The sequence below is a fragment of the Catharus ustulatus genome, chromosome 6, assembly GCF_009819885.2.
Source record: "Catharus ustulatus isolate bCatUst1 chromosome 6, bCatUst1.pri.v2, whole genome shotgun sequence".
NCBI classification, from domain to species: Eukaryota; Metazoa; Chordata; class Aves; order Passeriformes; family Turdidae; genus Catharus; species Catharus ustulatus.
In genome coordinates this window covers 57,469,724-57,579,649 of record NC_046226.1, presented here as the reverse complement: position 1 = coordinate 57,579,649, position 109,926 = coordinate 57,469,724, and the positions used below count along the sequence as shown (strand labels likewise).

Genomic DNA, 109,926 nt, shown 5'->3' with positions numbered 1-109,926 from the left:
TGTTCACTTGTCTGTCAGCTTCTGGCAGGCTCCTCTGCCATAGGGCTCTGCCTGTGACACCTCCTCCTGCCAAGGTCAGGCAGAGACAACCTGCCGTGGACTGCCCTGTGCTGCTCTGTGCTGCCATGTGCTGCTCTGTGCTGCCATGTGCTGCCATGTGCTGCCATGTGCTGCCATGTGCTGCTCTGTGCTGCCATGTGCTGCCATGTGCTGCTCTGTGCTGCTCTGTGCTGCCATGTGCTGCTCTGTGCTGCCATGTGCTGCCATGTGCTGCTCTGTGCTGCTCTGTGCTGCCATGTGCTGCCATGTGCTGCTCTGTGTTGCCATGTGCTGCCATGTGCTGCCATGTGCTGCTCTGTGATGCTCTGTGCTGCTGTGTGCTGCCATGTGCTGCTCTGTACTGCCATGTGCTGCTCTGTGCTGCCATGTGCTGCTCTGTGCTGCTCTGTGCTGCCCTGTGCTGCCCTGTGCTGCTCTGTGCTGCCATGTGCTGCTCTGTGCTGCTCTGTGCTGCCATGTGCTGCTCTGTGCTGCCCTGTGCTGCCATGTGTTGCTCTGTGCTGCTTGTGCTGCCATGTGTTTCTCCGTGCTTCCTTGTGCTTCTTGTGCTGCTCTGCAGGTGCCTCCCACAGCCCACAGCCCAATTCCATCCCATCTTTTCCTACAATTCCCTCTTTTTTGTTTTATACAAAGAAGAATCACGAAACAAAACATTAGAATACGTTTGGCCCACCACTCAAACCAAACAAGCTTCATTCATTTTGTTCTCTCAGTTTCCCACAAGCTGATGATAGAGCCAGAGTAACTGAGGCTGGTCAGGTCATTCTTGCAGGTACCCATCATGGACTGGAATCTGTGGAAACACAAGCATATCTTTGCCCCCAGGTTAAGTGAGCTTGTGATTAAAAAAAATGTGGTTAGGTCTTTCTGAAGGCAATTCTAGAAATTTAGAACATATAAGGCTTTTGTGGGGGTACATCCCATCTCTGCTCTCCCTCTTTTTTGTTTTATCAACTGCAACATGAATATATTTCAACCTGTTAAATTCAGGACAGTGCAAAGTACATAACATGCACTTTTCTTACTATGAACAGTAAAACAGTACATCTAATAAAACAACAAGCACCACTGAGCAAAAATAAGCAAGGTAATACCTTCAGCTGCCTGAATACTTTGCCTTCACCCAGAGTCTCCAACTGCTGGGGAGCCCCATTCACAGTGAGGACTTGGAGAACCTTTTCTGGACAAGGTTTTCAAGTTTACTTCAAAAGGGGGTCCAGCTTTTGAAAGACCAAACAGCAAGTCAAAATGGCTTGCTTACACTTTCAGTGCAGAAATACCTGGGTCTGATGGAATACTTCCCTAACCAGCCAGGACCAGGACTTGGCCAGAGCCCAAGCCTTAACTGGGAGGGTTTCCCTAAAATATCTATAAGCCAACTTGTATTAATATAACCAAAGGAATGCCTATAAACAACAATAAATAATAAGCATTTAGACTTTTGAGTGGGGTTAGAATCAAATAGAGAGAGGTTAGATGCCTACACTCCTTTGAAATTTTAAAAACCCATTTTAATTCCAAACTAAGTTTTACAATGAAACTTGAAATACTATAAAAAAGTTCTCCCTCTAATTTATTATTCTTGATATTGTCTTTTTAAAATACATGTAATAACATGAGCCAGAAAATTAACTGTATTTTTTTAGCTTGAACTTAGCAGATTTATAAGCAAATCAGTTTACTGGGGCTCAGGGAGATGCTAGTGCTATCCATTGCAACTACAAGTTTGCATATTATTTAAATATACTAAAATATGTAATATTTGAAGCATAATTCTCATATTTCATCAATATGATTGCCATTGTTATTGCACTCTTCATTTTAATATGACTCTATCTTATGAGGTTTACTTTTTCTGTATGATTTCATTCTAAAGTTAGAAAAACACTGCTTGGTGATGTGTGTTTGACAGGCACCACTGGCTTGGTGTGCAATATGGTGATTGATTTCCTCTTTCACATACCTCTGCATATGTGTTCTCCATTTCACATGCTGTAAAAGCAAAATAATGTCATAATTTTTGAAAGACAATCCAACATAGTCATAAATAGAAATTCTTATACATAATGTTTTTTAAAGTAGTTGCGATACTTTAACCCAAACTTCCAGTTATTTCCATGGGAGATACTCCTAACATTTTAATAAACATTTCAACTAAAAAGAATAATTGAATGCTCCTTTGTCCTTGGATGCAGGGGTTGTGATTACTTCCAGTCCACCTCACACAGCTTCTGAGGAAATAAGATACTGCATCAAATTCTTTTTTGGGGCCTGCACATTCAGGACTTTACTGAAACTCGGCATCTGAGCATCTCCAGGTGCCATTATTGCAGAACTGTAACTTTTTGGATTACAGCTACCAGTATGGCGTTTCATTGAGTGACACTAAGAATTCTATTAGGCATTTTTATTTCCCTTCTCCTTTTCTTACTGTGTTTTGAGACTAATGCCTCAGTTTTCTTCAAGCTGATAGAAAAATCTGAGAGAAGCCTTTTGTCCACATACCTGCATTGTGACAATAACATCTCTCTTACAATCATAAACACATCCCCCATTAATTGCAATGGGGCAGATGGATGGTAAAGATTTAGTGAGATTATATCCTTTGAAGGGACTTTCTGACAGTGGAAATATTTGCTTTTCCATTCTGCCAGCTCATCAGGGGTGTAGAACCCAGTCAGGTGAGATGAGAGGGGTTGTGCTGCCTTCTCCCCACTCTAGTCCCAACAAGGGAATGGCCATGGGGATGATGAGACAGAGGGTCAAACCTCAGATAAGTTATGCCTGCCCAGATATCTGCTATATAACCACCTAGACCAACCAATCACTTCAATATCAGCACTCTCATCTCTCCTGTGTCAGAGGAAATTTTTCACTGCTTAGCAGGAATTGTTACAAAACTGACAACACAGAGATATCTTCGATCTAGAGGATGGCTCCTGCCTCTGTCTATGCAATTTTCTCATCTTCAAGCAATCATTACTCAACTTTGAGCAATAACATTTAGACAGACAAATTAAATTGATTTTGATGTCTGGAGACTTTAGCATGGAGAATTTCACAGAACTTGGCCATATGTTCCTTTCTCCAACTTTCTGCTGGGATTGACAATTATTAGTGGTTACTCTTCAGGCACAGAGGACACAAATCAGCTCGGTCTGTAGCAGGCAGAGGAACAAATTTCAGGCACCACACAGTACTGATCCTGGGGAAAAGCAAAGAACCCCCAAGAAAGTGAAGGAGCATACAAACACACCCTTCAACTTTGAGACAATCACAATTTGGGAGCAGGTATGAGATACAGGGAAAGAAAAAAAAAAAGCCAGAATCAGACTGGAAATGAATGTACACTCCAAGGACAAGCACAACTCTTTCTTCTGCAGAGATGATCTAAAAGCTACCAGTAGCTCCTGATATCAGCTGACAGAGTCAGCAGTGCTCAAAGAGGGCTGATCCAGAATCTCTAGGGTTTTTTTTTTCAGGCTAGCAAGGCCACCACAACCTGCTTCAAAACTCAGATCTAGATACAACAGGCAGGAGGACATGAACATATGGCTTCCCCTTGGGCAGTCCCAGGCAGAAAAGAGGGGCATGTGCATACTCAGTACTTACTTTTGGTGTGATCACCACTGAACATTCAAACATAGAAAGTTTGTATTTGGAGCCAGAATGGTATTAACCCTCGTGGTTTATTTATCTCAAATTCCACACAATCAGAGGGAAGCAAGCTAGAGCAATCCCTAGTCTCTGGAATGTACTGCAGAAAGATGAAATGTCACTTGCACCATCTCTCCCCTGGCCCTTCATCAGATCTGTGCATAACCTCCTGCAAAAATCCTCCAGGTGACAGCTCATCTCTCTCCCTTCTATTTCCATACTACTGAGCATGAAAAATAGCTTCACAGTGTGAGCTGCAACAGGCTGCAGGGAGTGAGGAGGAAAGAGAAATATGACCTGCAGAGGCTTCTGTGAAGCACAGGAAAATGTAATAGGATCTGGTGATGTTTTCTTAAACCATACGCTGCTCTAGGTTGAGGCAATCACTTTACCAAGTTGCAGGTATTATTAACTTTTCCTGTCACCTACACTCTTGTTACCGACTAGAATTATGCATTTCTCTCCTTAATTCAGCTTCATCTCTAGATAAATGGTAAATTACACTTGGCTAACCCCATCTAAGTTTTCATTCCTTATGGAAGACAGGTAGAGGTGAGGCACTCTGGAAAGAGACTGTATTTAAAGTATTTTATCCAAAAAAGCATATGATAGATCTACCCAGTGCCTTAGTCCCTCTGGTTCTCCACCACACCACCTTTCCAAAGAGACTGGTGAGGTGTTGCTTAGTGCATAGCAAACGTTAAACAGATAGTAAGTTTAATGATTGATCACTTCCCCTCCTCCTCAAATAATAACAGCTGCACATATCAAGCAATGCATTGGGAAGGTGATTTAAAAAGATGTATTTGTCCTCTTCCAAAGGATCAGTACACTTCAGTGTTTTAAAAACACAGCCAGCAACATTAGAATATGCTGAAGAGCAAATTGATTGGCAATGACCTACTGAAAACAAGGTTTATTGGTAATATATTAGCTGGACATTCTGACTAATAGGAGTGGCTTAATTTTCCTCTAACATGAGCTACAAACACAGGAATTTATTAAAAACATTTAAGCACAGAATAGTCCCAGAGGAGCAAATGACAGAACTCAAGAAAACCAAGTGTGTTCTGGCAGGCATTTCAAAGAGTAGCATTTTGTCACAAACCAAATAAACTCCCATCAAAGCTTGTTGAAAGTCTTTTCTCAACTCTGTAGACTGTCATGACAATTTCTTGCTAGGAATAAATCCATGTGAGCAGAGAAATGGTGGTACTGGGGTAAAAGAACAGCCATTTATTGCTTACTCCACTGACTGAAGCAAAGTTTTCAGATGGCAAGTACAAGAGCAGACTACAGGATCAGAGAATCATAGGATTGTTTGGTGTGAACAGACCCTAAAGTTGATCTTGTACCTACCCCCCTGCCAGGCACACCTTCCACTATCCCAGGTTGCTCCAAGACCCATCCAGCCTGGCCTTGGACACTTCCAGGGATGGGGCATCCTAAACTTTTCTGTGCAGCCTGTGCCAGATGATGTTGCAATATTGATTTTGTGGAGGTTTTCCTGCTGACAGCGCTCTCACACACTTTCTTCAATAATGTCTCAATTACTTCAAAAGTAATTAACTGTCACACGGATGAATAAATCAGGCATGAAACATCTGATTCAGAAAAACAGTTCACTGTGAAACCACAAAATTCCATTAAGGGATGGGTTCAGCCACAACCTTAACTCCATGGTGTATTACATAACCAGGTGTTGCATTTAGATTTTAACTTCAGATTCGACCAAAATAATGGATTAAAAGGTGATCTGAAAGCCATGAAAGATGGAGTATTTACTCCCACTCTCATGCCACATCACCTGCTTGTGGGGCTTCTTTAACATAGGAAGATGAGAAAAAGCATGATAGCTTTTAAATATTAAAACATAGATCAACCTATTCTGAAGAAATGATGTTCAGGAAGTCTGTTTTAGAGGAAAAAATCTTAAATTATCTTTCATTTAAGGCATTATAAAGGAGATTGCCTTCAAGTTTCTGAGAAGCTTGCATTCAGAAAGGCAAACTTGTAAAAATACAAATCTAAATTTCATCAAAGCAATTAAAAAAAATAAAATCCTCAGTCACTGTAGAAAATTTTGATCAGAGCTGAATAGTTTGATAATTAAAGAAGAAGCTTGTCATTTGCACCTCAATATCCTCTGTTTTTGATAACATTAAGTGACCTTGATTAACTAAAACCCCCACTTCTTCCATTTTCCTCAGCTGGCAGTGTGTTTCCTGCCATGGTTTGCTGTCTTTTGCAAAGGACATTGGTTTGTTCCAGGTGAGAAGTTAAAAACCCTGGGGATACCCATGCCCACTAGGCTGCTCAGCCCAGATCATTGTTACCCTAAAGGAGGTCAAAGTCACTGCAAACCAATGGTAACAGCATTATTTCTACCTCTGGGATACCACATAACATCTGTTATTCTCTAAGCCAAATCCATTTTGGGATCTCCACAAACACAAGGGCTGTGACTGTTCTAAAGGCACAAGTCTCCCAAAACTAACCCCAGTGCATGTGTTAGTGTGAGGCAAGCAACTTAACTCTGCACTGCTTTTTCTCCTCAGTGCAAGGCTTTGTATTAATTCCCAAGAAGAAGTACAGCACAGTTTAACATCTGAGTCAGAGAACCCCTCCTCCTCATATCCAATTTTCCAGTTGAGTAGTCTTTGTTCCAAGAATGTCCAGTGCTGTGACAGGAGTCAATATCATTAAGAAATTTCCTCTTTTCAGTGCTCCTCTCTTTGCATAACCCATCATCCTACTTGTATTTTAGGCCTAATTGCCTAAATCATCATTACCCAGAGCAGATCAGCACTCTTTCAGTGCAGCTCCTTGTGCCCCCCAGGACCTTTGGTCTTCTGGTGTGCCTCCTACCAGCTCCCTCTTCTTCCTGGAGAAGAGCTCTTCCTTTCATCCATGCAATCTGCAACACTCAGGGATGTAGAAGCAAAAGCTAAAATTCTTAGCAAGAGTGACTTCATAATGAAAAGTACTGCAATCAGAGTGATGGTTCTAAAGAGTGAAGCCAGTGAGTATTAATTTGTTTGGACAATACTGGATGAACAATGGCAATTTTACAGATATTTATTTATTTATTCATAACTCTGGTCTATGAATATCACCTGCTCAAGTGGTAAACAAATCAAGGCAGGTGCAGTGATTCCAAGAGGAGCACACCTGGCACAGATTATATTCCAGAAGCACTGGCATTATGTCCATGAGAAGGGTTTCCACAAGGGTAATTTCCCAGATGTGGATATCCTCTAAGTTCTTGAATCATGTGACCTATCTGAGTTAATGCAAGTCACTCTGGAAAAATCTATCCCTTCTTTTGCATAGGAAGGGATCATGTGTCAAGATGCCAGAAAGGTAAGAAAAAACCCCTGAAAATATGAGTACCCACTGTCTCACCTGTTTTTCCTTGGAAGAAATGCAAATAATTTGAGAAGCCTCTCAAATCACAATGTGAAGGGGGATTATTTTAGCATCTGCCAATTGAATCCAAGGAGAATAATTTTATTTGGGTTGCAGTTCTTACTTGTGAAAGGCTAACTTCAGCCAGTTTGCTTTCCAGGGGACATATTTGCTCTCACTCTGTTTGCACTGATGTTTTGAGTAGTACCCAAGTGCAAAATAGAATTAACATGTTGAGTAAGCTTTATTCCCCTTTAATTTGTTATTGCTATCATTAAGAGTCTTTTATTTTACTTTGGTTAATTGGTAGAGGAACAGTAGTGGAAATGTTATAAATCCAGAAATTTATAGTTTCATAGTAGTTTTTTTCCATGGGATCAGTGAGGCCTTTTCATTTACCACAGAGGAGTTCAGGGAGTGCTGGAACCTGGAGGCACCAGTAATTCAAAGAAACACAGTAACACCTTTGCCATTCAGAAAGAGATAGAAATGAAGTTTGTTTCTTTTTTGATATATGGGAATTAGCAAAACAGATAAAAATTCTGAGCTAATTGGTGAGCACCAGGGATCAGACATTTACACATTACATTCAGGTGCTGAAAAAGCATGAGCTTTCAAAACACCCTGTGAATAATTCCTGGTACCTCACCAGCAGGAAGGCTTCTCCTCCTGTCTTTGCTGCTCAACAATACCATTGAATTGGTATTTACCAATACCATTGAATTGGTATTTACCAATACCCCTTTGCCCTGTGAAGTTAATTATCGACCTAAGAATTTAATGTAAGGTCAAAAATGGTATCAAACAGTATGTGTTTAAACTTTTACTAAACTGGGAAAACGGAATCATCTTCATGTTTCTGTCCAGTTATATAAAAGCAATTAAAACTGCATGTTTTCTACACCTATTTAATTGCATAAGTCCTTCTGCAAATTTGTCTGCAGTGCTCACGACATTAAAAGCCAGATTTTCCCTCCAATTTCCCTTTCCATGAAATAAGGTATTTGTCTTTTAATTAGATGCCACTACTTCACCAGCTTTAACATCCGTCAATGCCTGGATAAACAAAACAACGTAAAATATCTTTGCCATTCCTTTCCAAGTTTGTGTATTCAGATATATGACCATGACTATTTTTGGTTGCCTTTGAATACACCTAAATGCTGCTACTATGCAGTCAATCCATGTAGTAAAAGCAGTAGCAAATTGTACCTCTAAACCTGGTTTCTACAAATAAAATCATCACTTTAGTTTTCAAGCCTTTACTTTCAACCCTTGATCTTCCAACTCCCCCTCCTACCTCTTTCAGCCAGCCATAGCTGGGCTGTGTCCTTCCACAAACCTCAGGGAAGACACACTTCTGCAATTTTTCCTTCAGATAATTTAAACCAGTGACAGAAAATGCTAAGAGTCATTACTGCTGGGAACTTCAGGCACTATTAAACAGAGTGGAGAGAAACATCCTTGAAATAAAACTCTTCAAACCTTGCTAGCAGCCTACATTTTTAGTTAGAAACTGTATCTCCCAAAGCAGCTCTCCAAATCCTCTGTACAGCTTTATTTGAAATTGAGGCTTTGCTTTTCTCTGGATCACAGAAGCTGGATCTGTCTCATTACAGCACACCCCACGGGACAGAATTTAGAAGGTCAAACTGAGGTGCACACACAAAAATCCTGTTAAGAGACCCCAGCATGGTGCTCACTGAAGAGTCATTCTGTAACCAAGGACTAGAAGCTTTCAAGTTTGTCACTCTTGCTTAGCTGCTCTCTGATGGGTAGAAACAGTAAGATAATTTTGCAGCTTAGCTAAACATTTAAAAGCACTGCAGAAGACAAGATTTAAAAAACCAACATATCATTAACATTAAATAAGTAGTAGAGCTGTGAGCATCCATACCATTTTCAGGTGGGTTATTCATCTTAAAGTACACAGACTTTGGGCACAGATTTGCAAGTAGAAGGCAGGCCAACCTTCAGGTTTTATCTGAATATTAAAATAACTTTTATGAATCACTGGACAATCTTAACACCTCTGACTTTGGGCTAAGTATACTGCAAATTGCTTCAGCATGAATAAAGATTGATAACTGCTGATAAAGAACACTCCTTGAGAAAAAGGTTAACTATGGGACAAAACATTAAAAACTTCTGTCTTTACAATGTTCTTCAGAAGTGCTGGACTTCATTATTAAGCATGGCAAAAAACATAGTTTCCAAAAAAAAAACCCCCATAAGCCCCAAAAAATGCTCCTATATACAAACTCACATGACACTGCTAATACCTACCATGCAGCTTCCCTGGTTTTGCAAATGAAGACACTTTCCCATTAAATCTGAAGTTGCCAGCTGCAACTGATGGGTCAGGCAAATTTTATCCTCTTGGAAAACAGACATGCCTTTACCCTCATGTATTCATATTTCCTTTGCTGTGTGCAAGTTTCACAAAATGAATTGATAAAGTGAATTAAGAGTCCTAAATTTTCTGATGTTAAAGAAAAGGCTTTGTTTATGCATGAAATTACAAATTAAGGAAGATATCATAATTCCATCTTATATTTCTTCATGCATCTAACAACTGACCTGAAATCATCAATTGTATTTATTTTTTCTTTATATCCTCCTAGATATGCATCATAGATCCAATCAGACTTTTAAAATGTGCTTTGGCAGTTCTCCATTAGCAAAAACAACTTATTCATACATTTCAAGGCCTGTGACAACCCTTTGTCTGTATATGTCTTATTGCATCTGCATCTTCTTTGTGCTGTGCCTGCAAACCAAGCACACTCTGAGCAGCACTGGTTGTTGAAGCAAAGATTAGATTTGTACAGGGGTTGTTGCATCTCCCAAGAATAGCTGCACATTCAACATTTCAAATGAAAGGATCAGGGAGAAGAGGAGCAGCATAAGACAGGACAGATCTGGTCATTAGAAAAAAGGGAATGCTGTCAGGGCACGTTAGAAGTTCAAACAAAATGAAAACCAACAAAAAACACCAGAGCAGGAAAAACCTAAAGGGCAGACACAAGAGATGCTCTGGGAATGAGCCAGCAGTAAATAGTTTTGTGGATCATGTCCAATGAGAATTATGAGGTGAAGAATGAGCAGTGGAGAGAGCAGCAGAAGACCACTGGGGTTTGCTTCTGCATCAAAAACTGCACCTGCCCACAGCAGCACCAGGGAAGGGAAGGAGAGGGAAGAACAGGACAAAACAGACCTCTAAGAGAGGCAGGTAACTAAATGCCTCATTTGAATTTCAAAGTTACAGAGATCTAACCAATAGGATATGTAATTTTGATACTGTTTAGTTGGGGACAAGAAAAAAAAAGGTTTTGTCACGTAAGATGTTGTTGCTGAAGAAATAAATCCTGTGAGGGAAATTTAGACAAGCTGGTGTAACAGAAAATGCTGTCAGATGATAAGTGAAATTCAGGCTCTCTACTGAGAGAGCCTTTTCTTTCTGTTCTCAATACAGGAGCACACACTAAATTAATAAATTTAGGTCTGAAATTGTGGCTACCGCAATTGTTAAAAAATACTTACAAATTTGATACACCAATCACTGATGAACAAGTTGTTCCCAGCACCTGGAGAAAATGTTTCCATGAATGGTGCAGAATAACAGCCATTTCCACATTATTTTGTTTATTTATTTATGAATTTTTAGTTCAGCTACAGATTATTTGCATTTTTGGCCACATTGACCCTGTGCCATAGAATAAAAGATCACATTTGTATGAAGGATTATTATCTGTCACAAATTCAAGAGCATTTCTACTCCAAATAGTTACTCTCCACTTTTCTGCCTCAGACTCAATCATTAGAATCCCATTGAGTGTTTATTGATCTTGTTCCCTACAATATTTAATTCGTAAGAGTTACAATTAGGCAATGTAAACAACTGAGTGTGCTGACAGATGAATCCCATATTATTCAACTGCTAGACTGAAAAAAGCCTCCTGTAATTGATGGGTTATTTCCACAGAAAGCTGTGAGACAGTCACCATTAGATCAGTGTCCACCTGTGTATTTGAAGTTCTTTGAAAATCCAGTGCCTTTATTAAATGACCCTCCTCAGGCTTTACATTAATGTAAGTCTTTCCAGAACATTTTCCTTCTGGCTCGATGATACCAAATCCTCTGTTCTCAGCAGAGCTGGTTTTTTGGGGGGGCTTTATTTATTTTAAAATAGCATTTACACATTTTCAAGCTTCTTTTAACTTTTAGCCCTGCAACCCAAGGCTAGGAAAATTCTCTACTGGGCATTGCATTGCTCTCCCTTTGCATTCTTTTTCTTCTCTTCTTGCCTTCTACAGCAATATTTACACAGAGAATCTACAAAAGTATAAAAAAATTCAAATTGGAAGGGCCTTGAACAAGACCAAAGTGGATTTATGTCACCAAGCTAGACAAGTGTTAGAAGCACACAGAGACTCATCCATGTCTATAACTGTAGCACATTCCCACTTCCCTGATACTACTGGGAAATAAAACTTGCATCTTTCGTTTTTTATGAAGTTTTTTACAGTAAAGCCAATCCTGAAAATAGACAGAATTTAAGAACTGTGTGCTGTCTTACTTGCATAAACTGAGGGATCTAAAATCAGCACCTGAGCAATCCTGTTATGTGAGCTGAGCTCCTGAACACCCACATGTTAATCAGGCCCTTTAAGGAGCCCAAAGGGAATGAAAATGAATACTTACATACACACCCCCCTTCCTTGAACAGTCAACCCTTGGGTGTCCAGTGCTTCTATAAGAAGGCAAACCAAACCTACCCTTCCAGCAACTGCTTTTTGTTTGTTGTGTTTTTCCTAAAGCTGCTAAGATACACAATTCCACCCACCTATGCCCTAACAGGTTAGTAAGGAAAAAACTGTAGGCACAAATAAATGAGCCATCACAGGACAGACAGAACTTCCAATTACACAGAACACAAGGAAAGCAACAACTACATTAAGTATCACACTAGGTTTATTTATTTAGACAAAAGTAACTGAAATACGTACAACTTTTAAACTGCAGAAGTGTAGTAAAAATACCATCTTTGTTGCTGCAATTTTGCAGTTGGAATTCCAAAAATATTCCCATTGGGATTTTCCAGCTACTGTTGAGGTGCACTGAGACATGATTTAGCTGCTTCTTTCACAAAAAAAATACTACACAAGGATTTTGCCAGTGGAAGAATAAAACATTATTGAGAGATCATATTTATTCTTCCTTACAGCAAGACTAGGCTCCTTTTTTCTCACCTAGCAGTCTCAGGTAACCCAAACCCATCTTTCTTGCTTTCCTCACACCGTGTGAAGCAGCAGAATCTGATTTTGTTGTAAATCTCAGTTCTAGGTAACTTTTCCATATTCTTGTGTGTGCACATACACACAAACCCAGGAATTTACCATTTTTGGATATTTCAGAACAGTTAGCAGCAGTCAAAGGCAGCATTTGAATTGGACCCCTCCCAGACATGGACAGGGTTTCACTGAAGGCTGTAGGTCTGCTGTGTGTCCTTCACTGAGAGGGTGATGAAGAGGGACCGCGGATCCTTTCTGTTTTTGCGGACTGTGATCCTTCCTCTCAGGGCCTCTCCTGAAAAGGGAAGGGAAAAGAAGGGAATTGCACTGGTTACAGTATTGAATCACTCACAGTAACAACAAAGATGCATGTTGCATGAGAAGCGGCTCCCAGTTAATCAGAATTTTAAAAGTCTACAGAAGTTTACATTTTCAAAGCTCTTGACAACAAACCTAAGCCAAATTAACTGCAGTTAAACCTGGAGAGGTGCTGAGTTATGGTTGATGCTTCACTTCTCAGAGGTTTACCGAAATATTTCACTTGTGCCTGAAGAAAACCACTGTATCCCTTGTATACATTCACCATCTTGGACTAAAACCATGTAGCCACAAAAGCCTATTCCCTTCCTGCTGTATGGGTCATGTGCTCTGTATCTGCACTGCATTTCATTTAAGTTCTGACTAGGTATTTTTTTAATCTGGTAGGAAAACTACCAGGAAATCTTTGTGGCATTTCAAGTATATAAATTATTAATTGCAGGTTTTGTTTTACAAAGTGTCAGTACCATAACAGTTGACAGGTATATCCTTCAGTTAAACCAGAGGAAATGCTTTTATACAAAAGGAAAAAACCTAATCTCAGTTTCTTTTCAGTCCTTACCAAGACCTTTCATTTAAGGAGTATTTGTAAATTAAGAATATACAATCCACAAAATATAAACACACACATTTGCAAATGTGTACATTTAGGAACTCCACTGCTGAGCCACCTCACCCCACCATTTTAAACCCCAAAGAGCTACATCCTCACAGATGATTCTGTTGAACACATTACAGCAGGCTGTGATCCCAATCTACAGCAAGAAGTTTCCTGCTACTCTTCCATCAGGCCTCCCTTGCCCCACTCATCTTCACTGCTCACACCAGCCACATCCACTGCTGCCACTTTTCTATCTTACTGCATCCAAAGTATTTTCCAGCTGTTCATTACTCACTGTGACTTTAAAAGCCATTGTTAATATCCTGTTAAAAAGCTTCCTTGTTACAAAAATGAAAACAAATAGCAATTTCAAAACTAAGGTGATTTCAAATCCAGGAAGCATTTTGGAGGTCTCCATGTGGCACAATTCTCAGTTGCATCCACAAACAGTAAACTGACAGAAAGTCCAAATTATAAATTATAAATGCAGGACATTTTCTAAAAGGTTGCAGCACAAATATCAAAGAAGGCTTATCAGCAAGAATGACTGTAGTACCAGGGATCAGAAGAAAAAAAAAAAAATTATCATTTTGGGTTTTTTTTTTCATGATGTAACAGTTAGCTGGAGATTCCACTGTAACTCCTATACAGACATAACACAACGCAATTTGCAGAGAATTGTGAAAACGATTTCACAGATTATTTAAACAGAGCCAGGTTTGCCAGACAAAAGAACAAGATAAAGAAAAAAAGGCATTATAGTCTCACTCTAGCTAGGGAATTTAACCTGCTTTGAACACATAGATTTTCAAAACTGCAACACAATGACCTACTTATTTTAACATCCTGTGATAACAATTCAGTAAGATTAAAGAGCCTCTGAGAAATAAAATTCCATTATTTCAATTAATCCATACTTCAATTTTCCCATTTAAAACATTAATACAAAACAATAAAACAAATGAATCAAAAGCTTAAATATAATTTCATAAATAGCTGACTTGATAGAACAGAATGCTCAGATTTTGTTTGTAAAGATAGTTAATGAAACAAAGCATTCCATTCATTTTTTCCCAGCTATTCCTTATGCTGTAACCATATTAAATGTGCTTTTCTGAGCAGCCTTTTCCAATGGCTGAAGCAAACCACAGCAGTAACCAAAAGGCAGTTCTGAACAATTAATCAACGTCATGTAGATAGAAAATGACGGATGTTTTCCCCCATTCTCTGTCCTAGGAGCTGCCTGGAGGAAGCTGTCTCTGGGACTCAGCTGCATCACCTTGCTCTTATCACGCTCAGCTGAATGCAAGCAAACCACACAGTGCCACTGCAGTTTGATTAGGACAAAACTGAATCCATTACCATCCCCTCCCTGCATTTTCATTATACTCTGGGGAGGCTTGAAATTTTCCCCCAAATGGAAAAAGCAGAAGAATTTAGAAGCGCTCTGTAAGCTTGGCTAGTACAGGAAAAAAGACATGCCTATGTCCATACTGACTGTCATATACTGTCACATAAAGCATGTCTGATTGCAGGCTCTGCAGTGCCTGTGCTCTGGACACTCACAGCAGTTTATTTTGGTTCTGACTTTTACCACCAGTAAAACTGTAAACAATTGCATCTGTCACTTATGTCTGTGCAATACAATCACACACGAGGTCAGCCTGCAGTCTGTGAGCCAAGGAACCTCTCAGTGCAGAGATCCTCTATCACCAAGAGTGCTCAGGCCCAACAATCATGTTTTCTTCAGTCTATAAAGGATTTGATCAAAACCAAAGATTCTACACAGTGCCTTGCATGCACATCCATAACATCCACTCAAAACCTGGAATGACCCATGGCAATGAGCTTGTAATGTGAGGAACTACCCTGCCTTTCAATACAACTTGGTGTCTCTTCCCTCTGATCCCAAAAAAGATTCAAAGAGTTACCAAAGGCAGCCAGCAATCTAGGTTTTTCAGGTTTCCTCCTTTCCTTCCCCTGGAAGGGTTTGACGAAGCTAACAAGTAAAAACACAGTACTCAAATCATTATTTATTCTGAACACCATTAAAATTTAAGAATCTTACAAAAGAGCTCACTTGGAATTGTTTCAGAGAGCTGCCAGAAAACTGCAGTGGGCTTTGGGCTAAACACACTTGAACTACTGAACTGTTGGTGAAAAGTACCTTTACAAATTCCCTACACTCTAAAGAACTACTGAGTGGGTTTGTGCCTTCCCAGTCACAAACCAGCATGATTTGATATCACTCTGCAAAGGATGCTGGAAGCTGACAATTCAAACACAATCTAGTTTAACTGGATCCACTATCTAATGCAACACTGAGCTCTAGTATGCAACTGAAAAAACAGCAAGTCTCAGAAGCATTACTCTGGGTAGAAAGCAGTTTCCATATACCAGCTATCTTCTGACAATGGAAAACAAGAAAATACTGAAACAGTTTGCAGTGGGACCAAGAGCATTTCCCTTAAACTCAGGAATTTATCCTTAATCTTCCCATTCATCCTCTCCAACTGCAGGCACCTGCAGCTGTGCACAAATTGCCACCTTCTTCTCTAGCCACTTCTATTACTGAATCTCCACCCCAGTGTGATCCAACAAGCAGTTTCTGTTCTGAGCAGCAGCCTCTGCCCTTTGGTATATCCATGTGACCTGTGATATCCTTCCACTGGGTTGGCTACTTTTATCAATTATTTGCTAGCTCCTTTCCGTTGCATCTCTGTTCAACCTCTGCTGAAACTATCCTGAGGTTCTGTCTTCTCCACGTACACTCTGAGTATATTCTCTGAGGAGTTTTTGTACCAAATTGACATGTTTCAAGTGCTCAAGGCAACCCAGGAATGAGGCTGCTGCAAAGATGTCTGCACTGCCAGCTGAGCAAGGCAAGACAGGCTTGTGTGGCTGCCTAAAGTAATGCGTGTGCACTATGGGTGACAGAGATAGCTCAGGCACCTCAGAGAGCTGCCATAGAGAATGATAAAGACCAGGTCCTCCACAATGTAGAGCTAGAGTGGCCAAACTCACTCACCCAGAACTGGATTAATTCACCACTTTTTGTAGTGGAGATTCTAAACTGTATAGCCTTGGCCCAAACTTCCTCTCAGCAGTGTGACAAAATTCTGAGAAAACCAGATTGTTGCTGCTGTTTGAACCTGTGCTGGTTTGGCACTGAAGACAGCCCATGGAAGGATTTTTTTCTGAGAGGAGCAGCTGGTCTTCCTCTATGTCTGATAAAAACCATGTCTGATTGGTTTTGAGAACTGACAACTGGTTAAACCACTGCAAGAGACGAACATGACTCTGTGAGATTAACATTTTGTAACAAACAAACTCTGGGAAAGTTCTCCTTCCCTTCTGGCTTCAGTAGAGACAACACCACCCCAGACCCCTTCGCACAGCCCGTGGGCCTGGCCAGGTTCTGATGCTTGGGCCCCTGACAGAAAGGGGCAGAGAAGGCCCAGGCAGCTGCTGAGATCCCAGTCCCACCTTCCCCACCCCAGCACTGCCAGGGAGCCTGCAGCTCTTGCCCTGCCGCCAGCTTGGAGCGGCTCTGGGCCAGCTGAGCCCCGTTCCAGCAAGGCCCCCCGTCCCCCTTTGGCTGCCAGGCAGCAGGGAGGGAAGACAATTCCACAGCTGGAATTGAATGTAGCAAAGCCACAAAACAGTCATGCAGCTGGAGCAGCCACCACGTTTCTCACTGGGCCCCTGCTATCTTGGCCCAGTCCCCAGTACGACCTGAAATACTCCACCCCAGCTGCTCCAGCCACTGCCTAGTCAATGTATTACCTCTATCACTGCCCAGAATGAGACCTGCAGGCACTTTGTTCTCCCTCCTGAGTGAAAAGGACCAGGATGAAGATACACACAGAAACAGCATGAAAACACCAAGGTGAGACAAAGGGAAGAGTCGGGTCCCAGATGACAGAAGGAGGAGAGTCATGGACTGAAACCTCTCTTTTTTTAAGCTATGGAGAAGAGACTCTTGTTTCCCTATAACACATGAAGATGTATAATGGGGTGGATGAATGTTCTAACTCTAGCTATGAGCAGAGGCATTTATGCTGGAGTAAGCAGATGTTGAAATGGCTGTGATCCCATAAGCTTGAACAGAGAAGAGACGAAGGCCCCTGATGCCCCCCTAGGGAAGAAGAAGAAAGACCTCTGTTTTCCAAGATGAAGAGACCTTTTGTTTCAAATGTTATAATCCTTAAAGTGTACATCTCAAAAGTTGATATGGTCCTCAATAATGGCTGTGGGAAGACTAAGTCGAGGAAGAGATTTTTTACATAGTGATCAGATTTCCATTCTCCCAGGCAGCTGATCACTGTGACATCGAGGTCATGAGAAAACTGTTCCTTGTGGAGAAATCTCAATACACTGAAGAGAGAAGTCTCCTCTCCTAAGTAAATTGGTATCTCTTCCCAGCTCAACTGAAACCACAACAGATCCATATTCCCAGAATGGTACATCTGGGTCATCAGTCCATCCAAGTTTTCCTGTTTAAATATGGGATTTCTATTATCTTTCAATGAGACAAAACAGTCAGGAGAAGAGATTCTCTCAATTTAGTGCCCTGAAACACACACCTAGAAATGTTTCTGAAAAGTCAGCAGGATCATTTTAAAATGGAGATTTTGATAAATACAATGCAAGACCTGCCAGATTTAGTGTGACCTCAAAATTCAGGTTTTAGCATTCACTAAATTTTAAAAGCCAGCAGAATTTCTGAAGGTGTCATTTGTAAATAAACAAGAGACAGATAACTATAGACACCATGTTGAAGCTGTAGACAGGCAAAACAGACACTGAAATCTCAATTAGGAGCCAAATTATCCAACTGGGATGCACAATATTCAAGTATTTCAGTATAGGATCAAAACATTCAGACATATTAATCATGCCAGTGTTGTTTTCCTACTTTTAACAGTGCTGTCTAAGTAGACAAATCAACATTCTTTCAGTTTGTAAATTCACGAACAGCTTTCTAATTACAGAGACTGGGGAACTAAAGATAATCAAGGATTTTACAGGAACTTAGTCATGTGAGTTTTGCACAGCTTTGCTGTGCTAGCCCCTTTAATACCATAGAAAAACAAATCAAGGATTTATTTTCACTGGAAGGCACTATCAAGAACATACAATGCTGACAATAGGCTGTTTTATTGCTAATAGAATTTGCCTGCATACAGGGCTGGGTTTTAACTTAATGCATTTAAAGGATTCTTTAAAATAATTTTTGTAAGCATTTGATTCATTGAAATTGAAATTCAATGAGACACTGAAATCAGCAAATTCTTGAGACAACCAAATTAGAATGATGTAATTTTTTGTTCGCTTAGCAGGAATATTTCAACAAAGAACAAAAGGAAGAGACTCATTTTTGGACCATTAAAGAGAAAAAGATACTGCATTGGCATCTCAAGTTCAATCATCAAAATAAAGACATGTTCAAGCTATTAAAATGGCTCTGTGAGAAGGCTTGTACTCTGTAGGGAGTCTACAATACATCACTGTTTTGTCTGAGAAAACCCAGGATATATTGTTTCTTTCTCCAGTTTCTTTAATTTTAATTGCTTGCTAAACAGTTAAAGCATATCCAACATGCTGATGCTATTCTGTTTTACTTGACTGAAAATCAGTTTCAAGTCTCTTGTCACAGTCCATGAGGAAAACTGTTTTTTCAGAACACGAGTAGTAGGAGGCTAGCCCTCACACATTAAATCTAAATGAAATTAATAGAAATTAGCCATCAAGTATATCCACTTGCATATCCATTATATACAAAGCTACCTCCACAGGTATCAAGCTGAAACTCGGTGGCAAATAATCAGTATTAATTAGGTGTAGATTTTATTGCCTCACTGTCCAGACCTCTGGAGGCAGAATGAACCTCTCCCACTTCATCCCAGAGATGTACAAACATCATACATGGACTGCAGACTGCAGCAGGACCAGCAAAGGAGGCAGGACGAGTTCCAAGACCCATCCTTTGACTTGCAACTGCTTGATTCTGCTATCATTGGAACAGATCAAAACATTCAGTCCTTTTTATGGCTGAGAAAATAGATCTATTTTTACAGCAAATGTGCTGGCATCAAACAGCTCAGAAAATTAGGTAGTTCACACTGCAGAACAAAACAATTTTGCTATGGCATAAAGGAGCATTTTCCAGTTAAATATCCAGCAGGTTTGGGTATCTGTAAGCTCAACATCTTTTACAGAGAAAAGCCAAATACAATCAGTACTTTATAGCCACTCCAGGCATGGCCCCAAAAGCTATAAAGCATCTGATAAGGGACTTCTAGTCAGCCTTATTATTTTATTCAGAACTAAAACTCTGAGGGAACCATTTTTCTTCACAGGGAAAAAACAATTCTTCTTTCACAACCTATTAAAAAGCTACAAGCGAATGCCACCATGGTAACACTCGTCAGATTATTTTAAGACTCAAATTGCATTATTTCTGTTTATTTTCCAATATTTACTAGAAAAAAGAAGTGTTTGTCTTTACCAACGGCTTCCTGGTCTGCGTCAGCAGTAGTGTGGCCAGCAGGAGCAGGGCAGTGACCGCACCCTGTTCTGGGCACCACTGAGGCCCCACCTTGAATCCTGGGGTCAGTTTTGGGCCCTGCACTGTAAGAAAGACTTTGAGGTGCTGGAATGTGTCTAGAGAAGGGAACTGAGCTGGGGCAGGCTTTGGAGCACAAGTCTGATAAGGAGTGGTTGAGGGAGCTGGGAGGGCTCAACCTGAAGAAGGTTCAGGGCTCTCTAAAGCTCTCTGGCTCTCTACAACTCCTTGGATGGAGCTTGTAGCCAGGTGGGGGTTAGTTTTCTCCCAGCTAATGATCAACAGGACAACAGGAAATGGCCTCAAGTAGTACCAGATAAAGGAAGTTTAGATTGGACATTAGGAAGAATTTCTTAATGGAAAGGGGGTGTAAAGTAGTGGAACAGGCTGCCCAGGGCACTGTAGATGTGTCACCCAGTGACACGGTTTAGTGGTGTCCTTGGAAGTGCTGGGTTAATAGCTTGACTCAATGATGCTAAAGGTCTTTTCCAACTTAATGATATGATCATAATGACTCTGTGAATATATTTAGTTAAAAGTGGATCTTCTTTGCAGTTTCTCCCATTGCCATAATGTATTTTTGAATCTAAATTTATATAGAGGGCTGATGAATATCACTAAACCAGGGAGGGATCTAAAGGCTTCAAATGATGCAAATGTGTTGAATCTTTGTTACTTTTGCCTCCAGTTGAGGAAAGTCCTTTTGAAGACAGGGTTTCCCTAAAAGCTCAGTGCACTCAGAGCAGAGCTTAGTTGAACATGACAGGCTGAATGAGAAGTGGTAACAAGCAGTGCTAATTCATTAACAAGTGGGACAAGAGAAACGGCTGGAAACGCAAGTTGAAATAGACTGCAAAATGAGTTTGAACTGTTTGTTTAGTTGAGAAAATGGAAAGACTGAAGAAACAAAAAAATCTGGCTAACCACAGATTATCAATATAAATATTCAAGTCACTATCTAGACAAAGAAAAGAACACAGAAGAGGAAGATAGAGAAATCTACTTATAACAACATGTCTTGAGGAAAAAGATTTTTGGAACAAAGAAGGAAAAGGATCAAAGTCAGAGGGAATGGTTTTTTCCAGAAAAATCACATAAATTAACATATACATATATGTTACATATGTATCAGGACACACCTTCTGCTTGCTGGGCTTATGTCATCAATGAGCAACAAATATCCCACAGAAATTAAGACTAGGATTACAAAAGAAAAGGAAATGACAACAGGAGTTTCTCTCAGAATCTTCTCTAACATAGAAAAAGGCAGACAATCCTAGATTTAAGTGGTAATTTCATGTAAGATATAAAAGCAGACAGAATGGGCAAAAGGATAAGAAAGGGGAACTCAAATAATTACAAAGAGAAGGAGACATGCAGAAAGAAAGAGAAACAACTGAAACAAGATTTGTTATGGGAATAATGTTAAGAAATATGAGCTAATAAAAAGGAAGGAAGGAGTTACAGCTCAAGTTATCTTGAAGGTCAAGTTGGTTGTGTTCACTGCTTCAGAGAACACTGTTTCTACAGCTGCCTTCAGAAAGTCACCACACCTCAACCAGAACTCCAGGTTGGGGCACACTCCCAGCAATTTCACACAGTTGAAAAATGTCAAATGATCTCTATAATATGAAATAATGTGCATATTTTAACAAATGTCATTGCACTTTAAAAAAATTCACTCTATGACTTTGAGATTTAATGAGTAGCAGCAAGGAGATCTTAGCCTTGTCTGGAAAGAGAATCTGAAGAGAACACAAGCCAAGTATGAATGCACCAAACCACAGATGTACTCCAAGGAATGACAGGACCTAAGAAAGTGCAAATAAAAATTGCTTAAGAATATAAAGTCAAAGCATGAAAGACAGAAATTATTTGTCAGATATCACGAATCTCAGTGCCTCCAGGAAAGAAGCTGCTGGTAAAATGTTGTCATGTCTGGTAGCTGGAAGAGGCAACCATAAAAGCAGTTCAATTAAGTACAGAAGCATTCACACAACTTTTCAATGCTTTTCCCCCAGTATGTCTGATCTATTTACAAACTGTTCAGGTCAGGGCCATGTATTACCATGAGCTGATTAACAGACCAGCAGAAACGAGCCCCATTCTGAGGCTCCTCCTTTGGTCCTGCTAGTCCATAAAGAAAAGGGCCCTCAAAGACAACAGATTCATCACTGGGTGAGAGTTCAGCACTGGTGAGTAAATAGTGGACACACATAAAATAACAGCATAAAAATGTAACTACTTCATTTCCTCTGATTATAAAAAGACTGTGAGAGTCTGAAAGAAAGTCCTACAAGAGTAAGAGGTCAATTAAGAGGTTTTAATTCTTGACCTGTTGCATGTCCATCCTCTTGCATGACCATTCTATGAGGGTCATGGATATACCTGTGTCTATAAAGCAAGGAGTATTTGACTACTTGTATAAAATGTACCTTCAAGATTTCACAAACAGAACTAATAAAACCACTAACAAGCATCACTTTATATTCTTCAAAACCTCACCTCAACAATTTATCACCTGAATTTTGCATATTCCTGATGACAACAAAAACCTTTTTACTTTCATCAAATTCAAGGTAAAACTTATTACAGTACTTAACCATCTTATAAATATGTGCAGTGTATCAAATGAACCTATTGAATTCTTCAATGGCTCACACTCATGGCTGTGAGTTCTTTAAAACTGTTTTTCACTTTACAGTTTTACATGTTTTACCCCACCATGGCAGATACAACCCATGCTTATATTCGTGATCCATTTAAATATAGGACAGTTCCAGAGGGCTACAAGGAATCCTGTGCAATCACTTCACAAATTTGATACTTCAGAATATTAGCAATGTCCAAATTAAGAGGATGTCAATAGCAGTGTTCTGGTCTTACAGTTTTCTGCATCAGAAAATGCTTTGATACAGAACTTTTCTCACCATAATTCCAGCATGGAGCTATACAAGTATAAGATAGATGCACTCTTACAAGATACTTATGCATACATTTATGTGTAATTTTAAAAATTAATTCTGTATATGGATACTTCCCAGTTTTGATGAGACAAAAAAATTCTTTCAGCAGCAGTTGAAAGATTTATTTACTAGTTCTTTTTGACACTTGTGTAATTTTTAAAGTATTTTATATCTAGATTTGGTGGTAACAGCACAGTAACAACCATTTTTGCACCCCAACTGATTTTAAATATACCTGCTTCTACAGGAATTGGCTTCTCCAGGAGAAAAATTGTCTGTTTCCAGTGTGTTTTGGTACACTGGGGACCAGTTGAAAACAAGACCTGCAACAGGAGAGTTCAAAAGTTTGATTAAAAACAACCTTGTTCATATCACACCACATCAATCAATTACCCAACACAAATTCATATGAAGTCTTTGCTACAGCAAAATAGACTCACTGCCAAACACACTGAGGCAAAATAAAATCCACATCTCTCAAAGGTATTTTTAAAATGCATAACCCCAAATACTCACCTTGTTGTTGCAGTTCTTCTCAAAAAATACATCAAAGTAACCAGCAATTGCCTATACAAAATGAGGTGAAAATGTAAATACCATAACAGAATAACAGTGACACTCAAGAAAAATTCTGCGCTTCATACATGCCTTTATTGGAATTTCTACTCCTTTTCAAGTGTTTACCAAGAAAAACAAGCTTATATTTATGCTTTCAAATATGTTAGAAATCTTAGGGGGAAAAAAAAGAAAAAAAAAAAACAAACCCCGTCATTACACCTTTGCATTTTATTTCACATCAGAATTTAGTATGACTTTCCAAAACAACCCCCAAGCCTTAACTGCAACCAGAACCATCTATGAGAAAACAGTCTTTCAGATGTGCAAACCCACAAGCACAAAACTCAGTCCTTGTCCTGTCCATGACCCTCAGTAAACACGCTCCAAGTACAAGGGATTCCGCATGGTATGTTCACTCACTGGGTGGCTAAACAGGAATTTCCACCTAAGCTCCCTGTGAATAGAGACAGAGCCCAAACAGGCAGGGAATAATTTTCTTCCTCTACTATAAACACAGATAAGGAAAATAATTAAAAAATGCTTCCTGCTGGCCATTCCAGTTTCTAATTGTAACTCTCCATATGATTCCTTATCTCCCTCCTGCCATCCCACTCCTAACCTCAAGAGCCTCTCTCTTCAGTGCCTAATTCATTAGTGGGACTTTTCTTCCAGTTTGAACAGGAAAAGAAATAACAGACTAGTTTGGGTTGGAAGGGGCCTAAAAGATCATCTTGTTCCAACCCTCATGCTGTGGGCAGGGACACCTTCCAGCAAGCCAGGTTGCTCCAACCCCATCCAATCTCACCTTGAACACTTCTAGGGCTGTGACAGCCACAACTTCTCTGGGCAACCTGTGCCAGTTACACACCACCCTCACAGGGAAGAATTTTTCCTAATACTAATAGATAAAAAGTGTTCACACACAAAACAGCATAGTGACACTATTACTCACTTAGTCTTTTAATGCTGTACTGTTTTTTTTGACAAAAAAAGGTTTGTGAGAGTCCCAGAAACCCACATAAACAACTGGAAGATGCTAACATGACATCCACTTCAGTATCACCTGTGAAATCCTGTCCATGCTCATCTTTATTTGCTTCCTGTTGTCCTGTGACAAGGCTAAAGCACATAGACCCTGTTGCCAAGGCAGTTGTGCTTTTCTATCACATCAGCCTGAAAAAATGACCCAAATAGAGCTTTTGAGTAACCACAGTGAGCTGAAGTTACTCAGCTGGGGACTCCCTCCTCCATCCCTGCCATGGGAGGAAGTGACTCTCCCCACATCAGCTGCATTCAAACACAGTATGTACCAATGCAATGATGGCAAGCCTGTTCCACGAAAATCCACTGCCAACAACCTATTGTAACCTCTCTCTTACTGCACCAGGGTTTTCCTCCTAGTCCAGGACCAGGAAACTGGTTGTTCTAAAAAGCTAAAAAAGACAATTTCCATAGCACACCGTTCATATAGATTCACACAAAATAGCAACGGAAAAAAAGTAAAACATGCTGACAAAATTGGAGTATAGGGTTTTATCACTATGAAATATATAACATGAATAAGCAATTCTTGTATTTTTCCTCTCTAGTCTAAATCCAAAATAGACATTGCCAACACAATGAAGAATACAATGCATTAAAACACTAAACTATGCTAAAGCACCTGCTCTTCAACGAAGACTCCAGACAAGCCTGGAAAATTCCAAATTCCAATGTGGCTAAGGAGTTAAAATACAAAACAAAGTATGGATGCACTGAGAGGCCTTCATGAAAAATGAGCATCAGACAGTGGAGAAAGTAACTCTTCCAGACCTTTAGTAAAGTCCTATCACTCAATCTGAGAATCTCATTCCCAAGTGAATTAAAGCCTTGTCTCAAATATGCCTTTTGAGTAAAGATTGAGAAGGTTTTGACAAAGTTCTATTGACCCATCAGACTACTTTTATTGATGCACCATCTTCTCTGGACATTAGTCAGAGATCTACCAACCAATATAAAATATTTTTCAACCATCAGCTCAATACTGCTGCATACTTACAAATAAGACCTAGAACATGATTACTGCAGAAAAACGAAGTTGTGAAAACAAAAATACATCAAGGAGAAAAAATAAAGTCCAGCTTCCAGAGAAAACAAGACAATCAAGCTATATCTTGGATCAAAAAGCCAAAAGCTCCAGGCAGACAGACCATAGCTAAGGTGGATGCAAGTATCCATAAACTTGATAACAAGAGGTGAAGGAAACACCCTACCTGCTACCCTGAGAAAAGGTTCTAGAGAACTGTTTTCTGTGGTCAAGTTCAGGTTGAAAAGAAACTCAGTTACAAGCAAAGACAGCTCCCTGCTGCCTCCCCTGGGTTAAGGGAAACAGGATTTGTAATTTTGTAAATGACCAGATAAATAACTATTTTATTCTTTACAGTATCAGTGGTTTTCCTATCTGAAACAACCTGAAACATTGACTTTGAATAGCTAATCCAGAGTAGTAATGATAATTGTATCACATCACAAAGATCCCTTAATCAGAGCTCCAGGGATAACAGAGAACAAAGCTATACATTGATCCATTAATTTCTTCTTGTTATGTTCTAAAATGGCTAGCTGTCCTTCAATATTGAACACTGAAACAATCATTGAGTCTAAAGAAACCAAAAATAGAAAAATATTGCTCAAGTTCCTGAACATAAGCTCCTGTGAAAGGCTTTGGGCATTCCCCAAAATTCTGTCAGTTAAAACTGGGCAGTGGAGGCACCACAAAACTCTGGTGAGTTGTGTCAAGAGACAACTCCAGCCCTGTTTAGCTGAACAGAAATTCTATTTTTAAGCTAAATACATCGAGGAAAGAGTTTGAATGATGTTTTGAAAATTAACTGTAAGAGCTCATATTGTAATTGAGAAATCTAATGAGTATCTTTCATCAATAATTTTCAAAATCTTTTTGAGTCAACTAAAAGAACCAACCACTACACATGTGGTTCAATAATTTTCTTTCTGAAATTGGTTACAACTATGTAATTTGTTTTTACCAACAGTGTAATCTCCATCTCTCATATTTTAAATCTTTGGGAAAATAAGAAGTCTAATACCAAACCCAGTAGTTACTGACCACCTGTGAAATTTTTTTAATATTCCCTGACAGCTATTCTACAAGCCAATTACAGTTAAGGAAGTACAAAAAGCAAAAAACCACCGAATAAATATACCTTTTAAAGAACTTAATACCTTCCCTTCTTTCTTTTTGTAACTTGTTGGTTTTTTATGCCAAAATGCACAACTATGTATCTTTTATGTTTAAGTGAATTGCAGAGAAACACTTATGTAAAAGTGAAGTTCAAGATATTTTCCTTTCATTTCACTTTTGAACACTGTCCCAAATTGCAGTAGCTATAATAATCACAAGCATCTATTAAATATGCAGTACTACAAAGAAAGAGATTTCCAATGTTTACAACTTGAAGGAAAATTCAGTCCTCCCCTCTTATTTGTGCAATTTATCACATGCAGCAAACTATAACAAAAAAAATATCACAAGCAGCATACTAGAACCAATCACATACACATGCATATGAAAATGAAATATAGGGCTGGCCAGATTTTCATTAAAGGTGACATCTTTTTTAGAAGAAGTCAAGGAAAGGAACAAGCAAATAACTTCCCCATAAATTCTAAACGATGCTTTACAACTACTGCCTTGGATTATTTTTCTTCTTTTCTTAAATTTTTAAAGCATAATGATAGCTGTTATTTCTCCAACTGCAATTTCTCTCATCCTTTTGCTACACCTTTGACAGCTTATTTACAACTTCACCTACAACTAATCACCAAGAATTTAAATCTTCTCTGGAAAAATCTTTCAAGTGCCAGTCTCCTGAATACCGTGAAAGAGGAAACAAAAAAAATGACTTCTAAACTGGTAATAAATAACTACAACTCCAGCCTGACACATGCTCGAGCCCCAAAGGACAGAAAATATTAGGAAACACTACCAAAATATTATTCTTCCTGTTCTCTAGTAACATGCCAGGAGAAAATTCAAGCTGTGAGGACAAAAACTCCAATCCCAAAACAAAGCGAACATATTTACCCAGGGAACTTAGGGGGTGAAATAAGAAATGAAGGAAACATTAAGGATTAGATATACATTAATAGATATACATTACTGAGATTGCAGAGCAACATCCTACAAAGGTCAACAAAGAGTTCACTCAACTAAGAACAAAATATTCCTGAAATTAAAATAGCAGCCACAAACTCCTACCCAGTTTTGTCAACCCCACATTTTGATGGGGAGTTCATGTAGCTTAAGGTCTTCATCCATTACTGAAGGTTTCTAAGGAGTCCATGCAAATATATGAAAAGACTGTAAATTAAGCAGGTCCTCCCAGTAAGAGTCACTTACCTTCAAACTGATTTTCTTCCCTCCCTGCTAAATGATTTCAAGACTATTTTCCTCCCCATTTATTCATGTAACATGTACCAAATACAATAAAACCACAAAAAGCTTTAACATACAACAAATGAGTATTAGAACATATTATTTACACTCTTCCACTCAGAGCCTTTAGCTGAAATGCAAAGAAAAGTCTAAATTTTAATTAAAATACATCTGAATGCTAAAGCCTTTTTCCTAAAGAAAATGGCTGGCTGTACATGCAGCATTTTAACAGGACCAAACAAATGAGACTGCTCATCTCCTTATGAGAAAAAGGCAGCCTTACCAATTCACTTAAGAACAAGGAAATTAAAAATTATCATCATCACTATAATCTACAGTGAGTAATTTATCATTCTTGCTCTTTGCTAGTATCATGTTCCAACAGTGAGTGGCTACAACAAATACAATTAGACAGCTGGCCACAGAAGTGGGAGATAATGTGCTTTTGATGGAGTTTATTCAAGCATGGAGATGGAATGTTTGTCATCCATGCATCAGAGTTGCTGTGTTTTTATTACAGGGAAAAGAAACCCCTGGCAATTGAAACCCAGCAATTTTGAGCTTTAAAGAATTATCTGGACATCACTGTAGAGGAAGCTACAGATAAGTAAACAGATGAGAAGGACAAAACCTGCTTTGTAACATGGTAGAGCAGTAGTTCCTTTACTCAGAAATAAGGCATTCACGATGGGTTTAACTGTGGTACCCAAACCAGATTTCCAACTTCTACCTTTAAAAATTTAAATTTTCACCTAAGGTTAGAACCAAAGATTCATATGGATATTAAGACCAGATACTAAGAAATGAAACTGCCTAACACTTAAGAAAATTTTAACAAGCAAAGATTTTTTCCTTAGTCAGAATAATTTTCTCTAGTCAACTCCACTTCCTTTTTTCCTCCTGAAGGCTTTAATACATTAGTCACGTCCTCTAGTTCATTATCCTTCTTTCACCCCCTTCCTCCCTCCCACTTTTTATGCACATCCCCTGCTCTTTGACAAGATCTCCTGGGAGCAATGAAGAGATACTGCCATTTTCCTCTCAAGGGATATTGTTATTCAGCTAGGAAAGATCAACCTTGATGGACTCACAGGGGAAATGCTTGCAAACAAAAGAGTAAGTTTGTCAATTGATTTCTATACTGAGGGTAATCACCATTATATTTTATCTCAAAAGCTCACACAGTGATCAACTTTGAATACAATTAATGGACTATTTTTCTAGCAGCATCTACTAACTGATATTAGCCAGATGTCTCATTAAAATCAGCAGTGACAAACCCTAGCTCTTTATTAGGAAAATGCACTTCTACAGGCTAATTTTTTTATCCCCCTATTATCTTTGTAGGACCGAAATCAAGTCAACTTGCACTAAAAGTACTTTGGAACCATTTCATATAATGATTCCACGCAACTGTCTCATGCTTTGAAAACCTTCAATCTTTGAAAGCTAAAATAATGATATATAAAGTTAATGGTAGGAAATGCTTTCTTGTGGTAAAGCATGCGAGGAATGAATGAAAAATTAACAGAAGCAATGTATTCTGAGAAAAAAAGCCTTAACTACCTCACCCTGTCTCAGGACTTCTAAAAGACCAACCAGCACATAAAGGGTCATATTTAAAATGTTTATTTTTGCTCATTTTGTACTTCTCATGTGTAATAGAAGTTTTTTTTTAAGAGTTACTTAATTTCTTGAATATCTGGAAGAACAAAACTATCTAGAGCATTAATTTTTTTAAGGCTATGACTCAATATATTACAGGAGCATCTGCAATACACTCAAGATGAACCTACAGTAAGACATGAGGTTCATCTCTTAGGAGCATGACCTAGTACTCTGCTAGGGAGTTTTTTGGTCACACAGAAGTATGAGAGTAATTTCAAATAGGTGGAAGGACAAACAAATCAGATGTGTCAACGCTATGCTCTCAGTTTTGTGAACTGCACAGCTTTTCTATTTAACACAAGCTCACCACGATGGCTGGGCATGCATGTCCTTAGTACATTCATCCAAACCCAGAACACAGTCAGCTGAGGAAAAACTAATGACAGATTTTAGAAGAATTTAACATTGTTTTTACATGGGCAGATAGTGATAGGACAAAGAGGAACGATTTTAAACTAAAAGAGGAGACATTTAGATTAGGTATTAGGAGAAATTCTTACTGTGAAGATAGTGAGGCCCTGGCATGGGTTCCCCAGAGCAGCTGTGGATGCCCCATTCCTGGTGAGTGTTCGAGCTCAGGCTGCGTGGTGCAACCTGATCCAAGGGGTGGGACCCCTGGGCATGGCAGGGGTTGGATCTTTAGGATCCCTTCCAAGTCAAAGCATTCTATGATTTTGCCATAGAACCATGAAGTGTGGCCTCTCCTGCCTGAGGGATCTTGGGGGTGTTCCAAGCCATAACCCGAGCAAATGTGGTAATGACTTGGCAAAAAACTGCAATCACTGTTCTGACTCCTGTCAGCTTTTCCAGAGTCCTGTGCTGTTAGCACACACAAGCAAACAGGTTGACAGGAGAAATCAGCAGACCCTGATATGGCTTGTTACTTCTGATGCCAGCTGAGAGTTTAGCTCTTCAACATTATGTTGCACACTCCAAGCAGAAGAAACCACAGCCCTTTTCTCTAATTATTTGCTAAATTACTTCCCATCAGTGCAAAGCTTCTGCAAACCAAGTTCAGCAACAGCAGCCATGCATTCCATGCTGCTGACACACCTCAGGGTAGGAATGTCTGCCTCACACTGCTCTGCATGTACACAGTGCCCTGGGAGAGAGCATGGAAACACACCCCCATAGCCAGGGACACTGTAAACCAGGAGCTGGTCTGCAGGAGGATCCCCAGAACAAATAACAGAAATATGTGCCCCTACATTTTTCTATTGCCTGGTTTCTAAGGACTGATTATTCAACAGAGCCAGTCCTGATGGCAGCACTGCTCTGCTATCAGCAATGTTGATGGCAACACCAGGAATTAAGACAACCAAATCTGCTTCCACACTTCCATGGCTGAGAAAAGCTGCTTTGAAATTAAATACAAGTATATGAAGATGAATTTCCAAATTGCTATTTTTGTGGAATAATTTTTGTAATAAAGCAAAGATATTTTTAAATGTTCATGATTTTAAAACCTCCTGAAAAATCCTAAGAGACAAGTACAAAACCCAAGAATTTTGGGAAATGTAGGCAATTTTCTCTTTTGGTGGAGAAAATGGAAAACCAGTAGAACAACAAAAACATATGCAAACAAGAAAAACATCAAATATTATTTTCAAATGACAAATTGCAATCTTAAAGCATCTCCTCAAAAATTTCAACATAAATAATGGACTTTTACTGTTCATTTACTGCAAGGTTAGGCAGCCTGATATGATGGATGAACTGTCAACCCTCAACTAAACTTCCACAATCCATCATAGAAACTGTGAAAATTTCACTCAAAGTGTCAATAAACCTAAATGATGAAGTGCAAAATACTTTACAGCACTCTGATCATTTTTTAGAACCTGCATTCACTGCAAAATTTCAGAAACACTGCTCTTCCCCCACTCCCCTTCTTCTTGGAAGTCATAAAATGCAGGTATACATCTTGATTTATATACCAGTGATGCTATAGAATCACACCACAGAAATGAAGTTTTTATAAGAGCCTAGTGTGGGGGAAAATAATGTTTATAAAATAAGCTATATTACTTTACCCAAACATCAGAAAGATAACCAATATTTTTAAAACTTTTCTGTTTAATCAGTTATTCAAATGTTGTCATATTAAGAAAATTAAATCAGAGCTGCAGTGGAGCTTGATCTCAAATCAAACCTGACCCTAGCCTGAGGCAGCTACAATTACCCTATAATACCTTGAAACAGGAGGGGTTTCATTTGTATGCACAGTAAAGTATACCATTTAATAAACTTGAAGATGTTAATGTGTATTTACCTAATTTGGTGATAACTGACAAATAAATATGAAGTATTTGTACACACCTACTAATTAAAAATTATGATTTAAACTATGTACATGGGAAAATTTCACTTTTTGACACCAACAAACTCTTACGTAGACTATTGCTCTGCAAAAATGTCGGCAAACGCACCAGCATGAACTAACATCCAAACTAGGAATTACATTTTCTCATAAGCCTAAGAAGTTTATAACATACAGAAACATACTCCTTGTGTCCATGTCAGAGGAAGCCTGCAGCTCTTCTTTGTATACTTGTGCAAAAACCCAATAAACCACCTGTAGCAGGATTAATCTGAATATATTAGAAGTAAGCTAGAAACCACTCCTTTACGCTTGATTTTGTAATGTGACTTCAGCATGAAACTCCCAGAAGTTTCACAATACTCCAGAGGGCAAAAATTTCAGTTTTGACTAGTGATTTCAGAGCATAATGCTCTTTTGTCAAATTTGATGATGATGTCTTAATAAATTGGTGGAAAGCATTTATAATCTGTATTGAATATAAAAGTAAATTACTGACATTACTGTAAAAATTAGGCCATCCTGCCTTTGCTTATAATGCAGTGTTTGAAAGCTCAATGCATTACTTAGGCAAGCTAACACCAGACTTTCTTGTATTTCAGAAAATGGCTAGAGAACAAAACAGAAAGATCCCAGTGCTAAGGCTCCTTACCCTTCCCTTTCCTCACCTACCTGTATTTATTTCCAGTATTTATACTGGAATTTCACATTTACCTCTCTTTACAGAATGAGTTTGACACCTCTGTACTGCAGAAATGAATGTTTAATGGCAAGGACTGATGATAAATGAAGGATAATTAATGGATTGTCTCTTAGTCCAATGCAATACCAACCATGTATGAAGAAACTGAAATTGTCTTACCGTACACTGTGTGCTCATTGTAATGCTCAGGGTGAAATCAGAAGAGAATTCCAAGTCTGGAGAGGATGCACTATTACAGTCGATATGCTGTCAAAAGTGGTAATGAAATTCTGTCAGTAACAGTGAGGAATGTCAATTAAGATCTCCCTTTAGACAAAGGTTGTTTGGTTCTTGTCATTATGAGACAACTTTCATAAGGCAACACTATTTCTGCTTTCCAAAAAATGGGAAGAGACTCAAAAACTACCTAATCCCATGTGACAAAACACCTGAAACTCCTCTTCCTCACATGCCCAAATAAACAGACAGTTTGAGTAGTAGTGGTATGGAACTACACATAGTAGCTCATTCTGTTCAGGAAAGCTGCTTCTTGATGGCAGTGGCTCCTTGTTGAGAGTAAGCAACTTTCACAGGCATCTTGACCTGTTTTACTCCTTGTTCAAGTAGTCACATGGTAAACTACAGCACCAAACTGATATGGGTTAAAACTGGGGTGTTTAGACTTGCCAGATTGGCCTTGTATCCATGACAGAATAACTGAGGTTGAAAGAGACCTTTGGAAAACCCCCTTTGCAGTCTTTCACTGGACTCACTCCAGGATAGTCATCTCACTCCTTCACTGGGGAACCTGAGATTGGACACAGCATCCCAGAAGTCATCTTCCTGGGGTACAGTCAACTCCCTAGGGTGTAAGAGAAGATGCTTCTCCCTTGAGCTGCTGGTGATAAGTTCTCTTCCTAATGTAGCCTGGGAGGCTGCTGGTTGCCTCTGCCACAAGGGGTGTTTGTGTTAGTGGCTCATGGTCAGCTTGGTGTCAACCTGAACTCCCCAATTCCCCTTTGCAATGCTGCTTTCCACTCAGGAGGACCCAATGTTGGTACATTGGGTTGTTCTTCCCTCCTCTCTGCAGGATTTCTGCATTCAGTTCTCGGGTGCTCAGCTAAAGAGGAACATGGAGCTGTTGGAGTGGGTCCAGCAGAGGCCACCAAGGTAATGCAGCACCTCTCCTGTGAGGAAAGACTGAGAGAATTGGGACTGGTCAGCCTAGAAAAGAGAACTCTTTGGGGTGACCTAACTGAGGCTTCCAGCACCTGAATGGAGCCTACAAGAAAGATGGAGAGACTTTTTCAAAGAGCATGAAGTGGCAAGGGGGAATGAATTCAAACCGAAAGACCTAAGGTTTAGATTTGATATTAGGAAGAAATTCTTGACTGTAGGGTGGTGAAACCCTGACACAAGCTGCCCAGGGAAGCTGCAGCTGCCCCACTTCTGGAATTACTCAAGGCTGGATTAGAGGAAGATCTGAGCAAACTGGCATAGTGAAAGGTGTCCCTGCCTACAGCAGAGAATTGGAACTGGATGATCATTAACCCAAAGCCTTCTACGATTTTTCATCCTGCCTTGTCTTTCTTTAGGGAATGTTTTCCTTCCTGAAAAGTCAAGTTATGAACTGTATAGAAAAAGCAGTAGCTGATGTGAGTAAACACACTGAAGTACCTTCTATAATGATCATAATGATGAATGGGAACATTTTTAAACTTTCCCTACAAAATATAATCCATTTGTTCTGTGGGATAGCTATTGACTAAAACAATTTACCTATAATGCCACTGTTCCCCAACTCATTAATTTTACTACTTTGTACTGTAACTCCAGCAAACAAGCACATGCATTGATTTTAAGTTATTTTAAAAACCATGATGGCTAAATGAGAACAAATGAGTATAAAGTCATTCAGCACAACAGTTATGCTACCTGCTGTACAATGACAAAATTTGGTAAGCCCCTACCTCAGAGCTGGACAGTGACTGCTCATGACAGCATGGATTAGAAAAGGACATGCATGCACTGTTAACTATAGAGCATTGCCAAAGTAAATTTGGCTTTGGATAGAAGAAATCATAGAACAGAACAGACTAAATATGGCAAAATTACCTTACTAAAAGCTCAAAGATGGTAAAAAAAGCAATTAATACAAGTCTTCTAGACTTAACAGTAAGAATCTTACTGCATTTTTATAATTTTGAAGATGCCAAAGTTTCCATGTGCCACGTGAATTTTTGCCCCTCCTCCATAAACTAAGGAAACTTCTCATCTGGCTCCTAAGCATTGAGTAATATGGTACCTTAATGACACTGGCTGTAGATATCAGTGTGCTTGGATCCAGCACCTCCACAACAGCCTCTGGAATGACAGCTTTCTTCATACAAGACATGTCAAAGCCATACACATCTTCCCAGAAAAGCAGCTTGTCCGTGTGTTTATTCATATCCCCAACAGCTACCAGACTGATGGTGCACAAGTCAGGATAAACTGCAACGACAGAAACAGAGAAGTGAAATTTTATTTTACACACACAGAGAACTTTTTTACTCTTTTGCCTAAAAGTGATTAACGTCTCAAAAGAATTTTAAAAAGATTTTTTTTTTTTAGCTCTTGGACAAGATACTTTTTCTGCTACTTTACTTTCTAGAGTCCCATTCTTCCCACAGAAGAGACTAGACACAAAAATTTAATTTTCACACATTACTCTGGTATCCCATTCATAACAAAATATTTTTGTAGCTGAATCCCACTACTAGGAAATGATTGGAAACTTGATGTCTGAAGAAAATAATTTGGAACAGCCTATTCTGGCTTCTATATACAGACTAACCTAAAATATATTTCATAACTGCAGACACCCAAACAGAAATTCAGGCGAGAACTTTTGAATAACAAGAAGCTTCTGCAAAAAGACCTTATTTTCAGAAAAGAGTATACATTCTTACTCAAGAGTTTTATTCCTGTTTGTTATCAGCTCTGGCTGATTCTCACCTTATAACCTAAAAAATTAATTCTGGGTATTGGAAATAACCACTTTTCTGTATGCATATGAAGAGTAGGAAGTGGCCCAACAGACAGAAGAGAACCTTATGCATACCCTACCTTCCACTTTCAGGATAAAGCTATCATTTTACACTATTTTCACATTTGTCCTTTTCCTTCTCCCAAGAACATCTTCAGGACAAGTAACTATTTACAGCTTTTACAAATAGCAGTGCAAGGCTGACATTTGCCTTTTTAAACTGCTGCCTACAAATCAGTCAATCTCTTGGCAATCTTAACTGACTGGAAAACCCACAAAGAACAGCTGCTATGTACATGGTTGTATATAACCCTAACAAATAGTAAAAGAAGTGCAATTTATATTTAGCTAGGTTTCTTTTAAAAAAATAAAATTGCCATGTTTTCTTCTTCAGAGTTTTAAAGCCTCAAAAGCGATATACATTGAATTCTTGACCTGATTTCAGAGTAAAATATCAACTAAAACACCCTATTTAATTCAATTTTATTTTGTATTAATACATGAAAGGGGTAGTGTTGATATAACTGAAGACAAGTTTCTCTCTTCCTCCCCAAAATCTGGTTAACTGTAAAATTAGTTTTGTCTTCAGCTCTGCTTGAAATTATAGTTTATCAAAATGAATAGATCATTGGTATAGCATGGTAGGTCAGAAAAGTAGTATTTTCTACCTTGCAAAATACTGAAGATAGAGGCAGCAAATTGAAATTAGACCTCTCATACAGTGAGAACAGTTTTAGGCCAAAGGAAATATTCTTATAAATAGTGATTGCAAAGAATAACCTTCACTAAGGAAGGCTTTTTATGTTCTATAAAGATATTAAAGTAAGCACACTGACATTGTTCTCACTTGCTGATTGTTTAAAGCAGAATAAATAAGTATCAGCAAGCTTAAATTGGAGTCCCATTGGTAAACTATCATCACTCCTACTTTGCAGCTGAGGAAATCAGAGCAGAAGGTGTCTCCAGGAACAGCCTACAATTAACTCAGCAGTACAAAGACAGTTTGATGATAATCCAAACAGGAAGACAGTTAAACTGTCCTGTCCAAAACAAATCACTCAGTTCAAGCACAGCTGACAGCTGTCACACAAGCACAAAACATCACTGTCTGGTGGTGGGAGTATCTGCAGGTAGTTGCTGGAGCCATCACTAAGTGAAATCTGTTTCTCCAAGCTTCCCCACTGCTGTTTAACAGTGTGTATGTACAACACTTGGCTTTACCGCATTCACACCTTCAACAGCAACCACTGATGCCCCAAAAATTAAAACACAACGTGATACAGACAACAAAAGCAAGGGGCAAGAGTCTTTAAGGGATTATTTTTTAGGGGATGGGTTTCATAGGATGGTATGGTATGGTGAGAAGAGAGATGAAAAGACTGGCAGTCCCCAGTTACAGAACACACAGGAGCATTGTAGTGCCACTGGAAATCAAAACTAAACCCACAACAAAACATGATCAATTACTTAATAAACTTTCTTCTTCTGACTAGTCCAAATTTCTGGGACATTCTGTAAACCAAAGGAAATTTAATCACCTCTATCGAGCATTAAATATTTGAACTAGATCATAATCAGTTTTTATTAAACTGTTATTCACAGCAAATCCTTAAATCAGCAGTGGAGCTCATGATCGATTATACAATATGCTTAAGAACAAGATAAAATGTAAACTCAAAATGTTCCAATTTAATCTGCATTTTTTCTATTAACAACAGCAAAAGTGAACAATATCTAAATAGACTTCACAAAAAGAAATCCACAGCGATTCATTAATTTACAGACCCACCCATGTCCTATACACTGTACTGAGATTTGATTGAAAATGTGAGCAATGCTATCTGAATATCAACCTAAATAATCTTAACACTGTGGAGTTTTGTACATATTTAAAAGCATCTACATAAAATTACGTTTGCCATTTTCCCATTACCCTTGATTTCCCTGGAAATTCTCTGCTCTGTTATACTTCCCTGTGTGATCCTTGTCACTTTTTCCCCGTTAAGGATATAATTCAGTAATTATTCCTTCTCATAGGTGAAATGAGCAAAATGCTGATTGGACAAAAGCACACACTCCTCAGAGCTCTCCCAGATTCATGGCTTTGACCATCTGTGTCCTTCTCGACTCAGTGCCCACAAGCCATCCGTCACCAGAACGGCTCACGTGGTAGGAAGAATATGATGGGAAATCCTTCAGCCTTCAGCAATGCCTCACAAACTTTAGGATGCCAAAAGGGAAGACAGCAGCCCTCCAGAAATACAGAATACACAGAAATAACTCTGAATACCATCACCATTTTGATGTGAAGGAGCATTATCTTTTGAATGTATTACGTATATTCCTTACCTTTGTCACCCCTCGACAATGCAAACTGGATTCAAGTGTGTGAAAAAATCTATACTTGAGCAACAGCTCTAAAGAAGAAACAGATGGCCTCTGGGCCACAAAAATGTTGTGTACAGTACAGAATAGCTTTATTTGGGAACACATTACCCTACACATTGCCAAATCCACTCCAGCATGCCAATAGGCTGAACTGAAGCAATGATGACATGACTGACTGAACATATATCTGGAAATTTGGATTCTATTCCCGGCTCAATCACTGGTCAAAATTGCAGCTGCTGCTATCGTTTTTTTTCAGCTTTCAAACTTTCTCTGTGATAATGATCTTGGGTTCAATAGCACCAAGTGGCTTTAGACAAAATTAAGCAGATTTAGGAGTTTCTTTGTTAAGGTTTCACCTCTGAGTGAACTCTTAGTTCTTGCTGATCTGGATTTTGATGTGTAATTCAGCTGCACTGCAGAAGAGTCTGTGCTGCTGAGCACCCTTCTCATGGACCCAGGCCACAGCCTGGACAAGCTGGCAGAGAAGCAGTAACTGCAAGCACCTTAATAAAACTGTTGACAGAACTGAACATCCCATTGGTGTCTGCACAACACTGTGCTTTGTCAAGAATCAAAGAGGTCCAAGACCATTGTCAGACCCCAAAGGATGAGTGTACTGCAGAACCAGCAGACCACATCTCTCAAAGGATTCTCTGGGAGTTACAAACCAAGAGCAAACCTACCAACAATACAATTTAAACAGAGGATGGAAATTTCTGGCCCTTTTCAGAAGGCTCTGGAAGTTGTAGCTAAACATAAAATGATTCCCTATTATTTTAGGGAATGTCCCTGGATTTAATTGTATTGCTGAGTAAAATTATCAGCATACATCTACACAGAGCACACACATGTGTTCCTGATGTGGCCAGACTATTCTACATTACTGAAAACAAAAAACCTCTTATTCTGTCATGTTGCTCAAGTGGCTACTAAATACTCTAAGACATCTCTTGCTTGTATGTTCAGCTTTGTGAACAACTGCGAAAACCCCGTTTTTCCTGCTGCACTCTGTAGCATACAAAAGCTCACTGCAACCACAGGGAAGCACTGCAGCAAGCAGAGTGACACAGTCATTAATCCAATCATTAGATCAGCATAGTGAAACTGTGTGCATGGTTAGCACAAAAGGAGAAAAAAACCTCAGACTGATGACCACAACTGGAAAGGTCAATATGAAATACAATAATGACAAAGGAATTAGGCACATGCAGAACTTGTGCACAAAACTGCATCGCATGGGGAATAAATATTTACAGGAATTTAAACACTGCTTAAGGTGACACTATCTAAGCTACTTAAATGGGTAAAAGAACTCTACATCAAGGCAAATGCTTTTGTTTTGTCACAGCCCTATCCTCAAGCCATAAAAATAAAGAGCATATTACCACCAGGATAAATATGCTGAACTGAAACAGTGTTAATTCCATTAATTACTTAATGTACTTGAAACTATGTCCTCCCCACACAACCTCCCTCCTTCAGGAAAACACCCTATCCGCTTTTTCTCTAATTCCACAGTAGCTTACTCAAACAGTAAGGTGTGATAAAATCTTATAGGATAAAACTTATTTTCCTCTGTTCAAAATTAGGTAGAAACTTGAATTTCAAGAGGGGAAAACAAATGCCTACATATGTGGGAAAAATTAGGGAGGAAAATTTAGTTTGTATTTAAGAATAAATAGCCTCCTGTATTCTTCAAAACACCATTAACTTGAGACCTTGGTACCCCATCTAATGCTCTTCTATAGCCCACACAGTAAGTTAATGCCTTGAAGCTCCTACTAATGGAAACATTTTTCACTGAGACTGGCAACTTTCTCATCCATGCATAGCTTATTCTAAATCTCTGAGTTCATTTAGCTTCCCCCCAGAGCTAAATTTATTAAAAGAATTGAGCACCAACCTGAGCCTCCCTCTGCCAGGTACTTGTCCTTTGCATAGATGACAGAATCCAGCATTGACTCAAAGAGAAGGAAATAACCCTAGTGATAGAAAAGGGAAAGAATTTAGAAATCATTGTATTTCTTATACTTAGTCATTTTACAGATAGGCTTTATCAACAAAGTTTAAAAGCATTATAAGCCCATACACCCAGAGAATTCCTCAACAACAGCACTGTCACTTCAAAATTTATGATATAAAGTATTATCTTTAATTTCCCAACTGCAAGCACGTAGCACACAAAGAAAAATAAATATGCCATCTACACCAACAATTACCCAACATCAAAAGACATCTAATTCAACTCAAAGCAAGTGAAAAGCTGCATGTACTGATTTTTTTAATAACTGTGAGGTTCCAAGGAAAATAAACTATAAAAAAAAAACCCCTTCCCCTTCAGATCTGCAAGTAACACAAACCATTGTCAGAAAAAGGCCAAATGGAATGCATCTTTGTTCCTTCATATTTGCAACCTGGTTGTGCCCTGTATCACTCTGGGCAGTGCTCATTAAGAGAGGTGGAAATAAATCATGTACCAAAGACATCAGCTCTCTGCATGTTCTACATCATTTAGCAGCACCCGGACTTGCAAGATTTCCAGGATGAAAATGCTTACAACTAGATTTGCATAGGGTTTTTTTGGGTTGGAATTCATTTTATGCAGTTTAATCATGCTGCTATTGGTGTTTAGAATAACATTGTAAACTTCAGTGAGTCAGGGAAATAGGGAAAACATTATTTAAATACTTGAGATATTAAAAAACTCAAAAAGCATTATTCAATAAAATTAGCATTTTATAGAGAGTATCCACTTTCTCAACTACTTCTAAACAAACTGCACATTTATGAGATATACAGCCCTTTGTTTTCCAATGGATATACTGATTTTATACCTTTCCTGTCCTCCAAGTTTGAACATCATTACTCAATACTGTAACATATTTCATCTACATCCTCACAACACCAAATCAATTAAGACAAACTCCAACAAAGATTTTGAATTTTCATTTTGCTTAAAACACAGCTTAGCCATGTGGCTTGATTTAGCTGGCAAGAACAAAATGGATGACTGAAGTCCAGACTTCAGGATCTGCAGTCCTACAGTCAGCAGTAATTTAACAATAGAAAGCTAGGAAGCTGCACTAGGGAAGTCTGACTGGATGTCTGGAAAAATTTCTTCACTGAAATGGTTATCAAGCACTGGAACAGCTTGCCCAGGGCAGCCCAGGAGGGATTTAAAAGTCAGGTGAATGTGACACCTGGGACATGGTTTAGAGCTGGACTTTGAAGTGCTGGGTTGGACCCAATGATCTTAAAAAAATGCTTAAAGTTCAGAATTGCTTATAAATGCCATTTTCTGCAGCCTTCAGAACCAAAAAAAAACGAAACAAAAAACCAAAACAAAAACACCCAAAAAACCCAACAACCAAACAAAAAAAATCCCCAAAACCCACCAAAACAAACAAACAAAAAACCCAAAATAAAACAAAAAAACCAAACTGAAAACCCCAGCAACTTGAAGCATGACGTATTTGTATTCAAAGAGAACACTGTGTGAAAATAATGGCCATGCCCATTTCTCAACCTCTTTCTTGTGGTCTCTTCTTCTCCACTGAAAACTTTTCTTCCCAATCTTGCTTGTTCTTCTGCTTTACTGCCCAACTTCTGTACATCCTTAGAACAAGTCCCAGAAGGAAGACTACTGCTTTGTGAGCAATAGGGTTGCTAGTAAGCTTTGCTGAACAGCTGAAAAGTCCTGGAGCTCCAGTTGCATCAGGCAGGGATAATTTGATGCCCACAGCAAGCCAAAAGCACAGCATGGAACCACAGTTTTCTTTTTTATACCATTATGGCTTAAAAATAGAATATGTTTACTCCACAGAAAGTATTTTTAGATGCCTTTAATTGAAAATGAGTTTTCACAGTATTTTAAAGGTAACCTCTAGGACATATTGAAGATTAGTCAGTAGCAAGAGTCAGTAATTCACAAAGTGACATCTTCATGGATCAGCTCTTCACTTCCTCTTTTTGCCCACTATGCCTGCCAGCCTGTGCAAGAAGTACAGCTAGAAGACAGTCTCTCAGGAGAAATACAGAAAAATTCCCATCATCCTTTCCCTGACCATTCCATTCTGGCATTGCTGCTTCTCCCCCCACTCCCAGTTGTCTCTTCCCACCAATTCATTATAGTATTCCTGTAAGTTACATAAACCATCAATGGTAGTGAATCAAGTAATTTAGTACCTACACCAAAACATTTTGCTCAGTGTGCTATGCTCATCTGTAGCGTAAGTTAGAATGCAATTTCACAGCCTGCTGCCCCACCTGTAGGGGAGCCTTCTGGAAAGAGAATTACACCTGACATTTTTCCCAAGAATTGGTCAAGGGTTTATTTTTTCTTAAGCATGTACCAACATCCTCAAAACCAATCAGTGCAAAGAGTCTATTATATAAATCTGTGAGCTGCATTAGTACAATCTTGATAGTGGCTAAACTAAAACGTAAGTGACATTCTCTGTTAAAGACAACCTAAATGCACAGAACACCTTAAATTTTATGCTGTCCCATTACGTGTTTTCTACTAAAAAGCTAGTCATTTCCTTCTCAAAAGGAACATGAAGTTCCCTATATTTTATATTTGTAAAGGCAAAACAAAACGCTCTCCAGCTAACAACAAGCCCCATATAAACAAATCTGGACAGGAACAGAAATACACAGCACTGTGAGTAACTCTGTGCAAACACACACCTGCCCTGTCTCATGTCTGCCCAAGGAGACACCCACTGAGCCCCCTGAATCCAGAGGAATGTGAATATTGCTACATTTCTTACATATCCTTTTCATCTGTATTCTGTGTTCCTAACAGAATTATAAAAGGCTCATAAATCTTTGATGCCTTAATATCCTTCACTGTTAATTTTTTCCCTATTATTCAAATATACTACAGTTTTCTTGTATTCATTTCCATTCTAATTCAAAGCCACATAAGAATATTTTACCAACTGACCCAAATATAAGTATTCAAGTTCTTTTACCTTTAGTGTTTCAGTACCTACATGATAATTTCTGTGGAGAGAAAGGGTTTAAGCTCTTTAAAAGCATCAAAAAGTGGATTAACATGTTTAGAACAGCAAGAATTAGCAGAATTTTTGATACAGCAGAAAAAAAAGGGTAAAGATAGAATTTGGAAGAATTGTTTAACTACTTGAATAAGCATTGTGTTTCCCCTCCACTGCTATCAAAGATGCATTTTATAATTTTCTATAACATTACTGAACCTGGTCTTGTTCTCCAGATTCAGTAAGACCCAATACTGAATATTTAATGAGACCAAAAACAGCAATCAAATCGCTGGTCCAGAGAGTCGATTTTATCTTTTTTTAATCCCCAATGGTATAAAAAACTGCAGCGTCTGCTTAAACAGAAGTTTCTAACAACAAGACTTCCACTGGCCTGTAAAGTAAAGCAAGTTACAGAAGGTATGCAACACAGATTGGACAATGGATTCTGAGCTCTAACACAAAATTTAATCTGGCATTTACAAATTCAGAAAACTGATGTGGCCCACTCTGTCATGAAAAATTACATTTTTTTTGACAAAATTCCCTCCAAATCTGCAGCACAGTTATATGACAAGCAGCTGCTACACATAAATACTTCAGCATGCCCTGCTGCAGCACCATCTCCCACATGCTAAGTTTGCCTTCATGCTGATCTCTCATGTACAATTTAATCTTTTTAAAAGAGAAAAATAAAGAGGAAGAAATTCATTACTGACAGAGCACGCTTACAAATTTCAGAATCACAGCTTGACTTTGTCATTATGCAAACCCTGTTGTTTCCTTAAACAAATAAAAATGAGAACACCAAAGGGGAAGATGTGAAGAGCAGAAAGGTGTTCCCAATTACTGGAAATGACCAAAAAAAAAAAAAAAAAAAAAAAAAAATCATACAAGGAAATAACTGTGTATCTCTCACAGAAAGAAGAGAAAGGAGGAAGGAGTTTCCAGTGTTTCAGACATGCCCATCCTCATGTTATTCCAAAACTATTTTTTAAAAAAGAAAAATACAAAAGTAGGAAAAGGAAAAGGAGAAAAGAAAATATTAGCTATCCAACCAAAGACATGATTAAAAAACAAGTAGTGGGTTGTACCCTCAGTGTATTTTAATCTGACAGTCCATCTCTTCTCCAGTTTTATCTTGTATAACTCTACTTTATATTCAGTACCATAAAGCACTGCATAAAAACCTCAATTTATGAGAACATGTACACTAACACTGGATTTGAGACAACCATCCCAGGCAACCGTGTCTCCCAACAAAACCCCTTTACAAACAAGAAATGCAGATATTCTCAAGTGAGTAAATCTTTAGCTTTATAGTTTTATCTAGAGAAAGGAAGCAAAAAGCAATACTGATGGCAAGAAAAATTTGCACACAGATGCAGCTGCGCAAGAACATTCCAGAAAAGCATTATATATACAGTAATTTCACGACTATAAGGCGCACCCTTTTGACTAAAATTTTGGTCCAAACCCGGAAGTGCGCCTTATAATCCATGTGCCTTATATATGGACGAAGTTGGGAAATTTGCCAACCTGGAAGTGCGAGCCAGGAGCAGGGGAGGGCACCTGGGGCTGCTTTTAAAGGCTGCACCAATCTGTGAAAAATGTCTGCAAATTGAGCACCTGCGAGTAAACCCCGCCATTGCGCGATTCCGTTACTAATTTGTTACTTTGTTGCGCGCGGATCCTTGCTGCAAAAAAAAGTGTGCCTTATAGTCCGGTGTACTTATAATCGTGAAATTACTGTATTTTGTTTCTGCCTCATCTTTTCAATAAGCAGGCTATGAAGTTTACAATTACCCTGCTTAAATATATGAGCAATAATTCAGTCACTTTTGTATGTTGTATTTTCCTCCCCAGGAATGTATATAAGTCTACACTCTGAATAAGAAGTAAGGGATTTATCTGTAGGTGACTTATGATACAAGCAGACAAGTAACAAAATATCAGAGCCTGCTACTAGTATACAAATTTTTAGTCACACAAATTAAATCAGAGCTCTAGGCAGGCAAGCAGGATGATGCATCAGAAGCTTTCAGCCCTGATACAAACCATCAAACAGTCCTGGACAGGGAAACCACCACAAAAATAAGGTCAGAAGTGGTATTTTATATAAAATGCACCCATTCTTACATCCAAAACACTTTCTCCAAGAACTGACAGACTTTCTCCTTGGAGAATCTGTTTGGCTATTAGCACAGACTATTACCTGGCCATCCTTGTACTCTCTCAAGGCAATGTGGTTCACTGGGTGAAGTGACCCTCCAGCCCACCTGTTCTCCCTTGTGCTTCTGGCTCACAGCACACAAGAAGTCCCTTGTGGCAGGTTGCAGACTTCATTAAGTTTTGCTAAAAACAATGTCCAGCTGTCTTGGGAGTGAAAGTCTGAGCAGCTTTATCAGGCCTACAGAAGTCCAAGAAGCCCTCAATCTTCAGCAACCTGCCTTTTGGACACCAAGAGAACAGCTCACAGCCCTTCACACCTCCTACTGCCTTCCCCTGTGTTATACACACTGGGTTGAATTGAACACAATCACAGAAATATCCTGGTATGATGCTGACATTATCAAATACACAAACTTCAAATATCACAAGCTGAATTTAGTATGTTATAAACAAGTTCATTGCTAATTTCTTTCACAGGCTTAAATAAAACCACTGAACATACAGTTGCTCTTCCTTCAGCCTCTAAACTTGGAACATGAAAACCATATCCAGAGGAATTTAAATTGGGAAGGCATTATTTTGGAAGATGGCAAATACGCATTTGAAATACAAATTTCCACTCACACATGCCTACCCTGTGCATAATATTTAAGATGCTCCTCCCATCTATACATCATTTAAGGGAACAAATTTACAAATGAAAGAGAGGGAAGTAGAGCAAGCAGTTTTCTGCAATTAAGTAAATGATAATCAAAAACCATCACACTGAGATGTATGCAATAATGCAATGCTGCACCTTTTGTAACACCCTGCTCTGTGACAGCTTTTTTTAATCTAGAAACAATCCTGGGAGAATGCAGTATTTTTCCTCTCTCTTGCATCATATATGTTTTTAATTTTCTCATGTTCCAGACACAGCTCTAAAAAAAACAAAGTTTATTGTGTACTGGTCTTAAGCAGTGTTCTGTACCAAGCAAAACAAAGCTATGGCTCCACAAGAGGGTTTGACATTTACTGATCTAAACCGAGTTTCTTTTCTAAACAGAATTGCAACTTTTCATATTTTTTTACAAAGAAACATGTGAATTCTCCTTCCAATCTTTACAGATTGCATAAAGAGGCTAAATGTGACATACACTGAATTCTTTTTTACTCTCATGCTTCCACATTTCCAACATTTCCAAGCACTTACATTCACACATTAAGAACTGATTTCACACTGTATCATGTAGGGAAGGAAATGAAAAAGCAAATTCACGCAATAAAGCCAGACAAAGAAGAATCTTTTCATCTGCATTAGGCAACATAATGTTCTTTTCTGGACAGTGTTGGAACAGGGTGTACACTGTCTAGCTATCAATCTTACTCCACAGCATTGTCCTCTTTATCTCTGTCATGCAGCAACCTATAAAAATTCTAACACTCCTAAATATTTAGAAAACCTAATTAAGTGAAGTGCACATGGCTATGTAATTGCAACATAAAAAAGGTAAATTAGTACACAAAAGAAAAATATCCAACATTCATTTCCTACATTTCTTACATAAGCTGAGTTTTGAAATCCTCTAGTTCATCTTAGAGGCACTGATTTACAACCTGACTTCAGCTCACCTGCCCAGGTTCCTTTTAAAATGCTATCTTTTCCTCCAGAAGGAGTAATGTGATTTTGGGAACATTAATCTTGGTGCACATATTAGGCAGCTGATCAGAAGTTTCCCTGAAAAAACTATAATTACATTCCCAGTGAAGCCCCCATACTGTCAGGAATCACCAACCATAATGTGCTATTTTTAAATCACGAGTTTAAGACAATGGCTTAAAGTATCCTTGAAACTAGTGACCTCAACACTAAATTAAGATCACGCTTCAAATAACATACATTACAGCAGTGGAGGAAAACTTGCAGATTTACAGTTCACTGATACATGTAATATTAAACAAAAACTGGTAGATACATATGGATCCACAGTGAGTGCATGATCTCCCACCAAAGGCCATTGTTTATGGCAGAACAGCCACAGTTTGTTAAAAAAACCCAAACCCCTCAAAGAAACAACTAACATCTAATATAAGTTTTATTACTGATCTTAAATTTCAGGCAGAAAGGAATTTTTAAATCCCAACAGCTGGAAACAGCATGAAGAAAACCTGTGTTTTTGAAGTGCTTTTTGAAGGCATACTGAATAGCAGAAGTTCACAAAAAAAAAAAACAGTTTGAAGAGATGTCTCCTACAACATTTTTGACAGGGAACAGGCATTCCTATGTCACTGTGAAACTCAGGTTTGCACTGGGTTTTGCGGATTTCTTTATTAGGATTAATGGCAGGTGGCAAGGACAGGTGTGTAACAGTTATCAGCCACCACATGGAAAAGGGAACAGGTCAACAGCTGAAATCCAATGGATTCCAGGAGATGGCTCATTTAGACACTGCTGTCCATCACACTCATTTTGTACTTTTAAATCAGTGCTTTTACTGTTATGCTAAAACCCAGCAATGAAAAGCAATGTTGTTTTCTCACAGTATTTGCAGATTTCCAGAGGCAGTGTCTCCCCTTCCTGCACAGTCGGGAGAGTCCTTAGTTGAATTTGCAGACTGAAGATATTTTAGCTACTAGAATGAGCTGGCTAATGACTACTACAATGTTTCTCCATTACTTTCACCTGAGCAGCCACAACAGTATGACTGAGTGCTTTACAGCTTTCCAAACCAACTACCTAACAGAACCTTGCTGTACCCAAAGCAGCTCAACTGTACTTAGAGAAGCTTGACTTGAAAGAACTTGAACAAGAGGGACCAGGAATTGTGTCTAAGTACTACATAATCAGGACTGCCATCCCATGTCTCACATGGTCAAAGACACTGCTGGAACCATGACAGATGCTTTGGTTAAAAAAAACTAGTATCACTAATAGAATAACTTTCCAAATGACATAAAACACATTTTCTTTTGAAAATAACTTCAAAAGAATAGCCATGCACCTTACCATCCACTCAGATATAATTACATCCACTTTTTCCAAAGGCAGATGAACTTCCTCAATTCTTCCTTTGACTAATGTAATAATCTTTTCAAGTTTATTTAATCTGCAAGTCAAAACATAAACAAATTAGTTTCTATTTCAAATTTATCCTGTCAAGAGAGATATACTGACATCTGTATTTTGCATTCCTCCCCTCACAAACTTTTTGGCTTAACTAATCAAGAAGCACTACAATGTACTATTCCTCAGTTATATTTAGAGGGAACATTTCCAAGTAGCTAAAAACTGCAGCAGATTTTATGCCAGGAAAAGATGGCAGACAGCAGATCTGTATACATCCAACGTGCCATGCATATAAATATGCAAGCTTCAGAAACCAGGAAAACGGAGAAGACAATTTAAAATTGCTGGTCCTCTTTATTTAAAAGTTGCTTGTTTCCATTTCTCCTTCTCTGACCTCCACAGCAATCAGAGCCTACTCACCACACCAGGACAGCAATGGAAATTAACTTCCTTACAAAGCTGTTTTGCACGACTTGGTTTTTTATTTAACCAAACCAGCTGCAAAGTCACTGAGAACAAAGCTTCTCTCTAAATCAGTATAACAGTTATTCCACAGTAAAGGCACCCTCCCCACTGTGATTTGGGCAAAAGCATCTGCAATGTTCAGTACCTGCAGTGATCAGGGATTACCTCACATGCACGTCATGGTACAACTATCCTGCGTAAGGAGGGAGGGACTGAAACAGGACTACAGCTTTTGAAACAAGAACTGCATGATGGTGAATTAAGTGTGTAAATGCTTGGAATATACTGGGTTTTTTTCTTGGCAAACCATATTAGTCTTTCCTGCACGTATCTTTATTACCATGGCTATTCTTAGAGAGGGCAGAGAAGTATTGTCACCACAGAAATTTATCTTCCCACTGCAGTTCTTATCTCTGCCTCTTCCCTCCCTCTCCTGACATCTTTTACACTCTGTCTGGCTTTCAATGCAGACCACTAATGACATTAAAAATTCAATCTAAAAGACAATGGAAGAATGATGAGTATGAAGGGAGGCAAAGGAAAAGGTCAAAGGGCTCCTGGAACACGTGAGCTTTTGCAAAGATCAATTAAATCCTCTACATAAGATAGTCTTCTGTTAGAAGAAGGCAGCTCATTACTAATATCATATTTAATGCTCTACATAGAAGTAAAACCAGAAGTTCAAATTGAGCAATGTTAAAGACCTCCCACCCAGAACAATAATTTAAGAAGGACTAAAAGAGATCTAAAGATAACTTTCTAAATGACCGCATCTGAGGACATGGTTTAAAACAGAGAGGAAAAGGATTAATTCACTACATATTTGTTTTCAATTATAATGTTTGAAAAAATCCAAACCAACCAATGTACTTTACACATTTTAGGAAAAACTGAGATTTAGGAATTCTACTTCAACTTTCTATTCAAGCTTAACAGTGATGAATGACAAAAATCATGTCATTCACTGTGCTAGAAATTTTAAGGGACTCTTCACAGCAAGAAAAAGAAAAGGCAATCATTTAGCTCAAAGTAAGTTTATTTTTAAGGTTACTCAGGCTATGTACTCTGGTGCACTCAGACACATGGGTTGCACTATTTCCAGTAATTAGTATGCTAGAAATTAACCTGAATCCTGGGAAAGACAAAAGCTTTGAGCACACACTTGAATCACAGGTGGAAGTGTGCCTCAACAGTAATTTTTTAAGCTAGAGTTGTTTAGTGTTCCAATAAATATTTGTAACATCACTGCAACTTTTTTAGTTTTATTTCTTTAGGAAAAGTAGCTTTAACCAGACAAATATAAATTGTTTTGATGTGAATTGGAGACTTTAATGTGAATTGAACTTTTTATAGTAGAAAGTACCTATAAATGTGCAGCCTTAATGATGACTTGCTGTGTAGTTCAAGTGGCAATTCATCACTCTTAAGAGTTTAAGAGTTTTGATTAATTTTTTTCTTAGAGGTCTGCCCTTCTCCTCTCCAAAGATAACACTGATAATATTGACTGTTAGTTCTACTCTCCCCTAAGTATAAACACTCAAAGGACTTTGTGCACTTGTTGAAAGTTGTAACAGCCCTAAATGTGTAATCTAGTACATTAGATATAAAACACTATTTCACATTTGCAACCATTCTGAAGGTGTCAGGGACTCAAGGGAAAAGTTCTCTCTAAGGAATGAGTTCTTGTGCCAAAAAAGCTTTTTAGTCAAACATGCAGTTAAGGTTTAACATGGTACTTTTCCCAAGTAGATATTAATTTGGGTAATTTCACAGCATCCAAGTATGCACTGCTGCATCAGCAACGTGTGAGTGGTATCTAAAAAATTCTGCACAGACAACATTACTTCTGTGCCACTTGAGCTTGCACAAACAAAAAAGTCACTCCCAAATTCTTCAGCATCTACCTGGATTTTATTTTCACAGTTGCTCTTACAAAATCAACCTAAATGAAAAAAACAACAGGTTTCAGCTATCAACAGTGCACATTAACACTTACATTTCTCCTACTTCATCCTAGGAAATCCTTTGTAAGTGTTCAGACATCATTGCTTGATTTTTACACATGCTCAGCCTCGCTAAATATCCTCCAAAGGGAAATTAGTGACATGTGGAGTGGATAAATGAACAAGCAGATGGGTCTAGACCATGAGGCTCAAGAGTTGAGAGGAGGAGTACAAATCCTAACTGGTAGGCAGGTACCCAGAGCTGTCCCTCAGGGTTCAGTGCTAGTTCTGATACTACTGAATGCCTTTAGTGACCTAACTGGACAGGATGCACCCTCAACAATGCTGAATTAGGGGAGAGCAGTTGACAGGGTAGGGTTTTTATTTACTGTAAAACAGACAAATTATAGACATTATTTTAAATTCCTATAAAGAAACAAAACTAATAACCACAACTTCTCCTACCTAATGATGTCCATGGCCTGATAGATGATTTCAGATTGGTCAACTCCAATCACTTTCTTGGCACCTGCTTTGGCAGCAAACATGGAGAGTATTCCAGTTCCACAGCCAACATCCAAAACCACCTGAAAAGAATAAATGAAAGCAAAACAAACTTATTTTTAATCTTAATTTTGCTATGATTTTTCTACAGTTCTTTCTACATCAGAGAGATACCACATTCCAACAGAAGGCATAAAGTCTTACTGTTAACATGCAGATACTCAAGTCAAACTGCAGTTATAACTCTCCACTCTACCACCTTTTCCAGGTTGACAATGAAGCCCACTAATTCCAGCTGCACATGGGAAACAACAGCAAGCAATTAAGAGGGAAACACCTAAAATGTTGCATGAAGAGGAGAAAATTAAATTTTAGCCAGAGAAATTTTAATCATTGAATCACTAATAATTGAACTTAGCACTGACACTGAGAAAACACATTCTAGCAGCAGTTTTTAATTAAAACTTAATTAAAAGTCTATTCAGTAACTTTATTTAGGAATACTATGCTAGACATGGCTACAGTGCCTCCAAACAGCTATGGCTCAAGATGACTAAATTTTAAAATGGTCACTGGCACAGTTTTAACACCTGGAAATATTTTCTGTCTAGTGGTATTTATAATCAAAATAGAGTGAAAAAAAAATCCAGTTAAGGTGGAATCCCTAGAGTTTTCATGAAAGAGTGAATTTCACCAGTATAGCTGGAAAAAGTAGGCTCAGTATAATAAGATCCGAGAAAATACCTGGGTTTTTGTATATCACAGAAAATTGAAAAGTTTAAAAATGTGAAGCAACTAAGCAAAGAGTACTGAATTTACGACTAAGCAGAGTAGAGCTGCCAGCAGTTTTAAGTTTCATAGTGATTTTACCAAGTAGCCTTTTCAGGCCTTGATATCATAACTGTATTTCTTCTAACTGCTGGAAACATCTCAACAGCTAAAAACCTAGTAAATGTGTTACAGCAGATTTTTAAGCTGAGTTCCAGACATGATGTTTTCACATAATTACTGGAGCTAAAAGACATCTCTGGAGATTCTAAGGGTGTTATTTTATTGCATTGGTCAGATCATCCATGATCTTATTGTTAGACTCATATCTAATATAGCTAAGCTTTCCTAATGGTGTTAAAAAATTTTAAACCCAACAATGTTCTGAAGTCTGAAAATAAGTTTTCTAAATACTTTGTAGAGCCATTCATATAATGTACAGCATTTAAGCATGAAAAGAATCAGAACTGTAGACAGAACTTACTTTCCCATACATAAGACCTAAACATGAGGGTAAGTACAATTTACAATACATTTAATTTAACAAGAACACTGAGTCAGAACTACCAGTCATAGTAAGAATTTATTAGAAAGGAAAACTGATTTCACTGTCTTTTCCCACAGCACAGAGTACAGTAAAACCTGCCCTCACAGTTTTCATTACATTAAGCTTTTTTCAAAGAAGGCATCAAATCCCTTACCAGGTGATCCCATATTTGAGAACTATAACCTCATTTCACAAAATATTTCCAGGCAATAATGCATGTTGGTCCTGATACATTCTCCAGCTTATCACCTACCAATCACTCTTGCTTTGGCACAACAAAACCTAGCATTTCACCTGATAAAGAGCAGCAAAGCAAATACTGGAATGCTCTGTACCTCAGGCCTGCCTTCCTCGTATACAATTCTACACATACTAATGATGGATACAGAACAATGATCCTGAAGCTAGCATGAATAAAACCAGCTGTTCATCCTTAGCAGCACAGTGTAAGGGAGCTGCTGCTGTGGTGGTCTGGGAAGCAGAGACTGTAGAATTGACTGCCACCTGTCTCAGTAGAGGCACTTACAATCTGGAAACAGACTAAAAAACGGTAGAACGACCTTTTACAGCAGCTTGCGTAGAGGGAAGTTGTGGATAGAATTACTTGTTTCACCTGCAACTCTTTTGCAGCCATGTTTCAAAAGGAGTCAACTCTAAAACTCAGAGGTTAGGTGAGAGCATGTTATGACTACAGAAATCCCTGAACTGAATCTGCTGGAGACAGGAATAGAAAATAAAAATCAATATTCTTGCAGCTGCTGAAACCTCAGAGCCTCCAACATCACCTATTCTAACATTTCATCTATGGCAGTTAACAAAATCACTGAGCCATGACACCTGGAAGTCACAGCCAAAAATAAACCACTGTGGAAGAATCATCTTGATGTACAGTTGCATGAAAGAGAGCAATCACCACAAATTGGAAAAAAATCAAAACAGACACCACTTTGGACAGCTGCCCTGGTCACTTAGAAGCCCAGATGGAACTCATCTAGCCTTAGGCAGGGGATGGGATGGAAAAGAGGCACTGGAGAGAAAATATACAAGCTGGAATACATGTGAGGAGGGGAAAGACAAGCAGTGATCATCACTTAGCCTAAGGACAAAGGTCTATAGCTCACACATTCTTGCAGCGACCACATATGGCCTCTCACCAAAGACCTGGAGCAGCTGGAAGGGCACTCTCACTACACCACAACACACTGCAGCTTCACATCCTCCTCTGCACTCTAAGAAAAACTGATAGCCTACTTTCAGTGATAGAAAAAGTTACTTAAAACTCAGAAAAATGGAAGGCCAGGGATTCTGGCCAATTAGATTAATTTCATCAATGAACTCTCAGTAGGACAGTGGTTTAAAAGCTCATTTTATTCCTTGAATATGGCACTGATGCTTGCTTCAGACTTCAGTCTTACAGCAAAAACTAACCATGCCAACAGTGCTTCACTGAATTATTTTTCCACCCAAAAATACTCATATTGTAAAATGGACCACACTTCCTTTTACTGAGTACAGCCACCTTGATTACTCCTGCCAGATAATCTGAATTGTCCTATTCTCATCTCAAATACATTTGACAAGCTGAAAACAAAGGCAGCAAAGCAGGATTCATTCAAGTTTTAATAATTTATTTTGAAAGCTGAGACAAAATAAACAAATTAGCTGGTTCTGAATAAAATATGCATAATAAACAAACCTAGATACTTTGTTATCATATATCACCATGCAATCACACCTCTTTAGTACCCTAAAGGTTAGGATGCAAGCTTGCATCAAAAGTAAGTATAAAAATTCAGCTCTTTGAACAAGCTCCTCCCAAACTACCTCGTAATTGTCCACTCACAAAACAGCAAAAAAGCATCAGTGTGTATTTTCCAGGGAGGAGTACCATAAGGGACTTCTAGGAAATACAGTATCAGACTTTTTATCTTCTATTTTTTTTAAATTGCAATTGCAAAATTTAAGAGAAAACAGCCTTTGGAATTTTCACTCATTAGTATAGTTCTAAAAGCATTATAGGATACATTAGGGTAAGCAATGTATCCTACACAGCTCCTTCAGCAGAACTCACTAACAGATGTCATTTCAAAGCCAGATTTCTGCAGAAAATTCCATTTATTCTCCATAACAGTGTACCAGGAGAAAGCTACATCATTTGGCCAAGACACACAAATTAAGCAGGGCACTGTGACATGGATGGGGGATATTGGGAAGCCAAAGCAATCGAGAGTCTGTCTCTCAGTTCAACCTCAACCTCATCACACCATGATGGGTTTGGCTACACCATGAATTTGAGGTGAGCTTGATAAAAAAACCAAGTAAAAACCATGTTCAGAAATCAGTTTATAGATAGATGATGTGATACTTCAGTACTTCTGAGAAGTTGAATGCTTTTAAAACAGAGTAAGCACACACACTGCTTAAGCTGTTTCCCGAGTATGTGCATCTACTCCTGGGGCTGAAAAAACACTGACTCTAACAGTTACTCCACGGTTTGTTTTTAATGGTCCCAGTGTGCCCATACAGGACAGGAGAAACACTATTGATTATGAAAAATTACTGTTGCACAAGGCCTCATATTTTGTGTAACTTCAGATCAGTCTTACCCTGTGAAAACCTGCAGTTATCAATTTTAGGGGCATCTATGAAACCAAATTTCTCTCGGGAAGGTTTTCTTTCCTTTATTGATCTTTCTGTTTTGTTAGATGAGCTGCCCACCTACGAAGCCACCGGCATCATTTAAATAGCTGGCAGCATAATTCTACAACATTTTTGCTTGTTCTCTCTCTATAATCAAAGAGTTTAGAAATATTTGGCAGAAACAGGTTTGTGATATGAATTGAGGCAAAAAAGGGAAGAATGCTATTTCCTATTTTTTTCTGCTACAGTTGTCAATTGAAAAGTGAATTAAGATATACAATGAATAGGTGTTATCAAACACTGTAACACTTTCTGCCAGGACAGAACTGTATCTCTCTCACCTCTCCTACAAAGAAAGGCTGAGAGGATTGGGATTGTTCAGCCTGGAAAAGAGAAGGCTTTGGGGTGACCTAATTGTTGCCTTCCACTACCTGAAAAGAGCCTAAAAGAAAGACGTAGAGAGACTCTTTACAAGGGCTGGAGTAACAGAACAAAGGGGGATGGATTTAAATGAAAGAAAGTAGGCTTAGACAGGATACTATCTACAGGAAACAAGAATTCCTCCCTGTGAGGGTGGTGAGGCCCTAGCACAGGTTGCCTGGAGAAGGTGTGAATGCCCCATCCCTGAAAAAAAATTAAAGGCCAGGCTGGATGGGGCTCTGAGCACTGGTCTAGTGGAAGGTGTCCCTGGCCACGGCAGAAGGGTTGGAACTGGATGATCCTGTAGATGCTGCCCAACCCAAAGCATCCTATGGTTCTATAAGCTCAAAACAAACAAACTCATCAGAAACAGCCAGAAGAAATACAAAAGACAAGAAGAGGACTATTACTGTACAGGGGTCATAACGACTGTAAGATCCTATCAGTGAAATCCTTCCTCACTGAAAGCAAAGTACCAGCTCACAATTCTAAGCCCTTTAATAATAACCCCCAGTTTGGAGACACTAAACAACACTAATTCAAAGAAATCAGTTCCACAATGAATTCTCTCCCAGCTCTAATTACACAGGGTTTCCATGATGTTTCTACTGTATCAGGCATACAAAGAAATTCACTTAATCCTGGTAAAGACCCCTCAGAGAGATTCCACCTAATATCCTCGACAAGAGAGGCACAACTTCACCCCGCCAAGATAATTAATGAGCCCCCTGCCATGGCACACAGCACAATGACAATAGAGATCACCACTGCTCTTATCAGCATGCTGCACCCTCCAGCAGCTCAACAGCTCTCCACCACCTAATAAAGCCAGAGCACATTAAATCAAACCCTGGCGCTGTGATTCTCCATTCCCAGAGCCATGGAGTAGCTAACCTAGAGGTTTTCTACCATTTGAGACAAAATAAATCACAGAAATTACTGTATCCTCTGAGCAGTTTTACCCACCTTGTCCTTGAAGATATGTGGGTTTTGATAGATGAAGTCACGATAGCTCTCTGTACGGACTTTATCCTATCAGCCAAAGAACAAAGAGGGTTCACTTTTTCTACTTAGGTACAGCACAAAATTCAAAAATGTGAACAACTTGCTTTTCAACTTAGCCTAAGGATGCTTTGCACATACGGTATTTATATGGGCCTTGCAATCATGACACTTCTGTATGATAATATTGCAGAATTTACTGTGGCAAACTGCCGGAGGAAAAACAAGAAACCATTTTGTGTTCTCCTGATTGTCTTTTCTTTTGAATGTTTCAAAGTTCTTAATACCTGTTCATCACTAACCAGGAACAGCTGTAATGGAGTGACAATATCACACCAGCTTAAATAGAAACCTCCTATACAATGGTGGAAGTTTGAATCACAAGCTCATAAAATGTTTTGTATAATTTCATTCTCTGACATCTCTGTGATACGGAGATCTCTGTAAAACAAAGAAGTTATGTATCAAATTGGTTTTATTTCTGAACAAGTGGCAAATTTGCCATCCTGCTGATAAGCTTTAGTAGTTAAAAGCTTTACAGCCCATTTGATGAAAGTCCAACACAGTAAGTAAGTTTGATTGAAATACAACAGGGCCAAAGAAGCTGGAATATTTTCAAGCCTAGAACAAAACATACATCAAAGCATACATCATATCTTAGTATATAAAAGCCCACAGCATAGCTCGCTTTACCAGCAAGGTAATCTATTAAAACACTGATTCTCTTAACATGCATCAGCAGGTACACAAATTGACAGCCAAGTATAGGATTTGGAGTTGCTGTTGCAGTTCAAGTATTACAGACAAATAAAAAAAAAATCAGCAATTTTTTTGTCTAGTGCAAATAATGCTGAAGTACTTTTATTAAATCTAGGGGATTTTTCTACTACAGCAAGTTAAGAATTTCTAGAAACAGAGAAACAAGAAATTTTGTACAGTGAGAAAGAACAAAGTCTCTTTTAATAAAAGAACAAGATCAAAAACAGTGACTGAGAACATTTTTATGACAAAAATTTGGAGACAAAAAATTATTTTGATGCTTGAAAATCCTAAAATCCAGCTTCAGGTGTAACACACACACAACCCAAAGAAGCAGCTGGGTTTATTTTAGAAATTCTGCTTTAAGGTTCTGCATAATTAACATTAATAACAGAAATCATGACTCTTTAAAACCACATTGGTTTGCTATGATGTTATATTCAGAGCAACTATTTTTATTACTTCACCTCTAATGCAGTATATGATAGGATTTTCTCAAAGGACAAAAAAAGTTTAAAAATAAATAATCAATTGAGAAAGCAGCCAGCTGGAAAGCTCTCAGCCTTGCATCCTGCCCCTCACATTGCTTCAGCACTGCCCCAGCTCAATGCAGCTGTAGCCACAGCCAAGCACTTTGGGTCTCTATTCACCAATCCCCTTCTCCCACTCAACACTGCCATGTAAAGCCTTCTTGGTTTAAATAAAACAGTAAAAAAAATGAAGATGACAGCCAAGAAATTCTCAAGCAAAAAGGCAGAGCAATGGAAACACCAATCACTTGGCAAGCGTGAAGTAACAATATTCTTGTTCCACCTCTGAAGTATTTGCAAAAGAAAAAAAAACTCAAAACTGAAACACTGTCTTGCCACTATCAGGCATAAGGAAAAAAAAGATTTCAAGACTGAACAGTTTCAGAAAAGGGCATACAATTCAGACAGTAAGACTGCTTTCTTAAAATGTTCATGTAGTAAGCAACTATATTTATGTAAATAAGGTAAATAGGAAAGAAATATCAAAGTGAATGCCTAGCATAAAGAAAAAATTTAAATGTGCGCACAATAAAAACAATCATTTTCCTAAGTTTTGGAAAGTCAAAAGTCTTCTTAAAAGCACTCTGACAAACATACCCTTAAATCAGCAAAATACAATTTTGTACCAGTCTCCTTGTGCAGAGATGCAGATTTACCATAAACTTTATTAGCCAACAGAAAGGCTTCTCATCCTATAGCCTACATTATCTCAAATGACACCTTTATACCACTGCCAAACCAAACACCTATCATTGTAATTTACCTTCAAGTCACATTTCAGTTGCATTTCTACAGACTACACATTTCAGAAAACATTATTCTACTTCTGCAGCCATCTCTGTGTTTCTGTAAAATCACCTCCCCTTAAAAATAAGCTCACAGTCATAGTACTATTAACACAGATCCATGTGTATTTCTGCATTGGGGTCACTAAATGATTTACAAAGCTGAAAGCTTCACATGCCAGCTGCAGGCACAAAGTCACTTCACAACTCTGTATTCTGCCTTGACTTTAGACAGGAATTTTATTTATGTCTTAAATTGATAAAACTGCTTATAACTCTCAAAACTATGACATTTCCTCTGAAAGGAAGCACTAGAACATTTTAATTTACATGTTAATTATAAGCTGTTGGGCTTTGTGCATGTTTTTTTTTATTTTAAAGTTAAAAGGGCATACATAGGATTGCCTTGGAGAAGTTTCAAGCATCAATTTTTTTTTATCTTTAGCATATGAAAGGAGCTTACTCGCTCCAGGTGTTCAATGGCATGTTATCAATACACTGAACAGTGTATTCCTGTTTACCCAGTGCAAGAGAAAACCACAATATTTGAGAAATGATCTTGCCAGACAAATTTTAATTTGAGGAAAATGTAAAACCAAAGAAAAATATTCACTGTCTGTACTATGTTTTATCCTTCATGCTTTAAACAAGCAGGGAAAACGTGCTTTTGGCAAGGTAGGGATGTGGTACAGGTATTGTAATACCAAACATAACTGTAAATGATTTTATGTTCCTAATGTTTCCTATAAGCAAAATTTATACAAAGGAAATCAAACTGAAAATTGATCTCTCAGCCCAACTACCACCAAAAAACCTCTCCTGGACAGAAAGGGTTAAAAATGCAGCTGCTCTGCAGTATATTTACAGGCACACAGCCCACTTTGTTCCACCTCCCCTCATTACTCTGCTAAGACGCAGCAGCAATGACTTTCTAACCTTTAGCATCTCTTCGTGTATCCCATAATGCCCATAGGAGCTGAAGTAAACGCCATCCTCGTCCTCCTGAAGGTCTGCAATGGCGCTGCACGACGAGCTGCTCCTGACATCTGTGTTCATCACAAAGTCCTGAGCAAATTGTCTGTAATCAATTTGAAATATACTCTTGAGACGTGTTTATGGGACCATGAAAAGGAGGCTGGGCGGGGAGAGGGGGAGAAAGGGCTTGGAGAAGGAAGGAACCCAGGCTGCCCAGGGGCTGGGCAACAATGGGAGCAGCTTTAGGTGTGCACATCCTCCCTCTGCAGGCTCCTCGGGGCTGCTGCACCACCGCACTCCCTGCAGCACCCTCCTGCAAGCCCTGCTTTCTGCTTACAACAAGCAACTATCGGCCGTGAAATATCGGGCGGTAACTTCTGTTTTTAAGGCAGAATTATCTATTTTGCACTTGCCGGTATAAAAGCCAGCGCTGCAGTGTCAAGGTGTTTCAGGCTGTGGAATGCAGATACAGACTCAATACAAAGAGCACAAGAACTGCAGCCCACACAATAGTGGCTGACTACTGGAAGGGAGAAAAAAGCATTTTAAAACTGAGACATTTGGGTGAAAATAAAACGGAGCTTAAAATTCAATTTTTTACTTTAATTTTATGCTGTTTATTTTCCCTCCTCCCTGGTCTTGCATTCCTACAACACATAAAGAAAGGCTAAGAGTTGGAATCGCTCAGCCTGGAGAAAAGAAATCTCCACAGTGACCCCAGTACCTAAAAGGGCTACAAGAAATATGGAGAAGAACCTTGTACAAGGACAAATGGCTTTTAAACTCAAAGACAGTAGGTTTAGACTAGGTATTAGGAAGAAATTTTTTACTGTGAGGGCAGTGAGGCCCAGGCACAGGTTACCCAGAGAAGCTGTGGATCCCCCATACCTTGGAAGTGTCCAAGGCTAGGGTGGATGGGGCCCTGAGCAACTGGGATAGTGGGAGGTGCTCCTGCCCATGGCAAGGGGTCAGAACTGGACAAGCCTTAAGGTCCCTTCCAGCCCAAACCATTCTAGGATCCCATGTTCTCATTCCTCAAAGCAGATTTGATGACAAAGTACACAAAGCAAGGGGTTTATAATGAAAACAGTATTAGACATTAACAAGCAGATCATACTACACCCACAGTCAAGTGAAAAAGCAAAAACACTTCGGGCAGACAATATTCCTCCAAGGTCTACAGCCCAAAAGCAACAAAAGCTCCACAGACCACTCCTAAGTTACTGACACTCACCTGTAACAGCTTTCTTAAATGGGAACTCCACATACAGAAACTAGTGGGTAACAATCTCATTACCAATACCCTCCTTATAAAACAACAAATCAAAAAATACTATTTCACTCCTGACATCTCAAATACTTCCCTGTTCAGCTAGTTTGGATGGGGAGGAGAATATGGTAAAGGATTTTGTATTAAAATTTTGTCAGTTTCAGAAACTTCCTATATTTACTTTACACAAACAGTCTGGATCTTATTTTTAATATTGCTCTTTACCATAGTACTCTGCATTTTCTTTACTTTTATACAAATATCTACATGATACAATTTTAAACTCTCATAAAATGGATTCTATGACATACAATTAAGTATAATTAGCACTGTGTGAGATTCAAGGGATTAAATTTAAAATTATTTAAGCCAATAGTTCCTCTGATGTATGCATGCAACACAAGCACCAAAAAAACTCCAAAGACAGAGTTGCCCTGCTGTCTTTTTAATCAAGAAAAAAAGAGAAGTAAAACCTAAAGCTATCACCTCTAAAGAGGAGACAGATTAAAAAACTCAGCACAGACAAGCTGTGCTCTTAAATCTCTAAGTTGCATCTAATGCTAGAGGTGATATATAGAAATATTACTGTCTTTATTTCACAGAGGTTTACCTGAAAGGGAGCAGATGATATTCTGTGGAATAACCTCCAGCACAAACCACTGAATTATGGCATTTAGACTACTACAATGCAACTGGCTCATCTGTCCATAATTTAAAACCATGCTGCTTCATCAGCTCTACATCTGGCTACTTTTGCTGTCAGCCAATTCCTGCTGAATTAAAGAAGCTGCATTGAGAAAGAAAAATTAAAGGCTCTCTCTTACAAGACCAGATAATGTGATATACTAACTTTAGAAAAAAAATCTATAAGCCTCACTGAAGTTCAGAGCTCAAAAGAAATTGCTACTCATGATCTGAGAAGGTTTTTTTTTTAAAATGAAAATGAATGGAACACAAAGAAGGCAGAAAGGCACACAGAAAATACCTCCAAGTTTTTGAAGCACAATGACAAATTTCTTTTAATTTTTACTGTTTATGATCAATTAATGCATAATGTACACAGAGATACCAGAAAAGCACTGTGTGCTATATAGTACAATTTACAAAATTCAAACTCACCTGAAGACAAAATTGATCATTTTGGACATAAATAATTGCTCACAGCTGAGAAGATTTGAATACATGAATATATGTTGGTGAACTCAGTTACCCATAGCACGAAATATATACTGTCAAAATGTACAACAAACTCTCAAATGTATTTTACAACACAAGGATTTTTGCTGATTAACTTCTCACATTAAAGAACATGGATTATTTTTTCAAGTTTCTTAAACAGAATTTCATTTCCTCAGTGCCCGTCAGTGTGATCTTGACACGACATGCTTGTATAGGGTTCAAATGAAGTTTATATTTCCGTGTTGTCCATGAGCATCATCAATCCCTATTTTGTAGGCTTCAAGATTTAGAAGTAGCTATGGGGATGTCTTGACTGTGATGCACTGAATGCTCTTACTACCCTCATCTGATACCAAAAACAGAAGTAGCTGAAAAAAGTTGATTTATTAATCTCACTGAGAATTTCCCCAAACTGTAACTGAACTATATTAACAGCTACTGTTTGAAGCCAACTCTGAACATATCTGGAGTCCTGTATTTAATTTGTCAGTCTCTCTCTTCTGCAGTGTGTGCATCCTCAGTGTTTAAATTCCTATCTAAAGGACTAACAGAAAGGTGTCTCAAAAACAAAGAGTAGTCTGAAGGAAAATGCCTGTTTCTGAATTATGCGCTTGCTCAGTTTTCCTAAGCATACTTTGTTCTTTCAATCTGCACAGGGGTTTTTGTGTAGTTTTTACAAACCATCTACAAGACACTTACTAACCATCCACAACAGACAAGTCAAACCTACAGTCCCACCCCAAGGTTTATTCCATAATTACATTCTATTACTTCTTTTAATTTCTGTCTTTGAACATGAACACCTCATCTAAAACACATAAAATAAAACCACCCCAATACTTCAGTTCAGACACTTACTTCATTTTCTGAAGATCATCTTGTGCTCTAGCCAAGGCCGCTTCTGCGGCTCTGGCTCTGTGTTCCGCATGTTTTAATTGTTCAAGGAGCACCACGGTATCACTTAAACCATCAGAAGGCAAAACTTTTACAGGTTCACAAAGATCTTCTATGTCTGATAAAACAGGAACAAGAATACCTACCAGTCATGTATGGTTTCACAGCACATCATAAACATTTCATACTACTCCTGTCTTTGGATGCTTTGTACAAGCTGGTTGTTTTACAAAAGGCACTGAATTTGATAGGGCTAACCACAGAATACAAGACCAGGCAGAAAAAGCAGATGTGCTAGAAGCAAGCTCTAAATTAAAGGCAAATAAATCCAGAATTCAGGCTCCCTTAAATACCAGTGTTTGATTATTTCTAGAAGAGGTATTTTGTTTAGATATAATTAAATTAGATATAATTGGTACATGGACTTTCTCAGATACATAAATCAAGTGAGTAACAGTGACAATGCTCCACATGTCATGAACTCTGACAATACATTGACCCCACAAAGCAGGAGTCATACTGAAGCAGTTACTTACCAAACTGAAGCAGGAGATCATCTTCCAGTTCTGGTTTCAAATACTCCTCTCCTTCCCAAGGCAGTGGGTTGCTAAGAGAACTCAAATATGCTCCAGATGGTTTCTAGACAGGAGAAGAACATGCTAAGTTTCTTTGAAAACACCACCCCTTCAGTTCCATTCAAGAAAACAAGGCAAAGACGTGTTCTTTCACACAGTAAAATATGCAGGGTATTATTGAAGGAGCTTTGTAGCAAAGGCTGGGAAATCCCAAGGCAGCTACAGGGTAAATTCAGAATTCAGTGCAAGCAGTAATGCACAGCACGTTAATAGATATTGAAGGGTACTTGCAGGATTGCAGCGCTCTCAGGAACCAAGTTCACTCAGGTGAAAGACTAATCTTAAGAGAATTAGGATTTTAGTTAGAAGAAAAAGCTTGAAATAGTTATCTGAAACTTAAACAATTGATTGCTTGTCATCTTATGTTTGCTCAGCAGTGCTTACAAAGGGAAAAGATGAAACCGGTAAGCAGACCCCAAAGAGACATGAACAATCGCAACCAGAAACCCATTCTTTGAAAAACTGGACTATCCCCAGAAACCATTTGTATTGTCATTGATAGAAAAGGTCAAGAGTTCAGGGTGAGGAAGACTTGCCTTACTTCCTCCTTCTAAGACCCCTTCCCACAAAAAGGACCCCAGACTTAATTCAAGAAGCCAACCACGCTGCTTAATAGCTATTCAAGCTAATTACTGTAGGAAGTGAGGAATGGCAGGCAGTATTATGAACATGTATCTGTTTGAAGTTCTGCCAATAAATAGACTCTGTGATCACCTGGAATTTTGCAGTGTGTATTGGAGGGTTACCTTACACTGCTGCCCAGCGCTGAATAAACACACTTTTAAACTTTAAGTTGTTAGAGAGTCTTTTGTCTGTCACAGTTGAGTATTGGTATTAGACCAATATTCGTATTTTGGTAAATCACAGGTGTTTGGCTAATCAATAAATCCAAGATATTCATCCTGTCAGGTGCTCTTACATGAACAGTGTTGTAGAGACAAAAATTAGGAACACTGTTTTGTCTCCTGTTTGCTTCCAGTTGATACTTGGTCAGGAAAAAAGAAGTCAGTTTTAGCCTTTCTGTGTTTACAAAGTTATACATTAAATAACTACTTGAGGATTTAAGACTTGAAGATTGAAATAAAAAATACTTAATAAGGTAAGAGGGTATTGAGTTTTAACCTAAACTTGTAGGAAATAACAAAGGAACAAAGTCACAAGACACAAAATATATGAATATATATCTTAAAACTGGAGGTTCCCATTAGCTTTCCTGAATAAGGTATCATTTTAGGAGAGTTTTAAGTTCCGTAACTTAAGGGATCAGGTATTGTCCTTACTAAGTAGGGGTTTGGCCAGCTCACACTCTCAGAAAGGCTTTTACACCAACACACATGCAATGACTGAGGAACTTCAGCTCTTGAGAGGTGAACCCATTTCTAAAGCAAGACAGAGTCAAAGGCCCAAAAAAACCTAATAAAATAAGATACTACATAGTATGGAGGCTTTGTGCAAATCTCAACAACCTCTTTTGAAAACAAACCATCACATGGATTAAATATATTTAAAATTAAAACAGTCTCATATCTAGATAAACCGATCAACAGCTACTTTAATTACTGCACTTTCTTTTTCTAAAATGACAATACAAAATCTCAGGCAATCATTAGAAATGGCCAAACTGAAAGCACAGCACTAGTCTCCAATCAGAACACAGAAATAGTATGCGGCCCACCTACCTTTAATCTGACAAAGTTTATTAGCTTAATGTATCCATAAAAATCGAGTCCTGAGAGGAAAAAAAAAGAAATGGAGTGAGCATTTGCATTACAGAAAAGACCACGTTTTACAGTTATATAAATACTAATTACCTGTTCAATTGGTAATGGTTTCAAACCTCCCCTTGGGTGTACATCACTATCTAGAGCAGTCTTCCTATCATAAGTTTGTTATCTATGATTTTCTTCTCCTTAGGACTAACCCCAGAAATCCTCACCCTCAGGGCAAAATACATTTGCCAAAAATAAAGAACAGATTGCATCCAAATGGGAATTACTAACAGGAATTTCATTCATTTGGCAAGCAAGCACATCAGGACAGTCACTCTTATCTCCTACCAGCTACCTGGCTGACACTTTAGGCTGTTGTGCTCCCCTGTTCATATTCTTTGCTTTCTGCTTAAGAGAATGTAAACTGATGCTACTGACCAAGAACACCTACCAATATTGATTTAAAATTGCCACCTCAGCAAAAGTAATAGTAGTTTAACTGTGTTCTTTCCCCAGGAACAGCAAAGATTAAACCCAAAATACTTTTTCTTGGATTTTAGATAGAAAACAAACCAGACAAGATTTTACAATATACGACAGTTTCAAGTGACAGCCAACCTTAAACTTGACTAAAAAGAATCTAACAGACACAGAAGGGTAGCCTTCCTGTGATCACCTGAAGGACATAAACCATGGGGTTCTCCTAAACACTGAGCCAAACAAGAGCATCACTGGTCAGACAAGAGCTCCCAGCAGACCAGATCAGATCACATCGATCATGCAGTGTCTGGCTCAGGTCGACCAAGTAGGCAGAAAGGAATCAGCACAAGCCAGAAGAGATCAATCTCACTTTTGTCACTGGTTGAAAGCTCTACCAGTAGAAAAATCATGCAGGAAACAGCCAGCATAAAGAAAATGTACAAACATTTTTCTACAATAGCTCATCTTATTCAATCTTGACAGCTTCAGCTGCAAGTCAGGAGATCAGTTTGAAACAAATTAATATTTGCAATTTATTTAAAATTAGATACTCATACACAAAAGAAAGTGACAAGTCATGAAAGAAACTTACCATGTTTCTGGATCACATCAGCAACATCAAACTGATGCTCTGTTTTGCAGTGGGAGAACACAGCTTCAGCAGAACTGAACAACCTGCAAATAGCAAACTATTAAGTTATATACGCAATATTGACACACTAAGTTCTAACTTATGAGTGCTATATGCAGTTCTGATTCACTGGGCAATTCAGCATACATTTCCTGCCTTTGAGAAAGGATGACCAGACACTGGCTTACATGCCTCAGAAACAAGTTTTTACCTTGTTTATCAAACATTTTGAAACAAAAGCCAATGAACACGACAACTTTGCTTGGCAAAACCACAGATCCTGTTAACTTCCCAACTCCCTGAGAGCAAAGCCTGCGTTAAACCTCAGCTCTAAAAACCACACCAACACAAGGCGGGTGGGGCAGCTTCATCTGCTGCATCGAAATAAAAACTCTCACCTCGATACTGCGATGGAGAAAAGATTGGAAAAAAAAAAAAAAAAAAAAAGAGCGAGAAGAATCTCCACGCTGCTCCCGCTCGAGGGAAGGAGATTACCACGTTACTCCCTGCTCCAGTCCGAGCCGAACACACCTTTGGCTGCACAGAGGCCTTGTATGGACCAACAAGCTACAGAGCGAGGCTGTAAAGCAGGAATTCACCATCTCTCTCCCGCGGGCCGAGCCCGGGCGCTCCCAGCGCAGCGCACTCCTCACGGGGCCCCGCGGCCAGCAAGCGAGCTCCCTACCTATTACAGAAGAGGCAGCGGGTCTGCTGGGTCGCGGCAGCACCTTCTTCCTCCTCCTCCTCCTCGTCCTCCTCCTCGTCGTGCCAGGCGCCCTCGCCGTCGGACAGCTCGGGCATCTCCCCCTCGGAGCCCATGTCCCGCCGCCGCCCCGCGCGCGCCGCTTCCGGCGGCGGGGACGGAGCGGGGCCGCGCGCGCCCCCTGGCGCAGCCTCCGGGTGCGGCCCGGCTGAGGGGAGACCGGCGCCATCTTGGGGGAGGGAGGGGTAGCGGGCAGCGGCACGGAAGGATGGAGGAGTGCGGGACACCGGGACCGTGCCTCGGCCATTCCCCGGCACGGGAGGGTGTTCGTGTTTCAGCGCGGAGCATGCTCCCGGCTTCTTGTGTGTCTCGCAAACGGCGCGGCTGCGATGGGAAGGTTAAAGGGAACAGCGCACTCTTTTGAATGTCAGCCTTTAAATAAGGTTTAGCGACAGACAGAACTGCAAAGTTATAGAACAAACCTCTGAGGTCATTGAGTCCGACCTGTGACCAAGCACCACTTTATCAAACAGACTGTCCGCAAAAACTCGAATTCATTACCCGGAGTGCAACAAGCCAATAATGCACACTCGAGAGATGTCGGTTATTTATTTCAGAGCTGCAGAAGCCTGAGTGCTCGGTGGTATTCCACACATAAAGCACACAAACTATCAGAACTTTTATTTATACATTATACACCGTTTATACATTTCAGCAAAGGAATTAGCGTCCATTGGCTACAAGCTACATAGTTCTCTTATTAATTAGAATTCTATTGTTTAATGATTCTCTTTCTCCTCATGTTGATTAGGCTGTGTGCTCAGTCTTTATTTGAGTTGGTGATTTCTTGGGTTGGTGCTATGAGTCCCTGGCCTTGATCTTCCCCTTCTGCACTTACCTTTTACCCAGCTGGAACTGACTGCAGCACAATTGCTGGGTTGTCTTTATTGGTTTCTTCCTTACCTTGGGGGTTCTGCCAAATGTCCTTATGGCCCATAAATTCTGTATTCTTTGTGTCCACTACCAGTGGTACGTCCTTCTTCCCAAGCTCTGTTAGCCTCCCCCTAGGTCGAGGTAATTGAAGCATGTCCAGCCCTAAATCTTAACAAGATAATTCTACCAACAAGTAATTTGTATTTGTAACACCTGGAGATCCCTTAGAGCTTGTTAGTGGCTCCCTGTTTTACCAATTAGATTTGATTAGATCTCCCTTCTTGTTGATTAGGCTTGAAAGTATGCCAAGGTCAAATGTTATAAACCATTATTTCTTAAGGAAATTTTGCGTATTCCACATTTTGCAACAAGACCATGGCACTAGGTGCCACATTTAGTCTTTCCTTAAGCACTTCTGGGGAGAGTGACTCCACCACTTCCCTAGACAACCCATTCCAATGTCTAATCACCCTTTCTCTGAAGAAATTCTTCCTAATGTCCTTTACAACTGAGACCTCATTCAAATGCAGAAGCTAAAAAGTGGTTAAAAAACTATATAGAAAACAAAAACTTGAAGCTTATCACTTGAAGAACATAGTACCTGATATTCCAGTTGGGTTACTGAAGCTCCTTCACTTTCTCTATGTTTTGTGCTGACAGAAACACACATCTCTTTAGAAGCAAATGGTATGGGTTCCCATGGTTCTCCTAAGCAGGATGTGGTCAGGGAAATGTTGAAGGTGGAATTTTTACAATTTGTACCCTCAAAGTGTCTAAGTTCATATCTGTGCTATTACAACTATTTCAAAAAATAATGAAATTACTGTTTCATCTGGAACCTGACTACCTTATATGATGGCAGGAGCAGAGGTATGCTCTGCATGCTGCTAGCACTGCTCTGAACCAGGTGTGTTTGTACAGTGTTTATTCCCCAACTTGACATACTTAGAAAATCTCCCATATTTCATTGCTGCTGTCAGTCTGCTGTGCCTCCCTAGGCATCACACATTTTTAAATGGCATCTTGTACTTTTGGATCAAATTGGTTATCTGTGATTGGTTAAAAAGTTAGTGAAGTTTGCAGGCCTCTGAGTTGGCGCTTTGGTTCAGGAGATTGAACATACCCTTTGGTTCAGGAGATTGAACATACCCTTTAAAAGCTGGTTTGCCAAACTCCCCCACTTACTGTGCTTTGGTGCTCGGTATGGTCACACCATATATCAAATGGGTTCCTTTTCCAAATGAAAGTACTGACTGCTCCAGAGCTGCAGTCCCAAGAGCAAACTGTTTTTCATAAGGAGCTAATCTACATTACATGTACATTAAGTAACTTTGCTGCCCACGCTAAAATGAGAGGAGCTGTCAACTCCCTTGAGGGCAGAGAGGCTCTGCAGAAAGCCCTGAGAAATCAGAGAAGTGGGCAGTCACCAACTGTGTGGAGTTTAACAAGCAAAGCACCAGATTTTGTGCTGGGGATGGGGCAGGCTGTGTATATAGACTGGGGAATGAAGGGACCTGTGGGTCCTGGTCGATGGCAAGCTGAATACAGGTCAGCAGTGCCCTGCAGCCAGGAGGGCCAGCCCTGTCCTGCGGTGCATCTGGCACAGCATCGGGCAAGGGAGGGATTGTGCTACTCTGCTCTGAGCCGGAACGGCCTCACCTTGAGTGCTGGGGCAGTCATGGGTGCCGCAATGTCAGAAAGACATGAAGCTGTTAGAGAGCATCCAAAGGAAGGCCAGGAGGATGGTGAAGGGTCTGGAGGGGAAGCTGTGTGAGGAGCAGCTGAGATCCCTTGGTCTGTTCAGCCTGGAGGAGACTGAGGGGAGACCTCATTGCAGTTAAAACTTCCTATTGAGGGTATAGGACTCAAGGAAACAGCATGAAACTGAGTCAGGGGAGGTTTAGGTTGGATATCAGGACAAGGTTCCTCACTCATAACGTGGTTGGGCACTGGAACAGGCTCCCCAGGACAGTGGTCACAGCACCAAGCCTAGCAGAGTTCAAGAAGCATTCGGACAGTGCTCTCAGACACATGGTGTGACTCTTGGGGTGATCTGCCCAGGACCAGAAGTTGGACTCAATAATCCTGATAGATCCCTTCCAATTCAGAATGCTATGATTCTATACAATATTTATTTTACAAAGGCTGAATCTGCAACAGCACTCAATATGTAGCTCTCAGTGTAAAGGAAGGTACCAAGTGTTTGCTAATACATTAAAATCGTTGCTCAACAGAGTGATGGTCAGCATTATCATCATCTTTGCAGTTTTTGGTCATTTGTATAGAGGTGTAACCAAGGGTCTGATTGTAATCTCATTTTTAGAATGCAAATTCAGTAGTGTTTGCTGAGTATAAAAACAAAGATATTTGAATAGACTGGTAATAAATTAAAAGTAAAGGAGTGGGATGCAGAATTCAGGAAGGATTCAGTCTGATTTTACTTGTCTGGATTACAATCCCTGATCTCTCAGCTGTACTTGTATATCTGTCCCATGTACCTAAATTTTCCCTTTCACCCTCCTACCTCTCAAAGCTAACAAAGACTTTTAAGGATGTTACTAATTAAACAGATCAGTTTATAGGCAAACCCAGAGGGACATGAAAAACCTAAATTCGGCAACTGGTTTTAGATAAGACCAGAATGTCAGATTTGGAAAAGGGTCTAAGAGCTGCTAAGTCAGACTCCTTCAAAAATTTTGTCCTGTACTTTTTAAAAATCCTGTATCGATTCAGACTTCTACAGTGTTTATACCAATTTTGCAAACACTTCTTGACGTGGTTCTCGTGGAATTTTTGTTCCCTACATAGCGATTCAGTACTAATCAATGAATTAGAATTAGTGCAAAATGCTGGCAAAGAGCTGCATTCTCTTAGAGTACCGAGGAAATCTAGCCAAGTCAGATGCTTCTACCTTATGCCTGCTAAGTAGGATCCAATCCCCCAGAAGAAACAGAAGTGATGCAGAATGATAAAACACAATTTCCCTCTGCTCTTGCTCAAGCAGTAAGGAGCAGAAATAGATTTAACAGGCACTGCTCTGTCAGCAGCACCCAGGCTGATGGCAGCAAAAGCAGAAACAGCAGCTTCTTTGTGTTTTACTGAAATTCTCTTCTCCCCCCTCCCGCCCCCGAGGGGCAAGGGGTCACTGATTGCATAGTCTTTGCTCCATTGCACACCCTCAGCTATTGTTGAGTCCCCTCAGAGAGCACAGGCTGAATGTGCTGCACAGCCTTGTAACCAAGCCTTCTTTTTTATTGTTGTATGAATTCAGATTCTCAATAAATGTAAAGCACCTGTTGGTTTGGGTCACTGTATGTAACATGTTGGGTGAGGACTGTATGAAATCTGCAGCAGAAATGTATAATTTACACTGGTACCTCTTGAAATATGATCATCTTTGTTACAATCTCCTAATCCTTGTAAAGGGATTTGCATGGTACAGGAAGATTTACAATGTAATGGATTACTATTTCATAATCTGGGGCAAGGGGAAGAAACTTCAAATGTTTGCTGGGGTTTTTTACTGCATTTCAAACTTTTTTCCACTTCTGGAAACACAACACTGGGGAGACTGTTGGACGGTGTTCACACACAAAATATGGTATCATATATCACTTGTGGGCTTTGTTTCATCTAGATTTTCAAGCATGTGTAACTTTATGCTCTACCTGCGTCACTTTTTTGAGACCCCCATGCTTGTCATAATTCAAAAGCAAAAAAATATGTTAAGAAATTGTGTAGGGGAAAAAAGTGTTTTAGCAAACTATTATTAAATGGTTATGACTTTATCCTGTGTAAAATATAGTAGAATTAAAAGAGAGAGCAGATTTTTACAAATTCGTATTAACAAACCAAATTACTTCTTATGTAGTCAGAATTGTATTTTTTAAATTTTAACCACTCAAGGTCACCAACAGAGAAGATAAGAGCACATCATGAAATTCAAAACTGAAGACAATTTTTCAAAAGCATTTTCTATCTAGAAAGTCCAAACTATCTGAAATTTTACTTTACACTCCTTGGATACTAAAGTTAGCCTGCTGCATTTAAGTGCCAAGAATGACACTCTAAAAAGCAGATACACTTTTTTTCAGTCCTCCCACCCCAGTTTGTTGCATTTTTATTGATTTAATTATGGAAACGCTCCGTTGCCAGCGGTCTAAAAAGAGATAGTGGCTTTTTCATTGAGCCTTTAAGAAGTGTAGAGATGAACAGGTTCTCACAAAGCTGTCACTTCCCTGCATCATACAGCAATGAAAAGCACAGCTCCAGAGGCCTTAGCTGCAACAGAAGGAGGTGCAGAAACCTCACCTTTTGCAAAACGGTATCCCTACAAGTAAAATATCAATAATAACAGTGAGCTCTTTACCCCATTATTGCCCTCACAGCCAAAGGAGTAATTTATACTCTGTTAAAATAATAAAAGCTTGGAAAGATTTAAATTATGTATAAATCAGGAAATGTGAGTGCCACTTTGTATGCAGAGGGAATGAGCTGTAGTCAAAAACTACTTTTTAGTCTTATCATAAGGAGAAGTTAATAGTATTGAAAGCAGAATTGCTATTCTGAATTTAAATGTTCAGTCAGTTTAAAAGTTTCATAAAATGATAGCCATATTGCCCTTACTATACTAAGTAGCTGGCTGAGGTATTTTTTATCTGGACAAAGCCCAGCAGAGCCTTTGTAGGGCTCACCCTCAAAGCAGGGTTAGGCTTAAGCTTGAGAGAGAAGGTGAGCCTAGATCTGGAGCTGAAGTGGGGCTGGAAAGGGCTGCCACAGGAAAGTATGGGCTGCAAAACAAAACTCATCTGGGCAGAGGCAGGTTTTGGGCTGTTGGGATTTTGGTTTTGTTTTTTTGGGGGGGTGGGAGGGTGGGTGGCAGGAAAGGGGTGTTATTTATTTGGGAGATTTGGGTTTGTTGTTCTTGTTGTTTAGTTTTTAACAAAAATTCACCCTGGAACTAGGTTTAGGATTATGTTACAAAGCATGGGACTCAGTATGTTGCACACACACACACACACACACACACACACACACACACACTTGTACAGATGTGCCTCCATAAAACGTGCATTGAGGAGCAGCTTGAGGAAAATGGGATGGTTTCAGGTCAGTGGAATCAACTGAGATCTATCCAAACAGGTAATGTTAAAAAAAAAAAATTAGATACTTACAAAATCACTGGTCTTCAGACTTACATTGACTGTTTCTGTCCAAAGAATAAATGTAGATAAAAGGACTCATAAGCACCTTGAGGATAAACCAGTGCTCACAAGGAAAGCAGCTGTAAGCATCTCAGACTTTTCTGTCTCATAATAGCTGTGTTTCTGCAGGGAAAATGTCTGTTTTCTACAGGGAAAAAATACCTGAACTTAGAATAAATAATTGTGCAGAAAAAAAATTTCAATCTCTGTTTGAAGTAAAATAAAGCATTTACCTTAGACTGTCCTTATACTTATCTTTACCATAAAAATATATGATCTTTATTCATCCACAATAAGAAAACAAGCAAAGACAGGTGGCATCCTGATCGGCTTTCAGGCCAGACTAGTGGAACTGTGAGGGCTGTGCATTAAAAACAAACCCCCAAAAGCAACTATTTCCCACTTAGCTTTTTTTTTATAGTATCTGCAAGATGCTTAGTGTCACAAGAGTCAGGCATGTAGCAAGCTTTGGAAGGAAATAAGTACATGAGTTTAACTGGGGGAAAAAACCTTTCTTGAGCAGGGATGAGCATCTGCAAGATTACGTCCACCAGAACTGACCAAAGAGTGGAATCTTGAAGTGTGTGAGAAAAAAGAAAGGATCAAATTGTTTGAGCTTGAAATTTTGAAATTGTAAATGAAAGGAGCATTAGGATATGTGTGCATAGCCATGTAAGGAACTGGGTGCTTACTGTGTGGATTTCCAAGGGCTTAATAAGAACAGAAATGAAATGCAAGCAGAGGAAGACTATGACATTTTGTAGATTATGGGAGAATAGGGACCAACAGAAGCCAGTCATTCTTCTCACAGCTATTACATATGAAGTAAAAATTATTTATCTGAGTGTGCACTAGATCACAGCTGGTCCCATTACCTCCATTTTGACAGATGTAACAAAAATACAAGTATTTATTTGTTCAGCTTTACTTTCCCTAAGTTGTGATTGCCTCAGAAGAATGAGGAACAACATTGATGATCATGAGCAGCAAAAACAAGTTAGAAGTCACAGAAAGAAGCAATCAGAAACTAGTCAGGCACAATACCACATCCATTTACCCTACTTTTCTTGCAAAATTATTTTTACTTTTGCAACAAAGATGGAAGGAGGTGTTTGTTCATCACATTGCATTTTTTTTTGTTTATTGTGGTTGTCTGGGATTAATTCCATTCATTGCTTCCAGCAAAGGATGTACTATTTTACTTTCATTTATACGTCTAGAAAACCAGAGTTACTTTTACAATGATTATGACAACACAAAGATTTGGAATATTTCAAGAGTTTAAGATCTTGAAACATTATTAAAACAGTTCAGTTAAATCTTTGTAGAGGAATTATAAACACAGGATTTTTTTCATGTTATTACTATTGAAAAGACAGTTACTATCTCTTGCTGTAAACTTCTAGTGAAAACTTTGCAGGATAATATATAAGGCAGCTTGGAAAAATGATTTTCTTGGAGACAATCTGGATACGTGAAAGATTTTTACACCCAGAGGTGCAAAGAATGTAAGAAGAAGGAAAAAAAATTCTTACCCTCCACAAAAAATGTAAGTAAATAGTAGCAAAATGTAAATGTGCAATCAAAGCATTTTTAGAGCAGGTGAACTAAAATACTATGAATCTAACAAGAAATCATTGGGTCGCATTAGGCTGGTGTTTCCATTTCTGTACCAGCTTGTTTCAGGTTCTCTCAGTCTAGATTTTTGTTGACAAATTTTATATTCATTTTCAGTTCATTTCACTGAAAGAAAACCCTCCTAACATAAAAATGGAAATACCCTTCAGTAAAACTGCAAATTTTCTTGATAACTATTAATTCTTGCTTCTTTAAAAGGTGCTTATTTGAGGTATTATGAGTAGTAGCTGTGTGTTAAATCTCCCATTCTTTGTACCAGCTTCTTTAAAAAAAAATAAACCAGCCAATGAAAAGTGCCTAGACTGACGCTGTCTCCCTCGGTTAATCCAAGGCCAGCAGAGGAATAATTTGATTAAACTGAGACCCTAATTTATTTAGCTTTAGTTCTGGATCAACCTCTTCTTAATAGAGTGCTGTCGTCTCCAATTGTTTGATGAAAATTAAAGTGACATAAATACCATGGGACTTTTTCAATCTGATTAGTCAGCTAACTTGCATCAATACTACCCCAGCCATCAGGCGCTGGCGTCCTTCCTTTCACCAGCCTCACTAACAACTGACAAGTTCTCCTTGAAGACTGGGCACCCACGCTGCCACTCAGACCCCCACACTTAACCCATCATCCGCCCTCAATGGGTCTTGTTTGACAAGGTGCCCACACCTTTTTCCATTGCTGTTCATCAGACAAAGCTAAATATTGTTTTATTAGCAATCAATAGCCTGTTAATCCCAAACGATTTCACAAATCCACTGAGCTCTCAAGCTGATTAAAAACGTTTGGGTTGGTTTTTTGTTGTTTTTTTTTAAAGCTGCTAAATTTCAGATCTCTCCTCCCAACCCTCACACTCTGATATGGCACATTGTAGCTGGTAAGCAAAGCCACAAAAGCGAAAGAGGTCTGTTGTCTTTAATGTTGCCCTTAAGTAGACATTTGCAAATGCCAAAGTTTCACAGTTTAAACATGAGCAAACCTATGCCACCAAACACTAGGCACATTTGCTGGCTCCTCCACTTTCAATCCATCAGTTTGAAACTTAAGAATACAAGGGCTTCTGAGCCTTCCCTTTTCTTTTTATAGCAATATGGTAAATTCTTGCTTAGTCCGTGGGCTGGGGCACTAAGGAGTGAGAGAAGTAAGCTTCTTTGATTTACAATAGATAAAATGCTAACAAAGCAGCTGTTGCACTGTTGATCCGTGTTGAATTCACCTCCAAGCCACAGACACAGGCTGGGATGATACCTGCGTTTGCATGGTGGCTCATGTGATCCTCTGTGAGACACAAGGGAAACAGCATTCCAAACACAGTTCCTCTTGAATTTACTCATCTTCAGTCACTGTCTGCCTGCCTTTACCTTGGAGACATTGGTTATGAGAGCTGCTAATACAATGGCACTTCACTTAGGTGATGTAGTATAATTCAAGGTTAAGGCAGTGTTGAAAGGCACACACTGAGCCTCTGAAGCGCCCAGGGACATAATGCTGGCTCAGTGAGCTGGCTTAGCAAATCTGGGTTTTAGTCTAGGTTTTACTCTTCTCATTCCTGCTGAATTGTTCCTGTAGATGTGCTCCCTCTGCAACAAGGAAGGAAGGGCTCAAATCGGCTGAGCAAGCCGATGCCTCAGCAATGTTGCACACACCCTGCCTGAAACAAGTCTTGGAATGGGTGGTCTTGACTCTTTGGTACAAGACAGTTAACTCTAGGAAAAGTTCTTGTTGACACTGAAGAAGTTAACTAAAAATAAAAATGAGCTAACACACATTTTATGCTCTTTGTGCAGGGCCTTAACACACCCAAACTGTGTTTTAAGTAGAAGGGGAGAAGTTATTTCAGCTGATAAAATCCTCTGGGAAGTCTGTTGAAACAAACAGATTTCCTAAGTCATCAGCCTTGAGAACAGGGTCCTAGTTCTGAAACAGACTGTAGATGTAAAATCTCAGGCAACATTTCAAATCTGTGACTTCCAAAATTCAGCACAATTACTGTGAGCATATCTACTTGAAGAGTACTGTTAAAATATCTCTAAATGTGACTGTTCAGTAACTGTTTCAAATCATTCTTCCATATAAGCTCAGGTCTTTTACAGACTCTTCTCAAACTCTTCTTTCAGCAACTTTTTCTGCCAGGGCAAATATCTATCCTATCAAAAATACTCATCAAAACAGTGGAACATAATGACAAAAAGCCCTCCAAAATATTATCATATATTTCAAAAGAGGTTGACCTGTTAAATCTCATACATTTTAAAATGGAACATGTTGCTTTCTGGCAATCTAAATTAAGCAGCATCTGTTTGTGACTCTCTCTTTGGCTAATGTACATGACCCTGATGCATTTGCTGGTGGTAAAAAAGAGCCACAAATGTTGAAGAATGTTTTTCAGTTTTGTATTTTTAACAATAAGAATTAACAGGAAACAATACCAAAAACAATACTCTCTCAAGTAAGTATTTACAGTGGTTTACAACTCCTCTCCCGATCCTCTATTTCTAAGGCCAGTGATGGTAACTTTAGAAAGTGAATGTTGATTGAAGATCTGAACAAGTCTACTGCTCTCAGATTCTAGGATAAAGCAGCACATATTTTGTGTCAGGCTAGCTGTTCTGCACAGCAACTATCACGTAGTTATTTTTATTTTAAAATTTTAAGTACATCTGCAGCTGTACTATGCAATAGCCTGTGCTGTTTGAAGCAGAAAAAGAGTTTACTCCTTGTTCATAGAGTTATTTTTGTGTATTAACAGGGGGAAAATTCCATTGATACCTAATCTTCACCTATGTATTATGTAAAGATTGTCTGAACATCTGAAAACACATGGGGAATGGATCCTGAAACATTTTCTTTGACAGCACAGTGAGAAACACACCATCATCATAAAGAGGCAAGGACTGGAAATCGGGAAGAGCTCTTGCTCTGTGGGCTCTGGGTATGTCCAAACTGCAGCAGCCTCTGCAAGCCAGCTCAGGTAAAGGAGTCTATGCAGGTCAGTGTGAAACTCCACACTCTTTTATTTACCATGGACAGAAAGCTTTTCAGTTCTTGCTCAGAAACAAAAGTCTTGAAAGTTCCTTAATGATTACCTTTTAATGCTCTGCTTTTTATAGTAAAAACCAGTAAATTAATGAAGTGTCTTGGGGTGACTTTATGATGCTTGTATCCCCAAATTGTCTATTCTGTTCTGTTTGTGCTGGATATTGAGTTCTGCAGCTTTAAGGCTGGTTCCAAGAGTGAAGAGGGGAGAGAAGAGGTGCAGAGTTTGTTATCAGAGACTGCACTTGCTCCCCTGCATTCTTCCCACAGACCGTGCTGGCTGCAGTGGATGGCAGGAGAGAGCTCTCCTTTGCCTTTAGTTAGGTTTTGACTAGCTGAGGCAGAGAAGTTCCCTGGACTGTTGGGTTTTTTTTCTTTTTTCTTGGAATTATCTGAACCTGCTCTGGACTGAAAAACCCAGAAGAGCACCGGGAGCTCACACCTGTGGCACACCAGGCCTGACCTGGGGCATTTCCCAGCGCCGGAGGGACTGAGAACAGCCTGAGTGAGCCGGGCTGCACCCACGGAAGGGACTGAGAACAGCCTGAGTGAGCCGGGCTGCACCCACGGAAGGGACTGAGAACAGCCTGAGTGAGCCGGGCTGCACCCACAGAAGGGACTCTGCTCAATTTGTCATCTCGTCAGAGCAGCAAGAGATTTTGGTGTTTGGTGGTGTTCATTTTTGTGCTGGGGAGTGCTTTGCCTGTTAAAGAAACAGGTTTTTTCCACTTGTCTCCAAGGAAGTCCTTCCCCGAACCAGTTGGGGGAGGGACTGCTTGAATCTGTTTCCTAGAGGGACCCCATTCAGAGGTTTCCTCCCAAATTTGCGCTAAACCAGGACAATGAAGTTATTCAGGAAAGCAGAAGATACACCTTTTCTGTCTAATCTACATTAGTGCAAGGTTACAACCTCAACTGTCTGTCGAGACTGCAGTGGCTTCATCTGTCAATGCATTTTGTTTTGTGTTGGAGCAGCACTAGAGGTTTGAAGTGATCTCATTTCTGATTTGTCATTTGGTTCTGCAGACCCCTTTTGGTGCATGCACACTGGGTGCTGTTCAGAAGGCAGTAAGCCAGAGTCTCCACTCCAGGTGCGCAGCAGATTTGCTCTGCAGCTGAACTGAGGATCTGAACTGCTTGTTTAGGCTGCTTCAAACCACAAGTGTGGTGCAGATAACGAATCCAGGGCACCAGACTAAATCTGGTCTGGATTATAAACCCCCTGATCTTTGAATTGTCGAATGGTTTGGGTTAGAAAGGATCTCCAAAGATCATCTAGTCAAATCCATCTGTTATGAGCAGGAACGTCTTCAACTAGACCAGGCTGCTCAGGGCATCTCCAACCTGGCCTTGATGTTTCCAGGGATGGGGCATCTACAGCCTGGGCAACCTGTTCCAGTACTCACCACCCCCACCACAAAATATTTCTTCCTTTTACCTAGTCTCAATCTGCCTTTAATTTAAAAACATCAAACTTTGTCCTATCACTACAGGCCCCACTACTGTTCCCATCTTTCTTATAAGGCCCTTTTAAATATAGAAAGACCAAACTTACTGTGCTGTAGATGTAAGAATTTCAGAATCTCTTGCTTCTGTTTACTGATCTTCTCCTAAGCAGCCGTGTAAACATAATATTTTCTGCTGCTGCATTGAGAGAGTTGTTGTTCCAGAGTTCTTCCCCACAAGAATAATCACTCTTAATCATTACAAATGGTCACAATTTAGTCTAAAGTTTCACTTGGTGCTATGAGTCACCTGCCTCAGCTGTAGTGATGCTTATGCATTTTTACAAAACTGAGGTTGCCCAACTTGTCTACTGGAACTGGCAGCCAAATCCTACAGCTGACAGCTGAGGCAGATGCTCAAGCAGCTGTTGTCCAAGTTACATGAGAAGCAAGGAGATTTCCTGCTTTCCTCAAGTTCTCCAAAACACTGGTTCATTTCCCTGGCAACTTTCAGAGCACGCTGGAGACAAGAGTTATGAGGTTTTGCTATTAATTGATCAGGCAGGAGTGTGGGTACTAATAACTTGGTTTCTTTAATGACCACATTTGCATGCTGAAATTCTGTCTTCTGAACTTCAAAGGCCCGGAACTGAATAACTGTCAGAGGAGCTGGAGACTAGAAATGTAGATCCAGGTCCAGGGTAGAATTTGAGCCAACAGCCAGTTTTGAAGCAAATTCATCTGGATATGCAGTAGTTCAATAAAATTGAGATTGAGTCTCAGTGGTTTATTTTGACTTCAGCTTCCATGTTCAGAAATGTCTGACAATAAATGGTTCTTCTATTAATATTGTTTTCACTTTTGTTCCCCAGAAAAAATCTGTGACTGCAAAAACATGGAGGAGCCTGTCTTCAAAAAACTTTTAAAAATGTCAATTGCCACTTTTATGTTGTCTGTAAACCCAGTGCAAACCTACTGAGCTAATACTTTGCTATGTTATCCCAAATCTGTCCTCCCCAGGAGCTTATCTCTTATCAGCCACAGTGGATAAAGTTGTGTTTGGTCTCCTGTTTCCTGATTTCCTTGCCTGCATGCTTTATTTCTTTTCTCTCTGGAGTCACTCCTTGCCTTCAAAGAACCAACTCATTTTGAAAGACATTACCAAAATATAGCAGCATAATAGAGGGAGGCAGGCTTTACCCAGTATGTGGTTTGAGGTCCTTAAATGAGAAAGTGCATAACCCTTCAGAGAACCTCTGATTTGTATAACCCCTGATTTGTATAAAGCACTCTGTAACAAGCAACATCTTTCACAGAATCACAGTATCCTTTGGGTTGGAAGGGACCTTAACACTCATCTTGTTCCAATCCCCCCTGCCATGGGCAGGGATACCTTTCTCTAGACCAGGTTGCTGAAAGCCCTAGACAGCCTGGCCTTGGACACTTCCAGGGATGGGGCAGACACAGCTTCTCTGGGTATCCTGTGCCATGTTAATTTTCAATATGTTTACACATATTTTCCCATTCTACCTAATTGCCTTTGCAGGCCACTCTAGTTCCTTTTAAGCACACTGACTCATTTTAAGATGAGCTGTTATTCTTATTCCTAGACTTTCCTTAAGAGATTGCTCTAGAGGCTGTTTTTGTGATGCTCAGGAGCCATTTTATTTCTAGCAGAGCTGTTGGATGAAGCTGCCATGCTGGTGTAGAGCTGGGACCATTCACATGTATCACTTCTCCAGGAGCCTGCAAGCCCACACTGCTGCAAGCAAGATGAGGGAGGGGAAGTGGAATGGTTTTAAAGGGAAAGGGATATAGGGAGAATACTTTTTACATGGTAGTAAAACACTGGAACAGATTGCCCAGACACATCCCTGCAAACATTCAGGACCAGGTTGGATGAGGCTTAGAGCAACCTGGTGTGGTAAAAAGTGTCCCTGCATGTGGCAGGGGGGCTGGCCCAGCTGATGTCCCGAAGGTCCCATCCAACACAAACCATTCTGTGATTCTATAAGGGGCTGTTGGAACACCCCCATCCAGCCAGCCCACCCAGCCATGACCTGGGGACACACTGTGCCACCCAGCAGCTCATGTGCCAGGCTCTGGGCTGTCCCTGCTGCTGGAGTGCCTTGGCTCGACACTGTGGGCTGTGGTTGCCAGTTCCAGGAGCTCACACTGCATGCACATCTTTGTGCTGTACATCCTGGCTGTGTCATGAGCTCTTCTTTACTGCTTCCCAGAAATCCATGAGTTGCCTAACCCACCATGTGGGGAGATGATAGAAAACTGGGCAACCTCCATGTGTGTTAGGAGTTTTTAGTCCTGGATGTGTTGCCAGCGATGGCTTTGGAATCTGAACTGCTACAAGATGGTCTCCAGAGCTGCTGAAGTCTTCACTCAACACTTCACTGCAGCCTGAACTGGCTGCCTGTAAAAGCAGAGCATCCTGCAAAACTTCCACAATGTTTAGTCAAGTAATGCATAGTTGGAAAAAAACTCTCTAAATGGTTTGGGCTATCCACTTCTTCTGTATGTTCTGGGTGGACCTGAGAGCAGAATCTGCTCTGATTAGCCAAAATAAGTTCGGTTCTGCGCTCTTCTAAGTAGGCGGGCACAGGAATAATTGTGTTCTTTTTGTTCCTCATTCATGGCATTAAACGAGGCGTTTCCTCTGTCCCGGGGATGTTTCACAAAACTTTTCCTTTTTCCGCCGTGAACGCAGGAGGGCAGTGCAGCTCCAGCTTGGATTCAAACATCTCTGGAGCAAATGGTCTTAAGCAAAGCTCAGCCCAAGTCCAAGTAAAGCATCCAGTTCCAGTTAAAGGAATTTCTAATCTTTCCTTCACTACTACGCTTGGCAACCGGCAACCCACCTGTAGCTTGACTTTTAAAAATTAATTCTCTTCCCCATTTACATGGGCAGCAAATCTGTACTGCCAAAGAAAGGATGTGGGGCAGGGAGAAGAGGGTGGGGGGGTGTGAAGGAAGGAAAAGGGGGAAGGAGGAGAAAAGGTGGAAAGAAAGGGAGAAAGGAAGGGAAGGGAAAGAAGGAAAGGGGAAGGAAGGGAGGGAAAAGGGGGACAAAAAGGGGGAGTTTGAGATGGGCTTTAAGATTAAAATAAAACAAATGAAGTTGCTGTTGCATTTATCTGTACCACATCTACCACAAGCTGCTGGACTCAAAGGCATCAAAAATATCAAGTCAGCTACACCTCTAAGAATAGCTCAAAAATTGTATTTGCAGTATAAACAAAAACTGCATGGTTTGAAAGCATGTGAAATAGGTAAAGGAAATTTTAAAAAAATTACCTGCTAACTCTAGTAGATTTGGTTAGATTCCTTCTGATGGGTCACAGCCTCTTCATTTGAATTTCCTCTGTGAAATGGATTTCCACTGCCACATTCTGTTTCCTCCATTGTATTCATTTCAGAGTGGTTCTTCCAACCAGATTCCCTAGTGCAAAGTCATTTTGCCAAGTAAATGGCTATTACCACCAAAAAAATTAATCATAGAGTAAATTAGTAGTTTGGTGCAGTAAAGAGTGCCCTTTTTTGTTCAATAATTTGGTTTTTCACACACCTTTTTCCCCCCCATAACACATTAAAACAAAGTCAGCTCTTTCGAACCAAAGTCTGTTGTTAGCAGGATGCTGACTTTAACCAGGCTCTTCTTGTGCCGACCCTCAAGTGTGGATCCCATCACAAACCCTGGGCTGAGAACCACTGAGAACATGCAGCCACATGAGATGGGTGGTGTTTTACCAGCAGGACCACATTCCATGCACAGCACACAAGATTGCACAGAATCTGCTGCAGCCACATTGGCAGAGAAGGTTTGGTGCTGGATTATTTCTTAATTGAGGAAATATCAATTCTGTGCATCATCCATTTGGGGCATTTCCTAGTCTTTTCTCTTGGATCCTTTTGGTAGGGGATTTTGTTCCTTGGAGTTATACAGAAATTGTAGAAATTATTGACTATATCTGTTATTTTATAAACATTTCTAGTTAACATTATAGGGAGATAAAAAAAAGTACAAGACTTACTAGTAAAATATCACCTTTACAAATACGTATTATAAGTAGTAATAATAATAATAATAATAGTAATTGTTTTTGACATGAGAGAATGTATCCTGCTTCTGAAACCTCTTTGCAGGTTCATATTCCTACTGCACTAACATATTCCCATATGAATGAAAACCTAATTCTTCTGAAAACTAAATCTGCAAAGAATGGATCAGCCAGGTTGGTGCCGGTGCTGTTTCAATATCCTGATAAAGAGGAGAGGTGGGGTGGTGCTGCTCAGGGCAGGGAGGGAGGGAGGCAGGGAGGAGACTGCTCTTAGGAGCAACATCTTTGATTTGGACTGGTGTAAACCTGAGACCAGTTTCCACTGAGTTCAAGGGAACTGCAGTACTCTGAGAGCCTTTCACTGGGGCCCCTTTCTCAAAAAGTCTTTAAAAAAAAAATCCTAAATCCATTTTTTGAAAAATCAAGTTGCAAATATTGAGGTCACAACACACTATATATACCTTCTTCTGAAAGAATTTTTTTCCAATAAAGGTGTATGTGACATTAAAAAGGAAAAAAATACTAAAAATCAAGTGATTAAAAAAAAAAAAAACCGCAGCAAAATCAGCAGCCTCAGGGGGAAAAAAAGAAAAGATGACTGAAATGAAGAAGATTGACTTAAAAAAGAGATACTTTAAGAAACAACTAAAAAACATTTAGCAAGCCAATACTTTGAAACTCAGTTGCACTGATATAAAAATATGGAACAGCTTCCTCTGCCTTTCCTTTTGTAACAGGCTTGTCATGGGCAAAACTGACAAAATAATCAAAGCAGTTACTGAAAAATGATAAATAAATTTTACAACAAAAGGACATTCAGAATATAAGTAGTTTGAAAGACTGACATTCTTTAGTGAGATACTAGAAATTTTAATCTACATTCCTATCAATATTTGTGTTATTCACCACTGCAGTATATTTTGCTAATTAATATTACCTGTGTAGGCACCTGCATAGGCAATAAAACCGCAATAAATAAGTTCTAATCTATAAAACCTATAATTGGCTTTGAACTCAGATTAAAACCATTTTGTCAAAGCAAAAAATGATACAAGAGTTTATACACAGCAAAATGTATTCACCAAACCATTTGAAATTCAGTTACAGCAGTATTGTATATTTTTAGCAAATTAGGTTTTCTATTTTCTCAGAGAAAAATAATGAGATCTGAATTTTTCTCTTTTTTTTTTTTTTTTTTTTTTTTTTCCCCAGATAGCCAGCATAAAACTAAAGAATATGTTATCAAGTTCTCAGAGAATCTTTGTTAACATTGGTTTCAGCTGCAATTCTCTACTAAGGGATTTTCTATTTTCTGTGGTGAAAAAAATAATGTTTTCACCATACTGGCTTAGTGTTGGAAAACATTTGAAAACTACATTTGGGGCTGGACCATCCATGTGAAGTACTTACATTTATTATTATAAACAAAATCATTTATTATGATTTTTGTTATAGAAAATTCCACTTATTCATGGATTTAAATAGCAGAAATCTTCATGTGTATGCAATGAGAAACCAGTTATTGCAAATAATTATTTCCAAGAGGGCTATTGAATTGTATAAAGCATTCAGAAGTTAGAGTAGCACTAAACTATAGGAAAGTATTTGAGCTTTTACAGAGAGCAGCCAAACAAACGACACAAAAGCAGCTGAAAAGAAAAAGTACTTTGTGCTTTTGGTTGGGGTTTTCTTGGTCATTCTGTTACAGTAATAATAATATTTTTAATTTATAACCAAATTTGGAGAGAGAGTTCTTTTTTTTCTGTGAGAAGAAATGTTAAATCTAATGTTTCTCTCTGTTTTACTGGCCTAATTCTGATTTCATTTGCAATCTTTGTGAAACTCCTGATACATAAGAACACAGCAGAAAAAAAAATCAAATTTGCCTTTTTTTTTTAAAAAAAAGCACTCTTAGAAGGAGATTATTCAAAATGACAGAATTGTGCATTTCTTTTGGTATTTCAGGCAGAGGATTCCTGAAATATCTTCAGGAAGATGGTTGGACAGCTGGGAAAGTTAGCAAATCATATATGTCAAGAATATTAAAATAATGAGCTCATTGCACGGCAGACAAACTATTTTGGAAACTAAGATTTCAGCTACATCTCCTGCACAGCCATAGGACATAGCTGAGATAAAGGGATGACCGTACAGAAATATGCTTCCAAATCCCATAATCCATTTCTCCATCATTATTTCAAGCCACCCGAATGAAGAACAAACAAACAAAGCAATCTGACCTCGGTAGAAAAGATAAAGTGAACTACAAACACATCTGAAATTCCATCTCCCTCATCAGCATGCTCCAAATGCCCCCTAACAGCCCATGCTGAGAGGAGTGGAGCTGAGCCTGGCCAGCCAGCTCTGCAAAAACACCCTTGGGACCACAAAACCCCTCAGCAGTGGGATGAAAGAAAGTGCCATATCCATTTCATTTCCATTCATCATTGTTAAGCTTCAAGTTTAAGAAAGTTTCATTACCCATAAATACTCTGGTCATAAGCAGCTGCACATGATATCATTTAGAGCCTGGTTGCATAACCCATATTTCCCCCGAGCTTTGTCCCTAAGCTGCTGCCTGACAGGCATCAGCCAGACCCAACTTGTTGTTTTAAAAAAGCCTGTGCAGCGTTTTTACGTGTAGCAGCTGAACCAAACTTCACAAAAGCAGCTGAAAAGAATTCGTAAAAGGCTAGGATAGACTGGCTGTTTCCAAATTGGAATACTAATGATGATCTTTAATGAAGCCTGACAGTACAATCTGTTTCTTATTGTTCCCTAAGTGCTGGCTACTGATCATATTCACTGGTTTTAGGTGACTGGGACAGACAGGGACTAATGGGCCCCACTGGTGAGCAGGACTGTGCACAGCTGATCTTTCAACAAGGATTAAATTAATTAAAATGATTCTCCCATCAGAAGAATCAATCTTTTGATTTGTTATCATCATAGTGGTTATTAATTTTGAATTATGTCTAATTGGTGCCACTACTGTTTGGGTCAGCTGGCTTAGTAATCTTCTTAGCAAGCAGTAAAGAATACATAATTTTAGTAGCTGTGTCAGGGAACAGGGGCCTGAACAAGGAAAAAAAGCCCCTTACTTGATTTATTACCTCTCATAATGTGTAAGCACAATGGAAAATGTAGGCAAAATACCTGCCAGACCCAACTGGTGAAAACTGGTTTTGCTTTATTAACTTCAATTAAAAAATTAAGACACTTTCTCATAAGGATAGTCTTAAATAAATGTTTTTTACTGGCATTTCTACTACGCACAGTTGGAAATATTTCATTCTCAGGGCAAAGATGAAATGTGGAGGGCTGGAGAGGGCTCAGAGGAAAGCCCAGATTGATGAAGCAGGTCACCACTAGACTGAAGAGGCAGAACTTGCACAGGTTGTGGGGTATCTGGTCCAGCCATTTCAGGATTTGGCCCTAGCTCCACGAACAATGTCTCCCATTTCTTCTCACAAGTCTTTTGAAGCCAATGGCCAAGGGGGTAGGATCTGGTCTCTTACTCAAATTTTTGAAAGTATTTAAGCCCTTTAAAATATCAGTGGGAGTTTAGATAAGGTCATGGAAGCACCTGTAGGTCAAATAAAATTTCCTATCTGCCTGTTTTTGATATTAAGGCTGGGTATGCTACCTCCACAGCTACAATAATGGCCAAACCATCCCTGCAAAGTGGTGTGGGGATGCTTCTTGTGTGTTGTTCAAATTGAAGTGGTAGAGTAGGAGAAAGAGCACTTTCTGTGTGTTAGAACTAGAGACATGTCAATGAGGTGAGGACAAAACTGCCCCGGGCAGAGTACAGACCATGTCCTCCTGTTCACTCTTGAAACATAAATATATGGCTGCATGGATAAGCTGAAGGAGAGAGAAATCCTGAATCTTGGATATTCACACAATCAAAACCCCAGAGATTTCTCCTGATGGAAGTGATATCCAAGTCTCACTCAGATGAAAACAGGGACATAATTCTTGGTTTTTGTTAGTCTTCTCCACACAGGAAATTGTTTCTGCCTTTCTTATCCATGTCAATAAATACACAAAAGCAAGAAGGGTTTCATCTGGGAAAGCATCCATTCCACCAGTGGAATAAGTGTTTAGATGATTCACACCCATATAATCTTACGCATTTTGGGGGGCTGAATGTGTTACGTCCCTCTTCTCTGCAACTGTCAGTGAGAAAAATCACTTGCTTTGCAAATCCACCATTTCACCATCCCCTTCTCCTGCTGCACTCTCCAGCCCCACCACTTGCTGTCTCACTGGTAAATGAAATACATTGCATGACAAATAAAAGTGGTCCAATCCTGCCTTCTCATGGAGCGAGCTCTTCTCTAAGAAGTCATCCCAATTGCTGTAATTCATGTACTTTAGCTAAAACCTCTGTTAGGCTGGAATAGTAGCACTTGAGTAAATATTATTCCCAGACATTAGCTCTTTGGAGTCAACAGGAAAACCATCAACCCATGAGCATGCATCCACTACAACAGATGAAAAACAGATCTTCTACAATCTTAGCTAGATTTTGTAAGAAATTCTGGTTAACCCAATCTTGCCAGGCTTTACTACCAGCCCAGTTCCCACCAAATTATCTTCATAACTCAAGTAGTAAAAAGAGGCAAAAAATCTCTGTTTTTAATTCCTACAGATGGTTGTTCTTCAGAAATCATTCTGTAGAAAAGCATGATAAATCTCAACCAAATTACAAGTCATTTTAGCAATAAATAAGAAGCTTTTACATGATAGAGTCTAAAGTGCAATTCAAGTTTGGGGAGCTGGACCTGAGTCCTATTTTGTAGATTAAAAACATTTATACTTGTTAGTTGAAGGTTCTTTTTATCTTTTCTCCATATGCATCCCCTCTACTTGTTCTGCTGAGTTTGGTTAGACTGGGCACACTCATCTTATTCAGCACCATTAATAACTGTTTAGACAAGGAGTTAAGTTACAGATTGTAAAATCCAACTATTGTTCCTGGTCTCAGCACTGATTTGAGATAGATCTATCTGTGACTTTGGATAGATCACATTTCTGCTTCTTCCTTTTTTTCTTCTTTTTTTTTTTTTTTAATTGTTTGAATATCCTGTTCTGCAAAGTATTTTTAAGAAAAGGAAGCTAAACATCATTTCATGTTCTCCCATGAATACATTTTTCTAACCAATCACTCTAGTATTTAGTATTATTCTTGTTAAAATGCATTTTAAGATTGGATGTGACCAAAGGCTACTGGCTAATATCCAGTGAGACAATACCAGCTCCTAAATGTCATATTTAAGACTAATATTCTAACTTTTTTTCATATCTGCAATCAGAAGAGATAAACAAGTTAAAAGAATCTCATTGAAATGTGCATTGAGAAATTTATATTAAAATAAAATGAAAACTATACAAGGCTATCATTTTTTGCTTAGTCTTTGAATCATGCTTGAAGCTCAAGTCTTGCAGTCTTTTTGGAGAAACAGCTGTTTTGATTGGGGTTTCAGAATTCTTCTGAATATGTATGTCTATGTTAAAGCAAGCAAGCTGAAGAAGCCATTTCTAAATTCAGCTCTTCAAAATACGTGTGTTACATTGCTATCCAGTATTGCTTTCTCCAAAATGTATCTAAATATAACATTTCCTGTTCTTCCTTACAAACATGATGCCTTTGATTTTAACATCACGATTGCCTTGTGGCTAAAAGCTGTTTTGCACACCATGAGGCTGTAGCATAGATCTGGCGTGGAAAAGCCACATTGCAACAGTAGCACAGCAGCTGTTTAATGTTCTGAATCAAACCAGTGTTTTAGTGTAAAGTGGAATGAACATCTTCCCCCTCGTGACAGCTGTGGAGTCTGACACTGGCATTTTTGTAAACTTAGTTCTAAAAGTATATTCGCTTTTACGCACGCACAAAGTTTTAATCCTGAGAGCTACCCTGGTTCTTTAAGGCTGCATAAAGTGCCTTATTTTCTTCCCTAAACCCCCTTCAAAACCACTGTGAGCTTTTTGATATCCAACAAAGGAAACAGCTGTGTTGTCCATAACAGCCAACCTCTCAAAACCCCGAAAGAACCAGGTACAAAACCCCACAAATTAGAGAAGAAACCCTGCAACCCAGATCAAAAGGAGATCCAACAGCTTTCCTTAAACCATCATTGCCTTAACAATTAGAATATCTCTGGCCACCTACATTATAAACTCTTCTCTAAAAGAAGACAATATAGCTTCGAGATTTTTTTATATTCAGGTTTCCACCAAGTTTTCCAAACTCCAATCCCTAGTGAGATATTGCTTTGAACATTGGAAGATCAGAAACCTCTAACATCTTCTCCCTTTGATTCAGACCTGACTGTAAAATTACCACTTACTTTACTCTCTTAGCGCTTACTCTTTACTTAGCTCTTAAAAAAAAGGAGTCAGATAGATCTTGAGGGCATAACTACATCAAAGGAAAGCAACATGGGAAGAGAAAACTTGTGTGTGCATTGAAAACAGAGCTTAAATAGAGCCAAGCTCAAGTATTTGTGGAGAATGCTCTCATCTCTTTCTGGTGACCACGATTTCCACACAACCTATTTAGATACTGTCTGATTTTTCTTAAGAGAACTCGGCTTCTAATGGTGGATTTTAGTTTATATGGTGACAGGCTTTCTGGAATTCCCTGTCTTCGCACTCTTTTTGTTCTCCTAAATACTTTCCCTGCTGGAAAATGCACTGATTCCAAACACCCATAATGGCTAAGTCCTCTAGCAAATGTCTTAAGTACCTGATTTTGAATAACACCTTGTCCAAGGAATTGGTCAGTTATTAACCTTTAACCTCGTGTACTGCCATGCAGGAGGAATCCGCTTAAAATTCTCATTGTAAAGATGCACAAGGAGTAGCATTAAGGCTGTTTAACCTCAGGGATTTCTGAAGGTAACTTTTGGACATAATTTTCTCACATCTTTTTGCATTTGCAAATAATTCCTTAAACAAGAATTTTAACAAACTTACTTTTCATGGGGTTTTTTTTTCCCATTTTGTGATCCCATTTAGTGAGGGAACTGAGAATTCTTTCCAGAAAAAGTTGCAAACATTTTAGGATTCAGAAGTGCCTAAGAAAGAGGCTGTATTTACATTCCCTGGGATGGGCTACATAAGCTGGTTTTCACAACTGATCTTTCTGATAATAGAGCTATCCCAAGGGACCAGAAATCGTCCACTGGGAAAAGGGGAAAGCTTGGTACAGACCTGCCTTAGGCATTCCACTGGAAAGAAAACTTTATGTTCCAGATGCCATAAAAATTTTATGTAATAGAAAATTACCATCTAGAACGAGTATATAGAATGTAACTGTTGCACCTATGTATGGAAACTTGCTTAAAAAAGAAACCACAACATTGAGAGAAGCCAAATGTAGAAGGTGCTAGAGCAGGGACGCTGCCCCACAGTCCCTCTGTCTTCTGCTTAGGAGCCACACCACGAGACATGTTTCAGGACAAAACTCTGTTGTTCAAGCTAAATTCATAATCTGGATCTCCAAAGTTGTCTTGATTAGGCATCTCTCCTCATCTGAAATATTTTACTGTGTTAGTGAGCGGAACACAGGATTTCTTTAGGCAGTATAGAATTCCTTGCTGATGGTTCCACAACACTCTTAAAGATAGTTCTGGTAGGCTGGGAATAATATGTTCTCTTTAGTATGGTGAAGGACTATCTTCAAAGTAAAGGAGGGCAAAAATGGGTTCATTTTTATGGATTTTTTTGTTTCATGAAGCAATTTTAAAATTACTTGCATGTAGATAGATCCCAGATTAGATTACTTTACTAGATTAGATTGCAGCTGTAGATATATCCCAGCACCTGAAACTCAAGGTGAACCTCTCAGCAAGTCTGATTCATAAAATATTCTGCGTTCTGTTTACAAGGGCAGATTGTGTTAATGATTATTTAGTCTGCATATGTGGAAATGGACGTTTTACAGTGAGTTCTTCAAAACAGGTGTATGATTCATCAAACTCCCAACTTCTATTGGCAAAAATACTGAGTAAATCATCAGGCTGAAAACCTTATTTTCCTGAAATCTAGAAGAAGATGGTCTTCAAACAAAAACTGTTATGAACCCTAGCAATGTAATTGTACCTTTTCCATTTTAGAGCCAAAGAAGGAGATTACAAAGAGCATATGCAATAAAGCAGGTTTAAGTGGAATGCTTGAAGTTGCAGTATCACAATCCTTTGATTACAACCTGTGTGGAAGTCAAGGATGCTTAGCATTTGAAGGATGCATTTTCAAGAGAAAAATAAACAGTACCTGGGAAATTAAACTGGTCCTAGAGGCTGATAATTCCTGGACAGAAGTGGAGGCAGATACTCCTTCCTCTTCCAGCTTCCAAGATTTACCCTTCTGGGATGCAAGACTGGCAGCTGCCTAAGTGCTGACAGCACATCACCTGGGAGCTGCTTCTGTCAGCCAGTGGAAACCAGCATGAGTGGATTCTTAATTTAATTAAATTTTCATTTAACTTTCACTGTCACTGTATTCATCCTCATATCCCGTGTGTTTGTGTCCACTGGAGCAGACACTTTTTCTCACACACATTCATTTTTGTACATTTTGTTGTTATTCTTTCTTGACCAATGAAGGGCAACCTTTTTGACAAAGCATAAGGATAAATAGAAATTATCCTTTTGCAATCTATAAATAGCACAACATTCCACCAACAGGACTCCACTGGGCCTAATCAATACAATCCACATTCTCCTGATCATATCCTCCAGGTTATTTTAGAGGCAGGCAAAGAGCAGGGTGACAGAATGATAAATAAAACAAAAATGCATGCTCCATTTAATACCATTCCATTATGTCTAGTTTTTCCCCATCCATTAATCAGTGCTTTTTAGCTCGTACTAGATCCAGTGTGTCACAGGCAAACTCATTACACACAGCAACAGGTTATCCCAAGTAAAAGGTGGACAGGAGTGTCCACAGAACACCTCAGGTTACAGTTTGCAAACCAGGAGAACAAGGTAACCTTAATACAGGTGATGTGTGAGCAAACCAGCCAGCCTCTTTTATCTAGAGCCCTTAGATCCAAGAGATTGATTATTGATCTGAATTTTCAAGTTTTGAACCCCTATTTGGTTTTCAAACATGTGAAAGTGAAAGGCACGAGAAAAGTTCAGCACAGAACTTTGACCTAAAGACACACATTTAGTTAGGGTCAGTCAGAGCAAATATAGAACAATGAATACGTGGGCATTAAACCTAAGAGGCTTTGCTTATTGACATTCGCGGACTCACTTGAATACTTGCCCTTTAAACCTTTGTTTGAAACTCCCAGTGTAGAAGATGAAAATTCCAACTTAATCAATTTAAAGATGAAATCAAACTTTTGAACTCATTAAAAGCTACATGTACTTCCAAATTTCTGGCTTTTACTAGAACAACTTCAATGAGGTCCTTCAATTTTAAATAGTATTTAAATAAGAATAGTGCAGTTTGAGGTATTACTATTGCAATAAAATTAAGCTCCCACAACATCACATCTTTTTTGGCAAAATCTTCAAAGGGATCTTAAACAGAGAATTACTTTAAAATACAACCTTTCCTCTGCTGACTGGAAGAGATTAAAATCTGGCATTGGTCATTGGGCATCTTCTAATTAATTTTGGCACTTGACAGATGATGTTCTTGAAGACTTCTGCTATGTTCTGTGTCCCTCCTAGACTGAAGCAACTATGCTTCTATATCTTATTGTCCATAAAGTGGAGATCTTTGAAATTATTTGCTAGTGCTGTCTTAGTTTCCACCAAAGTCCCTTTGGGAAATAATGAAAATTGCTATAGGCTTGGCACTTTTGTTTATGTGCATGGAATATTTGCTGTTTATGTGAAGAGTATATTTTGGGAGGTTTCAGACAAACATGTAGCAGGGGTATCAGCTAACAAAATGTTCACATTGTATGCTCTGGTCTGTGAATACTTTACTGACCTGGTGAGTAAACCCCCTGCAATGCAGAATTGTTTGCACAGTGAAGAATCTTTTAAAAGAAATATCACTGAAAAAGAAAAATTAAACAACAGAAAGATACACTGGACCACTGGAATGGCCAAAACCCCAGAGAGATGGCTCATCCACAAACACAGTGTGTTTTGTTCTTACTGCATATTTCTGGGCTGCATGTTCTTTCATGGAAGAGAAAGTTGGCTGGTTGCGACCAAGGGAAAGTATTGGTTAATCATACTACTGTGCTTTACATTTCATTCAAAAGCATGTGAGAAGTTCATATAAATGTTAAGTAACTGTCAATTAAACTTCCCCCTTGCCCTCCTGTGGCAATTTCCCAGGCAGCTGGGGTGGAGGGGGAACTCCCCATGTCAGTCCTGGGTTGTTGTGTATGGCTAAAGACCAAACCAACCGGATTTATTAACTTCATGTCGAGCAGCGAGGGGTTTGCCTGGACCCACCACAGCCTAATAGATGTCCTACTGGGCCACAAACACCAGTACAAATGGCAGGGCTGCCAGCACGATCCCAGCGTGAATGGGCCTAAATTAGGCAGTGCCTAATAACCAGTTTACTAACACCTGTATTAGCACTGCAACGCTGTGAGGAGCACTGCTGTCAGACAAGGCATAATCCCATAAGCTTGTGATTTGCATATCCCTCATTAGCTGATTAAAACCTGAAGGAGGCAGGTTTTTGCAGCCGGTGGGTCCATTCCAACGCTCTGGCTGCCTGGGTGGCTCGATAATGAAGTAACAGTGCTGAATGTGAGGTTTATATGTATGGAAGGGATTAAGAGTATTAGAGTTTGTGTGAACCGATGTTGCCATATTCTCTCTACTGGATCACAGTAATTGGATGGGAGGAGCAAGAGTGGATCCATTAGTTTTGTCTGTTTGCCCAGGAGCTGGGTGCTAGAGATTCAATTTTGCTTCCTTTTGCTCCCTTGCTTTTGTGAAGCCTGGTGCTTTGTCTAGGCAAGGCCTTAGCATCTCTGTACACTGCCCACACTAAGGCGATTCAGCCACAAAGGAGAAACCTCAGAGACAGCCAGCATAAAATACAGCCTAGACTCAAGTGCTACTTGAGGACAGCACAATCCTGCCCAGCCCAGTCCTGGGAGAGAAAGTAAGAGATAATTGAAATCTATAAACACCTCTGGAGCCTTTTTATTATTTTATTAGTTCTCCACATTTGGGCTTAACAAACCCCGTCATCAAAGAAGCTGTGAGCTCCTTACAAGTAAACTGAATGGCTTGAAATTTCACTGACTTAAGAAGCAATTGTTGGGATTATTTGCTGGGTTTGCATAATTCTAATGCAAAAAAAATCCATTTCCTACATTATTTGTACAGCTGGCATAATCACTTTGCGTGACCAATGATGTAGAAAAAAAAATTTGCAAGCCTGTCTCTCCCATAGTGCCAATAGTGCACCTTCAGCCACAACAGGAACAAAACACACTAAATCGTTCTGGGAAGCCTGGTGCCAGTGTTAGGCTTGGCAGGATGTTAAGGCACAAGTTACATGCAATAAACATTATTAACAGACATTATTTAGATAGGGAGAACAATTTAACATTGTCTTGTCATTTCCACAATGATTTGGAGGATGTTTTCTTTCATTCAGGATAACTAAAACTTTGAAAATTTACTGTGTGAATGAAACTGTGGGGCACAGGGAAGATGGGGCTATTCAAGATAATGAAAACAATAACCCACAGGCAGCATATCCTTTGTCTTTTTATAAAGTATTTTTGTCCCCAAAACTAAACATCATTATCCTGTTAATTACACTTCCCTGAAATTGATAGCTTGTTTTATACCACCTTTTTATTTTATGCTTTTATCCTAAGAAATGGCAGCTGTTTTTTGGAATAAGAGAAGCTAAAAAGTCCTTTAGTTAGAGTTGTGTGAAAACTGAAAATATTCTGATATCTATGCACAAACAAATTCACAGTAGCAATACAGCATAAAAGATAATGTGTGATCTGTCCTTGTGTTTCTCCAGGATTTCCTCATTGGAATAGTTTTATCAGCATGGAACTATAATGACACCCAATCTATTTATTAGGTAGTGATTTAATCTGCATTACTGATTCCATGTAAATCAGTGTCTGTTGGAATGATTGTGTGATCATTTATTGCCTGAATTTTACAAAGCTAGAAGACCCTTCTGTATTTTTAAGTGGATGTAAAGGAGAATGTTTAAATTCTAGGCAAACCAACATTTCCTCCTCAATTCCATCCATCCCTGTATTATCCAGGCTTGTGAGCTGACCAAATGAGGCACGAGAACATACACATCCAAAGCATCTTCACAGCTTCTTCCCTTCAGGTCATCAGAACACAAGGACAGGCCCAAACCTCATGCCTGACTGCATGGGAGGGGCTCTCTGGAAGGTGACATAAATTGGGGGCGCATTGACTCTATCACCTTTGGGTGACAGCGTAGCACAGAAACTGCAGAGCCTTGTGTTCCCAGAGCCAAGCTGAACCCTTGGATTCAAGCACTCCTGAGCTGGATGGTGGGAGATGGTGCTGACAGCTGAAGAATAAAGGAGTCCAAGGAGTTGAGTTTCTGGCCTCATGGACCTCCACTGCTACCAGAGGGTGACAACCACATCATTTACAATATTCCTTCTTAAACAAGGACTCCTGCTCTGTCCATTTAAAACAGTGCTGACAGCAGCCAAGAGATCAATAAAAAGCTACAAAAATTGTGGTCCTGTTTTTCCCCCACTAAAAAAAAAAATACAGTAATTTCATGATTATAAGCCACACTGAGTTTCCCTCCAGAGGGAAACTGCACCTTGTACAGGAGTACTGCTCCAACTGAATCACATCTGTCACTGCAGGAGGATGCAGCCACCATTTAATGGGACTGCTGCCAACACCCTGCCTGACGGGGTGTCAGGTTGTACTCTGACTTTGTCAGGGTTTGGAGTTTGTTTCTTTGTAGTACTGTATTTCTGTTTTAATTTCCCTAGAAAAGAACTGTTATTCCTAATTCCCATATCTTTGCCTGAAAGCCCCTTGATTTCAAAATTATAATAATTTGGAGGGAGGGGGTTTACATTCTCCATTTCAAAGAGAAGCTCCTGCCTTTCTCAGCAGACACCTGTCCTCCAAACTAAAACAGCAACTTTTCGTTCTTTGTCCATATATAAGCTGCACTTGATTATAAGCCGCACTTCCGGGTTCAGACCAAAATTTTAGTCAAAATGGTGCGGCTTATAATCGTGAAATTACTGTACTTAAGAAGTGTCCACATACAGGTACCCTAGAACCCCTCCCTGTTTCAAGAAACAAGCAATTCCCCATGTCTTTATCTACTTCTCATTTGTGGCAGCCACTCATGCCTGCCACAAACAGAGAGTTCAGACTATGATTGTCCTTGTGGGCATTTCAGGAAGGTACCACCATCTTGTGCAAACAACCACTTTCCTCTCCTGGTGACAAAGCCCTTAATTTCCTCTATTCTTTCCTTCCTTTCTGCAGGAGCTGAGCCCTCTGTAGTAGCTCTGACAACACCAGTTTGGTTTGCAGGGTAATGCTACTCAGAACACCTGACCTAAGCTCATGTCTTATGAGAAATCAGATCCTCTATGGGTAATTAATGAAAGTGCAGTGGTTGTTAACCCACTGCTGAAAGGACAGCAGGTTTGTCTAACTATCATTTCCAGATTCTCAGGTTCAACCAGGACAAGTTACTGAGAGAAATTAGGCTGTTCTGAGGTAAGCTGTAGATGTTTCAACAGCTTCTTACGTGCTCTGTCTGAGCCTCTGCTGGTGAAATGAGCTCAAGTCCCAGCTTCAGAAGGGAAGGAGGCAGCACAAGTTCCCAAGCTACCTCTCATTCCCCCCAAGAAAAGGATGCTTTTAATTTGGATTATTTTCATGTTGGGGTTTATAACATAGACCCAACAAATGGATTTGCTGCCAGGAAAGAGTGAACACTGAAAAAACAAATACTTTGTGGATCAGTTGGGGTATGAGTGCAATGCTGGAGGGCCAGACCCATCACGTGTGTGCTGCAAAATGAGAAGAGTGATGAAACAGGATTTCCTTTGGCAACCAGATTCTGTGGTTCAAGTTAGCCCTTCCAGACTGATGCTCCTATACTGAAGTAATAAATAATTTAAGAAATCATATAATTCCTTTGGGGGTTTTATCTTAAAAAAAAATCTTATTTCTTCATGAAAGAGCAAGCACACAGGTATGTTTTCACCACTTACTGCAAATCACTGTCTAAATAGCTTCATGCAAGAGAAGTGATGTTGTAAACAAGCCAGTCAGAACATTAGGCTGTTAATATGTTATATTGGATTAGATAAAAAAGAGACAGTATGAAATAACCACCTGTGTTTTTAGCAAGTTTCCTACCAAATCTCACCTGGTATTATTTATCTCTTAGTGGTGTAAGTTACAGTTGAACATGAAGTTACTGCAGAACATGAAAAAACAGGTATCACTATGTTCCCTTTCCTCTAGTTGGAACACAGAATTTTTAAGGTCCCTTCCAAGCTATCTATGAGGTAGTAGTAAGAAGAAATAAATCAGCAGGCTGTGAAAGATAGAGAGAGATAAATACAAATGTGCTTGATAACTTCAGAAACAAACTAAGGAACAGAACATTTTTTGTAGATGACAGAGGGTCCTTGTAGTCCTCTCACTAGAGGAAATCCCTCAGGCCCTGCTACGGATGTGCCTTTCCAGAAAATAAAAACTGAAATCCAGAACATGCACTTCATGGAATTAGAGAAAATTCAATTCAACATGTTTTAGTTAAGAATTCACAATGTCTTTGGAGTAGATGATGATGATTATTGTTGTTGTTGATCACACACTTTATTAAAGGGATGCATCTTACTACCAAGCTGACTCTCTAAGGAGAAAGACCAACAGCTTTCTAAACTGACTGTACTAAGCTGTAGGAGAAGGTTGCCAAATGAATCATGTTCTGGCTGCACTGTGGTAAATTCCAGAGCACATAATAATGCTCCCAGTTGTTTGAATCATCTTATGGTGCTGCACGCACATTTAGCTGATGTACCAACACTAATGTGTCATGCAGTTCTTGGAGTTGGATTTATAAAATATCTCATAAAAACAAACAGTTTTATTGCCAGGCTCATAATGAATGATAATCCCACAGATAAAAACCACTAATCAGAGAATGTATCAAGGTAATTACCAAAGCAGGGATCGGTTTTATGGAGTTTGTGGGTATGTGGTTAGACTAAGTTCTTTTTGCACATAGCAGTTGCCTGCTGCTGAAATCCCGCTGTATCCACCAGGATTGGATGCTAATAAATCAGTAGTGTTCAGCCAACCCATGTTCATCCCAGTGCTGTGAATGTACTGCCTGCACAGAACCTTCTCCTGACACTTTTGTTTAGCACACATGCAGACATCTAAACATCACTGCTGGGAACTGAAAAAATCTTTATTGTTTGCTTAAGCTTAACAAGGTGCAATTCATAAACCGGGAAAAGGCCTGACTCTCGGCGAGCTGTCATCTCTTTGTCTATTCTGTTGCTTGTGAATACGAGAGAATGAAGTACAGAATGACGGCAATGGGTTGTTTTTCTCCTCACTTCAAACCTTTGTATATGAAGATTGAACACACCTTTTAAAGTGGAAACATCTTGCACTAAGATATTTGCTAATAATTTTAATTTCTGCCATCTTTGACAATTTATTTTGTTTCTAGCCACCTACTAGTCAGCGTTCTACAATACTGTGACATGGTATGGGGGGTTAATAAGTAAGAAGCTGTTCTTTCCCTCAGGCCTACTCTTTCATTCCTTCTCCCTCTACTACCAACCCCCCAAAAAAACATTAAAATACAAGAGGGGAAATACTATTACAAAATCCAGCCTAGGCTATTCTCCAAAGTACAGCTGAGCCCTGGGATTCTGGGCAGTCAAAAAAACCCTGGGATTCTGGGCAGCCAAGAAATGCCTTGAAAGAAATCTCCACTCTCTCATTTATGGAGAAATTTAAAAATCTATCTGGACATTGGTCCAGAAACACTGACTCTCACAGTCATTGGAGTAATTCCAAATATTTATCCAGCTTTCCATCCTGCATATAACCAGGTATTCCTAAAGAGGCTGTGACTCACATCTAAAATGGGCAGAAAGATCATTACCCGGGTTATCTTCATTTTTCATCTTGATACTGGAATTCTCATGGTCAGTAAAAGCAGTCCACAGAAAAAATAAAGGGATCCTCCTAATGGATCCTCCTAAGGGATCCTCCTCCTTCAGGCAGCAAGGTCTCATTGGAACCTTTGTTATGTGAGGTGGTCATCAGAGAAAGGTTGCAATAGCACTACCTGGAGCACGGGAAACTTCCCAGTTGGGGGAAACCTGTACTGCCACAAACTAGTGGGGGTATTTGTTAATCACAGAATCATTTAGGTTGGAAAAGCCCTCTAAGATCATTGATTCCGATTGTTAAGCCACCACTGCCATGCCCGCCATGAATCCATGTCCCCAAGTCCGACTCATACTTTGAACACTTTCAGAGATGGTGACTCCACCACTTCCCCGGACAGCAATGTGTTCCAGGGCTTGACAGCCCTTTCGGTAAAGAGATGTTTCCAAATATCCATAGCAAACATCCCCTTTCCTTTTGTCCTGTCACTTGCTGCCAGGGACTTGCTGTGGCCTAAAATGCTGGGCTGGTTTGTAGAGGACACCTCCATCTTCCTAATGACGGGAACTACTCAGCCCTGACAGTTGTCTCCATGCAGCTGTGCTGGCCCTTCTCCCCTCAGGAAATGGATTCATGTTGCCCAAGTCTCCACAGCTGCACAGGATCAGCTGTAGAGGATACTCAGTGAGAAACATTTCAGCTCCAAAACAAAAATCTAAGTGTCACTTCAGGATGACACTGAGGAGAACAGCTGAGGCACAACTGCACTTACAAGCCATCACCAAGTCTCCAAGGCCAATTAAATTCTTTGAATAGGCTTTATCTCCCTGTCCCTTTTGCCTACCTAGCAGTGTCTTGTAGGGGTCTGCATTTTATTCTGCCAGTGAAAAGGAATAAACTTTAATGTACCTTTATAACATGGAAATAGATTTTATGCCCCATTGTACCATGACAATTCAGTTTACACATCCTGGAACAATTTGGTGAGTGATACCTGAAAAACTCCCAACATTTTACTATTTGTTCTACAACATCGTTGTTTTAGCATTAGATAACAGGTATACAAATAAAATCATGGAAAGGATGGGAGCTATATAGGCCATGGGACCTATGCAATAGGAAAACCACTTTAACATCATCTATTTAAACAGTTATCTATTTAAACAGAAGTACAATGTCTGTAATCATAGTTGGACAAAAATGAGAAGAAAAGGTTGATCACCTTAATGGTATGGGGTTTATTCCTTGGATTTTTGAACCATTATGTGAGAGCTGAGAGTGCAAAAAAGGTCCAGTCCAGTGAACACCTTGCTTATTGATTCTTAGGACATTGGACTACATTATTGTTGTAGGTCCCTACTAACTGAATGACTCTTCTATGATCAGTAGTACCTAAAGTGCAATTTCCTGAGTAAGTGGGTGATACTGGTGGCCTAAGCACAAAATCAAGGCACTTTGGCAAGGTTATAAACCTACAACACATGGTATCAGCTTCCCTGTGCCTGTGCTTGCTCCAGGGTTCCCCTGGCTAAACACAGAGTGGTTGCTGCCTTGAGTGCTGCTACCACAGAGTAGCTGTAGCACAATAAGTAACTCCATCACTTACATGGCAGTAATGAGCATAATTGCATCAGTCCTGAGTCTTTCACAGAGAAAAGTGCCTCCTTTTTTGGTCATTAGAGAAGAACCAGAGACATGCTCATATTAAAAACCAACTCTCATTTGGGCTGTACATGATTGTTTTTATCAGTGGCGTCTTCTGTAACTGTTAACAGGTCAATTGCCATGGGAAGTGATTGTAAGTTGATTTTTAGATCTTCTAGAAGAGAAGGGGTTAGAAGTCTGAACCTGAAATCAAGACCTTTGCTGTACTAGGTAAAATGACAGAACAAAAGATTGTTCCTGGATGTGATAGCTGATTAAAATAAATCCACATTTTTGGATCACTTAACTGTCAATCAACTGTCAGAGCACAGTTACTGATTCTCTATGAGAACTTCGTTGCTCCTTACTACTCTTTCCTGGCTATCACAAAGGTGAGAGGTACAAATAGGTCACTGACTCAGCCGTGGACACAGCCCCCTTTCTCTTCCCCTTTCTCTCCCTCCAGCCAAGTACCAAACAGCATTACTGACTCTGGAAGAGGCTTATATTGGGGAGCCTGTGTGTGCCCACAGACACACTTGCATTATTTAACACACGTTCACCACTTGTTCTGCCTGCTCTGTCCCCACCATTTACTGCTAAACAGGTCCCTTATCTTTATTGATCACTTAATTTATCTTTTCTTAGCTCCCCTTACTCCGTCTGGTGCAGTGTGTCCAAGGTATTGAGCTTAAACATCCGTCTGTTCATATTGTCATGACTGGTTTGCCTCTGAAAGAATAGGGGGAGCAGGTGGTGTGACTAAGTAGAACCTCGACAGAATAAGGGCACCATTGCTGTGTCCTGTCCCAACCTGCCAGTGATTCCCCACCCTCCCAACTGTTCCACATTAAAGCAGTCAACTGTGGCTTTACAGTCCAAGTTTTACACAACTGTTTTACAAACCAGGAAGAATTTCTTTTGTCAAAAATCTTTTGTTAGGCAACTCAGAATGGGGAGGGGAGCAGGGTAGAGGGAGTGGAGAAAGCCTGTTCTGAGAGCAAGTGCATTTTAATGTGTGTGGATATACACTACAGGATGTGTGTAAGCTGCTGAGGGAGCCAGCTCTGTATTTCTGTGCTGCTTCTAAGCTCTCAGCATATCTTTCAAAGTCACTAGTCTTCCAGTCCCTTTCCTCTCCTCCTGTTCATGCTACTGCTTTAGTTTGTTAGACCAAACAAGGCTGAAATCCAAATGAAATCAACCCTTAAATGTTTTTTTTTTCTTCAATAAGAATAGAATAACCATTTTTCACTGTTGCAAAATTATTGGAAGTTCCTCTAACTGAATAAATAACCCCAAAGAAATGTCTGGTTAATGCTTCAACTACATTCCAGTTTCCAAACAGTCCTGCTACTGACACTGCACTGCTTCTGATCTCAAACACTGTGTTTCTTCACAGGATTTGGGAGTGTGTATTTCCATCTAGCTGTAGGATAGAACTTACATGTGAGGTATCTCTGAGATAATATACCCTGAAAAGTTTGGTCCATAGGAAATGGAACAAGAATGCACAAAATGGAACCAAAGAACAGCGAGTATTTGTTACAGCTGTGAAACTGTTATGGGGTCACCACTAGAATGCTACAGATAGTTGCAAACCAAAACTGAACCTATCAAATTCTTCTCGTTTGTTCTTTTTCCTTTTCCCCCTCCCTGTGAGAATTCCCAAACCCATAATTCACAATTTTTTGAAAGCCAAACACAAGATTTGGGTATTTTCCACATTTTTGAAGGAAAATTATAAACTTATGCATATTCACATTTTGCCCTGCAGGCTTTCCACAGGCTAAAATGTATTGAAAATTCTATTTCGTGTGAAATTGCAAACCGAGATACAGAGACACTTCTCTTTTTTGAAAATATTGCAGTCAATTGCTCAAATCTTATAACTGCAAAGGCAAAAAGGAAAAAAAAAATATACAGTAATTTCACAACTATAAGGTACACCCTTTTGACTAAAAGTTTGGTCTGAACCTGGAAGTGCACCTTATAGTCTGGTGTGCCTTATATACGGACAAAGTTCGGAAATTTGCCAACCTGGAAGTGCGAGCTGCGAGCTGAGCCGGGATCCACAGGAGCCGCGGCTGCGGGGCAGTAGCCGGGACCCACAGGAACTGCAGATGCTGGGCGGGAACCGGGACCTGCAGCAGCCACGGCCGCGCAGCGGGAGCCGGGAGCTGCGAGCCGTGTCAGCCAGTGCCTGGGGGACGGGAGGGAGTGCCAGAGCCCGCGGCATGGGGAGGGCAGCTGGGGCTGCGTTTAAAGGCTACACCAATCTGTGAAAAATGTTTGCAAATTGAGCACCTACCAGTAAACCCCGCGATCCCACAATTCCGTTACTAATTCGTTACTTGGTTGCGTGTGGCACAACCCCTCCCTGCAAAAAAAAAAAGGTGCGCCTTATAGTCCAGAGTGTTTATATATGCACAAAGTTTGGAAATTTGCTGACACCTGGAAGTGCACCTTTTAATCCAGTGCGCCTTATAGTTGTGGAATTAGTGTATATATAGAAGTTGTCTTTCCTTTCCTTCAGACGCATCTGTCTTTCTGCCCTTCCCCTTCCCATCAGACAGCAGACACAAAAGATGAGACCCTGCTCTTGTAGGAATCAATGGTAAAATTTCTGAGGCTTGAATTTAACCCAATCTGCTGAGTCCTGCAGCAGCAGCAGCAAAAATCAGTGGCTGCTGGTTAGAGGGGGAAGGATCCACATTTGTTACAAGATACTTGGGAAGGTGCTGACATATAATCCTAGTAAAAATACTGTTTTCTGTTAGGAGCTTGATCCTCTCAGATATGTATGTGGTAGTCTTTTCAGTCCAATTGATGTGAAGCATACAGTTTGGATTTATGGGGGTTTTTAGCTTCCTAATCAAACACAAACCATAGAAATATCAAAAAGCATTCAGGAAAATATTTAAATGCTTTAGAATGAATCATATGTTAAAAATATATAAAAATAAGAGAAAGCATGTATTCACAGAAATCCTTACTGACATATGTCCACAGCCCTTCAGGAGCCTGGTATGTAGGTCACTCAATCCTTCACTTTCAAGAAAGTCCCTGAGGTGCTTCTACAAAAAGCTCTAAAGGTACCAGGACAGACAATAACATGGATGCTGTCTGATTTTTGATTGCAGTCTCTCGTATTACTGTATTTCCATCATGCATAAAGAGAACATGTACTTGAAGACAGAATCAGGAGTGTCTTTTCTCCCAGACCAGTGTCCTAATCGTGAGGTTCTTCAAGTCTTATTTTTCATTTCCTATCTCACTCAATATATATTGAATACACAGTGAAGCACCACATACAAGAAGCAAGGGAGGGTCACCTCACCTCTCACCATGGTGTTTGTGGTGGTCACCTTGAAGAAGGAAGACAGAGATTTGATTTCCACCAGATTGACGAGAATAACAAAACTAGCACTCCAGAAATGTGAACAAATACACTTCTCTTAAAATAATTGGATAAAAAAGATCATTATGACTTACTTTCAGCCCAAACTTTTTCTCAAATGCAGCAAGATTTTCAAATATTTTCTTGTCAACCAAGATTATTTTACAGTCAAATTGATAGGCAGTGGTACATCTCCACATGTTTATTCAGGCCTTGAAGTGATCATCAAGAAGATGAGAATCAGCATCATCAAGAATGAAACATTCTCAGGGTCCTGCCTAAAAGTTTACACCACAAACACAGTAGAAAACAGAGCTCTGTTTGAGAGCTCATTATGTAGATATTGTAGGTTAGTATTGTAGGTAAGCAGAGAAAGAAGGTACCTACAGAGATCGACAGATACAGAGCCTTCATTACTTGAAAAGGTGTACCTAGACATTTTCTAAATAATTGATTAAAATGTGTTAAAGCTGGAGAGAAAGAAAACATCTTACATCTCTGCTCATTTCAAAAGTATTGCAATTAAATATCTGCTTCAGAAGAACTCTGTCACAAATACTGCATTGCCTGTAAATTACCAAGCTGCCCTCCAACTGAAAAATCACAATTACAGATCAGAAAATCCTCCCTAATTGTTCATTTTGAATATCGTATATGATGTCTCAACTACTGTGTTGACCTCTCATTTTGTTCCTACTAACTTGTTAAATGCTGATTTCTCTCAAATTTGTACATGAAACATCAATACCTTTGAATGGATGATGTTCAAAATGTAGATGTAAAACACAGGTGGGAAGCCCACAATCATTATATTTAATCTGCTCATGCAGCTTAGGTGAGAATCTATTTGTGTACAAAAATATTTGCAGAACTACTAAATCAGTTACCAATTTGTCTTTGCAGTATACCGAAGGTAGACAGAGAACCAAATAGGTAGAAAAAATGTGGGAGATAATATGATGTTTCCAGTGACCTGAAATGCAAGTCTGAATTAGACCACAAATCATCTAATTAGATTGAAATGGGTCTCATGGGCTTCCCAACCCTCGATGGATGTTTTTCTACATCACAAAAGTCACCATACAGTTTGCCACATTTTGATACAATGACATTTTCCAAGAGGCTTATTGCTTGCGGGCACAGATGTTGTTCTTCAGAATAAGTTGTATTGTGAGGTTTTTTTTGCAGAAAAGGTTACATGGCAACTGCCCAAAGCTTTCTAAAATCAGCAGTGCTTTCTTTAAAAAAAAAAAAAAAAAAAAAAAAAGAAAAAAAAATTAAGGAAGCCACCCAGCATAGGTTTAAAAGAAACTTATTTCTATGGGGCAGTCAGCTCCACACACCTCTTTATCCAGAGGTAAGAACAAGCTTCCTGTGCTGGTATATATACAACCCTCAAAATATTTTATATGGATTTTGCTACTTCTGTAAAACAACATTGTCACTTGCTGCACCCATCAAATTTTATTTGACTTGCCTAGAAGTCACACAGTGGTATCCTTAATATATAATACCATCATTTCACTTCTCAAATGGATGAACAAAATAATAAGAGGAGGGGAAAATAAAAATAATTTTAGCATCAACTCATTCAATTACAAAAGCAATATTTGTGTAATTGTGCATAATAGTTTAAAGTATAATTTAATACATCCCTTTAACAACCCACAAATTATCACTTGACAACTAGAAATAATAGATCTTTTTGTTAAAAACAGAAAGCATGTGAAGACTAAAGGTTAAACAGGTCTTTTCATCATGATAAATCACTGGTTAATGAGCCTGGTATTGTTGGGTATTATACTTGCTCACTTCAATGCCATTACCTTCTGGTTGTAAAGCTGACACTACTAATGATCTTCATTCTTTGAACTTTTCCACAATATTGACTGGTTGCATAGAGCAGATGTTACTTGGAATTGACTGCAAAAGTGGCAATTCTTCTAAGGTTCGGAGCAGCCCTGAAAAGAATGATACTGAGCACAATGTATTTTGATATCTCTGTCAAAAGAGATTCTTCTCTAAGTGTCGAATCTTGCTCTTGCAATTTCTTGGTATCACACAAAAACCAACCATAAATAAGACATAAAGATTCTTCATTTGTCTTCAGCAGTTTCCTTTTTTTTGACAAAATTGTAATACTGTAATGAACTAGCACAAGAAAACTCGCATCTCTTCTCTGTTGTTGTACCCATAACTTGTCCTGCATTACAGTATTTGCAGGTAAATAAAAAATGAACTGTGTATTTCACAGCTTTTCTTGCTGTTGCCTGAAGGACGCTAGGGTCACCAGAAGCTGTGTTACTGAGCCAAGTGCTGACAAAGCAGGATGTAGAAGGCCTGAACACATATGCTTGTGTACCCACATCCATCACTTTTTGTCCCAGAGGGAAGGAGGCCCAGCAGACGTTCCCTGAGCAGGCAGTTAAGAGAAGCAAATAGTTACTTGACACCTCTTTAACATGCGAGGGCTGTCTTTATTTGTGTGAGATAAACTCACAGAGCCTTGGGATGGCAAAGAAATACTTACAGGGAGAGACAAGTTTGCTTTAAAACTGAAGCAATGTGGAAGCTTCATGTTTATCCCCATTCCTTTCTCTTTCTGACCTAGCCCTTTTCTTATACTTTTTCTTGCTCTGTTCATGTCACTACCTGACTCTAGAAAATGTGGACTGTACAGCAAAATTCAAACCTTAAGAAGACAGAGGTAGTTTTATCTCAGTTTACATACAGTTCTGGACCAGAAAGATTTTGCTGCATCCTGAAACTGGAATGGGGACAAATGAATTCACCGTTCCTAAGTCAAACATCAGACCATGCTCATTCTTTGGAGACTTCCTTGCAGCACCAAGCACAAAAGCTGTGTAGTTCAGCTTGTATTAAGGCCAAATTCTTCCCTCTTTGCATCACTGTGTTATGCCAAATGTACCTCAAGAACTTGTAGATTCTTTTCTACTTTTCTGTAAGTAAGGGTGTATTTTTCTTTTCTTCCTGTGAGTTAGTGGAGATTGGAGAATGAGGATGTGACTGCTTTTACAGTTAACATTCTTATTCTGGTGTTGTCTCACGTGAAGAGAATGGACAAAAAAAAGAGCAATTTCTCTAAAGAAAGAAAATAATGCTAAAATTCCATACTCAAAAATCCAAGCTACCAAAGGTATTTCTCATGTACCAGTAACAACTCACTAGTATGTAAAAAGTGCTTAATGAAAATTTGATCCTGAATGTTTAATCCTTAATCAACCTGGGAAACTTAAGGAACTGTTCAATAGTATTAATTTCACAATATGAAAATGTAAACATGGACACACTTCCAGTCCTTCACTTCTGGTGCTACTTAAACTCTGTTGGACTGGGAGAAACAGTCTGCTCATAGTGAGTCTATCACACCAGCATCTGATGTACAAAGAAGGCTTCTCTTAACATAAATAGATCAACTCACATACAGGATAAAGTCCTGAACAAGTCAACCAAAGCATCCAAAAATAAAGATTTTTGATTACTTGAGGAGTACAGTAATTTCACGAATACAAGCCGCACTGTTTGGACCAAAATTTTGCTCCCATATTGGGAATGTGGTTAATATTCAGGTGCGGCCAATATGTGAATAATTTTCTGACATTTTCAACCCTGGGAGAGCAAACCAAGTCAGTGCAAACTGCAAAGTTGAGCTCCTGCCAGTAAAACCCTGCATTTACGCGGTTGTTACAAATTGATACTCTGTTGCACGGCAGGTGGAGTTGCTCTGTGCAGGCAGCGCAGGGGGTGGGGAAGGCAGGGCAGCTCTCTCCTGCTGGCCCCGTGGCTCAGGGGAAGGCGGGGCAGCTCTCTCCTGCTGGCCCCGCGGCTTGGGGTGCTCCCGTCCCCGCGTGCCACCACCACAGGAGCAGGCAGGCTACATCCCCGGCTCCCATGGCTGCCGCAGGTGCCGGCGGGCTCTGTGCCCCCCCCTGCCACCAAGCGGCAGCGCCGGGCCGGGGTGTCCGAGCCCAGCGGTGGCGGCGGCCGGCCCCGAGCATCCCCGCCGAGTGGCAGCGCCAAGCTGGGCCACCCAGCCCTGTCAGCAGCCCCGAGCCCTCATGGCCCGAGCCGAGCCAGTAAACCCCGCCCTGCCGCGGTTCTGTTACTAATTGGCAACTTTGTTGCACGCGGGTCCTCACTGCGAACGACAGAGCGGCTTATACTCGGGTGCGGCTTATTTATGGACAAAAAACAAAATATTTGCCAACACCCAGAGATGCGGTTTATACTCAGTGCAGCTTGTATTCGTGAATTTACTGTAATTGGATACCATTCATTTCTCTGATAGGGGATGAGAGGTGTGACATAGTCTTTAATAACCTCACAGGCTGCAACCAAATAATTTCTCATCTTTCAGATGTCATCTCTAAAAGCTCATTCCTTGTATGGGATCTACTAGTGCTCACCCTAGTATCAGAGAAAAACTGTCTCTTGTCACTATTTCCAAAGTTACTGTTAGATACACTTAAATATTTATTTATTGTCCCACAATCAGATCTATGGTCTTGCAAAATCCAGGCTGGCTTACACTATAGAGATATAAATCTTGTCCTGCTCAGAGCTTGTCAAACACATGGAATGAGAATTTTCATTTGAAGAATATTTACCTGTTAGTGTAAGATTTTTTTGTGTGTGTCTACAAAGTTGGTTTTTAGCATGTAACAATTATTCAAAAATACTTTGAAAGGCATGGTTTTGATAATTTTTTTAAAAATTATTTTTAGTGTGAGTAATACCAACATTTTTTGCTTTTGCTTATCAGTTTAAGTGTTTCCCATCTTATTGATAAATCAAGAAAAAGAAGAGTGACTTCTGCTCCTGTGAAAAAAGCCCTTTGAATACAGTGGAATGTACACAAATGCTCTATGTATCTTAAGATTCTTTTTCAACCAGTTCCACTGATACTGTTGAGTGCCAGTATTTCAAACTGCATTCTCACTGTCTCTGGTGTTTTCAGACAGCCTGTATTTTGCCATAAAATGCTTGAATTTTTAAATTCTATTCTGATATTTTTTCTTGTACCAGATGCAAAACCGGTGTCTGGACAGCTGCATTCATTTGGACATTCAGATATAGTTTATTACCATGTAATCAAAGCACTTCTACACTATTTGAGCCATGAAACAACACTAGTGGTAAACACTCCAGAATAAGCTAATGTAAATTATGCAGGGAAGGCTTTGTTAGACAAACCATATTTCCAACAGAGGCAGATGCATTGGGAGTCCTGGTTTCATGGAAGTTGGGTAATCCCTTTAATCAAAGAGACAGCAGCATGTGACTTTCTTCAGGCTCCCATTCCAATGTCCTAACCCCATGCTTCCTTCTCATCTTTCCCAAAATAAGAAATCCCAATAAAAACCGTGTGTGTATAAAATTTCTTA

At 39.4% G+C, this 109,926-nt stretch overlaps 1 protein-coding gene across 3 annotated transcripts; it reads right to left on the bottom strand.

Annotated features, from left to right (window-relative positions):
- Nucleotides 1-12,081: 12,081 nt before the first annotated feature.
- PRMT3 (protein arginine methyltransferase 3) lies at nt 12,082-67,155 on the bottom strand. 3 transcript variants are annotated; one of them, XM_033062130.1, is made up of 15 exons: nt 66,994-67,155; nt 66,270-66,352; nt 65,168-65,217; nt 63,390-63,492; nt 62,818-62,971; nt 59,472-59,613; nt 56,426-56,491; nt 51,046-51,167; nt 48,113-48,212; nt 39,858-39,936; nt 34,841-35,028; nt 32,716-32,802; nt 23,389-23,439; nt 23,108-23,195; nt 12,082-12,714 (listed from the first exon to the last, which is right to left on the bottom strand). In XM_033062130.1, exons 1-15 carry the CDS (start codon nt 67,125-67,127, stop codon nt 12,605-12,607), a joined length of 1,557 nt encoding a protein of 518 aa, XP_032918021.1. In that variant the 5' UTR covers nt 67,128-67,155; the 3' UTR covers nt 12,082-12,604. The 3 variants fall into 3 exon arrangements, with proteins under 3 accessions (XP_032918021.1, XP_032918022.1, XP_032918023.1); XM_033062131.2 differs by lacking the exon at nt 23,389-23,439 and having other exon boundaries at nt 66,994-67,154; XM_033062132.2 differs by lacking the exons at nt 23,108-23,195; nt 23,389-23,439 and having other exon boundaries at nt 12,616-12,714; nt 66,994-67,154.
- Between the last annotated feature and the right edge of the window lie 42,771 nt (nt 67,156-109,926).

Bases quoted from the DNA above. Each gene is read 5' to 3' on its own strand.
- PRMT3 (XM_033062130.1), bottom strand. From the start codon at position 67,127: ATGGGCTCCGAGGGGGAGATGCCCGAGCTGTCCGACGGCGAGGGCGCC. The intron at 63,493-65,167 runs GTAGGTGGGCCG...TCTCCTGTCTAG, and splicing joins TAAACTTTGTCAGATTAAAG to AAACCATCTGGAGCATATTT. The intron at 48,213-51,045 runs GTAGGAGAAGTT...TTTGACTTGCAG, and splicing joins CAGGCCATGGACATCATTAG to ATTAAATAAACTTGAAAAGA.